Here is a 144179-nt window from a genome sequence, read left to right on the forward strand (position 1 = left end):
CCATTGCGATCAGACAAGAACAAGAAATAAAAGGTATCCAGCCCTAACCGGTTTGGCTTGGTGGATAGCGTGTTAGCCTGTGGACTGAAAGGTCCCAGGTTTGATTCTGGCCAAGGGCATGTACCTTGGTTGCAGGCACATCCTCAATAGGAGGTGTGCAAAAGGCAGCTGATTGATGTTTCTCTCTCATTGATGTTTCTAACTCTCTATCCCTCTCTCTTCCTCTCTGTAAAAAATAAATAAAATATATACATTTTTTTTAAAAAAGGATCTGAACAAATCTTAAAAAAATCTAGGATTAAAAAAAATGGTTTTCAAATTAGAAAAGAGAAGTAAAACTGTCCTTATTCACAGATGACATGATACTGTACATAGAAAACCCTAAAGATTCCATCAAAAAATTATTAGACTTAATAAATTAATTCAGCAATATAGCAGTATACAAAATTCATGCCAAGAAATCTATGGCATTTCTATACACCAATAACCATTTACCATCTCACCAAAAAAATTGAGAAACTTAGGAATAAACTTGAATAAGGAGGTAAAAGACCTATATGCAGAAAACTACAGGACACTGAAAGAGGAGATACAGGAAGACATAAACAGATGGGAGAACTAACCGTGTTCATGAATTGGTAGAATCAACATCATCAAGATGTCCATACTACCTAAATCAATCTATAGATTCAATGCACTCCCCATTAAAATTCCAATGGCATATTTCACAGACCTAAAACAAACTTTCCAAAATTCATCTGGAATAAAAAAAGACCCCAAAAAACCACAGCAATCATGAGAAAGAAGAAAAAATAAGCGGTATCTCAATACCAGATATCAAGCTGTATTACAAAGCCACTGTAATGAACTTCTAGCAGCCTGGTACTGGCACAAGAACAGACATTTAGATCAATGGAATAGAATAGAGAACCCAAAACACTATGCTCAATTAAAATTCAACAAAGGAGGCATGAATATACAATGGAGTCAAGTCAGCCCCTTCAATAAATGGTGTTGGGAAAATTGGACAGATACATGCAAAAAAAATGAAACTAGACTACCAACTTACACCATACACAAAAATAAACTCAAAATGGATAAAGGACTTAAACATAAGACGGGAAACCATAAAAATACTAGAGGAATCTACAGGCAGCGAAATCGCAAACATATGCCGAAGAAATGTCTTCTCTGATAATGCTCCTAGGGCAATGGAAACTAAAGAGAAAATAAACAAATGGGACTACATCAAAATAAAAAGTTTTGCACAGCAAAGGAAACTATCAACAAAACAACAAGAAAGCCCACCGCATGGGAGAACATATTTGCCAATGTTATCACCGATAAGGGTTTAATCCCCAGCATTTACAGGGAACTCATACAACTTAAAAAAAGAAGATAAACAACCCAATCAAAAAATGGGCAATGGACCTAAATAGATACTTTTTGAAAGAAGAGAGAAGAAAGGCCAAAAGACATATGAAAACATGTTTAAAGTCACTAATTATCTGAAAGATGCAAATAAAAATGACAATGAAGTACCATCTCACACCTGTCAGAATGGCTATTATCAACAAATCAACAAATGACAAGTGCTGGCGAGGATGTGGAGTAAAAGGAACCCTCGTGCACTGCTGGTGGGAATGCAGTCCGGTGCAGCCACTGTGGAGAACAGAATGGAATTTCCTCAAAAAACTAAAAATGGAACTCCCATTTGACCCAGTGATCCCACTTCTAGGAATATATCTCTAGAAACTAGAAACACCAATTAGAAAGGATATATGCACCCCTATGTTCATAGCAGCACAATTCACCATTGCTAAGATTAGAAACAGCAGATGTGCCCATCAGTAGATGAGTGGATTAAAAAAACTGTGGTGCATTTTTTGACTGGATTGTTTATCTTCTTTTGTTAAATTGTATGAGTTCCCTATAAATGTTGGAGATTAAACTCTTATTGGTGATATCATTGGCAAATATGTTCTCCCATGCAGTAAACAATCCAATCAAAAAATGGGCAAAGGACCTAAATAGACACTTTTCAAAAGAGGACATACAGAAGGCCAAAAGACATATGAAAACATGCGCAAAGTCACTAATTATACAAGAGATGCAAATCAAAACAACAATGTGGTATCATCTCACACCTGTCAGAATGACTATCATCAACAAATCAACAAACGACAAGTGCTGGATAGGATGTGGAGAAAAAGGAACCCTTCTGCACTGCTAGTGGGAATGCAGATTGGTGCAGCCACTGTGGAGAACAGTATGGAGTTTCCTCAAAAATCTAAAAATGGAACTTCCATTTGACCCAGTGATCCCACTTCTAGGAATATATCCCATGAATCCAGAAACACCAATAAGAATGGTTATATGCACCCCTATGTTCATAGCAGCACAATTCACCATAGCTAAGATTTGGAAACAGCCTAAGTGCCCATCAGCAGATGAGTGGATTAAAAAACTGTGGTACATCTACACAATGGAATACTATGCTGCGGTAAAAAAAGAAGGAATTCTTGCCATTTGTAACAGCATGGATGGAACTGGAGAGCATTATGCTAAGTGAAATAAGCCAGTCAGAGAAAGATAAATACCACATGATCTCACTCATTTGTGGAATATAGATAACAACATAGACTGATGAAATGGGACAGACACAAAGACTGAGAAACAGCGATCAGGCTATCAATCCCCAGAAGGAAAGTAGGGGAGGGCGGGGGTAAGGGGAAGAGATCAACCGAAGGACTTGTATACATGTATATAAGCCAAACCAATGGACATGGACAACAGGGGGATGGGAGTATGAGTGTGTGTGTGTGTGGGGGGGGAGGTTGGGGGTTAATGGGGGGGGGATGAGGACACATTTGTAATACGTTAACAAATAATAATAAATAAATTAAAAAAATATATCACATGATCTCACTCATTTGTGGAATATTGAGAACAACATAGACTGATGAACAGGGACAGATCCACAGACGGAGAAACAGTGATCATACTGTCAATTCCCAGAGGGAAAGTAGGGGAGGATGGGGGTAAGGGGATGAGATCAACCAAAGGACTTGTATGCATACATATAAGCCAAACCAATGGACACAGACAACAGGGGGATGAGAGCATGAGGGGGGAGGGATGTTGGGGGTTAATGAGGGGATGAGGACACATTTGTAATATCTTAACCAATAGATAAATTTAAGATTAAAAAAAAAAACTGTGGTACATCTACACAATGGAATACTATGCTGTGGTAAAAGAGAAGGAGTTCTTACCATTTGCAACAGCATGGATAGAACTGGAGAGCATTATGCTAAGTGAAATAAGCCATTCAGAGAAAGATAAATATCACTTGATCTCACTCATTTATGGATTATAATGAACAACGTAAACTGATTAACAAAAACAGATCCAGAGACAGAGAAGCATTGATCCAACCATCAAACCTCAGAGGGAAGGTAGGGGAGGTTGGAGATAAGGGGGAGAAATCAACCAAACGACTTATATGCAAGCATATAGGCCTAACCAATGGACACAGACAACAGGGGTGTGAGGGCATGAGTGGGGAGGGATGGGAGGTAACTTGGGGATAAGGACACATACGTAATAACTTGATCAATAAAAAATGTTTAAAAGATAGAAAAACAATACTTATTACCATCTTCAATTCATCAAGCTTTGTATTTTGATCTAATTATTTGCTGAAACTTCTCCAATGAACCCCTACCTCCCACACAGTTACTATCACCACTGAGAGGCTGTCAAAATCAATGTTCCATGGAGAGAAAATGGTAAAATCACTTGGATCCCTACCAAAAATTCTAATTGTTATATAATATAAAGTCTACTATAGTTTACTGGAATGATTTTGTTAAACTTGATTTGTGAAAATGTTTTTCCATTTAAATATGCATTTCAGAAATATGACACTCTTATCCTTCATTTAAGAAACTAGAATTGGATTTGCAGCAATTGTCTTCTCCCTTCCAACCGCCCAAGCTGAGAGCTCTTCATAGAATATACAGCATAATGGACTTGATAAGAGTAGTGAGGCAGGAAATAAAAATCAAACTGAACCTAGTCAAATACCAGAAAGTGATAGAGAGGATGCCAAATCTTAGCCAGCTGAGAGAGAAATCAAGAGGAGAGCAGAGATTAGGCACCAAGTCATGAGGCAAAAAATACCAATTCAGAATAAGAATTTGTTGAAAACCAATACCAGATTCCAAAGGGAAAATTCTAGAATTCAACTGGCATGGATAAATTCATGGAAAAGCCCTGGAATTTTAAATTAAATCATTCTGTTGCAATAGGGATTCTTTAGAAGTCCAGGAGCTCCACTTACTTAAGGAACCTTCCACTAATTTTAAAGGCATGATACATTTAATCCAACACTTGATAGTCAACATTTTTCTCATTACATAAATATTTGTTGAGTACCTACTATGTGTATACATTAGAAACACAACAGTCAACAAGACATACTTGATCTTATTCCCAGTAGAAGATATAATCTGGCAAGAGAAAAAAAATACTAAACATGTAATTACAAGTGTAATTACTGTTAAGTGCAATGACATATAATCAAATAACTAAAGAGACTCACTTTGTCTTGGAGGATGGGTGGCAAGGAAGCCTTTCCAGAGGAAGTGTGTGTGTGTGTGTGTGTGTGTGTGTGTGTGTGTGTGTGCCAGTAAGTCAGAAAGATTTTTTTTCTGAAGGAATTGTTATTGACATTGTGAAACATTTTAATTGGGGTGAAGAGGACATTCTAGTAGAATGGATTGCCATAAGTAAAGCTTAGAGCAGCAATAAATTTAGAACATTTCAAGGATTATATAAATCCAGCTTTATTTTAGGGGAAAGTTACCTGCATAAGGCAGTGAAACCAAAAACATGGTATTAAGATCTCTACAACCTTGGACAAATTATGTAAGTCTGAAACTCATTTCTTTTATCTATAAAATGAGAGGCCCAGTGCACAAAATTTGTGCATGGATGCAGTCCCTGGGCCTGGCCAGCAATCGAAGCATGAACCTCTGGTGTGGAAGGGCATGTCCCAGCTGACCTCTGGCCCCAGGGCCCCTGTGTTCCCCCCTATGCCTGAGTCATCGGACCCCACTCACACCCTCCTTGACCTGGCACCATCTGCTCACCTGCTCCACCATCCCGCCAAGGTCCTGCTCTTGTTGGGGCCCATTGGGGCCAGCAGTGCCTCCACTCCCAAGACTGCATCGCCACCCCCTGGTGGTCAGTGCATGTCATAGCAAGTGATAAACTCCTGGTCAAGGGGACAATTTGCATATTAAGCTTTTATTATATAGTATGGGAATCATTTGTGCATTGTGAAGATTAAACTTAAGTTGAATAATTCATGAAAAGTAGCTAGTAAATTTATACACAGTAAATTATAATGATGTTAATGATGATAAAAAATGATGATGATGATTACTAACAAATAGTGAGAGATTATATTTGAGATTATAGGCTGGGCCTCTGAAAGCCAGATTGAGTTTAGAGCATTATCTTGTCATTACTGGGGAGCAACTAAGGAGTTTAAACAAATGCAATCTGATGAAAATTTCAAAACTGACAATGCAATTTTGAATAGGTTATAAATAAAGAGTTTTCAGACTGCCAACCTTGAGTACAAAATCATCACACAGACACACATACACCCACCCATATCAAAAAGACTGATCTTTAATTTTTGCCTAAAACCCTCCCTTTGGGTCAAAGTACCTGTAGTAAACCTTACAGGTTACCTTCCTATAATCTTTTTTTCTCCTTTCTACACGTCTGATTATCCTTAAGTATCCATCTCCCTCCCACCCCCCACCTCCCGCCCCTGCAAAGTACTCCTGTGGATCAGAAGAAGCCAACCCAACCTCAGTTCCCATGCCAACCTCAACTTTAGAACCAGGGTGGGATAAACTATTCTGCAGTTATTATTCCCCTTGACACAATAGTTGACTCAGAGCCCCAGTGCTATGCCAATAAACTCAGGCCATTCTCCTACCCATAGTGTTGGCTCAGGAATGAATATGTGACCAAATTCAAGCCAATATGATGAGAGGGGAGGTTTGCTGATGTTTAAGAAAGGAAAAAAAATCCACAATAATTGTACCCTCTCTTCTGGTCATCTCAGTGTGCACCTGGAAGTGCTACAATAATTTTGGTACCATGATAAAATTGATATTGAAAGCAGTGTCAACATACAGAGAAATTTATGGTGAAACAGAACCAGAAAATATTCCAAAAGGATGTAAAATATGTAGCTGAAATGACTGGGTCATTGATGATGCTATTGGCAAAAAGAGAATGGGATCAATTTTTATGAAAGATGATTAATAGGATTTGGGCTTTGTTAAATTTAAATAAATGATTATCAAAACTAATTTGTTTAAGAGCAGTACCTAAGACTGGATAAAGATAATCCTGAAGCCAACTCTAATACTTCTCTACTTAAAGTGATTAGAGGTCTCTAATTTAGCCTTCTTAAGTTTGATTTCTACTTCTTGCAGTCAAAACATTTTGACTGCTACATGGTCCAATAAGCCAATATCTTTATTTAGGTTATTACATGGTCTCCAGGCATCCAGGTGTCCATCAGCATGTTGTGCTGCTATTGCTGCCAATTTGCCACAAAGTTAATATGGCAAGGTGTTCTTTCTGTGTCCAAATCATAAGTCTCCATTTACACGTTAACAGCCCCAGTTAAAAATACCCTTTACTGAGAAGTTTTCAAAATGGAGGCTGAATAGGGGGATGTATTCTGTGCCTTCTCAAAGAAGATAGAATCAACAACTTAATCAAATAACATCCACCTGGAATTGGCAAATTAATCACAGCTAGTGAGACAATCTGTGGCTGGAGGGCAGAGGATGCCTGGAGAATGGTAGGATCAGGGATCTGGGCTGGAGAGAGACACACACAACCACTGGGATGAGAGGGTCAGAAGGAACCTGCACTACACCAAGTCCTCATTCCTTGGAGACACGCATAACACTTGACTATGGAAAGGAGGTTCATAGGGCTGCTGGAGGCCGGGGAATCTAGATCTAAGTCCATAGCCATGAAAGTCTGCACCCAGAAAGGCAACCTGAAGAACTGCCTAAGCCGTGGGGTACTGAGGGGAGAGAAACTCTTAGTGGCATGGTTGTTTTGCCTCTGTTTGTCCTTGCTTTTATTCACTAAACCCAGTTCATAGGACCTTTCAATTACACTCACCAAGGCTGCAGTGAAGGTGGAGGTGCAGTTTTGTGAAGGCTGGGAAGAGGCTATGGAGGGGATCAGGAGAGGTAGAGGTGACCAGGAATCCCGCACTGACACATTCCAGACCCTCCTAACCTAAGCAGCCATTTTTTCTCCTAAAGAACCAGCCCTCAGGTCAGCTAGTGTAGCCTCACCCAGCCTCAAGATTTGCAGAGGAAATAAAGACTCTAAATAACCCCAGGGATCTCTCAGGGATTGGGTTGAGGTGCCATTCAGTCCCAGAAACCAATACAGCAACACCTCCACCTAAAGCCTGTGTCAGAAATAGATGCTTGAGTAATTAATTAAGACTGACAGCAGGCAGATAAAGTGGGCAGTTTGGTCCCACCTGCTTGCAACCAAGGCTGTGGAGACAGACTCAGAAGAGTGGTGGATTGCTTGGAACTTCAACATGGTGCTGACTAGCTAACAGGAAACTGGGAAGTGACAGACAGAACAGGAGAGTGGGGTCTTACACCAGCACCCATGGGACATTAAAACTCGGCTGAAGTAAACCACACTTCACTTTTTAAATTTGTATCTTTTCTTTAAATTTTTATTTTATTTTATTTGCTTTTTATCTTTTATTTTTTGTATTATTTTTCTTCATTTTATTGTTATCATTATTTTATTTTATCTTATTTTTTTTATTTTTTTCACCCTTTTCTTCCTCACTTCTCCCTTTTTCATCCTGCATCTCATCTCCTGTGCCCACTTCAGTTTTTCTCCTTACTTTTTACCCCTTGTTAAAAATAGATCTTTATCTGCTTTGTTGACGTGTTATTTTTATTGTAGTCTCTGTTGGCTTACTCATATATCTAATTTCCTCTCCCCTGCTCCAAGTCGATAGCCAATTTTTTATGCTTTTGTTTTTTCTCTCCTCTCTTGCTCTCTTCTTCTCCTAATTGATTAATTAGTTTCCTTCACTAAACTCAAGCCTATTTTATCTCTCCTCTATTCTCCTTTTCCAAAAATAGATCAATAGGTAGATTATTTTTTTGTTTTAACTTATTTTTTTAATTTATTGATTATTTTTTATTTATTTTTCTTCTTATCCACTCATTCTCTTTTTACATCCTCCATACTGAACAGTGGTCCTTCCCCTATTTATTCAATACCTTAACTTTACTTTCTGTATATAAGCTATACCTCTATAGATTCTGTCCCCCCTGTTTTTCTGGGTGTTTCTTGTTTGCATTTTTTGGTTTATTTGTTGGTTTTGTGGTGTTTTCTCCCCCTACATATATTTTTTCTTTTCTTTTCTATCTTACCTTTTTCCTGTTCATAATATCATTCTTGCTGTCTTTTCTCTCTCCTAATTCATTTTCTCTGGTGGACACTTATTGGGGTTATCGGTGTCATGTGTACATTCTTCTTTTCTTCCCTTGGTGTCATGTCTTGTCCAGTTATATTTTGGGCTGTTCAGTCAATGTGATATAGAGCGAGCCACATAACCAGACACCCTGAGAGGAGACTCCATTCATGAACGGGGCAATAACACTCAAGATCCAAATACACCAAGATAATCCAAACAACCCAATTAGGGAGCATCATTAGAATACCCAGCTGAGAACACCTGAGAGATTACATCACTGGATCCCACAAAACATCTACTATCTATCTATATAAAAGCCCAGTGACCATTACGGTGGATTGACCAGATGACCAGCCAGTAGCTATGATGTGCACTCACCCAGACCTTGCTGCCAGCACCCTGACAACCCAGAATCCTGTTCACCTGTACCCTGGACCCTAACAGGATGGAGGAGGGAGCCTGATACCCGCACTCCAGACCCTGACATGAAGGAGGAAGCCCAATACTTGGACCCTGACAGGAGGGAGGAAGGAATGTGTCTAAAGACCAACTATTAACACAACATACCTCTGAAGGCGAAAGAAAGTGGCATCATCAACAGAGTATGTCTGAAGACCAACTATTGGCACAACATAACTCTGAAGCTGAAAGAAGCCGGCGTCTTTGACAGAATATGTCTGAAGAACAGTCATTGATAAGTACTACCAATACTGGTAGGAACTGCTTTCACAGCAAACATGGAGTAAATGAGGATGCAATCATTGAACATAGTTGTGATGGAATGATTGTTAGATGTCAATTTTGCCTATCACTAAATTTCTCCTATGAAAAACCATCTGATGGAAAATTTACTTGATGTTGTAGCAAAGGTAAAATTTGTACAAATGTATACATTTTCCAGAATACCTGGCATAGTTAAAAAATAATGATAAACAGATTCTGACAGTAAAAATTTCATGGAAAATATTCATTTGGTAAATAGTTCTTTTGCTTTTGCTTCAATGGTTGCAAGTATTGCATCACCATCACGATATGGGCCATACTGTTTTAGAATACATGGACAAGTTTATCACTGTATTGGAACTTTACATCCTTTGGATGGTGTTTCTCAGAAGTTTGCTCAACTCTATATTTTAGATACAGATGAAGTGACAAGTGAAAAATTAGCAATGCCAGAAAACCAGGGTTTCTCAGAAAGACTCATGATCAACATCAACAACCTCATGCATGAAATAAACAAATTAAAAAATCATACAAGGTGCTACATGAGGTAGAAAAGGAAGCCCAATCTGAAGCAGCAGTGAAAAGTATTGCTCCCAAGGAAGTAACAATGGTAGTTAAATATGATCATGATAGTGACCCAGGCAGATATAATTATCTCCTTGTAATTGAAGTTGACATCATATTCAGAAACAAAGATGGAGAACCTTCTTTTGAAAGGGACTTGCTCATTCATTGTAAACCAGATCCCAATAATGTGAATACCATTAAAATTAAACAAATCAGTATCTTGTTTCCTACATTAGATTCAGTGATGCATCCTATTCTTTTTCCACATGGTGAAAAAGGCTGGTGAATGGATATTGCACGAAAGCTCAGAGACGACAGTGTAATCGACAATAATATTAGACTAAATGTAAGGACATGAGTCACACAAACCCAGTATTATGGATTTCATCTCTCATCCAGGACATGTTTAATCCTATTTTAAATGCAGGAAAATTAACTCAACAGTATATTGTTAATTCATATTGAAAAATGAAAGCCAATTGGATAAATTTCATTAAAGCAAACCGATCTAAGTTGAGAGTTGAAAAATATAGTGGTTTGATGGATTATCTCACATTTATATCTGAAAATGACAATATGTCGATTGGTAAAATGATAATACTTCTGTCGTCTTTTGAGGGTAGTCCCAGGAATATGTAGCAGTGATATCAGGATGCTATGGCAATACTAACGAAGTATGGCAAGCCCAATTTATTCATAACCATGACATGCAACCCCAAAATGGCCAGATATTACAAACAATTTACAACGCTGGCAAAATGTTGAATACAGACTTGATTTGGTAGCCAGGGTCTTTAATATTAAGCTGAAGGTTGTTTTAAATGATATATGTACATTCTATTTATTTGGCAAAGTAACAACTAAAATTCATGTCATCGAGTAATAGAAACATGTACTGCCTCACGCTCACATATTATTGACATTAGATAGTGAATCGAAATTACGAATGGAAGATAACATTGACCATATACTTAAGGCAGAAATTCTGGATAAAGATCCGAGTCCTCGACTTTTTCAAATTGTAAAATATGGTAAATGGACCATGTGGAATACAAGATTTCCATGTATGGAAAATGGAAAATGTTCAAAGGGATATCTGAAAGAATTTCAAAATGAGACCACTGGAAATATTGATGGATATCCCAAATACAAACAAAGATCTGGTAGCACCATGTCTATTGGAAATAAAGTTGTTGATAGCACTTGGATTGTCCCTTCTAACCCATATTTATGCCTTAAATATAACTGTCATATAAACGTTGAAACCTGCACATCAATTAAAAGTGTCAAATGTTTATTTAAATACATCTATGAAGGGCATCATTGTGCAAATATTCAAATTTCTGAAAAAAAATATTTTCAATCATGACGAAGTACAGGATTTCATTGACTCCAGGTATGTGAGTGCTCCTGAGGCTTCTTGGAAACTTTTTGCAATGTGAATGCATGACCAATCTCATGCAATCACAAGCTTAGCTATTCATTTGCCAAATGATCAGAAGTTGTATTTTCATACTAATAATTTTGCTGAAGTTATAGATAGGATTAAAAGGCATGATTCGACTTTGATGGCTTGCTTTTTATTGACTAGAGAAGATTCCAAGGCACATAATTGTTACTATTGAGAGATTCCACAACACTATGTGTTTAATAATTCTTCATGGAGAAAACACCAAAAGGGCAGGAATAAAGCATTAGGTATACTGTTCACTGTGAGCTTTAGAGAACCAGAATGATATCACTTTAGATTTTTGCTTCTGCGTGTAAGAGGTGCGATAAATTTTGCTGATCTGCAAACTGTAAGAGGTGTAAGATATGATACATTTATTGAAGCTGCTAAACATCGAAGATTATTAATCAATGACACTTGCTCATTCATTGTAATATGAATTACACAATTGGAAATATACAATTGATGATTCAATCATCCTTAATATGCCCAAACAGCTACGGAAACTTTTTGCATATATATGCATGTTTGGATGTCCTTCCGATGCAGAAAAATTATGGAATGAGAATAAATTTCATTTTATTGAAGATTTTTTGTTGAAAATTGCACCAGAGAGAAGGTGCCTGTGTGAACTGTGAAATGCATGCCTTTAACAAAATTCAAGAAGTATTCACATTGCATGGAATGAAATCTTTACATTTCAAACTTCTGGACTATTTTTTATTTTTATTTTTTTTAATATATTTTATTGATTTTTTTTTTTTGGATGTACCATCATTTATTTTTATTTTTTTTAATTAAATCTTTATTGTTCAGATTATTACATTTGTTCCTCTTCCCCCCCCCCATAACTCCCCTCCTCTCAGTTCCCGCCCCACCCTCCGCCCTCACTCCCCACCCACTGTCCTCATCCATAGGTGCACCATTTTTGTCCAGTCTCTTCCCGCATCTCCCACACCCCTTTCCCCCCCAAGAATAGTCAGTCCATTCCCTTTCTATGTCCCTGATTCTATTATAATCAACAGTTCATTCTGTTCATCAGATTATTTATTCACTTGATTCTTAGATTCACTTGTTGATAGATGCATATTTGTTGTTCATAATTTGTATCTTTACCTTTTTCTTCCTCTTCCTCTTCTTAAAGGATACCTTTCAGCATTTCATATAATCCTGGTTTGGTGGTGATGAACTCCTTTAGCTTTTCCTTATCTGTGAAGCTCTTTATCTGACCTTCAATTCTGAATGATAGCTTTGCTGGATAAAGTAATCTTGGTTGTAGGTTCTTGGTATTCATCACTTTGAATATTTCTTGCCACTCCCTTCTGACCTGCAAAGTTTCTGTTGAGAAATCAGCTGACAGTCGTATGGGTATGCCCTTGTAGGTAACTGAGTTTCTTTCTCTTGCTGCTTTTAAGATTCTCTCTTTATCTTTTGCTCTTGGCATTTTAATTATGATGTGTCTTGGTGTGGTCCTCTTTGGATTCCTTTTGTTTGGGGTTCTCCGCGCTTCTTGGACCTGTAAGTCCATTTCTTTCGCCAGGTGAGGGAAGTTTTCTGTCATTATTTCTTCAAATAGGTTTTCAATATCTTGCTCTCTCTCATCTTCTGGCACCCCTATAATTCTGATGTTAGTACGCTTGAAGCTGTCCCAGAGGCTCCTTACACTATCCTCGCATTTTTGGATTCTTTTTTCATTTTGCTTTTCTGGTTGGGTGTGTTTTGCTTCCTCGCATTTCAAATCATTGACTTGATTCTTGCGCTCCTCTGGTCTGCTGTCGGGAGTCTGTATATTATCCTTTATTTCAGTCAGTGTATGCTTAATTTCTAGTTGGTTCCCCAATATAAGATCGAGGGTCTCATTAGTTTTCTTGTAGATCTCATTAAGTTTATCGGCGGCTTCTAAACAGTTCTTGAGAGACCTTAAAAGTGTGGTTCTGAACTCTATATCTTCCATTGACAATTTTGTCCTGTTTCTTTGTCTCCGCATTTTGTTATGCTTTCTTGGTGCACCCCCTAGTGGTCTTTGTTCGAAGTCTTATAGTTAAATCTTGATTGTTGTAGATAATTCCAGGGAGGGTTTGACCTCCAGGCCAAGTGGCTATGAGAATCAGCTGTGTCTGCAGTGAGAGAACTTCTGCCCTCTAGGGAGGTGCTAATCTAGCCTTTGCCTGAGGCTATCCGGCAAATGCCTCTGTGCAGGGCTTGGGCGGGGCGGGTTGCACAGGATCAACAGGGTGGGCTGGAGAGAGCAGTTATGGTGGCTCTCAGTCCTGTCCCCAGCGGCTCTGCCTCTCGGAGTCCCAGCAACGGCTGCAAACCTGGCTGCAAACCTCGGAGAGAAAGCTGCACTCGCTCTGACCGAAGCCAGACAGTCCCGCTTCTCCCGTTTGAGTCCGGGTACCTCGAGACTCTCCCGGATCTGGAGCTCAGAGTCTGCGACTCCCTCCCGATTGAAAACGCCAACCACGCCCTCCGCCGCCAGCCCGCTCCGCGCACTCCGCACCTCAGAATTTGACTTCAGCACTGCGCCTCCTCTGAGTGTCCATATGCGTTTCTCTTTCCTCCTAGTTGTAGGACTTCCACTCAGCCAGCGTTCCTGTGGTTCTGGGTGATGTCCCTTCCGTTTTTTGGTTTCACTTTTGAAGTAGTTGTTCAAAGCAGCAAACTCCGGCGTTAACCTATGCCGCCATCTTGGTTCCCTTTTTATTGATTTTTTTACAGAGAGGAAGGGAGAGAGATAGTCAGAAACATCGATGAGAGAGAAACATCGACCAGCCGCCTCCTGCACATCCCCAGGGGATGTGCCCGCAACCCAGGTACATGCACTTGACCGGAATCGAACCTGGGACCTTTCAGTCCGCAGGCTGACGCTTTATCCACTGAGCCAAACCAGTTTCGGCTGGACTATCCTTTATTAATGAATACAACTACATGTTATAAATCATACGAGCAACAACAGGCAAAGGTTTTGATAAATTCTCTGAATGATGAATAGTTGGAAGCCTTTCAGACTATAACTTCAGCCATCAAAGATCAAACTGTACACCCCAAATGCGTTATTTTGGATGGTCAGGCAGTACTGGAAAAACATATCTTTGTAAAGTTTTAATACATTATATTAGAGGTCCTGGTGGTACTGTTTTACCCACAGCAGCTACAGGAATTGCTGCAAATTTACTTCTCAGTAGAAGAACCTTTCATTCCTAATATAAATTACCAATTCCATTCAATGAAACTTCAATTTCTAGACTCGATATAAAGACTGAAGTCGCTAAAACCATTAAAAAGGCCCAACTTCTCATTATTGATGAATGTGCCATGACATCCAGTCATGCTATAAACACCATAGATAGATTACTAAAAGAAATTATGAATTTGAATGTTGCATTTGGTGGGAAAATTCTCCTTCTCAGAGGGGATTTTGACAATGTCTCAGTGTTGTGCTGCATGCTATGTGATCAGCCATAGTACAAATGAGTTTAAAGTACTGTCATGTTTGGGGCTGTTTCAGAAAGTTGTCTCTTAAAACAAATATAAGATCATAGGGTTCTGCTTACAGTGAATGGTTAGTAAAACTAGGAGATGGCAAACTTGATAGCAGTTATCGTTTAGGAATGGATATTATTGAAATCTCCCATGAAATGATTTGTAATAGATCTATTATTGAAGCTACCTTTGAAAATAGTATATCTATAGATAATATTAAAATATATCTAAATGTGTGATTCTTTGTCCTAAAAATGAGCATGTCGTAAATTAAATGAAGAAATTTTGGATATACTCGATGGATATTTTCACACCCACCTATTTGAGTGATGATTCCATCGATTCAACAGATGATGCCAAAAATGAATATTTTCCCATCAAATTTCTTAATAGTATTACTCTTTTGGGAATGCCAGATCATAAATTAAAATTGAAAGTGGCTGCAATCATCATGCTACTGAGAACTCTTAATAGTAAATGGGGTCTTTGTAATGGTACTAGATTTATTATCCAAAGATTGTGACCTAACATAATCAAGCTTAAGTATTAGCAGGATCTTTAGAAGGAGAGGTTGTTCTGATTCCAAGAATAGATTTGTCCCTGTCTGACACTGGCCTCCCATTTAATCCCAAGGAATCAGAAACACCAATCAGAAAGGATATATGCACCCCAATGTTCATAGCAGCACAATTTACAATAGCTAAGATTTGGAAACAAGCTAAGTGCCCATCAGCATATGAGTGGATTAAAAAACTGCAGTACATCTACACAATGGAATACTACACTGCTATAAAAAGGAGGAACGTTTACCATTTGCAACAGCATGGATGGAACTGGAGAGCATTATGCTAAACGAAATAAGCCAGTCAGAGAAAGATAAATATCACATGATTTCATTTATATGTGGGATATAATGATCAACATAATTTGATGAACAAGAATAGATCCAGAGACAAATGGCAGGATAGGGGGTGTTAGAGAGCAACCAAAGGACTTCTATGCATGCATATTAGCATAACCAATGGGCACAGAAACTGGGGTTGTGGGGGCTTGCCCAGGATGGGAATGGTGGGGGAGAGGTCAATTGGGGAAAAAGGAGACATATGTAAATCTTTAGACAATAAATATTTAAAAATAAATAAGTAAATTAATTTATTAATTCAAAGATAGTTTCCAGTGATGCCAGCATTTGGGATGACTACTAATAAATCACAAGTACAAACTCTAGACATAGTAGGAATATTCTTACCTGAACCTGTTTTAAGACATGGTCAGTTATATGTTGTTTTCTCTTGAGTTAGAAGAGCATGTGATATTAAAGTTAAAGTTGTAAATACTTTATCACAAGGGAAATTAGTCAAGCACTCTGAAACTGTTTTTTCTCTTAGTGTGGTATACAGGAAGATATTAGAATGCCTTAAATCAATTTATCAGTCATTGTTTACATAAATGTTGTTTTTATGTCATGTTTTTGTTGTTTTTATATCATGTTTTTGCTGTTATATCATATCTTTGTTGTTGTTATAGCATATTGTTATTGTTTATTGATTAATAAATATATATATTATTTTCATATACATTTTACTAATTTTCTTTCATCTCTGACACTTCTATTACAGAGAAAGGGCAAATAGCAATATTAAAATACTTCTCCTAATTAATTCCCTTTCAATGTGCACAAATTCATGCACCAGACCACTAGTATAAGACAAACTCAAAAAAATCTGGGTGACAGAAAAGTTTGATCTAATACATAGAAACAACCATACAGGAGCAGAAAAAATGGGGAGACAAAGAAACAACCCCCATATGAAAGAAAAGAAGGAATCACCAGAAAAAGGAAATAAATGAAATGGATGCAACCAATTTGTCAGTAACGAATTCAAAACAATGGCTTTAAGGATGCTTAAAAGGGTGGAAGATAAATTCAACAACATGTGTAAGAATCAAGAGAAAATGAAGAAGAATCAAGAGGAAATGAAGAATGACATAGCTACAATAATAATAATTTTAAAAAAATGAAAAATATCAAAAGTAGATTAGAAGAAGCTGAGAACCACATCAATGAGTTAGAAAACAAGGTATAAAATAACACCTAAGCAGAACAACAACAGAAAAATAAAAAGCTGAGGACAGTCTAAGGGAGCTTTGGGACAACATGAAATGAAACAGCATCTGCATAATAGGGGTGCCAGAAGGAGAGGAAGCAGAGCAAGGAATAGAAAACCTGATTGAAAAAATAATTACAGAAAACTTCCCTGATTTGGGGGAGAAAAAAAGCCACATAAGACCAAGAAGCACACAGAGTCCCAATCTAGATGAACACAAAAAGACTGATACCAAGAAACATAAAATTAAAGTGGCAAACATCAACAACAAAGTAAGAATCTTAAAGGCTTCCAGAGAGAGACATAAAGACACCTAAAAGGATTTCCCATTGGACTACCAACACATTTTACCTCAGAAACACACCAGGCCAAGAAGGGAATGGAATGAAATATACAAAGTGATGCAAAGCAAGAGAATGGCTCCAAGATTACTGTACACAGCAAGGCTATCATTAAAAATTGAAAAGGTGAAATCAGGAGCTTCACAGACAAAATAAGGCTAAGGGAGTTTATTACCACAAAGACAGCAATGCTAAAATGCTAAAGGGACTTCTGTATAAAGAAGAAATAGAAAGAGAAGAAGAAACACAGACATAAATAATAAAAATGGTGAAAAACAAGTACCTATCAATAATAATCTTAACATAAATAGATTAACTTTACCAATTAAAAGACATGGGGAAACTGAATGAATAAGAAAACATAACCCAAATATGTGTGTATACAAGAGAACAACCTCAGAAAAAGGGACTCACATAGACTGATAGAGATGTGATGGGGAAAAAATTTTTCAGGCAAATAGAATTGAGAAAAAAAGCTGGGGTAGCAATACTTATATCTGACAAAATAGACATCAAAGTGAAGGCCATAACAAGAGATAACAAGGGCCACTTCATAATACTAAAGGGAGCAATTAAACAAGAGGATATTACTCTGGTAAACATATATGCACCCAATACAGGAACACCTGAATACATTAAAAAAAAACAAAAACCTTTTGTATGATATCAAAGGAGAGATTGACAGCATTATGAACATAGAAGGAGACTTTAATACCCCATCAACACCACTGGATAAATCCTCTAAACAAACAAACAAAAAAAGAAACAGCAATCCTACATGACTCACTAGATGAGGCGGAATTAATTGACATCTTCAGAATATTTCACCCCAAACTTACAGAATATACTTTCTTCTCAAGTGCATATAGGACATTTTCAAAGATAGACCACATATTAGGACACAGGCAAACTCTCTTCAAATTGAAGAAGATTGAAATCATAGCAAGCATCTTCTCAGATCACAATTGCATCAAGCTAGAAATCAATTACAATAAAAAATCAAAAACTTGGAGGCTAAATAGAATACTATTAAACAATGATTGTGTTACCAAAGAGATCAAAGAAGAAATAATAAGCATCCTGGAAACAACTGACAATGAAAACACAACAATCCAAAATCTATAGGACACAGTGAAAGCAGTCTTGAGAGGGAAGTTCATAGTTCTACAGGCATAACTCAAAAAACAAGAAGAAATGGTAATAAATTATCTAACCCTGCAACTTAAATAATTAGAAAAAGAGCAACAAGAGAAGCCCAGAGTGAGAAGAAGGAAGGAAAAAAGTAAAGATCACAGTGGACATAAACAACATAGAGACAAAAAAAAAAAATACAACAGATCAATAAAACCAAGACTGCTTCTTTGAAAAGGTAAAGAAGATTGATGAACCACTAGCCAGGCTCACCAAGAAGCAAAGAGAGAGGACCCAAACAAACAAAATCAGAAATGAAAGAGGCAAAGTAACAACAGACCTCACAGACATACAAAGGATTGTAAAAAATATTAAGAACAACCCTACTCCAACAAACTGGAAAACCTAGAATAAATGGATATATTCTTAGGAAAATACAAGCTTCCAAAACTCAATCAGCATGAATGAAAAAACCTGAATGACCTGACAACTACCAATGAAACTGGGGAAAAAAATGCACTGGTCCAGACAGCTTCACAGGGGAGTGTTACCAAATATTCAAAGAGGAAATAAAACCTACCCTCCTTACACTATCCCAAAAAATTCAAGAGGAAGACACACTTCCAAGCTCTTTCTATGAAGCCAACAGTAACCTAATCCCAAAAGCAGATGAAGACACCTCAAAGGAAGAGAATTACAGGCCAATATTCCTGAGGAACATAGATGCTAAAATCCTCAACTAAATTCTAGCAAATCAGATCCAGCATTACATTAGAACTAGCATACACCATGACCAAGTGGGATTTATTCCAGGATACAAGGCTGCTAAAATACCTGGAAATCAAAAAGCATGATTCATCACATAAACAAATTGAGAGACAAAAATCACATAATGGTATCAATTGATGCAAAAAGGCATTTGACACCCTTTCCTGATAAAAACTCTCAGCAAAGTGGAAATAGAGAAATCATACCTCAACATAATAAAAGCCTTATATGATAAACCTACGGCCAGCATCATACTCATTGGGCAAAACCTAAAACCATTTTCTGGGAGATAGCCAAAAAGATGGCGAACGGCAGGAAGGCAGAGGGGGAGAGTGTGTGAGAGAGTGAGGGAGCTATAGAGGAGTGTGTGGACGTGTGTGGGTGTGTGTGGGAGTGAAATAGGGACAGTTAGATCCTGCAGGTCTTACAAGGGGCTGCCAATCCAGGCAGCCTTAGACAGCAAAACCCCGCTGCCACCTCAAACACCCCAGGGAGGACACCAGAGGCGCGGAGACCACGCCATCTTGAAGAACGGAACTGCTTGAGACTGGGATCCTAGCTTCGCCACTACCCAGTCTTGTCTTGGTAGCAAACCGGAACCCCACAGCCGCTCTGGTGGAAGACCTGCGACCACAGTTGCATACCCCGGTACACCAAGACTCCAGGCACCCTGGCCGCAGATTTTTGTGAGTCACAAAGCCAACCCCCCTCCCCAGCCGCCCCCAGGGCAGCTGCATAGGAACTGCCAGACCCCGGCTGCACAGTGGGGCTGTCTGCATATACTCAGCAGCAGCAGCAGCTCTGCCTGACTTTTAGCCTTGGTGTCAGACACGGGAAGTTTGTTTCCCAGGACCAGACTCCGCAGGCAGGCAGACTGCGCTGAATTTGAGCCTGGGTGCGCATCCTTGGTGAGACTGTTTCCTGGGACCAGATCCCGCGCCCACGCAGGGCAGGGAGACAGTGCTGAGTGTGAGTCTGGATGTGCGTGAACTTGGGGAATCTATTTCCCCCAACTAGGCTACGCAATCAGGAAGGGAGACTGCTGAGTTTGGGCCTGGGTGCGCATTGTTGGGGACACTGTTTTCTGCAACCAGGTCTTGTGCCCACGCGGGGAGACAGCCCTGAATTTGGGCTTGGGGGTGCAGACCCGGGGAGTTTGTTTCCCACAACCAGACCCTGCACCCTAGCAGAGAGGCTGCTCTGAATTTGAACCTGGACATGTGAACCCGGGGAATTTGTTGCCCTTGCCCAGGCTCTGCGCCCAGGCGGGGAGAGTGTGCTGTATTTGAGCCTAGGTGCAAAACCTTAGGGAGATTGTTTTCCAAGACCAGGTCCCGCGCCCACGCAGGGAGAAAGCGCTGAATTTGAGCCTGGGGCACGAACCCCGTGAGTTTGCTTCCCATGACCAGACCTGGCACCCAAACAGGGAGACTGCGCTGAATTTGAACCTGAATGTGCGAACTTGGGGAGTTTGTTCCCCAGGATCAGACCCCGTACCCACGCAGGGGGTCAGCACTGAATTTGAACCTGGGTACTTGGACACAGGGAGTCTGCTTCCTGCAGTGCACACCCACGTGACCAGACCCTACACCCACACTGAAAGGCAGTGCCACCTGACTTTGATTCAGGTTAAGCACACAGAGAAGGCTGTTTTCCACAGGGCAACAGTGGGCCTCCTGCCAACACAGTGCAACTGTACAACCTGATCTCCCAAGCAGATCGGAGACCCTGAATCTCCATGCAAGAGGGAGCAATGAGGACCAGGGACTAGACTCTGTTTCTTATTGCATGCACCTGGGATCCCTGAATCCCAGTACAATCACACTAAGAGCCAGATACTCTAATTCTTGGGGCATTGCCGGGGTCCAACCCCAGCAGGTCCAGGGGTTCCCAAAGGCGTAGACGGAGTCGGCAAAGAAGGAAGGACACGGAGACAGTGTTCAGTTGATCAGCAGCCTAGCCAGGATCTCCAGCCAGGATCTCCAGTGAAGTTCTGGTTAGGATCTCCAGCCAGGTTCTGTGTCCATGTTCTCTTGCTAGGTTCTCCAGGTTCTCCAGCCAGGTTCTGTAGCCATGTTCCCTCGCTAGGTTCTCCAGCCAGGTTCTGTCCAGGTTCTCCAGCCAGGTTCAGTCACCAGGTTCTAGTCAGGTTCTCTTGCCAATTTCTGTAGTCAGGTTCAGTCCAGGATCTTTTGCCATGTTCTCTCCAGCAAAGTTCTTCTGTCTCTAGGTTCTGTGTAGGTTCTGTCTTCTTGGTTCTGTCTTCTTAGTTCTGTGTCTCTTCTTCTAAGTTCTGTCTCTTGCTGTCTTGTTACATCTGTATTTATACCAGTTGATTCAATCCTATCAATCTCTATTACAAAGTTTAGGGCGTTTCTTATCTCCATTCCAGGGAGTAAAGATTATGTAGCTTAAGCATGATTGTTCGTAGTTAAAGTGATTAATTACCCGCCTGGCACTTAGTTGAGGGGTTTTATTCCCTCCCTAAATTCAGGGGAAAATCCCTACCTGGGGAAACAATCTTTCTCAGAGAGGAGACCTTGGTTAAAACACATAGTGCCAAGAAGGTGAGCAAACATTTTAAGAACAGTATGCCATATATGCCAGGTCCTTTGAAACAGAAAAGATGGACCGGCTCCCGGCAGGGCATGTGCACAGAGGAACCCTGATTCTTGGTGCAAGATAGCACCAAGCAACAGAGACTATGATACTCGATTCTTGGTGCAGACACAGGGAGCCTCTGACTCCTGACACGCACTAGGAGACTTTGATTTTTGGCACACCCGAGCAGGTTCTCTGTTTCAAAGTGGTGCAGGCAGGGTCCCTGATTCTAGGTGCGCACACGAGGCCACACTAAGCATCTGAGACTCTGACCCTGGGTGAGCGTGGCTCCCATCAACCCACAGCAGCTGCACATCTTGGTGTCAGAGCTCTTCAGTGACACTTGGGGGCAGCAAAACTCCCACTGCACATGGCCCAGACCACTGCAAATGGACATTTGAACATTCTGATGATAGTCAGAATGGAGAGACAACGAAACAATCCCCAGAAGAAAGAAAATGAGGGGTCGCCAAGAAAAGAAATTAGTGAAATTGAAGAATGCAACATGACAGAAAAAGAATTCAGAGTAATGGTCATACAGTTAATACACCGGATGGGCGAGAAAATAAACAACCTATGCAAAAATCAGGAAGAAATGAAAAATGATATAGCTACAATCAAAAACACCATGGAAGGCTTCAACAGTAGATTAGAAGAAGCAGAGGACCGAATTAGTGAGTTAGAAGATAAATAAAGAAACAAGTTCAATCTGAACAGCAACTAGAGAAAAAAATTAAAAAGCAGGAGGAGAGCCTAAGGGAGCTTTGGGACAATGCAAAATGAAATAACATATGTATAATAGGGCTGCCAGAAGGACAAGAAGAGAATCAAGGATTAGAAAATTTATTTGAAGAAATAATGACAGAAAACTTCCCTGATATGGGGAAGAAAAAGTTACACAAGTACAGAGAGTCCCAAGCAACGTGAATCCCAAAAGACCCAAGACATGCCATAATAACAATGGCAAATGTTAAAGACAAAGAGAGAATTGTAAAGGCTGCAAGAGAGAGACAGAGAGTTACCTACAATGGATCCCCCATCAGATTATCAAATGATTTCTCAACAGAAACACATCAAGCTAGAAGGAGATATACAAAGTGATGCAAAGCAAGGGACTGAATCCAAGAATGCTCTATCCAGCAAGACTATCAATCAAAATTGAAGGGGAAATCAGGAACTCTGTAGACAAAAAAAGGTTAAGGGAGTTTATCACCACCAAGCCAGCAATGCAAGAAATGCTAAAGGGACTCGTGTAAAAAGAAGAAATAAAAAGGTAAGAAGGAACACAGGTTCAAAAAAATAGAAATGGCTACAAACAAGTACCTTTCAATAATAACTTTAGGAGAAACTAAGATGGCGGCATAGATAAACACCGGGAAATTGTTGCCTCACACAACAATTGAAAAATAACGCAAAGGTCAGAGCAAACATCATCCAGAACAACCAGAAGGCTGGCTGAGTGAAATTTCTACAACTAGAAGAAAAGAAAAGCACGCTGAGAGCCGGAGGAGCTGCGGGGGTGAAGTGCAGAGGTACGGCGGGGGCTCGTGCGCGCGGAAAGGGGGTGGCACCTGAGGACGCGGCTGTCTTTTTGAATCACAAGCTCCCGACTGCTCTGAACTCTGGTTCCAGCAAGTCTCTGGGGACCCAGGACTCATACGGGGAGAAGCTGGTCTGTCAGGCGGCAGCGGGCGAACTTGAGGGCGGCTTTCCCTCAGAGGTGCTTGCAGCCGTTACTGGGACACTGAGACGCGTGACTCCGGGCACGGAGAATCACCATAACTGCTTTCTCCGCCCTTTGACTCCCTGAGACCCCGCCCCACCCAGGCTGCAGCAGAGGCTTTTGCATGTGAATGTACCTAACTACAGCCCAGCCAGGCAGACCCGGAGCTTCCAAGGGAAGGCCCAGGGCCCCGTAGCGGCTTGCATTGCTTCACAGCTGAGCCTCTTCGTGGCTCCGGCTGTGTGGCCTCAGGCAGGGGCTGAATTAGCACCTCCTTAGATCCAGGAGCCACTGTACCCAGTGGTCAGAGGGGGACCATTCTCCCACTCCAGACACAGCTGATTCCCACAGCCAATTGGCCTGGAGGTCAATTCCTCCCAGTGATCCTACAACAACCAAGGCACCAAGAGTGCACCAAGAGTGTCCACCCCAGGTAACTGGGGAGGCTGAGCCACTGGGCCCTACAGGATACCTGGCACGCAGGGCCACTCTATCAAAACAGGGAAGCAGCCAAAATGCGGAGACAAAGAAACAGGTCACAAATGGCAGAAACGGAGGAGGGCAGATGACTGGATATAGAGTTCAAGGCCACGTTTATAAGGTTTTTCAAGAATTTTATGGAAACCGCCGATAAATTTAATGAATCCCTCAAGGAGTATAGTGAGACCATGGAGGACATGAAAAAGGACCAACTAGAAATTAAGCATGCACTGACTGAAATAAAGAATAATTTACAGAGATCCAACAGCAGACAAGAGGATCCCAAGAAACAAGTCAAAGATTTGAAATACAAACAAACAAAAAATACCCAACCGAAAAAGAAAAAAGAAAAGAGATTCCAAAAATATGAAGATAGTGTAAGGAACCTCTGGGACAACTTCAAGCGTACCAACATCAGGATTATAGGGGTACCAGAAGGAGAGAGAGGGCAAGATATTGAAAACCTTTTTGAAGAAATAATGACAGAAAACTTCCCCCACCTGGTGAAAGAAATGGACTTACAAGTCCAGGAAGCGCAGAGAACCCCAAACAAAAGGAATCCAAAGAGGACCACACCAAGACACATCATCATTAAAATGCCAAGAGCAAAAGATAAAGAGAGAATCTTAAAAGCAGCAAGAGAAAGACAGTCAGTTACCTTCAAGGGAGTACCCATTCGACTGTCAGCTGATTTCTCAACAGAAACCATGCAGGCCAGAAGAGAGTGGCAAGAAATATTCAAAGAGATGAATAGCAAGAACCTGCAACCAAGATTACTTTATCCAGCAAAGCTATCATTCAGAATGGAAGGTCAGATAAAGAACTTCACGGATAAGAAAAAGCTAAAGGAGTTCATCATCACCAAACCAGCATTATATGAAATGCTGAAAGGTATTCTTTAAGAAGAGGAAGAAGAAAAAGGAACTCTTACCATTTGCCACAGCATGGATGGAACTGGAGAGCGGATAAATACCACAAGATCTCACTTATTTGTGGAATATAATGAACAACATAAACTGATGAACAAGGACTGATCCAGAGACGGAGAGGCATTGATTGGACTGTCGGGCCTTGGAGGGAAGGTAGGGGAGGGTGGGGGCAAGGGGGAAAGATCAACCAAAGGACTTATATGCAAGCATATAGGCCTAACCAATGGACATGGACAATGGGGGGGGGGTGAGGGGATGAGCGGGGGGGGGGGGGGTAGAGGGTACACATATGTAATATCTTAATCAATAAAAAATATAAAAAAATAATAATAACTTTAAATGTAAATGGACTAAATGCTCCAATCAAAAGACATCATGTGGCTGAATGGAAAAAAAAAAACATGACCCTTATATATGCTGTCTGTAAGAGACCCACCTCAGAACACGGGACTCACACAGATTGAAAGTGAAGGTATGGAAAAATATCTTTGAGGCAAATGGAAATGAAAAAAAAAGCTGGGGTAGCAATACTTAAATCAGACAAAATAGACATCAAAGTGAAGGCCATAACAAGAGATATGGAAGGCCACTTCATAATACTAAAGGGAACAATACAACAAGAGGATATAACTCTGATAAACAAATATGGACCCAATGCAGGAGCACCCATATACATAAAAAAAAAAAACTCCTGGGAGATATCAAGGGAGAGATCGACAAAAACTCAATCATAGCAGAGGACTTTAACACACAACTGACATCAATGGATAAATCCTATAGACAAAAAATCAGCAAAGAAACAGGAATCCTAAATGACTCACTAGATCAGATGGACTTAATTGACATCTTCAGAACATTTCACCCCAAAGCCAAGGAATATATGTTGTTCTCAAGTGCATATGGAACATTTTCAAAAATAGAACACATATTGGGTCACAAGCAAAGTATCCCCAAATTCAAGAAGATTGAAATCATACCAAACACCTTCTCAGACCACAATGGCATAATATTAGAAATAAACTACAATAAAAACAACCCAAAACGCTCAAACAATTGGAAGCTGAATAGCATTTTACTAAATACTGATTGGGTTACCAATGAGATCAAAGAAGAAATTAAAAACATCGTGGAAACTAGTGACAATTAAACACAACAATCCAAAACCTATGGGACACAATGAAAGCAGACCTAAGAGGGAAGTTTATAGCTCTACAGGCCTCCCTCAAAAAACATGAAAAAATCATCTAAATCTACATCTCAAAGAATTAGAAAGAGAGCAACAAGAAAAGCCCTGAGTGAGCAGAAGGAAGGAGATAATAAAGATTAGAGCAGAAATAAATGACACAGAGCCGAAAAGAACAATACATAAAATCAATGAAACCAAGAGCTGGTTCTTTGAAAGGACAAACAAGATTGATGAACCTCTGGCCAGGTTCACCAAGAAACAAAGAGAGAAAACCCAAATAAACAAAATCAGAAATGAAAGAGGCGAAATAACAACAGACCCCACAGAAATACAAACGATTGTTTAAAAATACTGTGAACAACTCTGTTGCAACAAAATGGAAAACCTGGAGAAAATGCACATACTCCTAGAAAAATAGAACATTCCAAAGCTCAACCAGGAAGAATCTAAAAATCTCAATAGGCCAATAACTATGGAAGAAATTGAGGCAGACATCACAAAGCTTCCAGCAAACAAAAGCCCAGGGCCAGACGGCTTCCCAGGGGAGTTTTACCAAACATTCAAGGAAGAACTAAAACCTATGATCCTCAGACAATTGCAAAAAATTCAAGAGGATGGAACACTTCCAAGTTCACTCTATGAAGCCAGCATCACCCTAATACCAAAACGAGATAAGACAACACAAAGAAAGAGAATTACAGGCCAAAATCCCTCATGAACATAGATGCCAAAATCCTCAACAAAATCCTAGGAAATCAGATCCAGCAGTATATCTGAAAGATCATACACCATGACCAAGTAGGATTTATCCCAGGGATGCAAGGATGGTACAATATCTGCAAATCAATAAACATGATATATCACATAAACAAATTGAGAGAGAAAAAAAAAACACATAGTCATATCAGTTGATGCAGAAGAAGCATTTGACAAAATCTAACACCCAATTTTTATAAAAACACTCAGCAAGGTGGTAATAGAAGGATCATACCTCAACATAATAAAAGCCATATATGACAAACCCACAGCCAACATCGTACTCAGTGGGCAAAACTAAAACTATTTCCCTTAAGAACAGGAACAAGACAGAAATGCCCACTCTCACAACTCCTGTTCCACATAGTACTGGAAGTATTAGCCATTGCGATTAGACAAGAAAAAGAAATAAAAGGCATCCAAATTGGAAAAGAAGAAGTAAAACTGTCCTTATTAGCAGATGACATGATATTGTACATAGAGAACCCTAAAACTCCATCAAAAAACTATTAGACTTAATAAACGAATTTGGCAATGTAGCAGGATACAAAATTAATGCCATGAAATCTATGGCATTTCTATACACCAATAGTGAACTAACAGAAACAGAGACTAAAAAAGCAATCCCATTTACCATCACACTAAAAAAATTAAGATACCTAGGAATAAACTTAAGTAAAGAGGTAAAAGACCTCTACTCAGAAAACTACAGAACATTGAAAAAAGAGATAGAGGAAGACATAAACAGATGGAAGAACATACCATGTTCATGGATTGGGAGAATCAACATCTTTAAAATGCCCATACTACCCAAAGCAATCTATAAATTCAACGAACTTCCCATTAAACTACCAAAGTCATATTTCACAGAACTAGAACGAACTCTCCAAAAATTCATCTGGAATAAAAAAAGGCCCCGAATACCTGCAGTGATCCTGAGAAAGAAGAACAAAGTAGGTGAGATCTGAATACCAGATATCAAGCTATATTACAAAGCCACTGTTCTCAAAACTGCCTGATACTGGCACAAGAACAGACATATAGATCAAGGGGATATAATAGAGAGCCCAGAAATTGACCCGACCCAATATGCTCACTTAATATTTGACAAAGGAGGCAAGAACAGACAATGGAGTCAAGACACTGTCTTCAATAAATGGTGTTGGGAAAATTCGACAGATTCATGCAAAAAAATGAAACTAGATCACCAACTTACACCATACACAAAAATAAACTCAAAATGGATAAAGGACTTAAATGTAAGACAGGAAACCATAAAAGTACTAGTGGAATCCAAAGGCAACAAAATCTCTGACATATGCCAAAGCAATTTCTTCACTGATACAGCTCCTAGGGCATTGGAAACTACAGAGAAAATAAACAAATGGGACTATATCAAAATAAAAAGCTTCTGCACAGCAAAAGAAACCATCAACAAGAAAGCCCACTGCATGGGAGAATATATTTGCCAATATTGTCACCAATAAGGGTTTAATCTCCAACATTTATAGGGAACTCTTACAACTTAACAAAAGAAGATAAACAATCTAATAAAAAAATGGGCAAAGGACCTAAATAGACACCTTTAAAAAGAGGACATTCAGAAAGCCAAGAGACATATGAAAACATACTCAAAGTCACTAATCATCAGAGAGATGCAAATAAAAACAACAATGAGGTATCATCTCACACCTGTGAGAATGGCTATCATCAACAAATCAACAAACGACAAGTGCTGGAGAGGATGCGGAGAAAAGGTTACACTCGTGCATTGCTGGTGGGAATGCAGACTGGTGCAGCCACTATGGAAGACAGTATGGAGTTTCCTCAAAAATTTAAAAATGGAACTCCCATTTGACCCAGTGATCCCACTTCTAGGAATATATCCCTAGAAATCAGAAACACCAATCAGAAAGGTTATATGCATCCCTATGTTCATAGCAGCACAATTCACCATAGCTACGTCTTGGAAACAGCCTAAGTGCCCATCAGCAGATGAATGGATTAGAAAACTGTGGTACATCTACACAATGGAATACTATGCTGCTGTAAAAAAGAAGGGATTCTTACCATTTGCAACAGCATGGATGGAACTGGAGAGCATTATGCTAAGTGAAATAAGCCAGTCAATGAAAGATAAATACCACATGATCTCACTCATTTATGTATAATAAAGAGCATTTTAAACTGATGAACAAAAATAGATACAGAGGCAGAGCAGCCTCAAACAGACTGTCAAACAGCAGGAAAGCTGGGGAGGGTTGTGGGGTGGGGGGTAAGAGATCAACCGAAGGACTTGTATGCATGCATATAAGAATAACCAATGGACACAAGACACTGGGGAGTAGGGGAAGCCAGGGGAATGTCGGGGGGGGGGGGGAGAAGGAGACATATGTAATACTCTTTATAATACTTTAAGCAATAAAAAAATTTAAAAAAAAATCAAAAAAATATTGAAGAGAAAAAAATAAAAATATAAAACCATATTCTGTAAGAACAGGAACAAAACAGGGATGCTTACTTACACCACTCTTGTTTGATATAGTACTGGAAGTGCTAGCCATAGCCATCAGGCAAGAAAAAGAAATAAAAGGATCCAAATTGGAAAAGGAGAACTAAAATTGTCATTATTTGCAGATAACATGATATTATACATAGAAAACCCTGAAGACTCCATCGAAAAACTCCTAGAATTAATAAATGAATTTGGCAATGTAGAAGGACACAAAATTAACACTCAGAAATCTATGACTTTTTTAAAATTTTATTTCATTCATTTTTTAAATTTTTTATTGTTTAAGTTATTACATATGTGTCCTTATCCCCAAATTACCCCCATCCCCCCACTCATGCCCTCACCCCCCTGTTGTCTGTGTCCATTGTTTGTTTATGTGATGTATCACATCTACTGATTTGAGGCTATTGTACCATTTTTGCATCCCTGGATTAAATCCCACTTCATCATGGTGTATGATCTTTCTAATGTAATGCTGAATTCGATTTGCTAGAATTTTATTGAGGATTTCAGCATCTATGTTCATCGAGGATATTGGCCTATAGTTCTCTTTTTTCTGTGGTGTCTTTATCTGGTTTTTGAATTAGGGTAATTCTGGCTTTGAAGAAAGAGCTTGGATGGGTGCCTTCTTCTTGAATTTTTTGAAATAGTCTGAGGAGGATAGCTTTTAGTTCTTTGAATGCTTGGTAGAACTCCCCTGTAAAGCCATCCAGACCAGGGCTTTTGTTTGCTGGAAGATTTTGGATCGCTGCTTCAATTTCTTAGGTAGTTATTGGACTATTCAGGTTTTATTATTCTTGATTGAGTTTCGGGAGCTTGCATTTTTCTAAGAATATGTCTATTTCATCTAGGTCAGCCGTGGGCAAACTACAGCCCGCGGGCCTGATCTGGCCCGTTCGGCTGTTCTATCTGGCCCGCAGAGCTGAAAGAGTGCTCTCCCCTCCGCTCCTTCACCAGCAGCAGTGTTAACATGTATTAGTTCACACAAACACTCCATCCATGCTTTTGTTCTGGCCCTCTGGTCCAGTTTAAGAACCCATTGTGGCCCTCGAGTCAAAAAGTTTGCCCACCCCTGATCTAGGTTGTCCATTTTGTTGGAATAGAGTTGTTCATAGTATTTTTTCGTAATTGTTTGTATTTCTGTGGGATCGGTTGTTACTTTGCCTCTTTTGTTTCTGATTTTGTTTATTTGGGTCCTCTCTCTTTGCTTCTTGGTGAGCCTGGCAAGAGGCTCATCAATCTTGTTCACGTTTCAAAGAACCGCTCTTGGTTTTGTTGATCTTTTGTATTGTTTCTTTGGTCTCTATGTCATTTATCTCTGCTCTGACCTTTATTATTTCCTTCCTTCTGCTGACGCTGGGCTTTCCTTGCTCTCTTTCTAACCCTGAGTTGTAGGGTTAGATAATTTATTACTATCTTTTCTTGTTTTTTGAGATAGGCCTGCAGAGCTATGAACTTCACTCTCAATACTGTTTTCACTTTCTCATAGATTTTGGATTGTTGTGTTTTCATTGTCATTTGTTGCCATGATGCTTTTTATTTCTTCTTTGGTCTCTTTGGTAACCCAGTCATTGTTTAAAAGTATGCTATTTAGACTCCAGGTGTTCGATTTTTTTATTGTTTTTATTGTAGTTGATTTCTAGTTTTATGCCATTGTGATCTGAGACAATGCTTGATAAGATTTCTATCTTCTTGAATTTGAAGACATTTTTCCTGTGACCCAATATGTGGTCTATCTTTGAAAATGACACATGTGCATTTGAGAAGAATGTATATTCTGTGGCTTTGGGTTGGATTGTTCAGATGATGTCAATTAATTTCATCTGACCTAGTGAGTCATTTGGGATTGATGTTTCTTTGCTGATTTTTTGTTTAGAGCAGGGGCCCTCAAACTTTTTAAACAGGGGGCAAGTTCACTGACCCTCAGACTGTTGGAGGGCCGGACTATAGTTAAAAAAAAAAACTATGAACAAATTCGTATGCACACTGCACATATCTTATTTTGAAGTAAACAAATAAAACAGGAACAAATACAATATTTGTATTTGCATGTGGCCTGTGGGCCATAGTTTGAGGACCCCTGGTTTAGAGTATTCATCCAGTGGTGTTAGCAGGATATTAAAGTCCCCTACTATGACTGTATTGTTGTCAGTCTCTCCCTTGATATCCTCCAGAAGTTTTTTTTTAATGTATTTGGGTGCTCTTGTTTTGGGTGCATATATGTTTACCAGAGTTATAGCTTCTTGTTGAATTGCTCCCTTTAGTATTATGAAGTGTCTTCCTTATCTGTTCTTATGGCCTTCACATTGAGGTCTAATTTGTCAGATATAAGTATTGCTACTTCAGCTTTTTTTTTCATTTCTATTCTCCTGAAAAATCTTTTTCCATCCCTTAACCAACAGTTTTTGTGAGTCTTTTGTTCTAAGACGATTCCCTGTAGACAGAAGACATACGGATCATGTTTTCTTATCCTCTCAGCTACCCTATTTGTTTTTATTGGGGCATTTAGTCCATTTACATTTAGCGTTATTATTGATAGGTACTTGTTTGTCGCCATTTTTATTCTTTATGCCTGTGTTCCTTCTTATCTTTTTATTTCTTCTTTTTATACGAGTCTCTTTAGCATTTCTTGCATTGCTAGCTTGGTGGTAATAAACTCCCTTAGTCTTTTTATCTATGACTTTTTTATAAACCAGTAATGAACTCACAGAAAGAGAAACAAACAAACAAAATAATCCCATTCACCATTGCAAAACAAAAATTAACATACCTAGGAATAAATTTAACCAAAGAGATAAAGGACCTGTATTCAGAAAAAAATACAGGATGCTGAAAAAGAGATAGAGGAATACATGAAGAAATGAAGAATATACCGTCTTCATGGATTGGTACAATTAATATCATTAAAATGTCCATACTACCCATCTACAGATTCAATGCAATCCCTATTAAAATACCAATTGCATATTTCACAGACTTAGAACAAACACTCCAAAAATTCATATGGAATGAAAAAAGCCCCTGAATAGCTGCAGAAATCCTGAAAAAGAAGAACAAAGTTGGAGGGATCACAGTACCAGATACAGAGGTCCTCGGGTCACGTCGGACTGGACGTATGTTGTTTCGTGGTTACCTCACCATCTCCAATATATATATATATATATATATATATATATATATATATATATATATATATATATGCTACAGGTGTAGAGACAGAGAAGCATCGATGAGATGCTCAAAACTCAGAGGGAAGGTAGGGGAGGGTGGGGGTGAGGGGGAGAGATCAACCAAAGGACTTGTATGCATGCATATAAGCATGAACGATGGATGTGGACAACAGGGGGTGAATGTGAGGGCAGGATTGGGGGATGAGAGTACATTGGGGGGATAAGGACACATTTGTAATATCTTAATCAATAAAGGGAAAATGTTTAAAAAGTTCCTTCATTTTGACATATATACATATGTGCTTTATGTTGTTTTATTATTGATTTACCACAAGTATAGGTTAGGAATTGTTATATTTCTTATAATTTTTTTACTGTTTCACTTCATTACCTCTGTGTATGTGTTCCATGTGAGTGATGTAGGTGCTTATGTAGGTGGGTTCCGACTTATGGTGAAAATCATGTTACATCGCACCATAAGACTGGTTCTCTGATGTAACCCAAGGACCTACTGTGTTAAGCTTATTACAAAGCCACTGTTTTTAAAACTTCCTGGTACTGGCACAAGAATACTCATATGGACGAATGGAACAAAACAGAGAACTCAAAAATCCACCCTAGCCATTATGCTCAATTAATATTTGACAAAGGAGGCAAGAGCATACCATGGAAAAAGATAGTCTCCTCAATAAATGGTGTTGGGAAAATTGCACAGATACATGCAAAAGCTAAAACTAGACCACCAACTTACACCATACACAAAAATAAACTCAAAATGGATAAAGGACTTAAGTGTAAGATGGGAAACCATAAAAATGTTAGAAGAATCCAGAACCAGCAAAATATCATACATATGTTATAGCAATATCTTTACTGATACAGCTCCTAGGGCAATGGAAACTAAGGAGAAAATAAACAAATGGGACTACATAAAAATAAAAAGTTCCAAACAGCAAAAGAAACCATCAACAAATTAACAATAGAGCCCACTGGATGAGGGAATATATTTGCCAATGTGACATCCAATAAATGTTTAATCTCCTAAAGTTATAGGTAACTCATACAACTTAACAAAGGGAATATAAACAATCCAATCAAAAAATGGGTAAAGGACCCACTTTTGATACTTTTTGAAATAGATAATAGATACTTTTGGAAAGAGGACATACAGAGACCAAGAACCCTATGAAAATATGCTCAAAGTCACTGATCGTCTGTGAGATGCAAATCAAAACAACAATGAGTTACCATCTAACACCTCTCAGAATGGCTATCATCAACAAATCACAAACAACAAGTGCTGGCAAAGATGTGGACGATAAGGAGACCTTGTGCACTGTTGGTGGGAATGCAGAGTGGTGTAGCTACAGTGGAAAATGGTATTGAGCTTCCTCAAAAAATTAAAAATGGAACTTACATTTGACCCAGTAATCCCACTTCCAGGAATATTTCCTAAGAAATTAGAAACACCTATCAGAAAGGATATATGTACATAGCAGCACAATTTACAATAGCTAAGATTTGGAAATAGCCTAAGTGCTCATCAACAGATGAGTGGATTAGAAAACTGTGGTACATCTATACAATGGAGTACTCTGCTGCTGTATAAAAGAAAGAACTCTTACCATTTGCAACAGCATGCATGGACCTGCAGAGCATTATGCTAAGCGAAAAAAGCCAGTTGGAGAAAAATAAATATCACATGATCTCACTCATTTTGGAATATAATGAACAACATAAACTGATTAACAAAAATAGAGCCAGAGTCATAGAAGCATCGAACAGACTATCCAACCTCTGAGGTAAGGTAGGGGGTGGTAAGAAATTAACCAAAGAACTTGTATGCATGCATATGAGCATAAACAATGGAAACAGACAGTAGGTGAATGAGGGCATGTGTTGGGGGGTGGGAGCCACTGGGGAGAGGTCAATGGGGACTTATATAATACTTTAAACAAAAAAAAAATTAAAAATAAATAAATAAAAGAATCACATGTATTCTATATCATAAATTTGGGATTTTTTTGTATCATTCAATAAATGCATTTCAATAGCATTGTTTTCCATTGCAATCCTCTATACTGTATTTTATACATTTAAAATGCTATTCTAAGAAGGGTCAATAAGGTGCTGAAAGTGTCCATTGCACAAAATAACTTAAGAACTTACCTACTAGTTTAATATCCCACCCATTATGAGAAGAGCAAAACTAATGCTTAAGGGGATGATAGAAGATAAAAAAGAATAATCCAATGTTCAAATTGTTTTTAGTTCATCCTTTAAATTTTATCCCTTCTCCACCATTATGCAATTGCCTTCATTATGCCCACAAACATGTTCACTCAGACAGTGTTGTACACAGTAGATGTCTATGGTAGAAAGGAGAAAAGAAAACACACACATTTATTTAGCATCTATTGTGTGACAAAAATTTCAAACATGTTAAGCCAATCAATCCTCAACTTCTGAGAGGAAGTGTGATTTTCTCCATTTTACTAGTACAGTTAAAGAAATTGAAGCTGTGCAGCGTTATGGATTCTACATTATACATAGAAGTTGATATCCCTCAAATTGAAACCTCTTTCCATGTGTTCAGGCTATACTGCATCCTTAAAAATATACTTTACCATTTCCAATTATCTTAGAATCCATTGAACATACCCAACCTCTCTAAAAGGCCAACATTGTTTCCATTTAACACATGCAGGAATTTGAAGATAACTTGTAACGTTCTTAGTACAACAAAGACTTGAAACATGATTTAAGGCAGCTTCTCCAGTTCCCACCATCACATATATGGTCTATCCAGCAGGAAAGAGCACCACCTAGAAGCTACTTATGTCATTTCTATTCACATTAATTTGCCACATATTAGTCACATCTCCACACCTACATCCAGAGGAGGCTGGAAAATTTAGAATTTAGCTTGAATTACTATGTACCCATTAAAATTTCTACTACTATCTAATTAGGGAAGATATTAGAGGACAATAGACAGTGTCTGGTATAGGTAGATAACAGTATGTTTTATACATGTGGAAATAAGCTCAGAGAAATGAAGCAACTTGTCCAAAATCTCTGAGTGGATACTAAGTGGCAAATGTAGAACTCCAACCCTGAATGGCCCTGAAGTTTCAGTCTTTCATCACTACTTATGTAAACTGAAGATGATGATTCAGAGGGAATGGCTGAACCACTAGGTAGTGGTTGTAGAAAAGACTTGGACTAATTAAGCTTAGGCCTAAATCTGGATGCAGGATATAGAAGTTCCCAGCCTTTGTTCAGGATATAACTGAAGCTTAGAGAAGATAAGACTAAAGTAGGATTGGGTCTGTGTCTTTGGACCTTGGAAAGGCTTTTATAAAGCAGAGCATCAAGAAAGTCCTCTGTGGCCCTGGTAAGTAGAGCTGATACCAGTGAGTATGGAAACCACAGGAAGACAAAATTCAGCCCAACACACACACACAAAAAGTTCTAAAGAATCAGTGCTACTGATATAATAGAAGTAACCTCAAAAAGAAGTGATAAGGGAACAAAAATCACCTTGAAATGTTACAGAGAAGGGATTTGAGCCTCATATGGAAGTAGGTCCCTTCCAGCCTTGAGACCTTGTGAAACAAAAGCACTCTATTTCTCTCTGCATGTGTATTATTTGGGACTTTCACTTCATTCCCTTGGCCCAATTATATTTAAACATCTATAGTCAAACTGAAACAGAATAAGGTTGGGGCTATGCCCATATTTTTTTTAAATTCTCACATGTTTTTATTGATTTTAGAGAGAGAGGAATGGAGAGGGAGAGAGAGAAAAACATTGATGTTAGAGTGAAACCTCAATCGGCTGCCTCCCACACATGCCCAGATGAGGGATTGAACCTGAAACCTGGGCATATGCCCCAACAGGGAATGGAACCTATGACCTTTCCATGTATGGGAGGATACTACAACCAATAGAGGCACATTTGCTAGGGCAGGGCTTGATTGGCCCAGATTGATAGCAGAGTGAAGTGGGTTTTGAGTGTAGAGTATCAATGTGTGCATTTAAATGTTCCATAGAAGGAAATTTTAAAATGTGTTTTTTGAACAATTGTTAAGATACAGCCTTGTGAATACCTTTTTATGGAATCTAAAATGATAATATCTTAAAATCAAAGCTTTCTAGAGAGAAATTCTATATATGAGACATCACTAAAACTGTGATAATAACAGTCAGCACCTAGCACCTGCAAAGTTATAAATGACAAATGAACATAGAACCAGAAAACCTGGCTTCCTAAACCATCTCAGACTCTTATTTGCTTTGAGAACATGATTTGAACCAGTTTTATCATTGGCAAAATGGGAACAAGAGCAGTGTTAATTTCACAAAGTTGCAATGTGGGTACAGAAATACCAACTGTAGTGTACTTGGCTCATGATAAGGCATGGTACAAATATCAATTTGTTATGTGGGAAAACTTATTAAAATGGTTCTTCACAACAGACTTTGTTGCAAAATATTCTGTTTTCTTCCTTGTCATCTTGCTATTTCAGTTTCTCTGTTTAGTGTCTTAATCTTTGGGTTTCTGGAGGGCAACTGTTGGTTCTTATTCATCTCTATTTTTATCTCTAAGAATGTTGAATAAATAACTGCATATGTAAATATAAGAATCAGATGCACTATACAACAGTTACTATATTTACTTTATGCAACAATTCGGTATGGGAATTTTAATTTCTGAAGTTCAGTTTACACAACTATGAAATAAGGACAGTAATCCCCAACTTTCATGGCTTCCATGACTTAATAGGTAAGATAAAAAACATAAAGGGGCTATTACAGTTATAGGTACAAAATAGCCACTTAGCCAGTTCTAGCTCTTGTCCTAGCTCTTGTTTTACCCATCCAGATTCACCTTCTCCTGTTCTCCATACTCTTCTGTGCCATGCGAATCTGACGCATATGGACTAGATCAGTGATGGCGAACCTTTTGAGCTTGGTGTGTCAGCATTTCGAAAAACCCCTAACTTAACTCTGGTGCAGTGTCACATATAGAATTTTTTTGATATTTGCAACCATAGTAAAACAAAGACTTATATTTTTGATATTTATCTTATATATTTAAATGACATTTAACAAAGAAAAATCAACCAAAAAAATGAGTTCGTGTGTCATAAGTTCACGATCACTAGACTAGATCAACTGAGATCCCTGGACTTTTGGCTTCCTTTATGGTTCATTAATGGGAATCAATAGTAGAAGGGTGGGAGGAGAGAAACAGCAATGTTTTTATTCCTTCAGCTCCCTCCCTACCAGGCTTCTGCATGTTGGCAGTGACTACATTCCTCTAAGAAGCCCACAGCTCCAGTGATATGGTCCCTTTCTATAATTTCTCTCCCTCTCTCTCTCTCTTTCCATCCTCCCATCCCTTCCTCCCTCCCTCATTCTATGATGAACAAAAGTAGTTGTATCTCTCTATTGACCCTCAATGAAAAGTCAAGGCTGCCTGCCTTATAGAAAAACATATTAAAGTTTGCTATAAAGCAGAGCTTTGTTCTTCAGTGCCAATTGTTAACAGTGATGTTATAATTATATTAACTTGTATTTACTAAGTTTTTACTAAGTGCCAGATAATGTTGCAAACAATTGGCTTACATAATATTATCAAATCCTCACAAAGACTTTTCAATGTAATCATCATGATCCTCACTAAAGAGAGAGGATGCTGGGTTTAAGAGACATTAAGTAACTTTCCTGAGATCATATCATTGGTAAGAGGAACCAGATTGAGACACAGTACTGTCTGACACCAAAACCCTTTCTCACAATCACTCCATTAGTGTCAAGAAACAGAAAGAATTGTGGTTGAGAAATTATTTAGCTGATTAGAGCACTGGTATCAATGAAACCACAGTGGTGAGCTTTCCCACTTAGCATGACATCTCACCTAGAAGCCCTTCAACACACATTCCATGACTGAAGATAAGTAGCCGTCAAACCAGTCTGGGGAGGTGTTAATCATAAAATGGTCTGAATAAAAGTGTGGGGAACATATGCTAAAATTCTCAATAATATATTAGCAAATGAAACCCAGCAATTGAAACACAAAAGTCACATGATCATATCAATTGATACAGAAAAAAACATTCAACAAACTCCAACAACCTTTTTTGATAAAAACACTCATCAAAGTGGTAATTGAGGTATCATGTCTCAACATAATAAAGGTCATATATGACAAACCTACAGACAACATAGTGTTCAATGGGCAAAAATTAAAACCATTTAACTAAGTACAGGAATAAAACTTGGATGTCTGCTTTCACCATGCTTATTCAACATGGTACTAGAAGTGATAGTCACAGCAATCAGACAAAACAAAAATAACTGTCATTATTCACAGATGACATAATATTGTACATTAGAAAACACTAAAACTACAACAAAATGCTACTAGAAAATCTAAAAAAAAATTCCATTTAACATTGCAACAAAAATTAAGATACTTAAGAATAAACTTAACCAAGGAAGTAAAAGACCTATACTTGAAAAACTATAGCACATTGAACAAAGAGATAAAGGAAGACATAAGTAGAAGAATATACCCTGTTCATGAGTTAGTAAAATCAATATCATTAAAGTGTCCATACTACTCTAAGCAATCTATAGATTCAATGTGATCCCTATTAAAATATCAACGACATATTTCACAGATCTGGAAAAATACTCCAAAAATTTATATGGAACCAAAAAAGACCACAAATAGCTGCAGCAATCTTGAGAAAGAAAAACAAAGTTTTAGGAATCACAATACCAGATATCAAGTTATACTACACAGCCACGATAATCAAAACAGCCTGGTACTGGCACAAGAATAGGCATATAGATCAATGGAACAGAGCAGAGACTATAGAAACCGACCCAAGCCATTAAACTCAATTAATATTTGACAAAGGAGGCAAGAGCATACAATGGAGTCAAGACAGTGTCTTCAATAAATGGTGTGAGGATAATTGGACAGATACATGCAAAAAAAAAATGTAACTAGACCACAAACTTACACCATACACAAAAATAAACTCAAAATGGATAAAGGACTTAAATGTAAGATGGGAAACCATAAAAATCTTAGAAGAAACCATGGGCAGCAAAAAAGAAGACATTTGCCATAGCAATATCTTTACCAATATAACTCCTAGGGCAATGGAAACAAAAGAGAAAATAAACAAATGGAACTACATCAAAATAAAAAGCTTCTGCACTGCAAAAGAAACCATCAACAAAACAACAAGAAAGCTCCTTGCATGGGAGAACATATTTACCAATGTTATCTCTGATAAGGGTTTAATCACTAACATTTACAGGGAACTCATACAACTTAACAAAAAAAGATAAACAATCTAAAAAAAAATGGGCAAAGGACCTAAATAGACACTTTTCAAAAGAGGACATTCAGAAAGCCAAGAGACATATGAAAATATGCTCAGTCACTAATCATCTGAGAGATGCAAATCAAAATGTCAATGAGGTACCATCTCATACCTGTCAGAATGGTTATCATCAACAAAGTAGCAAACGACAAGTGCTGGCGAGGATGCAGAGAAAAAGGAAACCTCCTGCACTGCTGGTGGGAATGCAGACTGGTGCAGCCACTGTGGAGAACAGTAAGGAGTTTCCTCAAAAAGTTAAAAATGGAAATCCCCTTTGACCCAGTAATCCCACTTCTAGGAATATATCCCAAGAAACCAGAAACAGCAATCAGAAAGGATATATGCACCCCTATGTTTATAGCAGCGCAATTTATCATAGCTAAGATTTAGAAACAGCCTAGATACCCATCAGCTGATGAATGGATTAAAAAACTGTGGTACATCTACACAATGGAATACTATGCTACTGTAAAAAAGAAGGAATTCTTACCATTTGCAATAGCATGGATGGAACTGCAGAGCATTATGCTAAGTGAAATAAGCTAGTCAATGAAAGAAAAATACCACATGATCTTACTCATTTATGGATAATAAAGAGCATTATAAACTGATGAGCAAAAATAGATACAGAGGCAGAGCAGCATCAAACAGACTTCATACTACAGAAGGAAGGCTGGGGATGGTGGAGCGGGGAGGTAAGAGGTCAGTTGAAGGACTTGTATGCATGCAATGGACGCAAGATACTGAGGGGAAGAAGAGGCCGAGGGAAGGTCAATAGGGAAAAAAGGGAGACATTTGCAATAGTCTTTGTAATATTTTAAGCAATAAAATAAAATTTCAAAAAATAGCAATGGAAATGTACTTATCAATAATCACTTTAAATGTAAATGAAATAGCCGAAACCGGTTTGGCTCAGTGGATAGAGCGTCGGCCTGCGGACTGAAAGGTCCCAGGTTCGATTCCGGTCAAGGGCATGTACCTGGGTTGCGGGCATATCCCCAGCGGGGGATGTGCAGGAGGCAGCTGATCGATGTTTCTCTCTCATCGATGTTTCTAACTCTCTATCTCTCTCCCTTCCTCTCTGTAAAAAATCAATAAAATATATTTTAAAAAAAATGTAAATGAAATAAATGCTCCCCCCAAAAAGCCATAGGGTAGAAATTCAAAGATTACTGCAGAGTAGGTGGAATCTACACCCAACTGCTCCTGACCCCCAAACCAGAATTACAGCTAAATTATAGAGAAATCAACCTGAATAACCAACTGAAGGCTAGCTGAACTAGAAGATAGTAACCAAGGGTCTACACTCAAGTGCAGCAGGGGCTTAGAAGCTTAAGGGACTTTGTGGCTGCAAAAATCCCTACCCCTAGAAGTGTGGGGTCTCATACCTAGGCAGTGATCCCAAATCCAGAGCAATAAAGATGGGAAGAGGGACCTATGTAGTAGTTGGTGGTGAAAATCAGGGGACTTCAGTCTGCCTGGAAAACCTGGACTGCAACATCCCAGGGATAAGCACTCTTATTTTTACAGGCCCAGTCTGTGGAGTGCACAGTCTGTACTACAACTGCTGGTGAAGCCACACAACTGTACATGGGTCCTGTGGAGAGGTCTGCATGCTACACCAAGCAGTGACTTATTAGAGACCTCTTTTTTTCTGGGGAGCGTTTTGGCAATGACCCAAACGGTGACTAAACTGTGAGGCCTGTGTAAAAGAGTTGGTCTCTCCAAGCTCCAGCACACAACTGGTGCCCTACCTAAACCTGTTGAATCATTTCTCCATCCCCATCCTGCGGAGTTCAGGAGTACAAGGGGACCAGAGAGCTGCTCAGAGCTGTAATATACAAACTGTGTCTCCTGGGTAAGCTTTTGTCTTTAAATCAGATGGACAAGTGCTGAGCCGTGTGGCTATATTAAGGAAAGGCAAATCCAATCTCTCCAGTGCATCCAGTCTGTACACCCTGGGAAGGGGAAGAAGTGACCACTTCCCTCCAACAGGCTTGTGGGCACCACCACTAATGGGTGACTGGATCAGCCCTGCACAAGTCCTGGATACACCATCCCCCTGCTGGGGTCAATTCTGCTGGGGGGGGGAGGGCAGAGAAAAAGAGTCTCAGAACTGGGACATCAATGTGTGAGACCCTCAGAGGTTATTGTCTAAGACTGAGACAAAGTACTTAGCCTACTCCTGTAAACTGGGCCAGCATTAATCTTTATGGGAGACTCTTTTGGTCTATCCACCTGAGCCCAAGGCAGCTGAACTTGATCCTGTATAGGAAGCTGTTTGCTGCCTATACTCCACCTAAGCCTGCAGCAGGAGCCTCTGTTGGGGACTAGAGTTGAAGACTCTGGCAGACACTGAGTGGTTTGGCTTTAAAGCAGGGGCCATATTCCTCTCATTGAATTCCTGACAGTGTGATCCCCAAGTAGAAGAGCCAATAACCCTGTCCTCCTGACCCAGGTATCCCTGCCTGACCAAGCTGAAAACCTGTGAAAGGAGATGCAGATCATGGCTAGCCTGGGCTCATCCTACAGCCTTTTTTCAGAAGGCTCTTAATGAAGACAAGGTAATCTCATTGGGAGGTGGAGTAACTTATAGTTGGAGGCAGAACTCAGGAAGCCTTGATGCTTTTAACGATCTGCCCCCAGCTCTAAGCTGGAGGATGCTGAGCCTTTTACATAGATTTGCCCCTTTCACACACCCAGGTTGAGTAGATGCAGACACAAATAGTAGACAGCATGGTAACTCCAGACAGGTAGCCCGAGGACCATTACATACAATGTCTGACAGCAACCTGTACCTGAACCCCACCCAAGTGGACACAGAACCAACACAATCAGAGGTAGGCTTCAGACCACAGCAGTTTGACACAACTAGTCACACAAGTGGCACACCCATAAAGGGATTCTAGTAGGGACCAGAGCAAGCTGGGAACAACTGCACCTTGGGGAACAGACATTGTACAGCAACTCATACATGGTGATCGAGATTTACATATAGAGGAACCAGTTTGAAGAGTTAACACCACCCATGAGAGGGCCAACAGCATTCAAAACTCAACTATAATAGGGAGTGCACATAACCCACAAGAAACATTCCTGGAGCAGTGAGCTCAGTTGATCTTGCCACTGAACCCAAGGAGACACCAGCATCCTAAAGCCACCATAACAAATTTGGAAGTAATAGAAGATCTACTTAACATAGAGACAAAGTGGGAAGACAAAGAAAAATGAACCAAACATAAGAATAAGAGAAACCCTCAGAAAAAGAATCAAATAGAGTGGATGAAATGGAAGCAAACAAAATACCAGATGCAGAGTTCAAAGCAATGGTCAGAAGGATGCTTAAGGACCTTAGAGGAAGAATGGATGATCTCAATCAGAACCTATACAAAGAAATTGTAGGCATTAAAAGAACATAGAACCCATAAAAAATAACCAGTCAAAAATGAAGAATACAATATCATAAATGAAGAATACATTAGAAGGAATCAACAGCAGGTTAGATAAAGCAGAGGATCAAATCAGCAAATTAGAGGACAAGGTAACACTAAGAACACAAGCAGAGCATCAAAAAGAAAAGAGAATTAAAAGAATTGAGTAAAGTCTAAGAAACCTCTGGGATAACAACAAGTGTAATTATATATGCATCATGGGGGTGCCAAAAGAAGAAGAGAGTAAGGAAGGAATAGAAAACCAGTTTGAAGAAGTAATGGCATTGACAACCAAAATGATATAGAGTATCTGAAAGGAGAAGAAAAAAGGACCCATATATCTGCTGTCTACAAGAGACTCACTACTGAACAAAATACTCACATAGGATAAAAGTAAATGGTTGAGGAAAAAATTCTATGCAAATGGCAAAGAAAAAAAAACTGGGGTATCAATACTTATATCTGAAAATAGACTTCAAAACAAAGGTCAGAACAAGAAACAAATAAGATCACTACATAATACTAACGGGATTGATCCAACAAGAGGATATAACACTTGTAAACATACATACATGCAATATAAGAGCACCTAAATATATATAGAAATTCTTAGTTGGCTTTAAGGGAAAGATAGACAACAGGACAATAATAGTTGGGAATTTTTACCAAATCACTGTCATTGATGGATAGCACTTCCAGCCCCCCCACCCCCCCCCCCCCGCCAAAAAAAAAAAAATCAACAATAAAAAAGTGATCTTAAATAACACACTAGATCTGATGGATTAACTTAATATTTACAGAAAATTTAATTCCAAAGCAGCAAAATATACATTCTTCTCATGTGCACATGGAACATTCTCAAAGACAGACCATATGTTAAGACACAAAATAAGTCTTCACAAATTCAAGAAGATTGAAATTTTATCAGGCATTTTTTTCAGATCACAATGGCATGAAACTAGAAATCAACTACAATAAAATAACTGAAAAACATTCGAACATATGAAGGATAAATAGCATGTTATTAAACAATGAATAGATTAATGTGATAAGGAAGAAATTAAAGTTAACATTAAAAATAATAAAAATGAACACACAACCACCCAAAATCTATGGAACAACAGTGAAAGCAATCCTCAGAGAAAAATTCATAATATTATAGGCCCAACTGAAGAAGCAAGAGAAATCTTTGTTTTTCTTTATTGATTAAGGTATTACAAATGTATCCTTATCCCCCTAGTATATCCCCATCCCCCCACTCATGCCCTCACACACCTGTTGTCTGTGTCCATTGGTTAGGCGTATATGCATGCATAAAAGACCTTTGGTTGATCTCTCCTTTACACCCATCATCCCCTACCTTCTCTCTGAGGTTTGATGGTCTGATCGATGGTTCTCTGTTTCTGGTTCTGTTTTTGTTCATCAGTTTATGTTGTTCATTATAATCCACAAATGAGTGAGATCATGTGATATTTATCTTTCTCTGACTGACTTATTTCACTTAGCATAATGTTCTCCAGTTCCACCCATGCTGTTGCAAAAGGTAGAAGTTCCTTCCTTTTTACAGCAACATAGTATTCCATTGTGCAGAAGTATCACAGTTTTTTAATCCACTCATCTGATGATGGGCACTTAGGCTGATTCCAAATCTTAGCTATTGTAAATTGTGCTGCTATGAACATAAGGGTGCATATAATCTTTCTGATTGGTGTTTCTGTTTTCTTGGGATATATTCCTAGAAGTGGGATCACTGGGTCGAATAGAAGTTCCATTATTAGTTTTATGAGTAAACTCCATAATGTTCTCCACAGTGGCTGCACGAGTCTGCAATCCCACCAGCAGTGCACAAGGGTTCCTTTATCTCTGAATACTCTCCAGCATTTGACATTTGTTGATTTGTTGATGATAGCCACTCTGACAGGTGTGAGAAGGTACCTCATTGACATTTTTGTTTGCATCTGTTGGATGATTAGTGACTTTGAGCATGTTTTCAGATGTCTCTTGGCCTTCTTTATGTCTTCTTTTAAAAACTATCTATTGAGGTCCTTTGTCGAATTTTTTATTAGGTTGTTTGTCTTCCTTTTGTTAAGTTGTATGAGTTCTCTGTAAATGTTGGAGATTAAAACCTTATTGGAGGTATCGTTGGCAAATATGTTCTCCCATGCAGTGGGTTTTCTTGTTGTTTTGTTGATGATTTCTTTTGCTTTGCCGAAGCTTTTTATTTTGATGTAGTCCCATTTGTTTATTTTCCCTTTAGTTTCCATTGCTCTAGGAATGATATTGGTGAAGAAATTGCTTTGGCATATGTCTGAGATTTTGCTACCTGTGGATTCCTCTAATATTGTTATGGTTTCCCATCTTATGTTTTAGCCCTTTATCCATTTTGAGTTTATTTTTGTGTATGGTGTAAGTTGGTGGTCTAGTTTCATTTTTTTGCATGTTCTGACCAAATTTCCAAAAACAATTTATTGAAGAGGCTGTCTTGACTCCATTGCATGTTCTTGACAACTGTGTCAAATATTAATTGAGCATAGAGGTTTGGGTCAATTTCTGGGTTCTCAATTCTATTCCATTAATCTATATATCTGTTCTTGTTCCAGTACCAGGCAGTTTTGAGAACAGTGACTTCGCAATATATCTTGATATCTGGTATTGAGATCCCTCCTACTTTGTTCTTCTTTTTTAGGATCACTGCAGCTATTCGGGATTTTTTTTTTTTTTATTCCCGATGAATTTTTGGAGAGTTCTTTCTAGATATGTGAAATATGCTGTAGGTATTTTAATGAGGAGTGCATTGAATATATTGCTTTTGTAGTATGGACATTTTAATGATGTTGATTCTACCAACTGTTCTTCCATCTGTTTATGTCTTCCTCTATCTCTTTTTTCAACGTCCTGTAGTTTTCTGCGTACAGGTCTTTTCCCTCCTTCGTTAAGTTTATTCCTTAATTTTTTTTGGTGTGATGGTAAATGGGATTGCTTTTTTAGTCTCTCTTTCTGTAAGTTCACCTTTGGTGTGTAGAAATGTCATAAATTTCTTGGTCTTAATTTTGTATCCTGCTACATTGCCAAATTCATTTATCAAGTCTAATAATTTTTTGATGGAACCTTATGGTTTTCTATGTACAGTGTCATGTCATCTGTGAATAAGGACATTCTTATTTCCTCTTTTCCAATTTGGATGCCTTTTATTTCTTCTTCTTGTCTGATCACAACGGCTAGTACATCCAGTACTATATCGAACAGGAATGGTGAGAGTGGGCATCCCTGTCTTGTTCCTGTTCTTAGGGGAAATAATTTTAGTTTTGCCCATTGAGTACAATGTTGGCTGTGGGTTTGTCATATATGGCTTTTATTATGTTGAGGTGTGATCCTTCTATTACCACCTTGTTGAGAGTTTTCTCAGGAAAGGTTGCTGGATTTTGTCAAATGCTTTTGCTGCATCAATTGATATGACTATGTGATTTTTATCTCTCAATTTGTTTATGTGATGTATCACGTTTATTGATTTGTGGATATTATACCATTCTTACATCCCTGGGATAAAACCTACTTGCTCATCTTGTATGATCTTTCTGATGTACTGCTATATCTGATTTGCTAGCATTTTGTTGAGGATTTTGGCATCTATGTTCATGAGGGATATTGTCTTGTAATTCTCTTTCACTGTGTTGTCTTTATCTGGTTTTGGTATTAGGATGGTGCTGGCTTCATAGAATGAGCTTGAAAGTGTTCCTTCTTCTTGAATTTTTTGGAATAATCTGAGGAGGATATGTTTTATTTCTTCCTTGAATGTTTGGTAAAACTCCCCTGTGAAGCCGTCTGGCCCCGGGCTTTGGTTTTCTGGAAGCTTTTTGATGACTGCTTCAATTTCTTCCATAGCTATCAGCTTATTCACGTTTTTAGAATCTTCCTGATTGAGTTTTGGAAAGTTATATTTTTCTAGGAATATGTCCATTTCCTCCAGGTTGTCTAGTTTGGTAGAATAGAGTTGTTCATAATATTTTTTAAACAATACTTTGTATTTCTGTGGGATCTGTTCTTATTTCGCCTCTTTCATTTCTGATTTTGATTATTTGGGTTCTCTCTCTTTTCTTCTTGGTGAGCCTGGCTAGAGGTTCATCAATCTTTTTTATCCTTTCAGAGAACCAGCTCTTGGTTTTAGTGATCTTTTGTATTGTCTTTTTGCTCTCTATGTCATTTATTTCTGCTCTGATCTTTATTATTTCCTTCCTTCTGGATACTCTGAGCTTTTCTTAATGCTCTCTAATTCTTTAAGTTGCAAGGTTAGATAATTTATTACCAGTTTTTCTTGTTTTTTGAGGTAGGCCTGTAGAACTATGACCTTCCCTCACAGGACTGCTTTCATTGTGTTCCATAGATTTTGGATTGTTCTGTTTTCATTGTCATTTGTTTCCAGGATAATTTTTATTTCTTCTTTGATGTCTTTGGTAACCAAATCATTGTTTAATAGCATGCTATTTAGCCTCCAAGTGTTTGATTTTTTCATTGCTTTTATTGTAGTGGATTTCTAGTTTTATACCATTGTGATCTGAGCAGATGCTTGTTATGATTTCTATACTCTTTAATTTGAAGAGACTTTGCCTGTGTCCTAATATGTGGTCTATCTTTGAAAGTGTCCCATGTGCAATGGAGAATAATGTAGATTATGCAGCTTTGGGCTGAAATATTCTGAAGATGTCAATTAAGTCCATCTGATATAGTGAGTCATTTAGGATTGCTGTTTCTTTGCTGATTTTTTTGTTTAGAGGATTTATCCAGTGGTGTCAGTGGAGTATTAAGGTCCCCTACTATGACTGTTTTGCTATTGATCTCTCCCTTGATATCTTCCAGAAGTTGTTTCATGTATTTGGGTGCTCCTGCATTGGGTGCATATATGTTTACCAAAGTTATATCTTCTTGTAGAATTGCTCCCTTTAGTATTATGTAGAGGCCTTCCTTATCTCTTGTTATGGTCTTTACTTTGAGGTCTATTTTGTCAGATATAAGTACTGCAACCCCAGATTTTTTCTCATTTTCATTTGCCTGAAAATTTTTTTTCCATCCCTTCACTCTCAGTCTGTGTGAATCCTTTATTTTGAGGTGGGTCTCTTGCAGACAGCAAATATAGTGTTCATGTTTTCCTATCCATTCAGCTAACCCATGTCTTTTGATTAAGGCATTTAATCCATTTATGTTTAATGTTATTATTAATAAGTACTTGTTTGTCATCATTTTTATTCTTTTTTATTTTCATTAAATAAATTTATTTGTTAAAATAATTTAACTCCAAATACAACTGTTGAATTTGCAGAGTTATAACTACAATTCATGTTTTAATTGAAATGTCAAGGTTTAACAACTGACATTGTTACAAAACAATAAACTGTTGTTAAATTTTTAAATGGTCAGTTGTATTAGAGCTCAACAATTAACTGTGAACTATATCTCTGGGAAACCTCAAATCAATAATGATAAGTCTGTTTCCAAAACCCACTACAGTCATTCTTGAAACCCTGATCAAGATTTAATAGATGCACAATGACATGTTAATTTAAAAAAGAAAAGACCCCCATAGTCTTTAAGATTTGATTAGCTAAGGAGACATTTAAAGCTTACCCAGTGCTAACACAGGACTACCGAGAAGAACAAAAAACTAAAAAACAAAACAAACAAAAACCAACAGCAACAAACAAAATAAGCACTTTCATATTCACACATAAAGAGACAACACTCCCACTGGACAACTCTTGAAAACAAATAGCAGACATCCTTAGGCAACATTTTTTTATATAGAAAAGCAAATATCAGTAGTTTTACCACAGAAAAGTGATGGCAACTGTAGTAATTAGAGTTACGCTCGGTCCTAATTCTACAAACCAAAAGGAGAAAATCATCAAAGTACCTTTCAATAGTTTAAGAAAGATTTTATGTAATACTTTTGATCAGATGCTGCCTTGTTTTGTGTAAGTTGAACAAAATGAAAAGCATCAGTTACCGTCACTATCACAGCTTAAAAGAACCCAAAAAAGCTGCAACATAAAACAACAACAAAAATTTAACAAATGCTGCCTTTATATAAAAGTAAAACAAGACAAAGCAAAACCAACAAAACATAAAATAGCTAAAAGAAAAAAGTGGGTCTTTGGATCAAACCATAATATTTTTTAAGGCATGTTAGAAAAACTTCCACTTATCTAGTTGCTAGTCTGATCAGGGCATAAAATAATAGTGATACAAGGTCACCAACTTTTCTCTGTAGCCACTATTATTTCATGTGACAACAAATTTAATCCTCCTGTTCTTAAGCTTTTTATTAAAAGCTCAACAAACACATTCATTCAAGCTGAGTTATATTCATACCAGATGAAATACCAACAGTAAGAGCACACGAGGGTTTCCACGTTTCTGGATATCGCCATTGACGTTTTGTCCCCAAGTACATAGGGAACACTGATCAGGCAGCCAAGTTAGTTATTAACATCTTTACAGTGAAAGCCCACCTTACTGTCTGAGACGAACACTTCTAACTAAAACCCCAATTTTTAAATAATCTTTTCACCTTACATTTTAGCATACCTTTCATATTATTATTTTTTATTCTTATTGCTTGTATTTCTTCTTGCGTTTCTGTTTCTTCTTTTTACAGCAGTCCTTTTAGCTTTTCTTGAATTACTGGCTTGGTGGTAATAAACTCCCTTAGCCCTTTTTTTTCTGTGAAGCTCCTGATTCTACCTTCAATTTTGAATGATAGCCTTGCTGAGTATAGAATTCTTGGATTCTGTCCCTTGCTTTGCATCACTTTGTATATCTCATTCCATTCCCTTCTGGCCTAGTGTGTTTCTGTTGAGAAATCAATTGCTATTCTAATAGGAGATCCCTTGTAGGTAACTTTCTGTCTCTCTCTGGCAGCATTTAAGATTCTTACTTTGTCGTTGGTGTTTGCCAATTTAATTATGATGTTTCTTGGTGTTGGTCTTTTGAGGTCCATCTTGTTTGGGACTTGATGTGCTTCTTGGACTTGCATAGTTTTTTTTTTCCTTGCCAATATAGGGGAAGTTTTTTGTAGTTATTTCTTCAAATAAGTTTTCTATTCCTTGCTTCTCTTCCTCTTCTTCTGGTATCCCTATTAAGCGAATGTTGTTTCATTTTGTTTCGTCCCAAAACTCCCTTAGGTTTTCCTCTTGCTTTTTAAATTTTCTTTCCTGTTGCTGTTGTGTTTGTGTTTTTTTCCTACCTTGTCTTCTAATTCGCTGATGCGGTCCTCAGCCTCCTCTAGTCTACTGTTTAAGCTTTCCATTGTGTTCTTTATTGCAATTATGTCGTTATTCATTTCCTCCTGGTTACTTTTCATGGTGGTGACATTCTCATTCAGCTCCTTATAATTCTCATTGAGTTGTGTGCATTTGCCATTGAGTTGTGTGTATTTGTCATCTAGTCATTTGAACATCTTTATAACCATTACTCTGAATTCTTTCTCTGATATGTTACTAGCCTCAATTTCATTTAACTCCCCTTCTGGTGATTTTTTTCTTTCCTTTGGGAATTGCTTTTTTGTCTTTGCATGCTTTGCTGTAATGTTTTAATTGTAGGTTCGTTTGCTTTGCTACCCAAGTTTTTTTGGAGATGGTGCTACTGGTGTGATCTCTCAAGTCTCCTGGGGTTGATAATCTAGCATAACTCCCTACTTGATCTATTTGTGTTCTCTTTATGTAGGCTTGTGAGCTAGAAAGGCACCACGGCAGTGTCTAGAAGTCAGCAGTTGTTGGGGGGGGGTGTCCCAATTTTTGCTGTCTTGCTTCCTTGGTTGAAATTGTGTGTGCCAGCAGGGATTCACAGTGGCACGCATGAACCATCTGTTCAGGTGGTGGGGCTCAGGAGGCCTGAGATCTGGAAAGTCATGACTGTGGTTTCCAGAGTTCTGTAGTTTTGGTGTGGGCAGACTCAGCTTTGGCTGTTGCCTCAGTGGTTGGATACATGCGCCTCCAGTGGGTACCCATAGTGCATTTGCCAGCAGGGTATACTGATTCACTCTGAAGGGCCCTGGTGCTGAAGCCACAGGATTGAGGTGTCTGTGGGCAGGTATCCCAGAAGAGCGAATTCAGCATTTCTACAGCCCAGCAGTGTGCTCCTGTTTGTATAAGTGTGTACCCAGCAGGGGCTTACAGCAACGCCCAAGGACTGCCTGTGGAGGGGTGGCCTTAGGAGGCCTGTGTGATGGAAAAGCGTGTGCCTGTAGTGTCCAGAGTTCTGCAGCTGTGTGGTGGAAAGACTCAGTTTTTGCTGCTGCACTTGTGGTGGATAGGTGCGTGCTCCCAGTGGCAGCTCACAGGGGCACCCTTGGTGCCTTTGCCAGCACGGCACACTGAAACACTCTGAAGCGCCCTGACACTGAAGCAGCATATTCGTGGCATCTGTGGGCAGGTGTCCAAGATGAGTGAATTCAGAATTTCTACTGCCAAGGAAATGAGTCCCTATTTGTCCAAGATCACACAGAGCTGGGGCTCATAGAAGCTACTCATATTGCCCTGTGGATCGATGGGCTCAGGATGCCTGCTCATTGGAAATTTGCGACTGTGGCAGTGCCTTTGCCAGTACAGAACTCTGACGCACTCTGAAGGGCCCTGGCTCTGAAGTTGCACAGCTAGGTTGTCTGTGGGCAGTTATTCAGGAAGAGGGAATTCAGAATTTCTACTACGGGGCAGCGCGCCCGTGTCTGTACAAAATCACACCCAGCGGTGGCTCACAGTAGCTCCCAAAAGCTGTCTATGGCAGTGATGGTGAACCTATGACACGCGTGTCAGAGGTGACACGCGAACTCATTTTTTGGTTGATTTTTCTTTGTTAAATGGCATTTAAATAAATAAGATAAATATCAAAAATATAAGTCTTTGTTTTACTATGGTTGCAAATATCAAAAAATTTCTAGATGTGACATGGCACCAGAGTTAAGTTAGGGTTTTTCAAAATGCTGACATGCCGAGCTCAAAAGGTTCGCCATCACTGGCCTATGGAGTGGTGTGCCCTGGAAGTCTGTGCACTGGAAACGTGCAAATGTTGGAAACGCGATTGTGGCGTGTGGAGGTCTGCTGCTAGGGAGGGGGGAAGTTGCACTTACTGCTGTGGGAGTGATGCACCTTTAGAGGTGGAGGTCCCAGGGACCACAGGTCTGCGGATGGGGCAGCAGGAGTGTTTGCTGGGTCGCCGGCAGTGTCCAAAGCCTGTCTTGTTGGTGGTACTGATGAGTTCCTAGAAGGCCACTCTCCCCTTCAAGATGGTGTGGGCTATGTGCCTGAGTCCCACAGTCTGAAGAGTGCAGCAGTGGTAGTCTCTCCCTGTCCAAGGGAGCCTGGTCTGCAAGCCCCTGCTGCTCCTGCTGGATTTAACAGTCCCCCACTCACTCACACACACACCACACACATCCACACACTCTCCTTTCATCCCTTCACTCACTCACATCTTCTCCCTCACCTAAAAGCTTAACCATGCACTTAAATGAACTAGAATAAGAAAAACAAACATATACCAGAGTAAGTAGAAGGAAGGAAATAATAAAGATCAGAGTGGAAATAAATGACAGAAATTAAAAATACAATAAAAAAGATCAATGGAACTAAGAGCTGTTTCTTTGAAAAACAAACAAGATTGACAAAACTTAACTAGACTCATCAAGAAAAAGAGAGAGGACATAAATAAATAGAGTAATAAATGAAGATCTAACAACTGGCATCACAGAAATACAAAGGATTGTAAGAAAATACTATGAACTACAAATTGGATAACCTGAACAAAATGGACAAATTCTTAGAACCATACAATCTTTGAAATCTGAATCAGAAAGAACTAGAAAACCTGAATAAACTGATCACAACTAATGAAATTGAAGGAGTAATAAAATAAATAAAAAATAAGAAGAAAACAAACAAAAACTCCCAGCAATAAAAAGTCCTGGAATGGATCGCTTCACAGGTAAATTTTACCAAACATTCAAAGAAGAACTACATTTATCTTTCTCAAACTATTCAAAAAAATTCAAGATGAGGAAGGACTTCCAAAATCTTTTTTATGATTCCAGAATTATCCTAATTCCAAAACCAGATAAAGATAGTTACAAAGAAAGAAAATTATGGACCAATATCCCTGATGAACATAGATGCTAATATCCTCAACAAATTATTAGAAAACCAGATCCAACAATTCAGTATAAAAAATAATATACCATGTTCAAGTGAGATTTATTTCTGGCATGTAAGATTGGTACAATATCTGCAAATCAATAAACATGATACACCACATAATGAAAATAAATTATAAAAACCACTGATCATAATAATAGATGCAGAAAAAAAGCATTTTATAAAATCCAACACTAATTTATGATAAAAACTCCCAGAAAAGTGGGAATAGAGGGAATGTGCCTCAAAGTTATAAAGGTCATATATGACAAACCTATGGCAATGTCATACTCAATGGAAAAATTAAAGCTTTTACCTTAAGATAAAAAACAAGACAAGGTTGTCCATGTTCACCACTCTTATTCAACATAATATTAGAAGTCCTCTCCACAGCAATCACAAAAGAAGGAGAAATAAAAGGTTTCCAAATTGGAAAGGAGTTAGTAAAACTTTCATTATTCACAGGTGGCATGAAATTGTATATAGAAAACACTAAAGAATCCCCAAAATGCTAGTATATCTAATAAATAAATCTGGGGAAGTAAAAGGATACAAATTTAATATTCAGAAATCAGTTGCATTTATTTACACTAATAATTAACTATCAGAAATAAACAATAAGGAAACAATCTTATTTACTATTGCAAGAAAAAAAAATTTAACCAAGGAGGTAAAAGACTTGTACTCATAAAACTATAGGACATTGAAAAAAGGAATTAAGGAAAATACTAGTACAAATAAGTGGAAGCATATACTTTGTTCATGGATAGGAATAATTAATATCATTAAAAGTCCATATTAACCATACTAAAGCAATGTATAGATTCAACACAATACCTTTAAAAATAACAATGACATATTTCACAGGTCTAGAACAAATGTTCCAAAAATTTATATGGAACCACAAAAGACTTTGACTAGCCTCAGCAATCCATAGCATAGAGAACAAAGTCATCAGTTTCACAATAATTGCTATCACACTATACTACAAGGACATTGCAATCAAAATCATGTAGTACTGGCATAAGAACAGGCATATAGATCAATGGAAGTAAACAGAGATCCCAGAAATTGTCCCATGTCTTCATGGTCAATTAATATTTGAAAGAGGAAAATACATATAATGGAATAAATACAGTCTGTTCAATAAATGGTGTTGGGAAAATTAGACAGGTATATGCAAAACAGTGAAACTAGAACACCAACTAACACCATACATAAGAATAAACTCAAAATGGATAAAAGACTTGAAAAAAGTCACAAAACTATAAAAATCCTAGAAAAAAAACACAAGCAGTAAAATCTCAGACATTTCTCATAGCAATATTTTTGCTGATGTATATACTAGGGCAGTGGTCGGCAAACTGCAGCTCGGCAAACAGCGGCTCTCGAGCCACATGTGGCTCTTTGGCCCCTTGAGTGTATCTCGTCCACAAACTACTGGCTTTTCCACAAAATACTGACTTTTAGACATGGGCCACGAACTTTCAGTCACACTGTATGTGCACGCCCGCACATGGTATTTTGTGGAAGAACCACACTCAAAGGGCCAAAGAGCCGCATGTGGCTCGCGAGCCACAGTTTGCTGACCATGGTACTAGGGGAAGGGAAACAATGGAAAATATAAACAAATGAGACTGGATCAAACTAATAAGCTTCTTCACAGCAAAGGAAAAAAAAATCAACAAAATGTAAAGGGCACCCACTCTATGGGAGAACATATTTTCCAATGATACATCTGATAAGGGGTTAATTTTCAAAATATATAAAGAGATTATATAAATCAACACAAGGAAGACATATCTGCCTATTAAAAAATGGGCAAAAGACCCTAGCCCATTTAGGTCAATGGATAGAGTGTTGGCCTGTGGATCAAAGGGTTTCAGGTTCAATTCCAGGCAAGGGCACATACCTCAGTTGCAGGCTCCTCCCCAGGCCCTGGACAGGGCATGTGCAGGAGGCACGTGTGTTTCTCTCACATCAATATTTCTTTCTGTCTTTTCCTCTCTCTTCCACTCTCTCTAAAAACAATGGAAAAATATCCTTGGGTGAGGATTAAATAAATAATAAAATTAAAAAATGGGAAAAGCAGTTAAATACTTCTCCAAAGAGGATATACAGATGGCCAATAAAAATATGAAAAAATGCTCAACATCACTAATCATCAGAGTGATGAAAATAAAAATACAATGAAATATCAACTCAAACCTGAAAGAAAGGCTACCGCTAATAAATCAGCAAACAACAAGTGGTAGCAAGGATGTGGAATACAAGAAACTTTCCTGTAGTATTGGTGAAAATTAATAATGCTTCAGCCACTGTTGAAAAAAGTATGGATTTTCCTCAAAAAAATAAAAATTGGAACTGCCACGGAATTCCTACAATGGCGGCCAGCAGGATGGCAGTGAGGGAGAGAGTGTGAGAGAATGAGAGAGCAAAAGGAAAGTGTGTGGACATGTGGTGTGTGTGTGTGTGTGTGTGTGTGTGTGTGTGTGTGTGTGTGTGTGACAGTTTGATCCTGCAGGTTTTTCAGGGGCTGGTGAAACAGGCTGTCTTAGATGGGGAGCCCCCGCTACAGTTGCATGTAAGGTTGGTACAATGTCTGAAACTCCTGGCCTGCCAGTGCTGGCATAGAAACCATGCAATCTTGAAGGTCAGAGCTGCTGTGACTAGGAGCACAGCCTCACCACCACACAGTCTGGACTCAGATGCAAACCAAGACACAACAGCCTCACTAGAAAAAGGCCTCCTATCTCAACTGAAGACTCACAGACACTGACTCCAGCCATCCTGGCCTCAGGCTCCTGTGAGTCCTGGAATGAGTTCCCCTCCCACCAACTTGCTTCAGTGGCACAGCTCCCAAGCATCCCGAGGTTGCCCTTGACTAATGGCTGTGGTGGCCTCACCACCTGGCTCTTTGAACCTGCCCTGGACAGTCAGCATAAACAGGGATCCTGCCAACCAGCAATAGCCATGCCATCTGACCCCCCAAGTCCGCATTTCAGTGTAAGCATGCACAGCGGCTGCAGCACCCGGTCCCTGAGCCTGAGACTGACTCTAGGCATCTGTGGAGCTCCCACCAACCCACAGCAGATGTACCACCCAGTCCCTGAGCTCGCCCATGACTCTTGGGGTGCCTGAGGCTCTCGGAAAGCCCACCACTGCAGATCAAGCCTTATGCAACTTGGCGCCTGGACCCTTCGGCAATAGCAAAAATGGGGAGACAATGAAGCAACCCCTAAAAGAAAGAAAAGGAGGACTCACCCCAAAGAAGGAACTAAATGAAAACGAGGTATGCAATAAATCAGAAAAAGAATTCAGAGTAATGGTCATACAGTTCATAGACTGGATGGACAAGAAAATCAAAAACCTATATAAGAATCTAGGGGGAATCAAAAGCGATATACCTAAAATAAAAACCATGATGGAAGGTTTCAATAGTAGACTAGGAGAAGCAGAGGACAGAATCAGTGAGTTAGAATATAGGGCAGAGAGAAGCCCAAGCTGAATAGCAATTGAAGAAAAAAATTAGAAAGCAGGAGGAAAACCTAAGGGGACTTGGGGCAACACGAAATGAAGTAACATACATATAGTAGGGGTGCCATAAGGACAAGAAGAGCAGCAAGGATTAGAGAACCTATTTGAAGAAATAATGCCAGAAAACTTCCCTGATTTGGGAGAGAAAAAAGTTACAAAAGCACAGAGAGTCCCAAACAAGATAAACACAAAAAGACCCACACTAAGACACAGCATAATTACAATGGCAAACGTTAACAACAAAGAGAGAATTTTAAAGGCAGAGAGCAAGAGAGAGAAACCAACAAAGGATCTCCCATTAGTTTACCAAATGATTTCTGAAGAGAAACAAACCAGAACAGAAGGGAATGGAATGAAGTATACAAAGTGATGCAAAGCAAGAGACTGAATCCAAGAATACTATATCCAGCAAGTCTATCATTCAAAATTGAAGGGGAAATCAGGAGTTTTGCAGACAAAAAAAAAGGTTAAGGGAGTTAGCACCACCAAGCCAGCAATGTAAGAAATGCTAAAGGGACTCATGTAAAAAGAAGAAATAAAAAGGTAATAAGGAACACAGGCTCAAAAAAATAAAAATGGCTACAAAAAAGTACTTATCAATAATAAACATAAACATAAATGGAATAAATGCTTCAATCAAAAGACAGAGAGTGGCTGAATGGATAAGATAACATAACCCATATAATACTGTCTAAAAGAGATCCACCTCTGAACAAGAGACTAACAGAAACTGAAAGTGAATGGGGTGAAAAAAAAATACAGCCAAATGGGAATGAAAAAGAAGCTAGGGTGGCAACACTTATATCTGAAAAAAAAAAAAATACCTCAAAGTGAATACCATAACAAGAGATAAGGAAGGCCACTTCATAATACTAAAAGGATCGATACAACAAGAGGATATAACTTTGGTGAACCTATATTCATCTAATACAGGAGCACCCAAATAATACAAAAACTTCTGGAAGATATCAAGGGAGAGATAAAAAAACAATACAATCATAGTAGGGGACATTAATACCCATAGACATCATTGGATAAATTATCTAGACAAAAAAATCAGCAAAGAAACAGCAATCCTAAATAACTCACTAGATCAGATGGACCTAATTGAAATCTTCAGAACATTTCACCCCAAAGCCATTGAATATATGTTCTTCTCAAGTGCACATGGGACATTTTAAAAGATAGACCACATATTGGGACACAAGCAAAGTCTCTCAAATTCAAGAAGATTGAAATCGTATCAAGCATCTTCTCAGAATACAATCGCATAATATTAGAAATGAACTACAAAAACAACAACAACAACCAAAAACATTCCAACACTTGGAAGCTGAATAGCATGCTACTAAACAATAATTGGGTTACAAAAGAGATCAAAGAGGAAATTGAAAACATCCTGGAAATGAATGACAATGAAGACACAATAACTCAAAATCTATGGTACACAGTGTAAACAGTCCTGAGAGGGAAGATTATAGCTCTACAGGCCTACCTCAAAGAGCAAGAAAAAATTTTAATAAATCATTTAATCCTATAACTTAAAGAATTACAAAGATAACAAAAACAAAAACCCAGAGTGAGCAGAAGGAAAGAGATCATAAAGATCAGAGCAGAAATAAATGACATAAAGAAAGAAACAAAAACAAAACAAAAAATACAAAAGATCAATGAAACCAAGAGCTGGTTCTTTGAAAGGATAAACAAGATTGATGAACCTCTAGCCAGGCTCACCAAGGAGCAGAGAGAGAGGATCCAAATAATCAAAATCAGAAATGAAACAAGTGACGTAACTACCGACCCCACAGAAATACAATGGATTGTTTAAATATACTATGAACAACTCTATTGCAACAAAGTAGACAACCTAGAAGAAATGGACATATTTCTAGAAAAATACAAGCTTCCAAAACCCAATCCGGATGAATCTAAAAATCTCAGTAGGCTGATGACTATGGAGGAAATTGAGGCAGTCATCAAAAAACTTCCAGCAAACAAAAGCCTGCAGCCAGACAGTTGCACAGGACTTTTACCAAACATTCAAAGAAGAACTAAATCTTATCCTTCTCAGACTATTCTAAAAACTTAAAGAGGAAGGAATACTTCCAAGCTCATTCTGTGAAACCAGAATTACCTAATAACAAAACCATCTAAAGATAACACAATGAAAGTGAATTACAGGCTAATACCCCTCATGAACATAGATGCCAAAATCTTAGCAAATCGGATCCAGCAGTACATCAGAAAGATCATACACCATGACCAAATAGGATTTATCCCAGGGATGCAAGGATGTTACATTTTCCACAAATCAATAAACATGACACATCACATAAACAACTTGAGAGATAAAAATCACATAGTCATCACAATTGAGGCAGAAAAAGCAATTGACAAAATGCAACACTCTTTCTTGATAAAAACCGTCAGTACACTGGGAATAGAGGGATCATATATCAACATAATAAAAGCCATATATCACAAACCTACAGCCAACATCATACTCAATGGGCAAAAGCTAAACCCATTTAACCTAAGAACAGGAATGAGACAGCAATGCCCACTTTCACCACTCATGTTCAACATTGTTCTGGAAGTGCTAGCCATAGCAATTGGACAAGAGGAAGAACTAACAGGTATCCAAATTGGAAAAGAAGACGTAAAACTACCATTTTTCGCAGATGAATGAGGGAGTAAAAGAGGAGTGTGTGGACGTGTGGTGTGTGTGTGTGTGTGTGTGTGTGTGTGTGTGTGTGTGTGTGTGATAGTTAGATCCCACAGGACTTTCGGGGGCAGGCTGACCAGGCTCGCCTAACCAGGCAGCCTCTGCTACCATTGCAAACAGTCCCGGAGAGGCTGGCTCTTCCACAGAGGCCACATCTCTTTGAAGGCGAGAGCTGCTGTGACTGGGAGCCCAGTGTCACCTACCCAGTGTGCCCTCAGACAACACCCAGGACTCTACAAACAACCCTGCCAGGTACCTGCTGCTTCAGCTGCAGTCCCACAGTAACCAAGACTCCAGTCATCTCAGGCACAGGCTCCTGTGAGTCCTGAAGCACACTCCCCTCTGCCGGGCCCAACACTTTAGCCCAGGGCACAATCCTCTTTTGCTCCCTCATTCACTTACACTCTCTCCCTAACTGCCACCTTCTTCCTGTCTCTGTAGTTGGGTCTGGAGTGTTAATGACCTGTTTGTAGATGGAGTCTCCTCTCTGGGTGTCTGGTTATGTGGCTTGCTCTCTACCTCATTGGCCAAATGGGATAAAATTCACCTCAACAAGACAAAGAAAACAAAACACAAATGTATTCATGACACCAATTTCCCCAATATAAGTGACCACCAGAGAAAAGAGAATTAGGGGAGAGAAAAGAGAGCACAAATCATATCCAAGAGATTAGAAAATGTTATAAGATTAAAGAAAAAGAAGAAAAAGGAAGAAAAAGAAAAAAAAAATATATATATATATATGTGGAGAAAACACCAGAGAGCAAACAGATAAACCATAATATACAAACACCAAATACCCAGTAATTAGTGTGGGGGCAGAATCTTATATTCAGAAAGTAAGGTTAAGGAATTGGATGCATATGGGGAGGACCTCAGTTCAGTATAGAGGAAGAAGAAAGAGGATGAGTGGATAAGAAGAAAGAGAAAGAGAATAATAATAATAATAATAATAAATAATAATAATAATAAATTGAAAACATTAATTAAAATATAAGATAAAATAAAAAATAGAATGATAAAAAATGTGAAAAAATAGAAAATAAAGAAACAAACAAAAAAGGTAAATAAAGAAAAAAGAAAAAAGAAAACAAAATAGTAATAAAATAAAATAAGGTAAAAATAAAAATGAAAAAGTGAAGTGTCTTTCCTTTGGCTGGTTTAAGATCCCACTCTTCTGTACTGTCTGCTGCTTCTCAGTTTACTGTTGCTGGGACTGAAGGCCTCTGTTTAGGTCAGTCCCTGTGAGCTCTCAGGGACTATTCAGATTTTGTTTTGTATCCTTTGTACCACTCAGAGTGTAGTTTGAGTGTAGCTGTATTGGTTGCCTGGAGACTGCATGGAGGGGCTACTTCTTCGGGAGAAAATGGCTTCCTAGGTCCTGCAAGGCAGGTATGACTCAGTGCCAGACTCATAGCCACCTCTCCACTCCCCAGTTTCCACAAGTCCACACCTCCACCTGCAACTCAACCGCAGGTGAGTGTCTGTATTTGAAAGGTCCTATGAACTAGGCTCAGCAAACAAAAGCAAATACAAAAAAGAGGGGAAAGAGTTGTACCACTGCGAGCCCCTCTCCCCCCTGCACGGCGTGACTTGGGCAGCCATCCAACTTGCCCTCTCTGGGCTCAGTCTTTCATGGCTGTAGACCCAGATCTAGAATCCCCTGCAGCCAGCAGTCCTGCAGACTTCTTTCCACAGTCAGACATTACACCTGTCCCAAGGGACGCGGACTCAGTACCGTGCAGTTTTCTTCTGACTCTCTGGGCTCGAAGGTCCCACAGTTCTCTCCAGCTTTTAACATTCTCCAGGTGTCCTCTGTCCTTCCCGGCTGTAGTTTGTCTCACCAGTTGTGTTTACTTCACCAATTTGGGGTGGATGTTATTCAATTTAGTTGCTCATTCTATTTGCTCTGGCACAAGGTTCTGGACACATCCATCTATTCCACCACCATTTTGTCATTCTCCATCTCTCTCGTGGCTTCTATTTCAACTGTGATGATGTGTCCATGGAGAGGATGGGCCACTTCTTCTGAGAGTTGGTTGAGAAGTGCAAGTGTTCTGAGTGTAGCTTAAAGTTGCAAAACAAGTTCAGTGGCTGCCTTCTCTCCAGGACCTGCTAACGCCACCCCAAGATGAGTGGGTAAAACTCAGGATGCCATGGAAGCTGCCCTGGCCTTGGAGAGGAACCTGAACAACCTAGAGCTGCAGGCACTGGTTCTACCCACAGACTCTTAGCTCTGTCAATCTATGTCTTTTTTATACACCAATAATGAACTCATAGAAAGATTTTTTAAAAATCTCATTTACCATTTCACCAAAAAATTAAAATACCTAGGAATAAACTTAATTAAAAGGATAAAATACTTGTACTCTGAAAAGTATAGGACATTGAAAAAAGAGATAGAGGAAGACATAAACAAATGGAAGAATATACCGTGTTTGTGGATTGGTAGAATCAACATCATTGAAATGTCCATACTACCCAAATCAATCTATATATTCAATGTAATCTCCATTAAGATACCAACAGCGTATTTCACAGACCTAGAAACAACTCTCCAAAAATTCATATGGAATAAAAAGAGACCCTGAATAGCTGTAGCAATCTTACCAAGGAAGAACAAAAGTTGGAAGGATCACAATACCAGATATCAAGCTATATTACAAAGCCACTGTTCTCAAAACTGCCTGGTACAGGCACTAGAATAGTCACATAGACCAATGGATCAGAACAGAGAACCCAGGAATCAACACAAGCCATTAAGCTTAATTAAAATTTGACAAAGGAGACAAGAGCACACAATAGAGTCAAGACAGTCTTTCCAATAAATGGTTTTGGGAAAATTGAACAGATACATGCAAAAAATGAAGCTAGACCACCAATTAACTCCATAGACAAAAATAAATTCAAAATGGATAAAGGACTTAAACATAAGATGGGAAACCATAAAAATCTTATAGGAATCATAGTCAGAAAATTAGCAGACATATGTTGTATCAATATCTTTACTGATACAGTTCTTAGGGGAATGGAAACTAAGGAGAAAATAAACAAATAAGACTACATCAAAATAAAAAGCTTTTTCTGAGCAACAAAAACCATTAACAAAACAATAAAAGCCACTGCATGGGTGAACATATTTGACAATGTTATATCCGATAAGGGCCTAATCTCCAAAATCTATAGGGAACTCATGCATCTTAACAGAAAGCAAATAAACAATTCAATCAAAATATGGGCAAATGACATAAATAGACACCTTGTGAAAGAGGACATACAGAAGGCCAAGAGACATATGAAAACATGCTCTAAGTGACTAATCACTTTAGAGATGCAAATCACAATGACAAATAGATAGGATCTGACACCAATCAGAATGGCTATCATCAACAAATCAACAAATGACAAGTGCTGGCTAGGATATGGAGAAAAAGAAACCCTCTTGCACTGCTGGTGGGAATGAAGGCTTGTGCAGCCACTGTGAATAATAGTATGGAGTTTCCTCAAAAAATTAAAAATGGAACTTCCATTTGACCCAGTAATCCCACTTCTAGAAATGTATCCCAAAGAACCAGAAACACCAATCAGAAAGGACATATGCATGCCTACGTTCATAGTTGCACAATTTACAATAGCTAAGATTTGAGCCGAAACCGGTCTGGCTCAGTGGATAGAGCGTCAGCCTGCGGACTGAGAGGTCCCGGGTTCGATTCCGGTCAAGGGCACGTACCTGGGTTGCAGGCACATTCCCGGTGGGGGATGTGCAAGAGGCAGCTGATCGATGTTTCTCTCTCATCGATGTTTCTAACTCTCTCTATCTCTCTCCCTTCCTCTCTGTGAAAAATCAATAAATTATATTAAAAAAAATAAGAAAAAAAAGATTTGAAAACAGCCCAAGTGACCATCAGCAGATGAGTGAATTAGAAAACTATGGTACAGCTGCACAATGGAATACTATGTTGCTTTAAAAAAGAAAGAATTCTTACCATTCGCAACAGTATGGATGGACCTGGAGAGCATTATGCTAAGCAAAGTAAGCCAATTAGTGACATAGAAATATTACATAATCTTACTCATTTGTGGAATATAATCCTATACAATAAATAGGTAATATGAAAATTAACGCTCACGCCCTCAGAAGATGGCTGCCTATGACCAGGCGGCAGGGGGGTGGTTAGTGAGAGACAACCAAATGACTGAACAAGCAGGCTGCGTGGGGTGACCAGGCCGGTGCGGGGGGGAAGTTGGGGGCAACCAGGACATCAGGGGGGGCAGTTGTGGACAACCAGGCTAGCAGAGGGGGCCAGTTATGGGAGATATCAGGACAGCAGGGGAGGGCAGTTGGGGGTAAGCAGGCAGGGGGAGCAGTAAGAGGCAACCAGGCCAGTGAGGGGGGGGCGGTTAGGGGCAACCAGGCTGGTGGGGGGGGGCAGTTGAGGATGATTAGGCTGGCAGGGGGGGCAGTGAGGGGTGACTAGGCTGTCGAGAAGGCAGTTAGGAGAGACCAGTCAGGAAACAATGGCAGTTGGGGGCGACCTGGCAGGGAGGCAGGTGATAGATTAGGAGCTAGTGGTCCAGGATTGTGAGAAGGATGTCCAACTGCCAGTTAAGGCCCGGTCCCGGGATCGGGCCTTAGCTGGCAGTCGGACATCCCCCAAGGGGTCCTGGATTGGAGAGGGTACAGGCTGGGCTGAGGGGACCCCCCCCCTGCATGAATTTTGTGCACCAGGCCTCTAGTCCTATATAATAACAGCCTAATATGCTAAGTTTCTGGTCGTCTGGTCAGCTGTTCAACCAATAAAAGCGTAATATGCTAATGATACGCTAAGGCTGCTCAACTGCTTGGTGTGACATGCATTGACCACCAGGGGGAAGATGCTCCAACCAGTAGGTTAACTTGCTTCCGGAGTCTGGCCTGATTGGTACTGTGCGAGATGGTCTGTACATACCCTGGAGCCCTCCATGGTCCCTCTCCCTCTGGCCAACCTCCCACATCCCTCGCCAGCCCTGATCATGCACCAGTGGGGTTCCTCAGCCTGGCCTGTTCCCTCTTGCAATCCGGGAACCCTCAGGGTATACCAGAGAGCCACTTTCGGCCCAATCCCACAGGCCAGGCTGAGGGACCCCACTGGTGCACAAATTCTTGCACTTGGCCTCTAGTGAAAAACACAAACTAATAAACAAAAATAGATACAGAGACAGAGAAACATTGAACAGACTGTCAAACTTCAGTGGGAAGGCAATAGGGGGTGGGGTGGGTAAGAGATCAACCAAGGGTTTTGAATGCATGCATATAAGCATTACCAATGGACACAGACACTAAGGTGGTGAGTGCATGGAGTGCATGTGCTGGGTGGTGGGGGTGGGGGGGTTGATGGGGATAAAAGGAGATATATGTAACACTATATGCAATACTTTAAACAATAAAAATAAATTTAAAAATAGAAGTGCCTTTTGACCCAGTGATCCCACTTCTGGAATTATATCCTAATAATTTTGAAACAATTCAAAAGAATATATACACCTTTATGTTCATAGCAGCAATATTTGTAATAACCAAGATCTGGAAACAGCATAAGCACCCATAAGTAAATAAGTGGTTAAAAAAACAGTGCTACATTCACACAATGCAATATTACTTGGCCACAAAAAAATAAAATATTACTTTTTGTGGTAGCATGGATGGAACCTGAGATTTTTTTGCTAGGTGAAATAAGCCATTCAGGGAAAGACAAATACCATATCATCTCACTTATATGTGAAATCTAATGAACAAAATAAACTAACAAACATAATAGATGCAGAGGGAATAGATTCATAGCTTTCAGAGGGGATATTTGTGTGTGTGTGGGGGGGGGGACTGGATAAAGAGGGTAAAGGGCTTAGCCAAAGAACATATATGTAAAATCATAGACACAGACAACAGTGTGGTTATGGTCAGAGGGAAAGTGGTCTTAAGGTTGGGTTGAGACTGGCAAATGAGGGAAAAATGGGAACATTTGTAATAGCATCAACAATAAAAATAAAGCTACAAAAAAAGGGCAGCTTTATATATAAGAAAACAAGACCCATATATATGCTGAAAGAGACCCTCTATAGATTCTAAGACACAAGCAGACAGAAATCAAAAGGCCTGAAAAAATGATATTTCAATGCTAAACAAAGCAAAAATAAAAAGTTGGAGCAGCAACACTTTTATCAGACAAATATTGTTGCATAGCCCATTGACACAGACAACAGTGTGCTGATGCCCAGATGCAGGGGGATAGGGGCTCGAAGGAGGTGGATAAAGGGGGGGGGGATCTGAGACATCTGTAATATTGTCAACAATAAATTTAAAGAAAGAACTACAATGGAGGATACATGGATATTCTCAAAAAATAAAAAAAAAGAAAGAAAGAAATACACTGAATAATTATAAAGAAAACAATCCAACCAAAGAATGTAACCCTTGTAAACATATATCCATTCCATATAGGAGGCATTAAATATGTAAAGAGCCCTAACTGGTTTGGCTCAGTGGATAGAGCGTCGGCCTGCGGACTCAAGGGTCCCAGGTTTGATTTCGGTCAAGGGCATGTACCGTGGTTGTAGGCACATCCCCAGTAGGGAGTGTGCACGAGGCAACTGATCAATGTTTCTCTCTCACTGATGTTTCTAACTCTCTATCCCTCTCCCTTCCTCTCTGTAAAAAATCAATAAAATATATAGGGAGAAAAAACCTGAAATTCTTTTTAAAAATATGTAAAGAAAATTTTGATGTATATAAAATCTAAAATCCACTGTAGCTCAATCATAATAGAGTAGTTTAACACCCCATTGTCATCAATGGATTGATCGTCCTATCAGAAAATTAAAAAGGAAGTAGCAGTCTTAAATTACATACTAGACCAGATAAATTTAATTTATATTTTTAGAGAATTTCATCCCATAACAGCAGAATATACATATTTTTCAAGTTCACTTGGAACATTTTCCAAGATAAAATGATAGGACACAGAAAAAGTTCCAATAAATTTAAGAAGATTGAAATCATTGTAAGAATCTTCTTCAAACACAATTGTATGAAACTAGGAGTTCATTACAAGAAAAAAGTTGGAAAAAATACAAACACATGGAGGCTAAATAACATGCTTCTGAATAATAAATATATAACAATAAGATCAAGGAAAAAAAATCAAAAGATACCTTAAGAGACATAAAAATAAAAACAGAAAATTTATGAGACACAATCAAAGCAGTCCTAAGAGTGATATTCACAGTATTAGAGGCTTACCTAAAAACTAAAATAAAATAAACAACCTAATGTTACACCTAAAGAAACTAGAAAAAGAACAAGAAACAATCACAAGGTGAGGAGAAAATAGGAAATAGTAAAAATCCGAACAGAAATAGAGTCTAAAAAATCAATACAAAACATCAATGAAACTAAGAGATGGTTCTTTGGAAAAATAAACAGAATTGATAAAATTTTATCCAGATGCATCAAAATAGACAGGACACAAATAGAATTGCAAATGAAAAAAGAAAGGTAAAAACTCACACCAAAGAAATACAAAGGATTATAAGAAAATACTATGGGAGGAGACAAAATGGTGGCTGAATAGGCAGACATGTCCTGAGCCTTATACTGGAGCAGATAGAAGGAGTATCTAAATCGAATAACATCCACCAGGGATTGGCGAAGTAGGCACAGCTAGTGAGAAAATTTGAAGCTGGGAAGGGCAGAGGATGCCTGGAGAATGGTAGGATCTGGGATCTGTGCTGGAGAGAGTTGGGAGACATCTGAATGGAGAGGGTCAGAAGGAACCTTCACTGTACCAAGTCCATGTCCTTTGCCGACAGGTGTAACATCAATTGTGGAAAGGAAGTGCACAGGGATGCTGGTGGCAGGTAATTCTAGAACTAAGTCCACAGCCGCAAGAGGCTAAGCCCAGAAGGGGTGGTCTGAAGACCTGCCCAAGCTGTGCAGTGCCAGGGGGAGAGAAACTCGCAGTGGCACTGTTGTTTCCCCTCTTTTTAGTCTTCGCTATTATTCATTAAACCCAGTTCATATGACCTTTCAAATACAAACACTAACCCGTGACTGAGGTGCAGGTAGAGGTGTGGACTTGTGGGGTCTGGAGAGAGGCTGTGGAGAAGAGGAGGTCGGGGAGAGGTGAATGAGAGCCCGTCACTGGGACATTCTTGAACATAAGCAGCCATTTTCTCCTGAAAAGCTAACTACTACCAGCAGTCTCCAGACAACAAATACAGCCACACCTAGACTACACCCTGAGTGATACAGAGGATAAAAAATCTGAATAGCCCCTAAGAGCCCTCAGGGACTTTGTTGAAGGGAGGCCTTTCAGTCAGGGGGTTGATACAGCAACCTCCCCAACCATATTCCCGTCAGAAACAGCCACTTGCGAGATTAAGATGATCCAGCATTACATTAGAAAATTATACACCACTACCAAGTGGGATTTATTCCAGGGAAGCAAGGCTGGTAACGTGTCTGCAAATCAATAAACATGATACATCACATAAACAAATTAAGAGACAAAAATCACAAATCATATTTATTGATGTAGAAAAGACATTTGACAAAATCCAACACCTTTTCCTGATAAAAACTCTCAACAAAGTGGGGATAGATTTATCAGACCTCAACATAATAAAATCCTTATATGACAAACCTACAGCCAACATCATACTAAATGGGCAAAAATTAAACCATTTCACCTAAGAAAAGGAACAACACAAGGATGACTACTTTCACCACTCCTGTTCAGTATAGTACTGCAAGTGCTAGCCATAGCGATCATACAAGAAGAAGTACAAGTCATCCAAATGGGAAAAGAAGAAGTAAAATTGTCATTATTTGCAGATGACAAGATATTGTATATAGAAAACCCTAAGACTGCATCAAAAAACTACTAGACTTAATAAATGAACTTGGTAATATAGCAGGATACAAAATCAACACCCAGAAATCTATGGCTTTTTTTTTATATGCCAATAATGAACTCACAGAAAGAGAAACTAAAAAAGCAATCCCATTTACCATTGCAACACAAAAATTAAGATACCAAGGAATAAACTTATCCAAGGAGGTAAAGGACTGGTACTCAGAAAATTACAAGATGCTGAGAAAAGAGGTAGAGTAATACATGATCAAATGGAAGAATATACCATGGTCATTAATTGATAGAATAAACATCATTAAAATGTTCATACTACCCAAAGCAATCTATAGATTCAAAGCAATCCCCATTAAAATACCAATGTAATATTTCAAAGGCCTAGAAGACACTTTCCAAAAATTCATCTGTAATAAGAAAAGACCACAGATAGCGACAGCAATATGGAGAAAAAAGGACAAAGTTGTAGGGATCACAATACTAGATATCAAGATATATTACAAAGCCACTGTTCTCAAAACTGCCTGGTACTCGCACAAGAACAGACATATAGACCAATAGAACAGAACAGAGAACCCAGAAATCAATCCAAGCCATTATGTTCTATTAATATTTGATAAAGGAGGCAAGAGTATACAATGGATTCAAGACAGTCTATTTATTAAATGGTGCTGGGAAAATTGGACAGATACATAAAATAAAATGAAACTAGACCGCCAACTTACACCATACACAAAAATAAACGCAAAAAGGATAAAGGACTTAAACTTATGATGGGAAACCATAAAAATCTTAGAAGAATCCATAGGCAGCAAAATATCAAACTTAAGTTGTTGCAATATCTTTACTCATACAGCTCCTAGGTCAATGATAACTAAGGAGAAAATAAAAAAAATGGGACTACATCAAAATAAAAAGCTTCTGCACAGCAAAAGAAACCATCAAGAAAGCCCACTGTATGGGAAAACATATTTGCCAATGTTATCTCTGATAAGGGTTTAATCTCCAACATTTACAGGGAACTCATAAAAGTTAACTAAAGGAAGATAAATATGTCAAAAACGGGCAAAGGGCATAAATAGACACTTTTAGAAAGAGGACATACTAAAGGCCAAGAGACATATGAAAACATGCTCAAAGTCACTAATCATCCAAGAGATGAAAATAAAAACATCAGTGAGGCAACATCTCACACCTCTCAGATGGCTATCAACAAATGAACAAACAATAAGTGCTGGTGAGGAAGTGTACAAACAGGAACCCCCTTGCACTGCTGGTGGGAATGCAGACTGATGCTGCCACTGTGGAAAACAGTATGCAGTTTCCTTAAAACATTAAAAATGAAACTTCCATTTGACACAGTAATCCCACTTCTAGGAATATATCCCAATAAAACAGAAACACCAATCATATAGAATATATGCACCCCTATGTTCATAGCAGCACAATTAGCAATAGCTAAGATTTGGAAATAGCCTAAGTGCCCATCAGCAGATGAATGGATTAGAAAACTGTGGTACATCTACTCAATAGAATACTAAGCTGCTGTAAAAAAAGAGGGAATTCTTACCATTTGCAACAGCATGGATGGCACTGGAGGGTATTATGCTAAGTGAAATAAGCAAGTCAGAGAAAGATAAATATTACATGATCTCACTCATTTGTGGAATATAATAAAGAACATAAACTGGTGCACAAAGACCACAAGGGGGTGCACCAAGAGTGTCTACCTCAGGTAATTGGGACACTTAGCACAGAAAGCCACTCTATCAACACAGCGAAGCATAAAAAATGCCAAGACAAAGAAACAGGACACAAATGACAGAAATGGAGGAAAGCAGACTGCTGGATATAGAATTCAAAACCACACTTTTGAGGTCTTTCAAGAGTCTTCTAGAGACTGCCGATAAACTTAATGAGATGTACAAGAAATCTAATGAGACCCTCGATGTTGTGATAAAGGACCAACTAGAAATTAAGCATACACTGACTGAAATAAAGAATATTATACAGACTCTCAACAGCAGACTAGAGGATCGCAAGATTCAAGTCAAAGATTTGAAATACGAAGAAGCAAAAAACACCCAACCAGAAAAGCAAAATGAAAAAAGAATCCAAAAATACGAAGATAGTGTAAGGAGTCTCTGGGACAGCTTCAAGCGTACTAACATCTGAATTGTAGGGGAGCCAGAAGATGAGAGAGAGCAAGATATTGAAAACCTATTTGAAGAAATAATGACAGAAAACTTCCCTTACCTGGTGAAAGAAATAGACTTACAAGTCCAGGAAGTGCAGAGACCCCTAAACAAAAGGAATCCAAAGAGGACCACACCAAGACACATCATAATTAAAATGCCAAGAGCAAAAGACAAAGAGAGAGTCTTAAAAGCAGCAAGAGAAAGAAACTCAGTTACTTACAAGGGAATACCCATACGACTGTCAGCTGATTTCTCAACAGAAACTTTGCAGGCCAGAAGGGAGTGGCAAGAAATATTCAAAATGATGAATACCAAGAACCTACAACCAAGATTACTTTATCCAGCAAAGCTATCATTCAGAATTGAAGGTCAGATAAAGAGCTTCACAGATAAGGAAAAGCTAAAGTAGTTCATCACCACCAAACCAGTATTATATGAAATGCTGAAAGGTATCCTTTAAGAAGAGGAAGAAGAAAAAAATGGTAAAGATACAAATTATGAACAACAAATACACATCTATCAACAAGTGAAGCCAAGAATCAAGTGAATAAATAATCTGATGAACAGAATGAATTGGTAATTATAATAGAATCAGGGACATAGAAAGGGAATGGACTGACTATTCTTGCGGGGGGAAAGGGTTGTGGGGGATGGAGGAAGAGACTGGACAAAAATCGTGCACCTATGGATGAGGACAGTGGGTGGGGAGTGAGGGAGGAGGGTGGGGTGGGAATTGGGAGGAGGGGAGTTATGGGGGGAAAAAAGAGGAACAAATGTAATAATCTGAACAATAAAGATTTAAATTGAAAAAAAAAATAAACTGATGAATAAAATAGACCCAGAGACATAGAAGCATTGAACAGACTATCCAACTTCTGAGGGAAGGCCAGGGGGTAAGAGATCAACCAAAGGACTTGTATGCAAGCATATGAGCATAACCAATGGACACAGACAATTGGGGAGTGAGGACATGTGCTAGGCGGTGGCAGGCTGCAGAGAGAGACCAGTGGGAGATAAAGGAGATTCCTGTAATACTTTAAATGATAAATCATTTAAATTAAAATTTTTATTTACCAGTAGTAAACTTACAGAAAGAGAGATAAAAAACAATCCCATTTACCGTTGTACCAAAGAAATAAGATATGTAGGAATAAACTTAACTAAGGAGGTAAAAGACCTGTACTCAGAAAACTACAGGACACTGAAAAAAGTGATAGAGAAAGACACAAAAAAATGGAAGAACATACTGTTTTCGTGGATTGGTAGAATTAACATCATTAAAATAGCCATACTACCTTAAGAAATCTATAGATTCAATGCACTCCTCATTAAAATAACAATGACAACAATATGGAGGGGGAAAAAGGAGACATATATACTACTATTTGTAATACTTTAAACAATTAAAAACATAATAAACAAAGAAATATAAAAAAAACAACATAAAATAAAATATCAATGGCATACTTCACAGACCTAGAAAGAGCTCTCCAAAAATTCATCTTGAATAAAAAAGGACCCCAAATAGCTACAGCAATTCAGAGAAAGCAGAACAAAGTAGGCGGGATCTCAGTACCAGGTATCAAGATGTACTACAAAGCCACTGTTGTCAAAACTGCCTAGTACTGACACAAGAACAGACATATAAACCAAGAAAATAGAATAGAGAACACAGAAATCTACACAAACCACTCTGCGCAATTAATATTTGACAAAGAAGGCAAGAGCATACAATGGCATCAAGACAGTCTTTTTAGTAAATGGTGTTGGGAAAATTGGACAGATACATGCAGAAAAAAAAAATGAAACTAGACCACCAAATTATACTATACACAAAAATAAACTCAAAATGGATAAAGGACTTAAACATTAGACAGGAAACCATAAAAATATTAGGGGAATCCAAAGGCAGCAAAATCTCAGACATATGCCTAAGCAATATCTTCACCTATACAGCTTCTAGGGCAATAGAAACTAAATAGAAAATAAACAACTGGGACTGCATCAAAATTAAAAGCTTCTGCACAGAAAAATAAACCATCAACAAAACAACAAGAAAGCCCACTGCATGGGAGAACATATTTACCAATGTTATCTCAGCAGCCACTCCAGCCAAAATCCTGCTGCCCACCCGCAGACTCGCAGACCCTGGGATCTCCACCTCCAAAGGAGCACCACGCCCGCAGAAGTCAGTGAAGCCACCCCCTCCCCAGCAGCAGACCTCAGACCATCGCATTCGTGAGTCTCCAGCCAGCAGGTCTCTGAGGCACACCACTCCACAAACTTCTCTTAGGAGTCACTGTGAGCTCCAGCTGAGTGTCATTTTGTACAGACACAGGCGCACTGCCCTCCAGTAGAATTTCTGAATTCCTTCTGCCTGAATAACTGTCCACACACACCCAGATGTGAAACTTAAGCTCCAGGGCCCTTCAGTTCCGGGGCCCCTCAAAGTGCATCAGAGCTCAGCTCCTGGCAAAGGCACTGCCAGAGTTGCTCACTCCCCCTGAGCCCATCTATCCACAGGGCACTTTGGGAAGCCACAGTGAGCCTCTGCTGGGTCCAATCTTGGACAAATAGGGATGCACTCCCCTGGGCAGCAGAAATTATGAATCCACCCATCCTGAATACCTGCCCAAAGATACTTTGATGAAGCGTGCCAGGACCCTTCAGAGTGCTTCAGTGCACCTGCTCCAGCAAACTCACTGTGGGTGTTCCTGTGTGCCACCACCGGGAACGCGCACCTATCCACCACAGGTGCATCAACAAAATCTGAGTTTCCCCACCCCACAGCGGCAGAACTCTGGACACCACAGTTGCATGCTTTTCCAGTGTGCAGGTCTCCCAAGACCACCACTCCACAAGTAGCCCTGGGGCCCTGCTGTGAGCCCCGCTGGGCACGCACTTAAACAAACAGGGGTGCACTGCTGGGCTGTAGAAATGCTGAATTCGCTCTTCTGGGATACCTGCCCCCAGACACTGCAATCCAGTGGGTTCAGTGCCAGGGCCCTTCAGAGTGTGTCAGTACACCCTACTGGCAAACACACCACAGGTGTCCCTGTGAACTGCTGCTGGGATTGTGTGTATCCAACCACAGAGGCAACAGCAAAAGCTGAGTCTGCCAACCCCACAACTACAGAACTCTGGACACCACAGTCACACCTTTCCAGAACGCAGGCCTCCTGAGTCCCACCACCCCAACAGACGGTTCCTGGGCACCATTGTGAGTCACCACTGGGCACGTGCGATTTCAACCAAGGACACAAGACAGCAAAAATTGAGACACCCCCTCCATGGCTGAGACTTCTAGACACTTCAGTTGCGCCTTTCAAGCTTGCAGGCCTACATCAAGAGAACCCAAATAGCTCAAGTAGGGAGCTGCACAAGACTACCAAGCCCAGGAGACCTGAAAGGTCACACCAGTAGCACAATATCCAAAAGAAACTGGGTAGTAAAGCAATCAGAACTACAATTAAAACGTTACAGCAAAACATGGGAAGACAAAAAAGCAATCCACAAAGGAAAGAAAAATAGGATGGCCAGAAAGGGAGTTAAATGAAATTGAGGCTACTAACTTATCAGAGAAAGAATTCACAGTAATGGTTATAAGGATGCTCAAACGGCTGGATGACAAGTACACACAACTCAATGAGAATTATAAGGAGCCGAATGAGAATGCCACCAACATGAAAAGGAACCAAAACGAAATGAAGAATGACATAACTGCAATAAAGAACACAATGGAAGGCTTAAACAGCAGACTAGAACAGGCTGAGGATCACATCAGCGAATTAGAAGACAAGGTAGAAAAAACAAACAAACACAGGAGCAACTGGAAAAAAAACACGTAAAAAGCAAGAGGAGAGCCTAAGGGAGCTTTGGAACAAAACAAAATGAAACAGCATTCACTTAATAGGAGTACCAGAAGGAGAGGAGGAGAAGCAAGGAATAGAAAACCTGTTTGAAGAAATAATGACAGAAAACTTCCCTGATACTGAGAAGAAAAAAACTACACAAGTCCAAGAAGCACATAGAGTGCCAAACAAGATGAACCCCAAAAGACCAACACCAAGACACATCATAATTAAATTGGCAAACACCAACGACAAAGTAAGAATCTTAAAGGATGCCAGAGAGACAGAGAGTTACCTACAAGGGATCTCCTATTAGAATATCAACTGACTTCTCAACAGAAACACACCAGGCAAGAAGGGAATAGAATGAAATATACAAAGAGATGCAAAGCAAGGGACTGAATCCAAGAATTCTATACCCAGCAAGGCTATCATTCAAAATTGAAGGTGAAATCAGGAGCTTCACAGACAAAAAAGGGCTATGAGAGTTTATTACAATGAAGCCAACAATGCAAGAAATGCTAAAGGGACTGCTGTAAAAAGAAGAAACAGAAAGACAAGAAGAAACTCAAACATTAAGAATAAAAATGACCACAAACAAGTACTTTTCAATAATAAAATTAAATGTAAATGGCTTAAATGCTCCAATCAAAAGACACAGGGTAGCTGAATGGATAAGAAAACATGACCCATATATTTTATGTCTGCAAAAGACCCACCTCAGAACAAAGGATTCACAAAGACTGAGAGTGAAGGGATGGAAAAAAATTTTTCAGGCAAATGGAAATGAGGAAAAAGCTGGGGTTGCGATACGTATATCTGACAAAATAGACCTCAAAGTAAAGGCCATAACATAATATTAAAGGGAGCAATTCAACAATAAGATATTACTCTGGTAAACATATATGCACCCAATACAGGAGCACCTAAATGTATAAAACAACTTCTGGAAGATATCAAAGGATAGATCGATAGCAATACATTCATAGTAGAGGACTTTAATACCCCACTGACACCACTGGATAAATCCTCTAAATAAAAAATCAGCAAAGAAACAGCAATCCTAAATGACTCACTAGATCAGATAGACTTAATTGACATCTTCAGAATATTTCACCCCAAAGCCACAGAATATACATTCTTCTCCAGTACACATGGGACATTTTCAAAGATAGACCATATATTAGGACACAGGCAAAGTGTCTTCAAATTCAAGAGAATAGAAATCATAACAAGCATCTTCTCATATCACAACGGTATAAAACTATAAATCAACTACAATAAAACATTGAAAAAATCAAACACTTGGAGGCTAAATAACATGCTATTATATACTGGGTTTCATGTTCCAGCATCAAGAAGGTTTCAGGAATCTGGAAAAGGCTCTGTGTAGATGACATAGAAATCCAGAGACTAATAAAGAGTCTGGAGATGAGATATAATTTTGAAAGGCACTGGGGGTCAGAGGAGTTTCAGCTAAAGGAACTAAAGACTCCCTCCTTGTCTATGACCCTTGCTTTTATTAACACAATTTGTCCTAAGGAAAGGTGGAGATAATACACATCAAAAGATAAGGTTTCAGAGGGTACAAAAGCATTGTCAGTTTGGGGAATAGCCAACAGCTGTTCAGGTGTTTGTCCAGTAGGAAGCAATAACATGTAGAGTAATATGCCCTTTAACTGTCTGGCAGCCACAGTCATTTCCTATTCAGGTTTGGGGAAATGCCTTTAGCCATTCCCAACAGGTGACTACATGTGTAACTCAACCCTGTTGAGTCCCCAAGTTTCATCAACATTTTGATGAAACTCTTAAAATTATGACATGTTGGAATTGGTCTATGGCACTATTAAACAATGACTGGGTTACAAGAAGGATCAAAGAAGAAATAAAAAGCAACCTGGAAATAAATGACAATTAAAACACAGCAATCCAAGGACTATGGGACACAATGAAAGCAGTCCTGAGAGGGAAGTTCATAGCTCTACAGGCCTACCTCAAAAAACAAGAAAAACTGGTAATAAATTATCTAACCCTACAACTCAAAGAGTTAGAAAGAGAGCAACATGAAAAGACCACAGTATCCAGAAGGAAGGAAATAATAAAGATCAGAGCAGAAATAAACGACATAGAAATAATAAAAAAAAAAACAATACAAAAAGTCAATGAAACCAAGAGATGGTTCTTTGAAAGGATTAACAAGATTGATGAACCTCTCACCAGGCTCACCAAGAAACAAAGAAAGAGGACTCAAATAAATAAAATCAGAAATGAAAGAGGCGAAGTAACAACTGACCCAACTGATACACAAAGGATTGTCAAAAAATTCTATGAACAACTCTACTCCAACAAACTAGAAAACCTCGACAAAATGGACACATTGCTAGAAAAATACAAGCTTCCAAAACTCAATCAGGCAGAATCAAAAAACCTGAATAGGCAAATAACTACCAGTGAAATTGAAACTGTAATCAAAAGCTTCCAGCAAACAAAAGCCCTGGACCAGATGGCTTTACAGGAAAGTTTCACCAAACATTCAAAGAAGAAATAAAGCCAATCATTCTCAGACTATTCTAAAAAATTCAAGAGGAAGGCATGCTTCCAAGCTCTTTCTATGAAGCCAGCAATACCCTAATCCCAAAACCAGATAAAGACACCACAAAGATAGAGATTTACAGGCCAATATCCCTGATGAACATAGATGATAAAATCCTCAACAAAATTCTAGCAAACTGGGTCCAGCATTATATTATAAAGATCATACACCATGATTAAGTGGGATTTATTCCAGGATTGCAAGGCTGGTACAATACCCGCAAATCAATAAACGTGATACATCACATAAACAAATTGAGATACAAAAATCACATAATCATATCGATTGATGCAGAAAAGGCATTTGACAAATTGCAACACCCTTTTCTGATAAAAACACGCAGCAAAGTGGGAATAGAGGGATCATACTTCAACATAATAAAAGCCTTATATGACAAACCTACAGCCAACATCATACTCATTTGGCAAAAAACTAAAACCATTTCCCTTAAGAACAGGAACAACACAGGGATGCCCACTTTCACCACTCCTGTTTGACATAGTACTGGAATTGCTAGCCAAAGCTATCAGAGAAGAAGAAGAAATAAAAGGCATCCAAATTGGAAAAGAAAAAGTAAAATTGTCATTATTCACAGATGACATGATACTGTACTTAGAAAACCCTAAAGACTTCATCAAAAAATTATTAGACCTAATAAATGAATTTGGCAATGTAGCGGGATACAAAATTAACGCCAAGAAATCAATGGCATTTTTTATACACTAATAGTGAACTTACAGAAAGAGAAATTAAAAAAACAATCCCATTTACCATTGCACCAAAAAAATTAAGATACCTAGGAATAAACTTAACTAAGGAGGTAAAAGACCTCTACCCAGAAAACTACAGGACATTAAAAAAGAGAATAAGACATAAACAGATGGAAGAACATACTGTGTTCATGGATTGGTAGAATCAACATCATCAAAATGTCCATACTAACGAAAGCAATCTATAGATTCAATATACTCCCCATTAAAATACCAACAGCATATTTCACAGATCTAGAAAGAACTCTCCAAAAATTAATCTGGAATAAAAAAACAAAACAAAACAAAAAAACCCTGAATAGCTGCTGCAATCCCGAGAAAGAAGATCAAAGTAGGAGGGATCTCAGTACCAGATATCAAGCTGTATTACAAAGTCACTGTTCTCAAAACTGCCTGGTACTGGGACAAGAACAGACATATAGACCAATGGAATAGAATAGAGAACCCAGAAATCAACCCAAACCACTATGCTCAATTAATATTTAACAAAGGAGGCAAGGACATACAATGGAGTCAAGGCAGTCTCTTCAAAAAATGATGCTGGGATATTTGGTCAGACACATGCAAAAAAATTAAACTAGACCACCAACTTACGCCATACACAAAATGAACTTAAAATGGATAAAGGACTTAAACATAAGACAGGAAACCATAAAAATATTAGAGGAATCCACAGATAGCAAAATCTCAGATATATGCCAAAGGAATTTCTTCACTGACACAGCTATGGGCAATGGAAACTAAAGGGAAAATAAATAAATGGGACTATATCAAAATAAAAAGCTTCTGCACAGCAAAAGAAACCATCAACAAAACAACAAGAAAGTCCACTGCATGGGAGAATATATTTGCCAATGTTATCTTCGATAAAGGTTTGATCTCCAGCATTTACAGGGAACTCATACAACTTAACAAAAGGAAGATAAACAACCCAATCAAAAAATGGGCAATAGACCTTAATAGACACTTTTTGAAAGAGGACATACACAAGTCTGAGAGACATATGAGAACATGATCAAAGTCACTAATCATCTGAGGGATTCAAATCAAAACGACAATGAGTTACCATCTCACACCTGTCAGAATGGCTATCATCAACAACTCTACATATGACAAATGCTGGCAAAGATGCAGAGAAAAAGGAACCCTCGTTCACTGCTGGTGGGAATGCAAACTGGTGCCGCCACTATGGAGAAGAGTATGGAGTTTCCTCAAAAAACTAAAAATGGAACTTCCATTTGACCCAGTGATCCCACATCTAGGAATATATCCGAAGAAACCAGAAACACCAATCAGAAAGGATATATGCATCCCTATGTTCATACCAGCACAATTTACAATAGCTACGATTTAGAATCAGCCTAAGTGTCCATCAGATGAATGGATTAAAAAACTTTGGCACATCTACACAATGCTTCTGAAAAAAAGGAGGAACTCCACCATTTGCAACAGCATGGATGGAGCTGGAGAGCATTATGCTAAGTGAAATAAGTCAGTCAGAGAAAGATAAATATCACATGCTCTCACTCATTTGTGGATTATAATGAACAACATAAACCGATGAACAAAAACAGATGTAGAGACAGGGAAGCTTCCATCAGATGCTCAAAACTCGGAAGGTAGGGAAGGGTGGGGGTGAGGGGGAGAGATTAACCAAAGGACTTGTATGCATACTTATAAGCATAAGTGATGGATGTGGACAACCGGCGATGAGGGTAAGGTCAGGATTGGGGGAATGAGAGGACATTGGGGGGATAAGGACACATTTGTAATATCTTAATCAATAAAGAAAAAATTTAAAAAATGTGGTATATCTACACAATGGAATACTATGCTGATGCAAAAAGGAAGGAATTCCTACCATTTGCAACAGCATGGATTGACCCAGAGAGAATTATGCTAAGTGAAATAAGTCAATCAGAGAAAGATAAATATTACATGATCTCACTCATTTTTGGAATATAATGAACTACATAAACCAATGAACAAAACCAGATCCAGGGACAGAGAAGCACTGATCAGACCATAAAACCTTAGAGGGATGGTAGGGGAGGGAGGGAATTAGGGGAGAGATCAACCAAAGGACTTGTATTCATGCATATAAGTATAACCAATGGACACAGACATCAGAGGGGTAAGGGCATGAGCAGGTGTGGGATGTAGGTAAAGGGGGTAATGACACATATGTAATACCTTAATCAATAAAGAAAATTAAAAAATAAATAAGAATTTAAATTATAAATAATTAAATACCTAAAATATATTATGAACAACTACATGACAACAAATTGGACAATCTGGGAGAAATGTATAAATTCTCAGAAAAAAATAAAATTTTCCAAGACTGAATCATCAAGAAACATAAAATCTGAACAGATTAATTACAATCAACAAAACTGAAGGTATAACTTTAAAAATCCCAACAAACAAAAGTTTTTTTTTTTAACAAATGGCTTCGCAGTTAAATTTAATGAAATATTAAAAGGATTAACAAGTATGCTTTTCAAACTATTACAAAAATTGTAAAGGGATGAAAAAGCTCAAACCAGGGATGAAAAAGCTCAAACCCATTTTATGAGGCCAGAATTATTCTAATTCCAAAATTAAATAAAGACACTAAAAAGAAATACTGTGTAGTCCAATATCCCTGATGAAGTTCAATGAAAAAATTCTCAATAGCCCTAACCGGTTTGGTTCAGTGGATAGAGCATTGGCCTGCGGACTGAAGGGTTGCAGGTTCGATTCAGGTCAAGGGCATGTACCTTGGTTGCAGGCACATCCCAAGTAGGGGGTGAGCAGGAGGCAGCTGATCGATGTTTCTAACTATCTCCCTTCCTCTCTGTAAAAAATCAATAAAATATATTTTAAAAATTCTCAATAAAGGTTAGCAAACTAATTTATGTGATACTTTAAAAATGTCATAAAACATGATGAAGTTGGAGTTATCCCTGAGTTTCAAATTTGATACAATATTGAAAATCAATGTGATACACCACATAACAATGAAAAGTTGAAATTATGTGATCATGTCAACAGATGCGGAAAAAGCATTTGACAAATCCAGCAACCACTTCTGATCAAAAATTTCTGCAAAGTGGGGATAAGAGGATCAATTTTTCACATAATAGAGGATGTATATTACAAACTCACAGTTAATATTAGACTCAATGGAAAAAAACTAAAAGCATTTCCCTTTAGATTAGTAATGAGACAGAGATGCTTACTTTCACCATTCTAATTCAACACAGTACTCAAATTCTTAGCCAATGAAATCAGATAAGAAGAAAAAATACAAGTTATCCAAATTGGAAATGAAGAGATAAAAGTGTCATTATTTGCAGATGTCATGTTACTGTATACAGAGAAACCTTAATATTCTACCAGAAACATCCCAGAACTGATAAATGAATTCAGTAAAGTATCAGGATATAAAATAAATATTCAGATATGCATTGCACTTGTAGTTTCAGAAAAGGAAACTAACCCCAATTACAATTGCATAAAAAATACTTAGAAATAAATTTAACCAAGGAGGTAAAATACTTGTACTCAGAAAATTATAAGACACTAAAAACAAAATAGAAAAATTTACACAAAAGGGAAGCATATATGGTATTCAAGGTTAGGAGAAATAAACAGATGCACAATTCACTGAAACAGAATAGAGAACCAAGAAATAAACCCAAGCCTATATGGTCTATGACAAAGTAAACAAGAATATGCAATGGGGTAAAGACAGTCTTTTCAATAAATGATCTAGGGAAAACTGGAAAGATACATGCAAAAATGAAACTATGACACTTTCTTACACCATATTAAAAAAAATCAAAATGAATTAAAGTTTTAACTGTAAGAGCTGATAACATAAAACTCATTGAATACATCATAGGCAGTAAAATCTCAGAAATTTCTCTTAGCTAATTATTTTCTGATATATCTTATTGGGCAATATAAACAAAACAAAATAAACAAATGAGACTACATCAAACAATTCTTTTTTTTCACAGCAAAAGAAACTATCAACAAAATGAAAAGACAACTGATCAGGAGTAGATATTTTTCCAATAATAATTTTGAATATATATATATATATATATATTAAAAGGGAAACATGCAAATTGACTGTACCTTCAGAACACTCACAAGCCATGTCCAACAGCCAATCAGAGCAACTATATGCAAATTAAAACAACCAAGATGGCGGCCATCAGCCACAGAGTTGGAGCAAGCAGGAGGCTTGGTTGCCCCAGTGATGGAGGAAGCCAAGCTTCCTGTCTGCCTGGCTGGCTGTGTGCTCTGCTCAAGGCAACAAAGTTTCAATTATAGAAGATAAATCCCAGATACCTACTTCCAGCCAGCCTCCACTGGGACCTTGGGTGGCTAGAGGCCATGGCCAGCTGGCAAACAGCCATCAGCCCCTCACCCAGGCTGGCCAGGCACCCCAGCAGGGACCCCCACCCTGAAGGGGGTGTGGCCAGTTTGAAAACAGCCCTCAGCCCCTCACCCAGGCTGGGCAAGCATCCCATCGGGACCTCCCACCCTGATCTGGGACACCCTTCAGGGCTAACCAGCTGGCCCCCACCCATGCACCAGGCCTCTATCCTGTTTTATAAAAGGGTAATATGCAAATTGACTCTAACAGCAGAACTACTGGGAATGACTGGTCACTATGACAAACACTGACCACCAGGGGGCAGATGCTCAATGCAGGAGCTGCCCCCTGGTGGTCAGTGAGCTCCCACAGGGGGAGCTCTGCTCAGCCACAAACCAGGCTGATGGCTGCCAGGACCGTGGTGGTGGCTGGAGCCTCTCACGCCTCCTCAGCAGCACTAAGGATGTCCAACTGCAGCTTAGGCCAGCCTCCCCACTGGCAAGTGGACATCCCCTGAGGGCTCTTAGGCTGCCAGAGGAATGTCTGACTGCAAGCTTAGGCCCAATCCCCCAGGGAGCGGGCCTATGCCAGCAGGTAGACATCCCTCGAGGGGTCCCAGACTGCAAGAGGGCACAGGCTGGGCTAAGGGACACCCCCAAGTGCACAAATTTTTGTGCACCAGGCCTCTAGTGTATATATATATATATCCAAAATATATAAAGACCTCATAATATTCAATTCCAAAATTAAAAAAAAATTAAAAAGTGGGAAAGGGGCCTGAATAAACAATTCTCCAAATAGAACCTACAGATGGCAAATTAACATATGAAAAGATGCTCAACATCACTAACCATCAGAGAAATGCAAATTAAAATCACAATATGATATCACCTCACATCTGACAATATAAATCAACAAACAAGATTTAGAGTGGATGTGGAGTCATTGGAACTCTTATGCACGCTTGCTGGAAATGGAGATTGGTGCAACCACTGTAGAAAACAGTATAGATGTTCCTCAATAAATGACAAATAAAATGTCCTTATAACCCAGCAATTTCATTTCTGGGAATATATCTGATGAAACCCAAATGTTAATTAAAAAATGTATATAGCTGCATATCCTTTAAAAATATTTATTGTTGAAAGCATTACATGTTACTTTTTTTCCTGTCGACCCCCTCTACCCCCTCTCGCCCCACACCCCAAGCCCTCACCACCCTACTGTCTGTATCCATGGGTCTTTGGTTGATTACCTCCCACCCACCCACCCTCCCCTGCCTTCACTCTTGAAATACCTTACTCTATTTCTGGATACACTCCATTCATCAGTTTATTTTGTTAATTAGGTTCCATATATGAATGAGACCATGCGATACTTGTCTTTCTCTGACTGGAATTTCACTTAGCCTGATACTCTCCACATCACTCCAGGCAGTCTCAAATGGTAAGAGATTCTTCTTTTTTTACTGCTGCATAGTATTCCATGGTATAAATGTACCACAGCTTTTTTATCCACTCATCTACTGATGGGCACTTGGGCTGTTTCCAGATTTTAGCTATTGTAAATTGTGCTGCTATGAACAGAAGGGTGCATACATTCTTTCTGATAGATGTTTATGGTTTCTTGGGATATATTCCGAATACTGGGATCACTACCTCAAGAGGCAGTTCTATATTTAATTCTTTGAAAAAAAGCCATACTATTTTTAGTACTGGCTTCACCAGTCTGCATTACCACCAACAGCATAGTAGGGTTCACTTTTCTCCACATCCTTGCCAGAACTTGTCATTCGTTGATTTGTTGATGGTAGCCATTCTGACAGGTATGAGGTGATACTTCATTGTCATTTTAATTTGCCTCTCTCTGATGATCAGTGACTTTAAGCATTTTTTCATTTGTCTCTTGGCCATCTGTATGTCCTCTTTGGATAAGTGTCTATTTAGGTCTTTTGCCCATTTTTTAAATTGGATTGTTTGTCTGCTTTTTGTTAATTTGTATGAGTCCCTTATATATTTTGGATATTAACCCATTATCAGATATATCATTGTCAAATATGTTCTCCCATGCAGTGGCTTTCTTGTTTTTTTTGTTGATGGTTTTTTTTATTGTTCAGAAGATTTTTATTTTAATGGAGTTGCATTTGTTTATTTTTTCCTTAGTTTCCTTTGCCCTAGGAGTTGTAAATGTAAACATATTGCTATAAGAGATGTCTGACATTTTGCTGCCTATGGTTTCTTCTTTACAGTTTCCCACTTACATTTAGGTCTTTTATCCATTTTGCATTTATTTTTGTGTATGGTGTAAGTTGGTGGTCTAGTTTCATTATTTTTGGGTATATCTGTCCAGTTATCTGACACCATTTATTAAAGAGACAGTCTTAACTCCATTGTATGCTATTGCTTCCTTTATCAAATATTAAGTTAGTATAAAGGCTTGGGTCAATTTCTGGGTTCTCTGTTATGTTCCATTGATCTATATGCCTGTTCTTATGTCAGTACCAGGCTGTTTTGATTATGGTGGCTTTGTAATATACTTGATATCTGGTATTGTGATTCCTAAAACTTTGTTCTTTCTCAAGATTGCTGCAGCTATTCGGGGTCTCTTTTGATTCCATATAAATTTTTGGAGTATTTATTCTAGATTAATGAAATATGTTGTTGATATTTTAATAGGGATTGCATTGGATCTGTTGATTGCTTTGGGTAATATGGAATTGTAATGATGTTGATTATACCAATCCATGAACAAGGAATAGTCTTCCACTTGTTTATATCTTCTATCTCTCTTTTCAATACCCTGTAGTTTTCTGAGTACAAGTCTTTTACCTCTTTGTTTAAGTTTATTCCTAAGTATCTTAATTTTTTGTTGCAATGGTATATGAGATTGTTTGTATAATTTCTCTTTCTGAGAATTAATTTTCCCATATAATAAAAGGATAATATGCAAATAGACTGAACAGAAGATCAACTGAACAACTGAACAACTGGTCTTTATGACGTGTGATGACCACCAGGGGTTGCACGTGGAACATGGCAGGCGTCAGCAGCAGGTGGCAGAGCACAGAACATGGCAGGCATCAGCTGTGGCGGGATGGTGGAGCAAATGAACAAGGGTGCCAGACCAAGGTGGGAAATGGGTCGCTGTCATGAGTGCGAGACTCTGGTGGTTACTGAAAATTTTTGTTCCTGCACACTGCAGTCCCGCCCAGTGCTTACACCTGCTGCTGACGCTGAAGCTGCTGCTCACATCCGATGGTGGCACCCAGAGCTGGTCCCAATCTCTTGGTGCCATCAGTGGGTGAAAGCGGCCGCTGCCAGTCCCAATCACCCCTGAGGGCTTCTCCACCTCTCACTGCTCCTGAGATTTGATCAGGGCAGAGGCCACCACTTGCATCTACTGCTGGTGCTGACCCCAATTTTTCTGCACTGTCAACAGGTATGAGTGGGGGCCAGTGCCTTCAGTACCTGGGAGCAGCAGCAGTGAGAGTGGGGCTGATGGCAGACAGGGGAACCAGAGGCCCTGGAAAGAGGGGCTGGGTGGAGGTGCAGATGATGGGCCGAGACCTGCCCCTGTGCCCACTGCAGCCTTGCAGCCCACAGTTCCTTTCAAGGTGCACGAATTCATGCACTGGGCCCCTACTTGTTGTATAAAAAAGCCATTAATTTTTGGGTGTTGATTTTGTATCCAGCCACATTGTCAAATTAATCTATTATATCCTGGAGATTTTTGGTGGAGTCTTTAGGGTTTTCTAGGTACAATATCATGTAATCTAAAAATAATGATCATTTTACTTCCTCCTTTCCAATTTGGATACCTATACCTGCATGTTCTTTACAGCATTATTTATAATACTTTAGGTATGCATGCAACTCAAGTGTTCATCAACAGACAAGATGATAAAAAGCAGTGGTATATTTATGCAAGGAAATATTATTACTCAGCCATAAAAAAGAATCAAATCTTACCATTCATGACAGCACTGATGGACCTAGTGTGTATTATACTGAGTGAAATAAATCAGTCAGAGAAAGACAAATGCCATATTATTTTACCTATATATGGAATCTTAAGAACAAAATAAATGAATAAACAAAATAGAAACAGGCTCATAGATATAGAAGACTAATGGTTCCCAGAAGAGGATGGGGGCTGGGTGAAAAAGATGAAGGGATTAAGAAGTAAAAATTGGTCTTTAAAATATAGTCATGGTGATGTAAAGTACAACATATGGAATACTGTCAGTATATTGTAATAATTATGTGTGGTACCCCAAGGGTACACTTTGTAAAGTATATGATTGTGTAACCACTGTGTTGTACAACTGAAACTAATAAAAAACAATATTGAATGCAAACTGTAATTGAAAAAGTTTATACTACCTAATTGAAGATACTGGAACACTTCCAAACTTGTTTTAGGAGACTAGCATTATCCTAATACTGAAACCAGACAAGGACACCACAAGATAAAAAAAAAAAGAAAGAAAGAAAAAAAAGTGCAGACCTATATTCCTGATAAACACAGATGTGAATTTTTCAAAAACAAAACAAAACAAAACAAAACAAAACAAAAAACTAACAAACTGAATTCAAGAACACATTAGGGAGACAAAATGGCAGCAGTATAGACAGACATGTCCTATGCCTTGTCCTGGAGCAGATAGGGTGAGCAGCTGAAAAGAGTAACATCCAGCCCGAATTGGCAGAGGAGATTCAGCTGGGAGACAGTTTGCAGCCAGGAAAGGCAGAGGACTCCCAGAGAAAGGCTCTGGGAAGGAGAATCTGCCAGCCCTCTGAGCCCTGAGGGTCAGAGGGAATCCATATGGCACGGGCTTGGGCCACGTCCCTTGGGACGGGTGCAGTGGAAAGAAGGTATTCAGTACTGATGGTCAGCAGGGGATTCTAGATCTGGGTCCACAATCAGGAAAGGCTGAGGAATGTCGTCATAAGAGAGCGCAGAGGCACAGCCTTTCCCCCCTCACAGGGGATTCTAGATCTGGGTTCACAGTCAGTAAAGGCTGAAGAGTGCCAGCAGGAGAGGAGTTCGCAGAGGTGCAGCTTCTCTGGCCTCTGTGGCTTGTGCCTTTCTTCATAGAGCCTAGTTCATAGGACCTTTCAGATACAGACACTTACCCGTGGCTGGAGCGTGGGAGAAGGTGCAGAATTGTGAAATATGGGGAGAGAGGGGGATCCAGGAGAAGTGGCAGCGAGTTTGATGCTGAGTCATGCCTGAGCCTGGGACCTGGGCAGCCATTTTGTCCTGAAGAGATAACCCCTGCCTCCAGTATCCAGGCAACTAATACAGCCTCACCCAGATTCCACCCTGAATGGTAAAAGAATAAAAAATAAAAACCTAAATAGTCCTTGAGAGCACAAAGGGGCTGGACTAAAGAGAGACTTTCAGTCCCAGCAATCGAAACCTGAGAAACACTACAGTACAAAAGACTGGGATCTTAAGCCAGCCAAAGGAACACTTCACTTTTGCATTTTTATTTTATTTTATTGTATTTTATTACTTTGTTACCTGTTTTTTTTCTTTTTTCTCTTTTTTCTTTGTTTTCCTGTTTTTGATTGTTGCTTTATTTTCTATTTCTTTTCACATTATTTTTCCATCACTCTATTTTATTTTTATTTGCTATTTTATACCATTTTTGAAATCAAATTTTTTGTAAATTTATTATTATTATTTTTTCTCATTCTCTTTCCTCTTATCCACCCATACCCTTTATATCTCCTCTATAATGAACTGAGATCCTCCCCATATTCATCTAACTCTTAACCTTATCTTCTATACATAATATCAGCATCTACAGATTCTGCCCCCACCCTCTTTGCTGGGGGTTTGGTGTTGGTATTTTTTATTATTATTATTATGTTTGTTTGTTTTTTTGTTGTTTGTTTGTTTATGTATTGGTTCTGTGGTGTTTTCATATATATATATATATATATATATATATATATATATATATAATCCCCTTTTCTTTCTTTCTTTTCTCCTCTTATCTTTTTCACTCTCTTCGATATCATTTATGCTCACTTTTCTCACCCCTAATTCTCTTTTCTCGGGTGGTCACTTATGGTGGGGTTATTATTGTAGTGAGTACATTCATGCTTTGGTCCCTTTGTGTTGTGTCTTGTCGAGATGAATTTTATCCTTCCTGGCCAGGTGCTAGAGAGTGAGCCTCATAAACAGACACCTGGAGAGGAAACTCCATTCACAAATGGGTAAATAAAACCCCAGACCCAACTATAGAGGCAGGAAGAAGGAGGCAGTGAGGGAGAGAGCGTGAGTCAGTGAGGGACCAAAAGAGAAGTGTGTGGTCATGTGGGATGTGTGTGTGTATGTGAGTGAGGCACAGATAGATCCTGCAGGACCTTTGGGGTCAAGCTAAACAGGCTCGCCTAACTAGGCAGCTTCTTTTACCATGTAAGCAGTTCCAGGAGGCAAGCTCATCCTCAGAAGACTAGTGTTTTTAAGGGGAGAGCTGCTATAACTGGGCGCCAGGCCTCACACCCACCCAGGTTGCCCCCAGATAACACCTGGGACTCTACAGACACCCTTGCCAGGGACCTGCTACCTCGGTTGTGGTCCCACGATCAATGAGTCTCTAGTCACACTGGGCAGAGGCTCCTGAGAGTTCTGAAGCATGCTCCCATCTGAGCAGCCCAATGCCTTATCCAAGGGCACTAAAACCATGCAAACAGCAGACATGTGAGCAGCCCACTCCTATCCAATGAGCAGCAGCCCCACAAGCAGCCTGCCCCAGGCCTAAGAGCAGAAGCCTCACGTGGCCTGCCACTGTCCAAGGAGCAGCAGCTGTCAGCTGTGTGAGCAGCCCACTCCCTCATCTGAGGAGCAGCAACCAGGTGAGCAGCCTGCCCTGTCTGAGGAGCAGCAGCTGCATGAGCATCCTGCCCACAATTGAGGAGCAGCAGCCCAACACAGTCCGCCCCCATTCGAGGAGCAGCAGCTATGCAGCCCACACCCTCTTCCTATGTGAGGAGCAGTAGGAGTGCGATAAAATGGCCCCCATCCAAGGAACAGCAGCTGCACGAATGCCCTGCCCCTATACGAGGAGCAGCAGTGGTATGAGCAGCCCAAACCCATACGAGGAACAGCATTGTCCTGAGCAGCCTGCTCCCATTCAAAGAGCAGTAGCTGCCTAAGCAGCCTCCCCCAGTCGAAGGAGTAGTAGCCACACAAGCAGACTACCCACATCTAAGGAGCGGCAGCCCTGTGCAGTCCACAATGGTCTGAGGAGCAGCAGACACATGCAGCCTATACCTGTCCGATGAGCAGCAGCTGGGTGAATGGTCTGCCCCCTTCTGAGGAGTAGCAGACACACATGCAGTTCACTCCCACCTGAAGAGAAGCAGTCATGCAAGCACCCCATCACCGTCCAAGGAGCAGTAGCCATGCGAGCAGACAGCCCCCGTACGAGGATCAGCAGCTGCACGTGCAGCTCACACTGGCCCAAGTAGCATCAGCCACCCCAGCAGTTCGCTCCTGTCCGAGGAGTAGCAGCCACACTAACAGACATTGACCACATCTGAGGAACGGCAGCCCTGCGCAGCCGACACTGGTCCAAGGAGCAGCAGCCACACTCAGTCTGCACCTGTCTGACAAGCAGCAGATGGGTGAGCATCCCACACCCATCTGAGGAGCCGCAGCCACACGTGCAGCTCACTCCTACCCAAGGAACAGTAGCCACACAAGCAGCCCATCCCCCATCTGAGGAGCAATAGCTTCGTGAGCAGCCTGCACCCGTAAAAGGAGCAGTAGCCCAGTAAGCAATCTGCCCGTGTCCAAAAAGCGGTGGCCTCACAAGCAGCCTGCCCCATCTCAGGAACACCAGCAGAGTGCAGCCATCCCCGATCCAAGGAGCAGCAGCTACATGAGCAATCCGCGCCAATCCGAGGAGCAGAAGCCAAGTGACTAGCTCACACCTGTCCAACAGCAGCCACACTCAGCCCACACTCACCTGAAGAGCAGTAGCCTTGTGATCAGCCTATCCCTGTCCAAGGAACAGCAGCTGTGCGAGCAGCCTCACCTACCAGCAAGAGGAGACAACCCTGCTGCAAACAGCACCAACCAGAGGAGCCACTGCCAACAAAGGAGCACCCACTACTGCAACCAATTGAGGAGCAACTGCAGCCTGAGGAACCACTGCCACTCAAGGAGCAGCACCTGCACAACTTGACATATAGATCAGTTGGTGAGGCCAAAAATGGGTAGACAAAGAAACCCCCAAAGGAAAGAAAAGGAGAAAGCGCCAGAAAAGTGGCTAAGTGAAACAGAGGCATGCAATATGCCAAAAAAAATGGAACAACAACAACAAAATCACAGACATTCCAGAAAACTGGGACCTTAAGCCAGCCAAAGGAATGACATTTAAATTTATCATTTTTTTATTATTATTACTTTGTTAGGTTGGTGGGGTTTTTTTGCTTTTTTTCTTTGTTCTTCTTTTTTTTGTTAGTTCTTTTATTTCCTACTTCTTTTCACATTATTTTTTCAACCACGTGAGCAGCAGACACGTGAGCAGCCTGCCTTGAGCCTAAGAGCAGCAGCCTCATGTAGCCTGCCCATGTCCAAGGAGCAGCAGCTGTATGAGCAGCCCACTTCTCCGTCCAAGGAGAAGCAACCACGTGAGCAGTCCGACCTGTCTGAGGAGCAGCAGCCACATGAGCAGTCTTCCTACATTGGAGGAGGAGCAGCACTGCACAGCCTTCCCCCATCCGAGGAGCAGCAGCTGCACACACCGTGCACTAGTCCGAGAAGCATCAGCTTCACAAGCATCTTGCCCTCATCCAAGCAGCAGCAGCTGCACGAGCAGCCTGCCGAAACTGAGGAGCAGCAGTACAGCGAGTTGCCCGCACCCATTCAAGAAGCAGCAGCAGCCAACCTGAGTCCAAAGAGCAGCAGCCACACAAGCAGACTGCCCACGTCCGAGGAGCAGCAGCCCTGCGCAGCACACACCGGTCCGAGGAGCAGAGCCACAACAGGCTGCAACTGTCCAAAGAACAGCAGCCAGGTGAGTGACATGTCCCTGTCCAAGGAGGAGCAGCCACACATGCAGCTCACTCTCCTCCAAAGAGCAGCAGCTTTGCAAGCAGCCCACCCCTGTCCAAGGAACAACAGACTTGCAATCAACCTGTCCAAGTCCCAGGAGCAGTAGACCCACAAGCAGCCTACCACATGAGAGGAACAAAAGCAGCGTGCAGCCATCCCTCATCCAAGGATCAGCAGAAAAAATTGGTAGTAAATCATCTAATTATACATCTCAAAGAACTAGAAAGAGAGAAACAAGAAAAGCCCGGAGTGAGCAGAAGGAAGGAGATTATAAAGATTAGAACAGAAATAAACTTCATAGAGTAAAAAAAAAATACATAAAATCAATGAAACCAAGAGCTGGTTCTTTGAAAGGATAAACAAGATTAAATAGACTCTAGCCAGTCTCGCCAAGAATCAACGAGAGAGAACTCAAATAAACAATATCAGAAATGAAAGACGCGAAATAACAACAGACCCCTCAGAAATTCAAAGAATTGTTAAAAAAATACTATGAAAAACTCTACTCTAACAAACTAGACAACCTGGAGGAAATGGACATATTCCTAAAAAAATACAATCGTCCAAAACTCAATCCAGAAGACTCTAAAAATCTCAATAGGACAATAACTATGGAAGAAATTGAAACAGTCATCAAAAAGCTTCGAGCAAACAAAAGCCCGGAGGCAAAAAAGTATCCACAAATCAATAAATGTGTTACATCACATAAACAAATTGAAAGAAAAAAAAACACATAGTCATATCAATTGATGCAGAAAAATATTTGACAAAATTCAACACCCATTTTTGATAAAAACTTTCAGCAAGGTGGGAATAGAAGTATCATAACTCAACATAATAAAAGCAGTATATGTCAAACACACAGCCTACATCATACTCAATGGACAAAAACTAAAACCATTTCCCCTAAGAACAGGAACAACACAGGGATGGCCACTCTCACCACTCCTGTTCGACATAGTAATGGAATATTAGCCATTGCAATAAGACAAGAAGAAGAAATAAAAGGCATACAAATTGGAAAAGAAGTAAAACTGTCCATATTTGCACAGGACATGATATTGTACATAAAAAAAACCCAAAAGACTCCATCAAAAAACTATTAGACTTAATAAATGAATTTGGAAATGTAGCAGTATACAAAATTAGTGCCGAGAAATCTATTACATTTCTATACACAAATAGTGAACTTACAGAAAGGGAGACTAAAAAAGCAATCCCATTAAGAATGACACCAAAATAATTAAGCTACTTAGGAATAAACTTAACTAAAGAGGTAAAAGACCTCAACTCAGAAAACTACAGGACATTGGAAAAAGAGATAGATGAAGACATAAACAGATGGAAGAACATACCATGTTCTTGGATTGGTAGAATCAACATCATCAAAACGTCCATACTACCAAAAGAAATCAATAAATTCCACGCACTTCCCATTAAAATACCAACAGCATCTTTCACAGACCTAGAAGGAACTCTCCAAAAATGCATCTGGAATAAAAAAAAGACCCCGAATAGCTGCAGCAATCCTGATAAAGAAGAACAAAGTAGGTGGCATCTCAATACCATATATCAAGCTGTATTACAAAGCCACTGTTCTCAAAACTGCTTGGTACTGGCACAAGAACAGACATATAGATCAATAGAATAGAATAGAGAGCCCAGAAATTGACCCAAACCAATATGCTCAATTAATATTTGACAAAGTAGGCAAGAACATACAATGGAGTCAAGAGGGTCTCTTCCATAAATGGTCTTGGGAGAATTGGACTGATACATGCAAAAAAAAATGACAATAGACCACCAACTTACATCATACAAAAAATAAACTCAAAATGGATAAAGAACAAGAATGTAAGATGGAAAACTACAAAAATACTAGAGGAATCTAAAGACAACAAACTCTCAGATATATGCTGAAGTAATATCTTCACCTATATAGAGCTCCTAGGGCATTGGAAACTAAAGAGAAAATAAACAAATGGGACTACATCAAAATAAAAACCTTCTGCACAGCAAAAGAAACCATCAACAAAACAACAAGAAAGCCCACTGCATGGGAGAACACATTTGCCAATGTTATCACCGATAAGGGTTTAATCTCCAAAATTTTTTGGGAACTCATACAATTTAACAGAAGGATGATAATGCAATCAAAAAATGGGCAAAGGACCTAAATAGACGCTTTTAAAAAGAGGACATTCAGAAAAGCAAGAGACATATGAAAACATGGTCAAAGTCAATAATCATTTGAGAAATGCAAGTCAAAACAACAATGAGGTACCATCTCAAACCTGTCAGAATGGCTATCATCAACAAATGACAAGTGCTGGAGGGGATGTGGAGAAAAAGGAACACTCGTGCACCATTGGTGGGATTTAAGACTAGTGCAGCCACTATGGAAGAGAGTATGGAGTTTCCTCAAAAAGCAAAAAATGGGACTCCCATTTGACCCCGTGATCCTACTTCTAGGAATATATGCCAAAAAAAACTGAAACACCAATCAGAAAGGATATATGCACCCCTATGTTCATAGCAGCACAATTTACCATAGCTAAGATCTGGAATCAGCCCAAGTGCCCATAAGCAGAAGAATGGATAAGAAAACAATGGTACATTTACATGATGGAATACTATGCTGCTGTAAAAAAGAAGGAATTCTTACCATCTGCAACAGCATGGATGGAACTGGAGAGCATTATGCTAAGTGAAATAAGCCAGTCAAAGGAAAAAAGAATACCACATGATGTCACAAACTTATGGATAATTAAGACCATTATAAACTGATGAGCAAAAATAGATACAGAGGCATAGCAACATTGATCAAACTGTCAAACTACAGTGGGAACGCCAGGGAGGGTTGGGGGGTGGGTTAGATATCAACCGAAGGACGTGTATGCATGCATATAAGCATAACCAAAGGACACAAGACACTGGGGGTTATAGGAGGCTAGGGGAAGGTCAAGCGTAGAAAAAAAAAAGGAGACATGTATAATACTCTTTGTAATACTTTGAGCAATAAAATAATTTTAAAAAAAGAAAAAAAAAAGCCCTGAGAGCCGAAGGAAGGAGATAATAAAGATTAGAGCAGAAATAAATGACATAGAGACCAAAAAAACAATACATAAAATCAATGAAACCAAGAGCTGGTTCTTTGAAAGGATAAACAAGGCTGATGAAACCCTAGCCAGGCTCAACAAGAAGCAAAGAGAGAGGGCCCAAATGAACAAAATCAGAAAGGATAAAGGCAAAATAACAACAGACCCCACAGAAATATAAATGATTGCTAAAAATTGCTATGAACAAAACTACTCCAACAAAATACATAACCTGGAGGGTATGGAAATATTCCTAGAAAAATACAACCCTCCAAAACTCAATCATGAAGAATCTAAAAATCTCAATTGGCCAATAACTATGGAAGAAATTGAGGCAATCATCAAAAAGCTTCCAGCAAACAAAAGCCCACGGCCAGACGGCTTCACAGGGGAGTTTTACCAAACATTCAAGGAAGAACTAAAACCTATTCTCCTCTGACGATTCCAAAACATTCAAGAGGAAGGAACACTTCCAAGCTCATTCTATGAAGCCAGCATCACCCTAATACCAAGACCAAGTAAAGACAACACAATGAAAGAGAATTACAGGCCAATATCCCTCATGAACATAGATGCCAAAATCCTCAACAAAACCTTAGCAAATCAGATCTAGCAGTATATCAGAAATATCATACACCATGACCAAGTAGAATTTATCCCAGGGATTCAAGGATGGTACAATATCCGCAAATCAATAAACGTGATACATCACATAAACAAATTGAAAGAAAAAAAACCACATAGTCATATCAATTGATGCAGAAAAAGCATTTGACGAAATCCAACATCCATTTTTGATAAAAACTCTCAGCAAGGTGGGAATAGAAGGATCATACCTCAACATAATAAAAGCCATATATGACAAACCCACAGCCAACATTATACTCAATGTGCAAAAACTAAACCCATTTCCCTGAAGAACAGGAACAAGATAGGGGTGTCCCCTCTCACCACTCCTGTTCAACATAGTACTGGAAGTATTAGCCATTGCAATTAGACAAGAAGAAGAAATAAAAGGCATACAAATTGGAAAAGAAGAAGCAAAACTCTCCTTATTCACAGATGACATGATATTTACATAAAAACCCTAAAGACCCCATCAAAAAACTATTAGACTTGATAATTGAATTAGGGAATGTAGCAGGATACAAAATTAACACCAAGAAATCTATGGCATTTCTATACAACAATAGTGAACTTACAGAAAGAGAGCCCAAAAAAAAAGAAAAAAAAAAACAATTCCATTTACCATTGCACCAAATAAATTAAGATACCTAGGAATAAACTTAACTAAACAGGTAAAAGACCTCTACTCAGAAAACTGCAGGACGTTGAAAAAATAGATAGAGGAAGACATGAACACATGGAAGAACATACCATGCTCATGGATTGGTGGAATCAACATCATTAAAATGTCCATACTACCCAAAGCAATCTGTAAATTCAATTCACTTTCCATTAACATACCAACTGCATATTTCACAGACCTAGAACGAACTCTCCCAAAATTCATTTGGAATAAAAAAGACCCCAAATACCTTCAGTGATCCTGAGAAAGAAGAACAAAGTAGATGGGATCTCAATAACTGATATCAAGCTGTATAAAAAGCCACTGTTCTCAAAACTGCCTGGTCCTGGCACATGAAAAGACATATAGATCAATGGAATAGAATAGAGAGCCCAAAAGTTGACCCGAACCAATATACTCAAGTAATATTTTACAAAGGAGGCAAGAACATACAATGGAGTCAAGACAGTCTCCTCAATAAATAGTCTTGTGAAAATTGGACAGATACATGCAAAAAAATGAAACTACACCACCGACTTACATCATACACAAAAATGAACTCAGAATGGATAAAGAAATTAAATGTAAGATGGGAAACCATAAAAATTCTAGAGAAAACAAAAAGAACTAAGTCGCAGACATATGCCGAAGCAATTTCTTCACCGATACAGCTCCTAGGGTATTGGAAACTAAAGAGAAAATAAACAAATGGGACTACATCAAAATAAAAAGCTTCTGCACAGCAAAAGAAACCATCAACAAAACAACAAGAAAGCCCACTACATGGGAGTACAAATTTGCCAATGTTATCACCGATAAGGGTTTAACCTCCAACATTTATAGGGAAGTCATACAATTTAACAAAAGGAAGATAAACAATCCAACAAAAAAATGGTCAAAGGACCTAAATAGACACTTTTCAAAAGAGGACATTCAGAAAGCCAAGAGACATGAATACATGCTCAAAATCACTAATCATCCGAGAGATGCATATCAAAATATCAATGAGGTATCATCTCACACCTGTCAGAAGGGCTATCATCAAAAAATCAACAAACGAGAAGTGCTGGAGAGGATTGAAGAAAAAGGATCACTCATGCACTGCTGGTACGAATGCAGACTGGTGCAGCCACTATGGGCGACAGTATGGAGTTTCCTCATTTGACCCAGTGATCTGCCTTCTAGATATATATCCCAAGAAACAAGAAACACCAATAAGGAAGTATATATGCATGCCTAAGTTCATAGCAGTACAATTTACCAAAGCTATGATTTGGAAAAAGCCTAAGTCCCCATCAGCAGATGAGTGGATTAGAAAATTGTGGTACATGTACACAATGGAATACTATGCTGCTTTGAAAAAGAAGAAATTCTTACCATTTGCAATAGCATGGCTGGAACTGGAGAGCATTATGATAAGTGAAATAAGCCAGTCAATGAAAGAAAAATACCACATGATCTCACTCATTTATGAATATTAAAGACCATTATAAATTGATGAACAAAAATAAATACAGAAGCAGAACAACATTGAAGAGACTGTCAAACTACAGCAGGAAGCCCGGGGAGGGCTTGGGGGGGGGGTGGTAAGAGATCAACCAAAGGACTTGTATGCATGCATATAAGCATAACTAATGGATATATGACACTGGGGGGTAGGGTAGTCTGGGGGAATGTCAAGGGGAAAAAAAGGAGACATATTAATATTCTTTGTAATACTTTAAGCAATTAAACAAAATTTTAAAAAATAAATGAACACATTACATAGGCAATACACTATGATCAAGTGGAATATATCTCTGGAATGCTAGGATGGTTCAATATACACAGATTAAAAAATGTTTTCACCATATTAACAAAATGAGAGATAAAAATCATATGATCATTTCAATAGATGCTGAGAGAGCATTTTACAAAATTCAACATCTTTTTATGATAAAACTCTCAACAAATTAGATATAGAAGAAATGACCTCAACATAATAAAGGCCATAAAAGACAATCCCATACCTAACACCATAATTTTATACATAAAAAAAACCATAAAGACTCTATCAGAAACTGTTAGAATTAATAGATACACCCAGTAAAATTGCAATTACAAAATCAACATCCAAAAAGTATTTGCATCTTTATGCACTAACAGTAAGCTATCTGAAAGAATTCAGAAAGCAATCCCATCTACAATATCACAAAAAAATTAAATATTTAGGAAAATATTTTAAGCAAGGAATCAAAAGTCCTATACACTGAAAACTGTAAGACATTTATAAAAGAAATTGAAGAAAACATAAATAAATGGAAATATATCCCATGATGTTTCAGTGGAATATTAATACTATTAACATGTCTATACTACTCAAAGTGATCTACAGATTCAATGCAATCCCTATCAAGATTCTAATGGCATTTTTCACAGCAATAGAAAATATTATCCTAAAATTTCCATGGGACCACACAAGATTCAGAATGTCCAATTTCATCTTATCTTATCTAATAATAGACAAACAAGGTAATTGACTGTACTTTCGCTACGCCTCCCTCCCATTGGCTAATCAGCGTAATATGCAAATTAACTGCCAACAAAGATGGCGGCTAATTTGCATACTGCAGGGAGAGTGGGACAGTGTGAGCCGCCAGCTCACCGCCATCCAGGGCAGGCTGGCCCCAGAAGCCCCAGAAGCTGCCTGATATGGTAGTAACTCCATCAGTAAGCACTCTGAAAGTCAGTGGCATAAATGCACTAATTAAAAGTCAGATTACGAGGGTGAATCAAAAACAAAACACACTTTAAATATAAAGACACATATAGATTAAAAGTAAATGAATTAAGCTGCAGCCTGTTTTGCTCAGTGGATAGAGCATTAGCCCGTGGACTGAAGGGTCCCAGTTTCGATTCCAGTCAAGAGCATGTACCTCAGTTGCTGGCTTGATCCCCAGTCCCTATCAAAGCATGTGCATGAGGCAACCAATCAATGTGTCTCTCCCTTTCCCTTCACTCTCTCTAAAATTCAATGGAAAAATATCCTTGGGTGAAGATTAAGAAAAACAAAGTAAATGGATTAAGTAACATTAAAGAGATTATAAGAAAAATATATTCCAAATTTTGTTAGTTGTATAATGGTTATGTTTAAATTATTAACACCTAAGAAATTGGGTGAAGGGTACATATAATATGCTGTAGTATTTTATAGTTTTTTTACATGTATGAGATTATTTCAAATGAAAATATTAAAAAATTAAAAATTAATAAAATATTAATTGAAATGTATCTGCATTACATGAAAAATCCCCTAATTGCTTTTAGCATAATTTATTAAATTGTGTTAAAATTTACAAGGGTTCAATTAAAAAATATCTTAATTCTAAATTATATAATAGAAAATATGTAATAGTGCAGTTATGAGCATTTACCTGAAAATAAAAATTTAAAGAAGTTAATTTAAAGAAGGGATTAGCCAAAGAAAATATATGCACAACCCATGGACACAGACAACAGGATGGTGATGGCCAGAGAGAAGTGGGGGGCAAGAGCTGGGTAGAGGGGCCAAAAGGGGGGATATAGGGACATCCTATATAATAATAATAAAAGGCTAATATGCACATTGACTGATCGGCAGAATGACCGGTTGCTATGATGCACACTGGCAACCAGGGGGCAGACGCTCAATGCAGGAGCTGCCCCCTGGTGGTCAGTGCACTTCCATATGGGGAGTGCCACTCAGCCAGAAGCTGGCACATGGCTGGCCAGCACAGTGGTGGTGGCAGGAGCCTCTCCCACCTCCAACTAACAGTTTAGACCTGATCCCTTGGGGGCCTAAGCCTTTAGTTGGACATCCCCCAAGGGCTCCCTGGCTGCCAGAAGGATGCCTGACTGCAAGCTTAGGCCTGATAACCCTGGGAGTCGACAGGTGGACATCCCCAAAGGGGTCCTGGACTGTGAATGGGCGCAGGCCAGGCTGAGGGACCCCCCCCCCCCGCGAGTGCACAAATTTTTGTGCACCGGGCCTCTAGTATAAGAATAAAGCTGGAGGTATCACATTTCTTGATTGCAAACTATAGTACAAAGCTATAATAATCCAAAGAGTATGGTACTGGCATATAGAATGGTAGGACACAGTAGAAAGCTCAGAAATAAACGTATGCATATATAGTTAACTAATCTTTGACAAGAACACCAAGAACAAACAGTGGCAGAAAGATAGTCTCTTCAACAAATGGTATTGGTAAAACTGGATATCCAGATGAAATGAATCTGGATCACTATTTTACATAACTCATAAAACTTAACCTAAAATGATTAAAAACTTAACTATAAAACCTGAAATCTTGAAACTCCTAAAAGAAAACATAGGAAAAGCTCCTTGCATTTTTTTTTTTTTGTATAAGACACAGGCAACAAATGCTAAGATAAACAAGTGGGATTATATCAAACTAAAAAGCTTCTACAAAGCAAAACAATAATCAATAAATTGAAGATGCAATCTACAGAATAGGAGAAAATATTTGCAAACCATATATCTGATAAGGGGTTAATATCTGAAATATATAAATAACTCATACAACTCAATATATTAAAACTAGTAATCCAAATAAAAAATGGACAGAGGACCTGAATAGACATTTTTTAAAGTATACAAACAAATGAACAATAGGTACATGAAAAGGTGTTCAACATCAACGTCACTAATAATCAGGGAAATGCAAATCATAACCACAATGACATATCACCTCACACCTGTTAAGATGGCTATTATAAAAAAGACAAAATAAAACAACTGTGCGGGAGGATGTGGAGAACAAGTAGCCCTTATACACTATTGATGGAAATGTTAATTGATACAGCCATTATGGAAAATAGTGCAGAGTTCCTCAAATAATTAAAAATAGAACAACCCTATGATACAGTAATCCCACTCATGCATTAAAAGGAAATGAAATCAGTATCCCAGAGATATCTGCACTCACATCTTAATTGCTGCATTATTCGCAATAGTGAAAATATGTAAATAACCTAAATGTCCATCAACAAATGAATAAAGAAAATAATATATATACATACGTATATATATATTAATAAATATATATATATATACAGTATATATATTGATATGCACAGTATTATAAACATACACACTCAATGGATTATTATTCAGCCAAATAAATGGAAATCTTACTATTTGGAACAATATGGATGAACCACAGGGCATTGTGCTATGTGAAATAAGCCAGACAAAGACAAATATTGCATGGTATTATATGTGGAATATTTTTTAAAAGATGATTGCATAGAAACAATATAGAGTGCTGGTTACCAAAGGTTGGGGAAAGGGGGAAATGAGAAGATGTATTTCAAGGGCACAAACTTATAAGTTCTAAGGATCTAATGTACAGTGTGGTGACTATGGTTAATAATATAGTAGTGTAAAAATATAATGTAGTATTGTATATTTATTGTACACATGAAAGTTACTGAGAGTTAAACATTCTCACCACCAATAAAAGAGTTAAATATGAAAAAAAAAATATGAGACTAGCAAAGAAACAGTAACATGTGACCAATACAAAGTGGGAAAATGAGGCAATACAAAATGACTTTAAGAAAGAACAGATGTAGATAAACATCAATCAGACCATCAAACCTCAGAGAGAAGGTAGGGGAGAGCAGGGGTAAGAGGAAGAGATCAACCAAAGGACTTGTATGCATGCATATAAACCTAACCAATGGACACAGACACCAGGGGGGTGAGGGCATGAGTGGGGAGAAGGCGGCACTGGGGAGATAAGGAAACATATGTAATAACTTAATCAATAAAGAAAAAAATTAAATTAAAAGAAGAAGGAACAGATGTGAGATTTAACAAAGACTTCAAAGTATCCATTTTCAGTATGTTTAATAAAACAAGGAAACCATACTTAAATAAATTGTCGATGTAAAATATGTCCAAACTTGTAGAAAATTCTCATAAGAGTTTATGTAAGCCAAACTGATGCCATATGCCAAGGAGAAAGATCTCAAATACTTTGCAGAATACAGTATCAGATTTGCAACACTTTTTGTGCATTTGAAATTAGGAGGGGAGGTAAGGAAGATTGGAGAAAGAAAGGTGGGGATTGAATAACAAGAGAATTAACAAGATTTTATGCTCTCTTGAGTATCAATACCCTCTTCCAGGGGTATTACTTCTGGTATTTAAAAGGTGTATTAACCTAGATATATAAGAACAATGGACATGGCTGGCTTAAAATTTTCACTAACAAAATTATGGGCCCTGGGCATGATTACCCATAATCACATGCCCAGTTAGAAATTTATGATCACATCATGCTGTGAGATTACTTTCTATAAACCCATTTTAAAATCAATAAACGTAAGATATAAAGACAATGTCTCATTAAATAGAGAATATAAGTAAAGAGCGAGAGAGATTATAAAAGAAGCAAATTGAAATTGTGAAATTCAAAATTACAATATCTGAAATTAAAGAGTTATTAGAGGTGAATGGCAGCAGTAGATTTTAACTGGCAGAAGAATGAGAGAATTTGAAAATTAATCAGTAGATACATAATCAAAAGAACAAAGAAGCCCTGGCTGATGTGGCTCAGTTGGTTGGAGCTTTGTCCCATATACCAAATGTTATGTGTCCGATCCCAGGGCAGGGCTCATACCAGAGGCAACTGATCCATGTTTCTCTTTCACATCGTTGTTCCTCTCTCTCTCTCTCTCTCTCTCTCTCTCTCTCTCTCTCTCTCTCTCTCTCCCTCTCTTTCTCTCTCTCTTTCTCTCTCTCTCTCTGTCTCCCTCTTCCTCTTTCAAAAAAAGAGGGGAGAATACATAATGAAAAAGAATAGAGCCTCAGGGATATGTAAGGGAAATACCAGAAGACGAAAAAAAAAAAAACAAGGAAGAAGCAGAAAAATATAATGGTTAAAATGTTCTCAAATTCACTGACACACATACTCTATTCATTCAAGAGCTCATTAAACTCCAATAATGATAAATACAAAGATATATACTCCTGGGCACATCATAGTAAAAATACTGAAAGTCACAGACAAAGAGAAAAATCTAAAAACAGCAATAGAAAAAATGACTTTTCACTTGTAAAGAAACCCAAATTAATAGAAAATCATTGACTTATTAGAAAAAACAGAAGCATGAATATACATAGATGACATTGAAAATGATGAAATAGGTGTATGAGCTAGGGACAGTTAAATTCTGCAGGTCCTCTAAGGGGCTGCTAAACAGGGAAGTCTTAGACAGTGGAACACTGCTCCCTGCGCGGACAATCCTGGGTGGCCAGCACGAGCACAGAGACCACGCCATCTTGAGAAACAGAGCTACTTGAGACTAGAGGCCTGGTCTCAGCACCACCTAGTCTGATCTCAGACGCAAACCAGGACCCTGCAGCCACTGGGGACAGAGACCTGCGACCACAGCTACAGACACACGGACACCAAGAGTCCAGAAATGAGTAAAAGAGCCCATCCCCTTCTCCGCAGGCTCATGGGCAGCGCCATAGTAACTGATAGACCCATCCCTTACCCAGGCCTCAGTGCTGCTACAAGAACGTTAGCCTGGAAGTTTTGGAACACCTGGAACTGGTCCTGAGCGGCGCCGGCTACAGGTTCCCTGGCCTGGGAGCTAACACCGGGAACTTGTCCTGTGTAGCACAGCCCCGGGACCCCGATTGGCTGGGCAGGAGGCAGCACCAAGCACCAGTGACTTGACTGTATTTCTTATCACCTGCGCCTGGGATCCCTGATGCCCTTTGCATTCATTCTAAGAGCCAGTGACTCCAATTCTTGGTGCATGGGCACACAGGGACCCTGATTCTCAATGCAAGGCCACGAAAAGACACAGAGACTATGATACTGGATTCTTAGGGAACTCTGACTCCTGGCACATGCTAGGGGGCTCTGATTTTCTACACACTCCACGGGGGTCTCTGTTTCAGCATGGTGCAGGCAGGGTCTCTGATTCTAAGGGCACACATGAGGCCACATTGAGTGCTGTTAAAACTGACTCTGAGTGAGCCCGGTTCCCAACAACACACCACAACCACACAACTTAGTGTCAGAGCTCTCCAGTAACACTAGGGTGGGGTGAGGCTTCCACTTCACAAGGCCCAGGCCCAAAAACTCGATGTTTGAACCATCTGGAGATAGTCAGAATGGGGAGACAAACAAACTCCCAGAGGAAAGAAAATGAGGAGTTGCCAAGAAAGGAAATTAATGAAATTGAAGCATGCAACATGACTGAAAAACAATTCAGGGTAATGGTTGTACAATTCATTCACCGGATGGATGAGAAAATCAACAACCCATCCAAGAATCAGGAAGAAATGAAAAGTGATATAGCTACAATCAAAAACACCATGGAAGGTTTCAACAATGGACTAGAAGAAGCAGAGGACCGAATTAGTGAGTTAGAAGATAAGGCAGAGAAACAAGCTCAATCTGAACAGAAACTGGAGAGAAAAATTGAAAAGCAGGAGGAGAGCCTAAGGGAGATTTGGGACAACATGAAACGAAGTAACATATGCATAATAGGGCTGCCAGAAGGACAAGAAGAGCAGCAAGGATTAGAAAATCTATTTGAAGAAATAATGACAGAAAACTTCCCAGATATGGGAAGAAAAAAGTTACAGAAGTACAGAGAGTCCCAAGCAAGATGAATCCCAAAAGACCCACACCAAGACACGTCATAATAACAATGGAAAATGTATGAGACATAGAGAGAATCTTAAAGGTTGCAAGAGATACAGAGAGTTACCTACAAAGGATCCCCCATCAGATTGTCAAATGATTTCTCAACAGAAACACATCAAGCTAGAAGGGAATGTAAGGAGGTATACAAAGTGTTGCAAAGCATAGGACTGAATCCAAGAATACTCTATCCAGCAAGACTATCAATCAAAATTTAAGGGGAAATCAGGAGCTTTGCAGACAAAAAAAGGCTAAGGGAGTTTATCACTACCAAGCCAGCAATGAAAGATATGCTAAAGGGAATGCTGTAAAAAGAAGAAATATAAAGGTAAGAAAGAACACAGGCACAAAAATAGAAATGACTACAAGCAAGTACCTTTCAATAATAAATGTAATCGTAAATGGACTAAATGCTCCAATCAAAAGACATCGAGTGGCTGAATGGATAAAAATCATGATCCATATATATTCTGTCTACAAGAGACCCACATGAAAATAAGGAACTCACACAGACTAAAAGTGAAGGGATGGAAAAATATCTTTCAGGCAAATGGAAATGAAAAAAAAAGCTGGGGTAGCAATACTTATATCTGACAAAATAGACCTCAAAGTGAAGGCCATAACAAGAGATATGGAAGGCCACTCCATAATACCAAAGGGATGAATACAACAAGAGGATATAACCCTGATAAACATATATGCACCCAGTGCAGGAGCATCCAAATACATAAAAAAAACTCCAGGAAAATAACAAGGGAGAGATCAACAAGAACACAATCATAGTAGGGGAATTAAACACACCAGTAAAATCACTGCATAAATCCTCTAAACAAAAAATCAGCATAGAAACAGCAATCCTAAATTACTCACTAGATCAGATGTACTTAATTGACATCTTCAGAACATTTCACCCCAAAGCCACGGAATATATGTTCTTCTCAAGTTCACATGGGACATTTTCAAAAAAAGACCACATATTGGGTCACAAGCAAAGTCTCCCCAAATTAAAGAAGATTGAAATCATACCAAACATCTCCTCAGACCACAATGGCATAATATTAGAAATAAACCACAATAAAAACAATCCAAAAAACTTACACACTTGGAAGTTGAATAGCATGTTACTAAATAATGATTGGGTTACCAGTGAGATCAAAGAAGAAATTAAAAACACCCTGGAAACTAATGACAATAACAGCACAACAATCCAAAATCTATGGGACACAATGAAAGCAGTCCTGAGAGGGAAGTTTATAGCACTATAAGCCTACCTCAAAAAACAAGAAAAAATGATAGCAAATCATCTAACTCTACAACTTGAAGAATTAGAAATAGAACAACAAGAAAAGCCCAGAGTGAGCAGAAGGAAGGAGATAATAAAGATCAGAGCAGAAATAAATGACATAGAGACCAAGAAACAATACAAAAGATCAATGAAACCAAGAGCTGGTTCTTTGAAAGGATAAACAAGATTAAATAGACTCTAGCCAGTCTCGCCAAGAATCAATGAGAGAGAACTCAAATAAACAATATCAGAAATGAAAGACGCGAAATAACAACAGACCCCTCAGAAATTCAAAGAATTGTTAAAAAAAAATACTATGAAAAACTCTACTCTAACAAACTAGACAACCTGGAGGAAATGGACATATTCCTAAAAAAATACAATCTTCCAAAACTCAATCCAGAAGACTCTAAAAATCTCAATAGGACAGTAACTATGGAAGAAATTGAAGCAGTCATTAAAAAGCTCACAGTAAACAAAAGCCTAGGGCCAGACGGCTTCACTGGGCAGTTTTACCAAATATTCAAGGAAGAACTAAAACATATCCTCCACAGACAATTCCAAAAATGTCAAGAGGAAGGAACACTTCCCAGCTCATTCTATGAAGCCAGCATCACCCTAATACCAAAACCACATAGAGACAACACAGTGAAAGAGAATTATAGGCCAATATCCCTCATGAACATAGATGCCAAAATAGTCAACAAAATCCTAGCAAATCGGATCCAGCAATGCATCAGAAAGATCATACACCATGACCTAGTAGGATTTATCCCAGGGATGGTACAATATCTGCAAATCAATAAACGTGATACAGCACATAAAAAAATTGAGAGATAAAAATCACATAGTCATATCAATTGATGCAGAAAAAGCATTTGACAAATTAAACACACTTTCTTGATAAAAACTCTCAGCAATGTAAGAATAGAAGGATCATACCTCAACACAATAAAAGCCATATATGACAAACCCACAGCCAACATCATAATCAATGGGCAAAAACTAAAACGATTTCTCCTAAGAACAGGAACAAGACAGGGATGCCCCCTCTCACCACTCTTGTTCAATATAGTACTGGAAGTACTAGCCATGGCGATCAGACGAGAAGAGGAAATAAAAGGCATCCAAATTGGAAAAGAAGAAGTAAAAGTGTCCTAATTTTCAGATGACATGATGCTGTACATAGAAAACCCTAAAGACTCCATCCAAAAATTAGTACTTAAAAAATGAATTAGGCAATGTAGCAGGATACAAAATTAATGCCAAGAAATCTAAGGCATTTCTATACACCAATAGTGACCTTACAGAAAGGGAGTCTAAAAAAGCAATCCCATTTACCATCGCACCAAAAAAATCAAGATACCTAAGGAATAAACTGAACTAAGGAGATAAAAGACTTATATGCTAAAAACTACAGGACACTGAAATAGAGATAGAGGAAGACATAAACAGATGGAAGAACAAACCATGTTCATGGATTGGTAGAATCAACATCATCAAAATGTCCATACTACCCAAAGCAATCTATAGATTCAATGTTATCCCCATTAAATTACCAACAGCATATTTCACAGAACTAGAAAGTACATTTCAAAAATTCATCTGGAATAAAAAAAAGACCTCGAATAGCTGCAGCAATCCTGAGAAAGAACAAAGTAGGTGGGATCTTAATACCAGATATCAAGCTATATTACAAAGCCTCTGTTCTTAAAACAGCTTGGTACTGGCACAAGAACAGACATATAGATCAATGGAATAGAATAGAGAACCCAAAAATCGACCCAAACCACTATGCTAAATTAATATTCGACAAAGGAGGGAAGAGTATACAATGGAGTCAAAACAGTCTCTTCAATAAATTGTGTGGGAAAATTGGACAGATACAAGCAAAAGGATGAAAGTAGACCACCAACTCACACCAGACACAAAAATAAACTCAAAATGGATAAAGGACTTAAACATGAGACGGAAAACCATAAAAAATACTACAGGAATCCACAGGCAGAAAAATCGCAAACATATGCCGAAGGAATTTCTTCTCTTCCAAAGGCAATGGAAACTAAAGAGAAAATAAACAAATGGGACTTCATCAAAATAAAAAGCTTTTGCACATCAAAGGAAACCATCAACAAAACAACAAGAAAGCCCACTGCATGGGAGAACATATTTGCCAATGATATCACCGATAAGGGTTTAATCTCCAACATTTACAGTGAACTCATGCAACTCAACAAAAGGAAGATAAACAATCCAATAAAAAAATGGGCAGTGGACCTAAATAAACACTTTTCAAAAGAGGACATACAGAAGGCCGAAAAACATATGAAAACATGCTCAAAGTCACTAATCATCTGAGAGATGCAAATCAAAACGACAATGAGGTACCATCTCACACCTGTCAGAAGGGCTATCATCAACAAATCAACAAACAACAAGTGTTGGAGTGGATGTGGAGAAAAAGGAACCCTTCTGCACTGCTGGTTGGAACGCAGACTGGTGGAGCCACTGTGGAGAACAGTATGGATTTTCATTAAAAATCCAAAAATGGAACTCCCATTTGACCCAGGGATCCCACTTCTAGGAATATATCCCAAGAAGCCAGAAACACTAATAAGAAAGGATATATGCACCCCTATGTTCATAGTAGCACAATTCACCATAGCTAAGATTTGGAAACAGTCTAAGTGCCCATCAGCAGAAGAGTGGATTAAAAACCTATGGTACATCTATACAATGGAATACTATGCTGTGGTAAAAAAAGAAGGAATTCTTACCATTTGCAACAGCATGGATGGAACCGGAAAGCATTATGATAAGTGAAATATATCAGTCAGAGAAAGATAAATTCCACATGATCTCACTCATTTGTGGAATATAGAGAACAACATAGACTGATGAACAGGGACAGACCCAAAGACAGAGAAACAGCAATCAGACTGTCAATCCCCAGAAGGAAAGTAGGGGAGGGTGGGGGTAAGGGGATGAGATCAACCAAAGTACTTGTATGCATGCATATAAGCCAAACCAATGGACACGGATAACAGGGGGATGAGAGTATGAGGGGGGCGCACGGAGGTTGGCGGTTAATGGGGGGATGAGGACACATTTGTAATACCTTTACCAATAAAGAAATTTTTTTAAAAAAGAAAATGATGAAATAAAAAGACTATCAATGAAGAATCTTATAACAAAAAAAAATCTGCAGCAATAGTTTTAATCATTTTGGCTTGTTTAATGTCATTTAATTATTACACTTAGATGTTGTAGAAGCTTAACTTTTATTTAGATAAATTAGCCTACAGTAAAATAAGTTTTGTTAAACATAATTTCACCACATTTCCATGAACCTATCAACAATTTAAGTGAAAACTTACTTTTTCAATAATGAAGGCAAAATAAAGGCCTAACCAGGTAATTAAAAACTGAATGCAGCCCAGCCAGTGTGGCTAGGTGGTTGAGTGTCGACCTATGAACGAAGAGGTCACTCTTCGATTCCAGCTCAGGGTACATGCCCAGGTTGCGGGCATGGTCACCAGTGGGGTGCATGTATGAGGCAGCCGATCAATGATTATCTCTCATCATTGATGTTTCTCTCTCCTCTCTCTCTGTCTCTTTCTTTCTCTTTCTCTCCCCCTTCCTCTCTGAAATCAATAAAAAATATATATTTTTTAAAAAAGAAAACTGAATGCATTTTGTTGTCATCATACCCATCTTATAAGAAATACAAACGGAATTTCTTCAGCCTGAAAGCAATTAAACTATAATAAAAAAAATTGAATCTACATTTAAAAAAGATAAGGATACATATGTAATACCTCAATCAATAAATAAAAAAGGAGTACCAGTAACAGTAATTATATATAATTATAAAACATAGTATATATGCACATTTTCATTCTTCTCATAATTTATTCCAGGAGCAATTATATAAAACAATATTTATGTAATTGTAATTTGGGGCTGATAGCATATAGAAATATAGAAGAGATCAACTAAAGGACTTGTATGCATGCGTATAAGCATAACCAATGGACATAAGACACTGGGGGATAGGGGAGGCCGGGGGACTGTCTAGGGCGGGGGGATAAAATGGACACATATGTAATACCCTTTGTAATACATTAAGCAATAAAAAAAAAAAAAGAAATATAGCATATTTGAAAACAGCATCACAATGTGGTGGGTGAGAGCATAGTTGTATTAGAGTAAGAAAATTATAGCAGATTGTAACTCAAACCTAGAAAAATAAAGAAAATCCAAAATGATAATAAAGATGATAAATATCTTTATGAATATAAATGCATATTTGTCTTCCTTTATTATTTTTTTAATAAACAAAGTTATATAAAGTAATAATTATATTACTTTAAATATAAATAAAGTAAATTTTCCAGTGTGAACCAAAAATTGGAGCTCTAATAGATATGACTGAAAGTAACCTTACAGGATCATATGATAATAAATTCCTAACTGAGAAGGTCATGGTGGGTAGTCATGCCCCAGATCTATAAAAATATTATTTTTTTTTACCAGAAGCAAACCCTGTCCATTGTTCTGTGCATCTCAATAAACACATCTTTGAAATGCCAGAGTAATCCTCAGAGGCTTAACCATTCTCATGGGAAGCACATCATCTTATTAACTATCCTGTAACTTACTTTCTGCCACCTTCATGTAATCTTCCGTACATTCCCTCTTTAATTCCAAATGTATAAAAGAAGCTGCAAAATTGTCGTTCTCAGGAGCATTTGAGCTTTTCCTTTCCAGCATATCAGCAGTTTGGCTTAAATACATTCATAAAGATTCTTCACAGTTTTGGTCATTTTTACATCAACGTTAGTCAAAAGACATAGAGTAGATTAATATATTTAAAAAATATTTGTCTATATGCTGCCTACAGGAAACTTACCTCAGATATAAGGACATACACAGACTGAAAGTTTAGGGATGCAAAAAAGAAGGGAAACCATAAGAAAGTTGCAATAGTTTTACATACTTATATCAAACAAAACATACATTAAAACAAGAACTGTAATAAAAGACAAAGTTGGGCATTACAAGGATATGTAGGATTTATAAGTATTTATGCACCCAACACAGAAGCACCTAAAAATCTAAAGCAAATAATTAACATACCTAAAGGAAGAAATTCTCAATAAGAGTAGGGGGTATTAATATTCCACTTACATCAATGGATGCATCATCCTGACAGAAAATCAACAAGGAAACATCTAATAAATGACACATTAGATGAGATGAGCATAATGGATATATACACATTATATTTAAAAGCAATAGAAAACACATTTTTCTCACAGGCATCTGGAACATTCTTCATGCTTGGACATAGCACAAACGTCAATAAATAAGATTGAAATCATATAAAACTCCTTTTCTACCCAGAACAGAATGAAACTATTAATTAATTACTGGAAGAAAGTTAAAAAAACACACAAATATGTGGAGATTAAAAACATATACTGAACAACAGATGGGCCAACAAAAAAATCAAAGGAAAAATTTAAAAATACATTGAGACAAATGAAAATGGAAATACAACATACAGAAATGTATGGGAAGCAGCAAAAGTAATTCTAAGAAAGATGTTTATAGCAAAACTAGCCTACCTCAAGACACAAAATAAAATGTCAAATAATCTAATTTTACACCTAAAGCCACTAGAAAAAGAAAAGGATGCCCAAAGTTAATAAAAGGAAGGAAATAATAAAGTCTGGAGCCGAAATAGATGAAATAGAGTCTAAAAAATCAATAGAAAATATCAATATAAATAAAAGGTGGTTGTTTGAAAAAATAAACAAAATAGACAAATCTTTAGGTAGACTCACTAGAAAAAATAAGGGGCTCAAGTAAACAAAAACAGATATGAAAAAGTAGAAATTATGACTGATATCAAATAAAAACAAAGGATTATAAAATATTATTATGAACAATTTTGGCAACATAGGAAAAATTTTCTAGAAACAGAAAATCTTACAATATCTAATTATGTTTGGTAGAATTCACCAGTACAATCATTCAGTTCTTGTCTTTCATATTTTGGTAGATGTTTGATTAATGATTCAATATCCTTACTGGTAATTGGTCTATTCGGATTTTTACTTTCTTCAAATTATGAAGAAATTAGCAGAATTACTCTAATAAAGCAAAGAAACCACAAGGAGAAAGAAAAACTGCAGGTCATCTATGATGAGCATAAATACAAATATTTTTAAAATATTAGCAAACTGAATTCAACAATGCATTTTAAAAAAATAACACACCATGATTAAGCAGGATTTATTCAAGGGATGCAAGGAAGTTTAACATCCACAGTCAATCACTATGGTACATCACATTAACAAAATAAAAATTATATAATCATCTCAATAGATGCAAAAAAAAACATTTCTCAAAATTCAACATCTATTAATAATAACAACTCTCAACAAAGTACACATCATAAAAGCCATATAAGACAAGCTCTTTGCAAACATCCCAGTCAATAGTGACAAATTAAACACTTTTCCTTTAAAATCATAAACAAGACAAAAATTTCCATTGTTGCCACCTTTATTCAACATAACATTGGAAATCATAGCCAGAAATCTTAGGCAGAAAAAATAAATATAATACATTAGATTGGAAAAGAAGACATAAAATTGTCATTATTCACATATTACTAGATTTGATACATAGACAACCCTAAAGACTCCAACAAAAATTGAAATAAACATTCAGTAAAGTTGCAGAATACAAAATCAATATATAAAAATATGCTGCATTTTTATACATTAAAAACAAACTATTGGAATTAGTAATTCAGAAAACCATCCCTATTGTAAATATATCAAAAAATAAAATACTTAAGAATAAATGTAACCAAAGAGGTGAAAAACCTGTACACTGAAATTTTAGAAGACACACATAAATTGGAAGATATTTCATGCTCATGAATTGGAAAAATTGGTATTGTAAAAATATCTATATTTCCCAAAGAAATCTACAGATTCAAAGCAATCCTTATCAGATGGCATTTTTTTACAGAAGTAAAACAAACAATCCAAAATTTTGTATGAAACCATAAGAAAATCCCTGAATACTGAAATCAAACTTGAGAAAGAAGAACAAAGGTGAAGGCATCATACTACCTAGTTTCCAGCTATATTCCAAAGGTATTATAATCAGAAGAGTATGGTATTTACATAAAAAAGACACATAAACCTGTGGAACATAATAGAGACCCCAGAAAAAAACTCACACATATATGGTCAATTAATTTATGACAAAAGAGGCAAGAGAATACAATGCGGAAATGATACTCTCTTCAATAAATGGCATTTGAAAAACTGGACAGCCACATGCAAAAGAATTAAATTAACTATATTGTACTATACACAAAAATTAACTGAAATGGACTGACACCCATTTAGGACCAGAAACCATAAAACTTGTAGAAGAAAACTTAGGTAGTATGCTTTTTGATACCAGTCTTAGCAATATATTTTTAGATCTAGCTCTAATGGTAATGGTAAAAAAGTAAATAAATAAAAGCAAAAATAAATAAATGAAACTATGTTTGCACAGTGAAAGGAATTCTGAAGAAAATAAAAAGGCAACCAACTAAATGGGGGAAAATAATTACAAATTATATATTTTTAATGAGTGAATATCTGAAATATATATAAAGAATTCATACATCTTAACAAGAAAACAAATCTAATTTAAAATTGGTCACATGAGAAATGCTCAACATCCCTAATCATCATAGAAATTGAAATAAAAAGATGTGATATCACTTCATACTTGTCAAAATAACTATCAACAAAAGGACAAGAAATAACAAGTATTGGTGAGACTATGGAGAAAAGAGAACCCTCATGTACTGTTGGTTGGAATGTAAATTGATACAATTCAATGGAAAACAGTATGGAGTTTCCTCAAAACTATAGCTATCAGATGATACAGCAATTCCACTTCTGGTATTTATCCAAAGAAAAGAAAAACAATAACTCAAAAAAATATATGGAAGTGGATGCTGCATGGACATGCTCCCAGGAACAAAATGGAACTACAACTAAAATACAGAAAAACTTCCTGAATAATCAATGGAAGACTCACAGGAGAGAACTCTGATACCTGAGGACCGAAAGCGCAGACCACATAGAGACTGGTAGGAAGGACGGAGGCACCAAAGGGCTTGTTGGGTGCCAATAGACAGCAGATGAAGTTTCAGATATATCTCAACTGCGGGGGGTTGCCACTGAGAACTCTAGGATCTAATACCCAAGCTTGGGCCTCCCAGCAGAGAGCACCAAAACTGAGAAGGGTACACACATAACATCTGGCTGGGAAAAGTAGCAGGGTTGCTGTCTGCCAGGAGATGACAGCTAAAAATTCAGGCACTCTCTTAAAGAGACAACAAACAAAATTCCCTGTGGAGCCACCCACCTTGTACTACTGCAGAGGGAGGGCAGAGTGGACTGGAGCTGTGTGAGCAGAAGCCAGGGTTGGGGACTCAGGGGTTAGAACTCAGAAGTCAGACACTCCCAGTTTCCTGTGCTGAGCTGTTCCCACACACTGCTGAGGTCATCTTTCTCATGCAGCCAATTGCCTGAGTGGGGAAGACAGCTGACCCACCCTATTGGAAAACACCTTGCCCTGAGAGGCCACTTAAGAGATGAAAATAGCAGTTAGCCTCCAGGAAGAAGCAACTGCCCCACCCTGTTGAAAAAAAATCTCTAGCCACAGCTAAAGACCATTGCCTGGGGGCAATTCAAAGAGGAATCCCATCAGTCTGTAGGCAGAGGCTGTCTCTGGAGGCTTTGTGTATTTGCCTGAACTAATTAGTCAGAAACAGCATTTGACACTGTCCTGCACTAGAGATTGAGAGGCATAGAGGATCAACCTAATACATCGTCACAAAACCAAAAAGACAGCCAACATGAGAAGACACAGAAACAACCTCCAAATGAAAGAACAAGAGAATTCTCCAGAAGAAATAAAGCAGAAATAAGAAATTTATCTGAAACAGAGTTCAGAGTAGTGATGGTGAAGATGCTCAACAGCATGAGAAAAGATATAGTAACTATGAAAAAAAGAACAGTCTGAGATAAAGAATGACATAACACAAATAAAGAGCACATTGTAAGGAATACATAGCAGATTAGGGGAAGCTGAGGATCAAATCAGTAAATTAGAAGACAGCGTTGAAAAAAATCACTCAATCAGAGAATTAAAAAGAGAAAAACAATTAAAAAGCGGAAGGACAGCTTAAGGGAGCTGTGGGACAATATGAAACATAACAATATTAGAATAGTAAGTGTGCCAGAAGAGCCAGAAAGGGAGAAAGGGATAGAGAACGTGTTTGAAGAAATAATGGCAGAAAACTTCCCTAACCTAGTAAAGAAAAAAGTCACACAAGTGCAGGAGGAACAGAGATCCCCAAGCAAGAAGAACCTAAACAGGCCAACACCCAGACACATCATAATTAAAATGCCAAAAATTAAAGACAAAGAGAGAATCTTAAAGGCAGCAAGAGATAAGAAAACTGTTCCCTACAAAGAAGCTCCCATAAGGCTGTCAGCTGATTTCTCATTAGAAACTCTACAGGCCAGAAGGAAATGGTCTGAAGTACTCAAGGTAATGGAAAGCAAGGATCAGAAACCAAGATTACCATATCCAGCAAGGCTATCATTCAAAATAGATGGTCATATAAAGAGAAGAAAGGAGAGGAAGAGAGAGATAGAAACATCAATGATGAGAAAGAATCATTGATCAGCTGCCTCTTGCATGCCCCACACTGGGGATTGAGCCTGCAAGTCAGGCATGTGTCCTACTGGGAATCAAACCATGATCTCCTGGTTCATAGATCGATGCTCAACCACTGAGCCATGCAAACTGGGCTATCATATTTATTTTTTATTAGTTGGAAGGTTGGAAGGAAGATAATTATTGTGTGCTCTTTGCTTTCTATTTTCTGTTCTGTACCAATGTATATATTACCTATTCTGATGATGATGTTGATGATGATGATGATAAAATCCAAGTCCATACACGCAAAAAAAGAATATATGTACTCCATGTTCATTGCGACATTATTTACAATAGCTAAGATATGGGAATAAACCTAAGTGTCCCTTGACAGATGAATGGATAAACAATATGTGAGATATATAGAGATGATAGATAAATAGCTAGATGGATAGCTGGATGATAGGTAGATATAGATATAGATATAGACCTAGACATAGATATAAATATAGATATAGATATAGATATATAGATGTATAAATATATGCTATAAATACTTACATTTATACAAGTACACACATATGTGTGTGTGTGTGTGTGTGTGTGTGTATTTACATACAAACAAATAAGAATGAAATCCTACCATGTGCAACAGCATGGATAGACCTAGAACATATTATGGAAAATAAAATGTCAAACATAAAAAGACAAATACTGCATGATTTCACTTATATATGTAATTTTAAAAAATCAAAACAAATAAACAAAACAAAAACAGACTCAAAACCAAGACAAACTGATGGTTGCCAGAGGGAAGGTGAGTGGAGGGATGGGTAAGAAAGGTGCAGGGAAATATTATAAATAATGGTGCCATAACTTTACATTGTGACAGATAGTTACTAAACTTTGTGAGGTGATCACAACATAAGATGCTTAAATATAAAATAACTATGTTGTACACCTGAAGCGAATATAATATTGTATCTCAACTATATTTTAATTTAAAAATTACTCAAGAAAAAAATATTATGTGGTATTGACATAAGGGTAGACTTGATTGATGGAATGGAACTGAAAGTCCAGAAATGAATCCTCATATTTACAATCAATTGATTCTCCACAGGGGTGTGAATACAATTAAAGGGGGGAAATAATCTTCTCAATAAATAGAGTTATGACAATTGGGTAACCACATGGAAAAAAATTAAGTTCAAACCTTACTTCATAACATCCTATATAATAAAAGGCTAATATTCAAATCAACCAAATGGTGGAATGACCAGTCGCTATTTCATGCACTGACCACCAGGGGGCAGATGCTCAATGCAGGAGCTGCCCCATGTGAGTGCGTTCCCACAGGGGGAGTGCTGCTCAGCCAGAAGCCAGGCTCACGGCTGCCAAATGCAGTGGCGGTGGCGGGACCCTCTCCCACTTCTGCAGGAGCACTTAGGATGTCTGACTGACAGACATCACCCGAGGGCTCCCAGAATGCAAGAGGGTGCAGGCTGGGCTGAGGGAATCCCCTGAATGCACAAATTTCATGCACCGGGCCTCTAGTATACACAATAAATGAAAATGCATATGCATCGAATACCTGCATCAGCATAAAAATACTTTTAGAAGGCAACATAAGTATAAATATGCGACCTATAATTAAGCAATGGTTTCTTAGATATGACACCAAAATTTCAAACAACTAAGGAAAAAAATGGTTAAACTAGAACCATCAAAATGTGAAAAAAGATACTGCTTCAAAAGACTGTATAAAAAATTAAAAGACATCTCACAAAAAGGGAGAAAATGTAACAAATAATAAATCTCATATGAGACAGGTAGAATATGCCTCATAATAAAATGATAAAAACCTAACTTTAAAAGGGGCAAAGCTAATTGTTCCACATCCTTAGGGTCTCCCTGCTTCTTCACTCACGCCAGTTTACACCCAGTGGATTAGTAATTTGTGTCGAGTCAAGATGCTGAGTGTGAATATGTATGGCTTTGGTGCACAGGTAAAACTGGGGCTGGAACTTTTTAATCATTTGAGGAATTGGAAGAATAGAGGCAGAAGCATGTTATAGTGTGCTTGCTACTCCAAGCTGAAAGAGCAATTCTTGCACAACATTTCAGACATTACCAGACTCTTCATTTTACATTCTTTTTCTCAGATGAGCCACCCCCTACACTTTAGAGTTGTTAGTTGGTTTGATTTTTAACCCTGTAGAGCAGATTAGACACTAGGGAATTATAAATGACCTTTTCCTAAAATTTATTTCCCTAGGTATTTTAAAATACAGTATCTGGTTATTATTGCAGAAGCTTTTGGTACTTTAATTCAAGACCATGATTTATGCTTACCCAATTATGTTCAATGAATGTTTCACAGATTTTTCAGTATTTTATTATGTGCCTATGTATTCATATAAACTTTTAAAAATGGCCAAAATTAAATATAAGGGTTAATGAGCCCAGAGACCTCTTGATTTGGTCCTACATAGAGTTAGTGAATTTGCTTACTTTCTCTTTGTAATTTTGTGTACTTTGGAGAAGTATTTTGAACACTAACCCTTAAATATTTAGTGTGGTGAGAGTAACAAAACTTTATATACAGGATTTAAATTTTTATCCTAGATAGGGGGAAGATCAATTCTTCTCCAGATATAATTCTGATTTTGTCACTAGTCTATCAAAATATGTTCTTAGTTTTAAGCTTTCATCTGGAAGTTTCACCAGTTCCACTGTGTACACCTGTCCCATTTGTGTTATGCTTCCAAACAGGCAAATTTCTTGTAAAGACTGCACGCAGACCTGCAGTTCTAGTTACTCTCAGTCATATTTGTAGTGAAACAGATTTTTTTTCTAAAATAGGTAGAAGGATGATTTCATCTAATGATAAGGCATTGATAATCTAGACTTAATTTTTACTAGCAGAAATAGAAAATGAGTGCTGTACTTTCAGAGGGCTGCTATTAAAAGAACTGATATTAGAGAAATACATTTTTGTCTTACCGAACCTATTATAAATTGTCTCACCATGTTGGTGAGTTATTAATGATTTGTTTGTAAGCTCAAGGACGGTTTCAGAAAAGTCACACCCTACTTAACTGTTCTTAAAAATTATCAATGATTTAGTTTTTATGAGCCACAAGTTAAAATGATTATTTTAAAGTAAACTTTACAATGAGCATGTATGCATAGCTAAGCATTGTTGTTTAATTGTGTGTGTTGTTAAATCATTTTATTTCTTCTCAGTGTTCTGTTACTTGAGAGATGTTTTGATTCTCTCTTCTAGTGTTTTTAGAGTAATCTTTGAGAATGGTGGTTACAAAGTATTTTCATTAGTCTCAACAGAACTTTTAAAATTTTTTCTAAGTGGTTTTTCATTATTGGTCTTTCCTCAGCCACTCTGAGAAGGACTACTGGTTTCCATTTTTGTGTGTGTTTTGAGAGCTAGGATTATAACCTATAACTTCTACTCTATTGATTTTCTTTGCTTAAACTTTTTAAATTGTTTTCTTGCTTAAAGTATTAAAAGAGAATTACATATGTCACCGCTTTTTGCAGCTCTTGACAATCCCTTGGCCTCCCCTACCCCTCAGTGTCTTATGTCCATTAGTTATGCTTATATGCATGCATACAAGTCCTTCAGTTGATCTCTTACTCTCGCCTCCTGCCCACCAAATCTCCCCGACTTCCCGCTGTAGTTTGACAGTCTGTTTGAGGCAGCTCTGCCTCTGTATCTATTTTTGTCCATAAGTTTATAATGGTCTTTATTATCCATGAATGAGTGAGATCATGTGGTATTTTTCCTTCATTGACTGGCTGATTTCACTTAGCGGAATGCTCTCCAGTTCCATCCATGCTGTTGCAAATGGCAAGAATTCCTTCTTTTTTACAGCAGCATAGTATTCCATCATGTAGATGTACAACAGTTTTCTAATCCACTCATTTACTGATGGGCACTTAGGCTGTTTCCAGATCTTAGTTATGGTGAATTGTGCTGCTATGAACATAGGGGTGCACATATCCGTTCTGATTGGTGTTTCTTGTTTCTTGGGATATAACCCTAGAAGTGGGATCACAGGGTCAAATGGGAGTTCCATTTGTAGTTTTTTGAGGAAACTCCATACTGTCTTCCATAGTGGCTGCACCAGTCTGAATTCCCACCAGCAGTGCATGAGTGTTCCCTTTTCTCCACATCCTCTCCAGCACTTGTCGTTTGTTGATTTGTTGATGATAGCCATTCTGACAGGAGTGAGATGGTAACTCATTGTTGTTTTAATTTGCATTTCTCAGATGATTAGTGACTTTGAGCATGTTGTCATGTCTCTTGGCTTTCTGAATGTCCTCTTTTGAAAAGTGTCTATTTAGGTCCTTTGCCCATTTTTTTATTGGATTGTTTATTTTCCTTTTGTTAAGTTGTATGAGTTCCCTATAAATTTTGGAGGTTAAACCCTTATCGGTGATAACATTGGCAAATATGTTCTCTCATGCAGTGGGCTTTCTTGTTGCTTTGTTGATGGTTTCTTTTGCTGTGCAGAAGCTTTTTATTTTGATTTAGTCCCATTTGTTCATTTTCTCTTTAGTTTCCAATGCCCTAGGAGATGTATCAGTATAGAAATTGCTTTGGGAAATGTCTGAGATTTTGTTGCCTTTGTATTCTTCTAGTATTCTTATGGTTTCCCATCTTACATTTACGTCCTTTATCCATTTTGAGTTTATTTTTGTGTATGGTGTAAGTTGGTGGTCTAGTTTCATTTTCTTGCATGTATCTGTCCAATTCTCCCAAGACCATTTATTGAAGAGACTATCTTTTTTTTAATATTTTTTTATTGCTTAAAGTATTACAAAAGGTATTACATATGTCTCCATTTTATCCCCCCGCCCTAGACAGTCCCCCAGCCTCCCCTATCCCCCAGTGTCTTATGTCCATTGGTTATGCTTATATGCATGCATACAAGTCCTTTAGTTGATCTCTTACCCCCCTATCTACTGCCCCCCAAACTCCCCGGCCTTCCCGCTGCATTTTGACAATCTGTTTGAGGCAGCTCTGTCTCTGTATCTATTATTGTTCAAAAGTTTATAATGGTCTCTATTATCCATGAATGAGTGAGATCATGTGGTATGTTTCCTTCATTGACTGGCTTATTTCACTTAGCATAATGCTCTCCAGTTCCATCCATGACGTTGCAAATGGTAAGAGTTCCTTCCTTTTTAGAGCAGCATAGTATTCCATCGTGTAGATGTACCACAGTTTTCTAATCCATTCATCTACTGATGGGCACTTAGGCTGTTTCCAGATCTTAGCTATGGTGAATTGTGCTGCTATGAACATAGGGGTGCATATATCTTTTCTGATTGGTGTTTCTGGTTTCTTGGGATATATTCCTAGAAGTGGGATCACTGGGTCAAATGGCAGTTCCATTTTTAGTTTTTTGAGGAAACTCCATACTGTCTTCCATAGTGGCTGCACCAGTCTGCATTCCCACCAGCAGTGCACAAGTGTTCCTTTTTCTCCACATCCTCTCCAGCACTTGTCGTTTGTTGATTTGTTGATGATAGCCAGTCTGACAGGTGTGAGATGGTACCTCATTGTTGTTTTGATTTGCATCTCTCGGATGATTAGTGACTTTGAGCATGTTTTCATATGTCTCTTGGCTTTCTGAATGTCCTCTTTTGAAAAGTGTCTATTTAGGTCCTTTGCCCATTTTTTTATTGGATTGTTTATCTTCCTTTTGTTAAGTTGTATGAGTTCCTATAAATTTTGGAGGTAAAACTCTTATTGGTGATAACATTGGCAAATATGTTCTCTCATGCACTGGGGTTTCTTGTTGCTTTGTTGATGGTTTCTTTTGCTGTGCAGAAGCTTTTTATTTTGATTTAGTCCCATTTGTTCATTTTCTCTTTAGTTTCCAATGCCCTAGGAGATGTATCAGTATAGAAATTGCTTTGGCATATGTCTGAGATTTTGTTGCCTTTGGATTCTTCTAGTATTCTTATGGTTTCCCATCTTACATTTACGTCCTTTATCCATTTTGAGTTTATTTTTGTGTATGGTGTAAGTTGGTGGTCTAGTTTCATTTTCTTGCATGTATCTGTCCAGTTCTCCCAAGACCATTTATTGAAGAGACTATCTTGACTCCATAGCATGTTCTTGTCTCCTTTGTCAAATATTAATTGAGCATATTGGTTCGGGCCGATTTCTACGCTCTCTATTCTATTCCATTGATCTATATGCCTATTCTTGTGCCAGTACCAGGCAGTTTTGAGAACAGTGGCTTTGTAATACAGTTTTATACCTGGTATTGAGATCCCACCTACTTTGTTCTTTCTCGGGATAGCTGCAGCTATTTGGGTCTTTTTTATTCCAGATAAATTTTTGGAGAGTTCGTTCTAGGTCTGTGAAATATGCCATTGGTATTTTAATGGGAAGTGATTTGAATTGATAGGTTGCTTTGGGGAGTATGGACATTTTAATGATGTTGATTCTACCAATCCATGAACACGGTATATTCTTCCATCCGTTTATGTCTACCTCTATCTCTTTTTTCAATGTCCTGTAGTTTTCTGAGTAGAGGTCTTTTACCTGTTTAGTTAAGTTTATTCCTAGTTAGCTTAATTTTTTTGTTGCAATGGTAAATGGGATTGTTTTTTTTAGTCTCTCTTTCTGTAAGTTCACTATTGGTGTGTAGAAATGCCATAGATTTCTTGGCGTTAATTCTGTGTCCTGCTACATTGCTGAATTCATTTATTCTGTCTAATAGTTTTTTGAAGGAGTTTTTAGGGTTTTTATGTATAATATCATATCATTTGCAAGTAAGGACAATTTTACTTCTTCTTTTCCAGTTTGGATGCCTTTTATTTCTTCTTCTTGTCTAATTGCTATGGCTAATACTTCCAGTACTATGTCGAACAGGAGTGGTGAGAGTGGGCATGCCTGTCTTGTTCCGGTTCTTACGGGAAATGGTGTTAGTTTTTGTCCATTTTGTATGAGGTTGACTGTGTGTTTGTCATATATGGCTTTCATTATGTTGAAGTATGATCCTTCTATTCCCACCTTGCTGAGAGTTTTTATAAAAAATGGGTGTTGGATTTTGTCAAATGCTTTCTCTGCATCAATTGATATGACTATGTGTTTTTTTTCTTTCAATTTGTTTATGTGATGTATCACGTTTAATGATTTGCGGATATTGTACCATCCTTGCATCCCTGGGATAAATCCTACTTGGTCATGATGTATGATCTTTCTGATGTACTGCTGGATCCGATTTGCTAAGATTTTGTTGAGGATTTTGGCATCTATGTTCATTATTCTTCCTGATTGAGTTTTGGAATGTTCTATTTTTCTAGGAATATGTCCATTTCCTCCAGGTTGTCTAGTTTGTTGGCGTAGAGTTTTCCATCGTATTTTTTAACAATTATTTGTATTTCTGTGGAGTCTGTTGTTATTTCACCTCTATCATTTCTGATTTTGTTTATGTGGGTCCTCTCTCTTTGCTTCTTGGTGAGACTGGCTAGAGGTTCATCAATCTTGTTTATCCTTTCAAAGAAACAGCTCTTGGGTTTATTGATATTATGTATTGTTTTTTTGGTCTCTATGTCCATTATTTCTGCTCTCATCTTTATTATATCGTTTCTTCTGTTCACTCTGGGCTTTTCTTGTTGCACTCTCTCTAGTTCTTTGAGATGTAGGGTTAGATGATTTACTACCAATTTTTTCTTGTTTTATGAGATAGGCCTGTAGAGCTATAAACTTCCCTCTCAAGACTGCCTTCAATGTGTCCCATATGTTTTTGGATTGTTGTGTTTTCAGTGTCTTTATTTTCCAGGATGTTTTTAATTTCTTTTTTTTATCTCATTGGTGACCCAATCAATATTTAATAACATCCTATTCAGCTTCCAGATTTTTGAGTATTTTGATTTGTTTTTATTGTAGTTTTTTTTCTAAAATTATGCCTTTGTGGTCTGAGAAGATGCTTGGTATGATTTCAAACTTCTTCAATTTGCGGAGACTTTGTTTGTGACCCAATATGTGGTCTATTTTTGAAAATGTTCCATGAGCACGTGAGAAGAATGTTTATTCCGTGGCTTAGGGGTGAAATGTTCTGAAGATGTCAATTAAGCCCATCTGTTCTAGTGAGTCATTTAGGATTGCTGTTTCTTTGCTGATTTTTTTGTCTATAGGATTTATCCAGTGATGTCAGTGGTGTATTAAAGTCCCCTACTATGATTGTATTGTTGTTGATATAACCCTTGATCGACGGGAGTTTTTTTATGTATTTGGGTGTTCCTGCATTGGGTGCATATATGTTTATCAGGGTTATATCCTTTTGTTGTAATGATCCCTTTAGTATTATGAAGTGGCCTTCCTTATCTCTTGTTATGGCCTTCACTTTGAGATCTATTTTGTCTGATATAAGTATTGCTACCCCAGCTTATTTTTCATTTCCGTTTGCCTGAAAGATATTTTTCCATCCCGTCACTTTCAGTCTGTGTGAGTCCCTTATTTTGAGGTGTGTCTCTTGTAGACAGCAAATATATGGGTCATGGTTTTTTATCCATTCAGCCACTCAATGTCTTTTGATTAGAGGATTTAGTCCATTTACGTTTAAATTATTATTGAAAGGTACTTGTTCGTAGCCATTTCTATTTTTTGTTCATGTTTTCTTTCTTAGCTTTTTATTTCTTCTTTTTACACCAGTCCCTTTAGCATTTCTTGCATTGCTGGCTTGGTGGTGATAAAATCCCTTAGTCTTTTTTTTTTTTTTTCTGTGAAGCCTCTTATTTAACCTTCAATTTTGAATGATAGCCTTGCTGGATAGAGTATTCTTGGATTCAGTCCTTTGCTTTGCATCACTTTGTAAATTTCTATCCATTTTTTTCTAGACTGATGTGTTTCTGTTGAGAAATCATTTGATAATCTAATGGGAGATCCCTTGTATGTAATTTTCCATCTCTCTCTTGCAGCCTGTAAGATTCTCTCTTTGTCCTGAACATTTGCCATGGTAATTATGATGCGTCTTGGTGTGGGTCTTTTTGGGTTCACCTTGTTTGGGACTCTCTGTGCTTGTGTGACTATTTTCTTCCCCACCTCAGGGAAGTTTTCTGATATTATTTCTTACAATTGGCTTTCTAACCCTTGTTCCTCTCTGTTGTTCTGGCACCTCTTTTATTCATATGTTGTTTCGTTTCATGTTGTCCTATAGCTCCCTTAGGCTATCCTGTCTTATAATTTTTTTTTTTCCAATTGCATTTCAGTTTGGGTGTGTTTTGCTTCCCTTTCTTCTAATTCGCTAATTCAGTCCCCTGCTTCTCCTAGTCTACTGTTGAAACTTTCAATGGTGTTTTTTATTGCAGCTATATCACTCTTCATTTCTTTTTGGTTCTTACATATTATTGATTTTTTCATCCTTTTCTTTTTGAATCTTACATAAGTTGTTGATTTTTTCATCAGTGTCTTGCTTCTTGCATAAGTTGTTGATTTTTTCCTCCATCAGGTTTATGCATTCTAGGACCCTTAATCTGAATTCTTTCTCTGTCATGGTGTATGCCTCTGTATCACTTAGCTGCTTTTCTGACAAGTCCTCCTTTTCTTTCATTTGGGGGTTTCTTTGTCCACCCATGTTTGATATCACCGACATATAGATTTTGAGTCGTTCAGTGGCTGCTCCTTGGGTGGCAGTGGCTCCTCGGGCTGTGGTTGCTCCTCTGGTGTTTGTGGTAGCAGCTGTTCCTCAGTTAGCAGCAGCTCCTCTGGTGGATGCTGTTCACAGCTGTGGTGGTTCCTCTGGCTCGTGAGGGGAGGTTTCACACACAGCTGCTGTTCCTCAGACAGAGGGTGTGCTGATCAAGAGGCTGCTGTTCCTTGGATGAGGTCGGGCTACACACACACCTACTACTCCTTGAACTGGGGCGGACTGCTCATGTGGCTGCTTATCCTTGAACTGGGTGGACTGCTCACGTGGCTGCTGATCCTTGGATGGGGGCTGGCTGCACACTGCTGTTGTTCCTCTCATGTGGTGGGCTCCTTGTGGGGCTACTGCTCCTAGGACCGACTGCTGTTTATTTCTAATATTATGCCATTGTGGTCTGAGAAGATGCTTGGTATTATTTAAATCTTCTTGAATTTGGGGAGTTTGTTTGTGACCCAATATGTGCTCTATTTTTGAAAATATCCATGAGCACTTGAGAGAAACGTATATTCCGTGGCTTTGGGGTGAAATGATCTGAAGATGTCAATTAAGTCCATCTGACCTAGTGAGTCATTTAGGATTGCTGTTTCTTTGCCAATTTTTTGTTTAGACGATTTATGCCATGATGTCAGTGATGTGTTTAAGTCCCTTATTATGATTGTGTTGTTGTCGATCTCTCCCTTGATATCTTCCAGGATTTTTTTTTTATGTATTTGGGTGCTCCTGCATTGGGTGCATATATGTTTATCAGGGTTATATCCTCTTGTTGTATTGATCCCTTTAGTATTATGAAGTGGCCTTCCTTATCTCTTGTTATGGCATTCTTTTCTGGCCTGATATATTTCTTGATTTTTTCATCCGTTTCCTCTTACTTCTTTCAAAAGTTGTTGATTTTTTCCTCCATCTGGTTTATGCATTCTAGGACCCTTAATCTGAATTCTTTTTCTGTCATGTTGCATGCCTCGGTTTCACTTAGCTGCTTTTCTGGCGAGTCTTTCTTTTCTTTCCTTTTGAGGTTTCTTTGTCTACCCATGTTTGATCTCACCGACATATCTAGATGTTGAGTCATTCAGGGGCTGCTCCTTGGGTGACAATCGCTTCTCAGGCTGTGGTTGCTCCTCAGGCAGTTGTGGTAGCAGCTGCTCCTTAGTTGGCAGCAGCTTCTCTGGTGGGTGCTGTTCACAGCTGTGGTGGCTCCTCTGGCTGGTGGGGAGAGGCTTCACACACAGCTGCTGTTCCTCAGACAGAGGGTGTGATGATCATGAGGTTGCTGTTCCTTGGATGGGGGCAGGCTACACACGCAGCTGCTACTCCTTGAACTGGGGTGGCCTGCTCATGTGGCTGCTGATCCTTGGATGGGGGCCCGCTGCATGCTGCTTTTGTTCCTCTCATGTGGTGGGCTGCTTGTGGGGCTGCTGCTCCTAGGACTTGGACAGGTTGATTGCAAGTCTGTTGCTCCTCGGAAGGGGGTGGGCTGCTTGCGAGGCTGCTGCTCTTTGGATGGGAGTGAGCTGCACACGTGGTTGCTCCTCCTCAGATGGGGACATGCCACTCACCTGGCTGCTGCTCTTCAGACAGGTGCAGGCTGTTGTGGCTCTTCTACTCGGACCAGTGCGTGCTGCGCAGGGCTGCTGCTCCTCTGACATGGGCGGTCTGCTTGTATGCCTGCTGCTTCTTGGACTGGGGTGGGCTGTTGCTGCTCCTCGAATGGGGCCAGGCTGCTCACAGAACTGCTGTTCCTCGGATGGGGGCGAGCTGCTCACACAGCTGCTGTTCCTCGGATTGGGCGGGCTGCTCGTGTGGCTGCTGCTGCTTGGACAACGGCAAGATACTTGTGCAGCTGCTGCTCCTTGGACTAATGCAGGGCATGTGCAGCTGCTGCTCCTCAGATGGGGGCGGGTTGCGCAGGGTTGCCGCTCCTCAGACCTAGGAAGACTGCTCATGCAGCTGCTGCTCCTTGGACAGGTCGGACTTCTTGTGTGGTTGCTGCTCCTTGGACAGGGAAGTGGGCTGTTCACACAGCTGCTGCTCCTTGGACAGGGGTAGGCCACATGAGGCTGCTGCTCTTAGCCTCAAGGCAGGCTGCTCATGAGGCTGATGCTCCCTGGACAAGAGCACGCCGCTCACGTGTCTGCTGCTCATGTGGTTGAAAAATAATGTGAAAAGAAGTAGGGAATAAAGGAACAAAAAAAAGGAGAACAAAGAAAAAAAAACCTAACAAAATAATAAAAAAATAAAAATGAAAAACTGAAATGTCATTCCTTTGGCTAGTTTAAGATCCCAGTTTTCTGGAATGTCTGTGCTTTTTCTTTTGTTTTTTTTTTTTGTTGTTGTTGTTGCTGCTGCTTCTGGGACTCCTTTGCCTAAAATTTATCTAATTTTTCATAATATAATCTTTAATGATTAGTGGGATTTATTTACCAAAATTCACAAGGACTATGTTCTGGCCTTCTTATTTATATCCTCATGATTTGGAAGTGATAGATTTTGTTAACTTTTTTTTTCTTATTGCTATTTTGTTAGTAGATCTATTCTGAAGTCTGACTTTTATGGATTTTTTTTTTTTTGTATGTAGTGATTTTGTGTGGGCTTAAACATTTCCATGCAGAGCTTTCTATATTTTTCAAAAAATTACTTCCTTATCTGGGTTCCCAGTGCCATTCAGATTTACTGTTATATCTATTAGATCTATGTATTTCCATATCTATCTGTCTGTCTTTCCCTCTTGCCTGGTCTCAAGCTTCATTTTTGTATTTACCCCAGAGTGTGTACAGTGCCAGGGTATAATAAGTGTTGAAATTTTGTTGAATGACTGAATCAGTAAACGAATAATTAAATGGATGAGTGGAATACACACAAACAGATACTCCTCAGACCTTTATGGGAAGCCATTATGCAAGCAGAGGGTCCTTCCTCCCTTCTTAAAGTCATTGCCTTTCCATTGTTATATATTACGTTTGAGTAGGATAACAATATAATTGCCAAACTGGGTCACTTTTGAGACATTAAGGGAGTGCTGTAAATAATTATTCCAGGGCACTGGTGGCTATGAACTGAGACATGTGGCCACTCTACTTTTGAAGGACATTCTTCTTTATTTACCTCTAATGATATCTATCATCTTGCCTGAGAAATTTGACACACTTGCTAGTTGATGTTTGAAAACTTTTCTATTCGTAGAAGCCTCATTTCCAGTCAAACACTTGGTGCCTTTTGCTTAGACACTCATGATTTCGCTACCCAGAGGCCTGTGGACAACTCTTGAGCATGCTTAATTTTCCTTATTTTCATTGTTTATATTTTAATGTCACAGAGCTTTCTATTTGTTTCAGCTGCTTACAGATAAAAGCATTATATAGTCTTTGTTGTGTTTATTTGAATTTGTTTTTCTATGCAGCATTTAATTCATCTTGTAAGAATTTCACATGAAATATTTTCCTTCTTGTTGATTGTTTTTGAGAGGAGATTTGTTGATATCTTGCCAAGTATTCATGTTAAAAACATTGGCTAGGATCAATTGCAAGTGTTAGAGATTTTTAAAGTTTTCTGAAAATGTTATTTCAAAAGTATTTTGGGTAACTTTAATATTACAGTGTTTTGTTTCTAATGGTAGATGGGTTACTATAATGTTTTACTGGATTCCTTTATGGGCAATCTCCTAAAGAAGGAATATTCTTTTATTAGGTTCTGGCCTTGCTTTTTTAATTTTTTAATTTTTTTTCTCTTTTTCTCCATTTTCGTCATTTTCTTCTTAGCACCTGTGCATGGTTAGCAATCCATTAACAGACAAAACAATAAGCAGAGTCAGAAATGAATAAAATATGAGAAATGGAATGGAGCTCCTGCACATCTTGGTTTTGTCCTCTGTGGCTCTCTTGGACTCCGTGTTTGCATTCTATTTTTGGCTTAGCACCAGTATTATAGGGGTAATCAGTTACTATACTTCGTTTACTATGGAATTGTCAATCATTTCCTAAACTTCCATATCAACTCCAGTGCAATAATTAGATAATTACTTGAAGGATTCTCTGCTTTCAAATCTGCATTGAAGTTTCATATCTAAAGCAATGTCAGTGGTCTTTGGAGTCAGACGGTTTGGGGTTCAGATTCCTGCTCTGACCCTCAGATAGTATTACTTCAAATACTTAACTGTGGGGATAATGTTTTCCTTATGGAGCATTTGTTAACATTAAATTGAGTATAGTATCTGACATAGAAGGTGCTCAAATATTAGTGTCTTTTTATTTCCCGTCCCCGATAAAATTCTATTTACTTAAATAAGAAATCAACTTTGACTTTATAACATTAGTATTGGGAAAATTCTTTTGAGGGTGGTTATTTTAAATAAAATGTTTTATTGTTAGATAACCATTGTTGTTACATTACAGTTGACTTTATGTTAAAATCAGAGGCTTCAGCGGTGGAGTAGAATCAAGTTGTAATTATTTAGGTTTCTTGATTACCCAATTTGAAGATAATTTGTGGCAAAAGAAATGAAAGGGAGTGTGTTACCTAAGTCTAAAGTTCCAAACGTTGAAACTTGTTAATTTCTTGGAATGACAGCTCTTGGTGCATTAACTTCTTACAGTTTCTCAATCTGTAGAAACAAATACCTTTAATTCAGAGATTGTGCATTTCCTTTGAATAAAACTCTTTTGGGCTGGTAAGGAAAGTAATAACGTGACAAATTCTCCCTTTCCCTTGCTGTTTGTATTCTGTTGGACTGTTGACACTTCAGGCTCTGTGCACCTATGTAGGTAAAATGTGTCCACTGGGCTCATTTGGGGACCCCCTTTGCCATGACCCCAAGGTTAAACACAACAACAGAAAACCCAACAACCAAAGAAACCTTTACAAGTGGATAGGACTTAAGGAAGTTTTCTCTTACACCTTTACCTCCCCAGGTAAGAAGGGAAGGCACAGAGGAGATGCTAGACACCTTAAACATTGTTATAACTGTAAAGGAGTGTTTTTTCAAGTTGTTGTCTGTGGAGTTTTTTTGTTTGTTTGTTTTTAATGTTTTCCAAGAGCCTTCCAATCATTTGTATCAGAGCAGCCTTATGAAGGATTTTATTGTTGCTATTTTATGGCTAAAATGAGTAGACACCAAAAATTAATTGCATAATAACATCACACATCATAAAAGGCTTTGCAGTATACAGAGTACATTCACTCACCTAACTCATCTCATTTGCTCTACATTACTACTGTATGAGGGAGAGAGGATGTTATTGTCCTCAATTTAAACATTATTGTTTAAGCAAGGTCAAGAGGAAGAGTTCTTAGCTAGGCTAGGACTAGGATCTGTTCTTTTGGCCCCAGCTTCGGGGTTACTTTTGTCACAGGCTACTGTGATTCTGTTGAACCTGTGATAAATAGGACTTGGGTTGTGGAACCAACAGTTAAATCCCTAAGTTTAGCCCAGGTAGCTACTTGTGGTCTCCAGGTAGAGTTTAAGCAACAGAAAACATAGGAACAAACTTGATAAAATGTTTTAGGTTTAATTTAGCTTAGCAAATTCAAAATTGCTTTAAATAAATTAATTGCTATTGTGTCCTATATAACCTGTACCTGGTATTAGTACCTCCCACTAATTTCATCCTGTTTTGCTGTTAGAATTGGTATAATTGCTTTATAAGTTTTGTTACTTGTTAAATTAAAAGCTTATTTTTGTATCTCATGTTTAGTATCTAGAATAGATCAGAAAAATTATGCCTGTGTTACCTTGAGACTCATTAAAATTTTACAGTGAAAAAAAAAAGGCAAAGCTGGTCAATGGGGAAGAACAACAACAAAGGGGACATCTCTAATACTCTCAACAATAAAGATAAATTTTAAAAAAGAGAAAGAAAAAATATTTTACAAAATAAAACAAAGGGGCGGAGCTGTAAAAAAGGATCTCTTACCTTGAGACAACAGAGGGACCTGGAGACTATTATGGTAAGCGAAATAAGCCAGTCACAGAAAGACAAGTATCACATGATCTCACTTATAAGTGGAATCTAATGAACAAAATAAACCAATGAACAAAATAGGAGGGAGAAGAAAATGGCGGAGGTTTAGACAGAAGTGTCAGTGCCTTGTCCCGGAGCAGATAAGGGCGGGCAGCTGAAACGGGTAGCATACAGCCCGAATAAGCAGAGGAGATTCAGCTGAGACAGTCTGCAGCCAGGAAAGACAGAGAAATCCTAGATAAAGGGAACGGTTAGAGGCTGAGGCTGAAACCTCTCCAGGTGCGCCGGCACAGCCGCGGAGACCAAGCCATCTTGGGTGACTGTCACCGGCATCCAGAGATCAGCTACTAACCCGGCAACAACGGCTCTCAAGCAGCGCGACTACGTGAACTCAGAGGAACTCTGCTTCTCCCCACAGAAAGGTTAGACTTTCCCCAAAGGTGCGGTTTGCAGTTTAGGTTGGAGAGTGGAACGCGCGCAGGGGGGTGGGGGCTCTGCGCCCCATAAAGACCACGGCCGTTGGAGCCAGCGTGACCCACGAGTGTGGAAGGGCACCCCCAGGGCTGCTGGCAGAATGGAACGCTATAAATAAGCCCACAGTTGGATGGGACACAAACGGGCAGTCTCAGATTATGCCAGTTTGCCGGCTACTTGGTGCCAGGAGCCAGAGCGCGCACAGAGACTTCGCGCAGATTTGGAAGGTGAAGCATTGCGAGTTCGCACAACTTCCCAGGCTCTTAAATCTGTGCGGTTGATTGTTGAACCCAGTGCAAGGGACTACCCAGTTGGGGTCAGTCACAGAGCTTGTAAGGGAAGGCTGTTTTGGGGGAGCCTAGGAAACAGAGCTGGGAGTGACTACTGGAAAACCAGCTCTGGGCAGAGGACATTCCAAACCAGCTTCCGATACAATAGAGAACACCTGGTCAGAGAGGTCCTATACCCTCAGAGGTCAATCCCGATGCACTGCCACCCAGAGGCAGAGCCACGAACTGACTCTTCTGTAAATACAGATAAGGGCTGTCTGGGAAACCAATGTAGCCTGCATTAAAATCAGGACTGTGGCTTACAACACGGAGGAACAGTGTATCAGAGGGAAATTCAACATTCTTCTGAATACCTGGTGTGCCAAAAAGAGGAGCAGAAGATCTGAAGCACCTTCATTACAGCCCATTTTTTTAATTATTTTTTTTAATTATTGTTTCACCTTTTAACTAAGAAACCATTTATTTTCTTTTTTCATCACCTGATTTTACCCTTTTAATTACTACATTTTTATTTTTAACCAGTATTATTACTGCTGCCATTTTTCCATTTTTTTTTAAAGTTTCATTTTATTTTCTCTTTATTTTATTTTGGGACTAATGTTCTCCATTCTATTTTCATCGTTCCTTTAGCATCATTTTCCTCTACCTCAATTGTGCTACCGTGCTAAAACTCTCTTCCCCACTTTTCCCCTTTTGCTGTCCTGTTTCTCTTACCCTATTCCTGCTTTAGATTTTCCCTATTCTTCGTACGCCCTGTCTAAATTTCACCCTACTTATATATCCCTTTTCCAATCACCTGCTCTAAATCCTTATCCACCTCTCCCTTATCTTTCTTCACTATCCAAATTTTTTATTCTCTCCTTTTCTCTATTGTTCTGTTGTTGCTTGCTCGATTGTTGAGTATATTGGGTTTTTTTTTTCTTTTCTTTTCTTTAAGGATTGTATGTGAGGTTGTTCTGCTTTTTCTTTTTCTTTTTCTGTCTCCCATTCCGCCCCCCCGGCCCCCCAGCCAGTTATTTTTGTGCTTCTGTTTTCCCTTGCCTCACTTGATATTATTGGCTGTTTATAGTTTGTATTCACTCCAGGGATCCATTGCTGGAATTTGTTGGGATTAGTGGCGGTTCTATCGGAGTTTTCTCCTCATATGAATAGTCTCCTCCCCTATTCTACTTCATTCTATTTTTCTTTTTTTTTCTTTTTCTTCTTCTTTTTTTTTCTCTTTTTTCTGTTTTTCTCTCTATCTTGTTCTCTTCTTTCTTCCTTACCCCCCAACTCTCTTAGCTCGGGTGGCCATCTTTATTTGGGGTTATTAATACCGTAATTCATTTGTGTTCAGTGCCTGGTACGTTGTGCCTTGTTGTGTTGTATTTTGTGCCTTTAAATCAACGCAGCAGATCCAAGCAACAGCGGGCTCCTGAGCTCCACACGCTCTGTCTGAGGAACAGCTGCTGTGGGTGAAGCCTCCCTCCACCAGCCAGAAGAGCCACAACAGCTATGAACAGCACCCATCAGAAGACCCGCTAACAACAGAGGAGCAGCTGCTACCACAACTGCCCAAGGAGCAACCAGAGCCCGAGGAGCCACTGCCACCTAGGGAGCAGCCACTGAACGACTCAATATCTATATACGTCAGTGAGATCAAACATGGGTAGACAAAGAAATCCCCAAAGGAAAGAAAAGGAGGACTCACCAGAAAAGCAGCTAAGTGATACAGAGGCATACAACATGACAGAAAAAGAATTCAGAATAAGGGTCCTAGAGTGCATACACCGGATGGAGGAAAAAATCGACAACTTATCCAAGAAGCAAGAAGAAACAGATGAAAAAATCGACAAGTTAAGTAAGACCCAAGAAGAAATGAAGTGCAATATAGCTGCAATAAAGAACACCATTGAAAGTATCAATAGTAGACTAGGAGAAGCAGAAGACCGAATTAGTGAATTAGAAGACAGGGAAGCAAAACAACCCAAACTGTACTTCAGTTGGAGAAAAAAATTAAAAGACAGGAGGAGAGCCTAAGGGAGCTTTGGGACAACATGAAACGAAACAACATACGAATAATAGGGGTGCCAGAACAACAGAAAGATGAACAAGGATTAGAAAACCTATTGGAAGAAATAATATCAGAAAAGTTCCCTGAGGTGGGGAAGAAAAAAGTCACACAAGCCCAGAGAGTCCCAAGCAAGGTGAACCCGAAAAGACCCACACCAAGACACATCATAATTACCATGGCAAATATTCAGGACAAAGAGAGAATCTTACAGGCTGCAAGAGAGAGACGGAAAGTTACATACAAGGGATCTCCCATTAGATTATCAAATGATTTCTCACCAGAAACACATCAGGCCAGAAAAGAATGGACAGAAATTTACAAAGTGATGCAAAGCAAAGGACTGAATCCAAGAATACTCTATCCAGCAAGGCTATCATTCAAAATTGAAGGGGAAATAAGAAGCTTCACAGACAAAAAAAGGCTAAGGGAGTTTATCACCACCAAGCCAGCAATGCAAGAAATGCTAAAGGGACTGGTGTAAAAAGAAGACATAAAAATCCCAGAAAGAAAACAGCCACACACAAAAAAAAGAAATGGCTATAAACAAGTACCTTTCAATAATAACTTTAAATGTAAACGGGCTAAATGCTCCAAACAAAAGATATCGAGTGGCTGAATGGATAAAAAATCATGACCCATACATTTGCTGTCTACAAGAGACACACCTCATTAGAAAGGACTCACACAGACTGAAAGTGAAGGGATGGAAAAATATCTTTCAGGCTAATGGAAAAGAAAAGAAAGCTGGGGTAGCAATACTTATATCGGACAAAATAGACCTCAAAGTGAAGGCCATAATAAGAGATACGGAAGGCCACTTCATAATACTAAAAGGATCAATACAACAAGAAGATATAACCCTGATAAACATATATGCACCCAATGCAGGAGCACCCAAATACATAAAAAATCTTCTGGAAGATATCAAAGGAGAGATCGACAACAATACAATCATAGCAGGGGACTTTAATACACCACTGTCATCACTGGATAAGCCCTCTAGACAAACAATCAGCAAAGATACAGCAATACTAAATGACTCACTAGATCAGATGGACTTAATAGAGATCTTCAGAACACTTCACCCCAGTGCCACGGAATATACATTCTACTCAAGTGCTCATGACACATATTCAAAAATAGACCATATATTGGGTCACAAGCAAAGTATCCCCAAATTCAAGAAGATTGAAATCATAAAAAGCGTCTTCGCAGACCACGATGGCATAATATTAGAAATAAACTACAATAAAAACAACCCAAAATACTCAAACACCTGGAAGCTGAATAGCATGCTATTAAATATTGATTGGGTTACCAATGAAAACAAAGAAGAAATTCAAAACATCCTGGAAACTAATGACAATGAAAACACAACAATCCAAAACGTATGGGACACAATGAAAGCAGTCCTGAGAGGGAAGTTTATAGCTCTACAGGCCTATCTCAAAAAACAAGAAAAAATGGTAGTAAATCAGCTAACTCTACAACTCAAAGAATTAGAAAGAGAGCAACAAGAAAACCCCAGAGTGAGCAGAAGGAAGGAGATAATAATGATTAGAGCAGAAATAAATGACATAGAGACCAAAAAAATAATACAGAAAATCAATGAAACCAAGAGCTGGTTCTTCGAAAGGATAAACAAGATTGACAAACCTCTAGCCAGACTCACCAAGAAGCAAAGAGAGAGGACCCAAATATACAAAATCAGAAACGATAGAGGCGAAATAACAACAGACCCCACAGAAATACAAATGATTGTTAAAAAATACTATGGACAGCTCTACACCAGCAAACTAGACAACCTGGAGGAAATGGACAAATTCCTAGAAAAATACAACATTCCAAAACTCAATCAGGAAGAATCTAAAAATCTCAACAGGCCAATAACTATGGAAGAAATTGGAGTAGTCATCAAAAAGCTTCCAGCAAACAAAAGCCCAGGACCAGACGGCTTCACAGGGGAGTTTTACCAAACATTCAAGGAAGAATTAAAACCTATCCTCCTCAGACTAATACAAAAAATTCAAGAGTAAGGAACACTTCCAAGCTCATTCTATGAAGCCAGCATCACCCTAATACCAAAACCAGGTAAAGACAACACAATGAAAGAGAATTACAGGCCAATATCCCTCATGAACATAGATGCCAAAATCCTCAACAAAATCTTAGCAAATCGGATCCAGCAGTACATCAGAAAGATCATACACCATGACCAAGTAGGATTTATCCCAGGGATGCAAGGATGGTACAATATCCGCAAATCAATAAACATGATACATCATATAAACAAATTGAAAGAAAAAAACCACATGGTCATATCAATTGATGCAGAAAAAGCATTTGACAAAATTCAACACCCATTTTTGATAAAAACTCTCAGCAAGGTGGGAGTAGAAGGATCATACCTCAACATAATAAAAGCCATATATGACAGGCCCACAGCCCACATCATACTCAATGGACAAAAACTTACACCATTTCCCCTAAGAACAGGAACAAGACAGGGATGCCCCCTCTCACCACTCCTGTTCAACATAGTACTGGAAGTGTTAGCCATTGCAATTCGGCAAGAAGAAGAAATAAAAGGCATCCAAATTGGAAAAGAGGAAGTAAAACTGTCCTTATTTGCAGACGACATGATATTATACATACAAAACCCTAGAGACTCCATCAAAAAGCTACTAGACTTTATACATGAATTTGGCAATGTAGCAGGATACAAAATTAACCCGAAAAATCTGAGGCATTTCTCTACACCAATAGTGAACTTTCAGAAAGAGAGATTATAAAAACAATCCCGTTTACCATCGCACCAAAAAAACTAAGCTACCTAGGAATAATCTTAACTAAAGAGGTAAAAGACCTCTACTCAGAAAACTACAGGACGTTGAAAAAAGATATAGAGGAAGACATAAACAGATGGAAGAACATACCGTGTTCATGGATTGGTAGAGTCAACATCATTAAAATGTCCATACTACCCAAAGCAATCTATAAATTCAACGCACTTCCCATTAAAATACCAACGGCATACTTCCGAGATCTAGAACGAACTCTCCAAAAATTCATCTGGAATAAAAAAAGACCCCGAATAGCTGCAGCAATCCTGAAAAAGAACAAAGTAGGTGGGATCTCAATACCAGATATCAAGTTGTATTACAAAGCCACTGTTCTCAAAACTGCCTGGTACTGGCACAAGAATAGGCATATAGATCAATGGAATAGAATAGAGAGCCCAGAAATCAGCCCGAACCAATATGCTCAATTAATATTTGACAAAGGAGGCAAGAACATACAATGGAGCCAAGATAGTCTCTTCAATAAATGGTGTTGGGAAAATTGGACAGATATATGCAAGAAAATGAAACTAGACCACCAACTTACACCATACACAAAAATAAACTCAAGATGGATAAAGGACTTAAATGTACGACAGGAAACCATAAAAATTCTAGAAGAATCCAAAGGCAACAAAAGCTCAGACATATGCCGAAGCAATTTCTTCACTGATACAGCTCCTAGGGCACTTGAAACTAAAGAGAAAATGAACAAATGGGACTAAATCAAAATAAAAAGCTTCTGCACAGCAAAAGAAACCATCAACAAAACAATGAGAAAACCCACTGTGTGGGAAAACATATTTGCCAATGTCATATCTGATAAGGGCCTAATCTCCAAAATCTATAGGGAACTCATACAACTTAAAAATAGGAAGATAAACAATCCAATCAAAAAATGGGCAAAGGACCTAAATAGACACCTTTCAAAAGAGGACATTCAGAAAGCCAAGAGACATATGAAAACATGCTCAAAGTCACTAATCATCCGAGAGATGCAAATCAAAACAACAATGAGGTACCATCTCACGCCTTTCAGACTGGCTATCATCAACAAATCAACAAACGACAAGTGCTGGAGAGGATGTGGAGAAAAAGGAACACTTGTGCACTGCTGGTGGGAATGCAGACTGGTGCAGCCACTATGGAAGACAGTATGGACTTTCCTTAAAAAACTGAAAATGGAACTCCCATTTGACCCTGTGATCCCACTTCTAGGAATATATCCCAAGAAACCAGAAACACCAATCAGAAAAGATATATGCACCCCTATGTTCATAGCAGCACAATTCACCATAGCTAAGATCTGGAAACAGCCTAAGTGCCCATCAGTAGATGAATGGATTAGAAAACTGTGGTACATCTACACGATGGAATACTATGCTGCTCTGAAAAGGAAGGAACTCTTACCATTTGCAACGTCATGGATGGAACTGGAGAGCATTATGCTAAGTGAAATAAGCCAGTCAATGAAGGAAACATACCACATGATCTCACTCATTCATGGATAATAGAGACCATTATAAACTTTTGAACAATAATAGATACAGAGGCAGAGCTGCCTCAAACAGATTGTCAAACTGCAGCGGGAAGGCCGGGGAGGGTTGGGGGGCAGGAGGTAGGGGGGGTAAGAGATCAACTAAAGGACTTGTATGCATGCATATAAGCATAACCAGTGGACATAAGACATTGGGGGATAGGGGAGGCTAGGGGACTGTCTAGGGCGGGGGGGATAAAATGCACACATATGTAATACCCTTTGTAATACTTTAAGCAATAAAAAAAAAAAAGAAAAAAAAATAGGTCCAGAGACATGAAAGCATGGCACAGGCTGACTGATCTCAGAGGTAAGGATGGAGGAGGGGTGGCCAGAGATTAACCAAAATCCATTAACACAGACAATAAGGCTGTGAAGGCCTGGGGTGGTGTAGGAACCAGGTGAAGGAGGTAATGGGGAGAAAATGGAGGACATCCTTAAATACTCTCAACAATAAAGATTTAAAAAGGACAAAGCATCTTAAAAGACATTACTCTCAAGTAGACTTATAAATAGCCAATAAACACACAAAAAATATCTAAAATCATTATCCATCAGGAAAATGGACATTAAACCCACAGTGAGATACCACTTTAGATTCATTAGGATGGCTATATTAAAAAAGAGAGATAATAACAAGTGTTGGTAAGGTTGTGGAGAAACTAAAAACTTCATATACTTGTGATAAAAATGTACAGTGTTGCAGCCACTTTGGAAAAATGCTTGCTTGGCAGTTCCCAAATGGTTAAACATAGACTTATCGTATGACCCAGCAATTCCACTCCTAGTATATGCTCAAGATAATAAAAAACATATATTCCCACAAAATACTTGGATGCAAATGTTCATAGAATAGTTATTTATAGTAGAAAGTAGAAACAACTCAAATATCCTTTAATTGTTAAAGGATAAAAATAAATAATCGAATATTATTTAGCCATAAAAAGAAAGAAGGTACCAATACATAATATAACCTGGATGTATCTTAGAAATATTAAGGCAAGTGAAAGAAGCTAGTTACAAAATACCAAATATTTATGATTCCATTTATATAAATTGTCCTGAATGGGATAATGTATAGACACAGAAAATAGCTTAGTGGTTGCCTAGCATAGGGTGTGGTTGTTTGGAAATGGAAAGTGATTGCTAATGAGTATGTGGGTCTCTTTTGGGAGTGAAGAAGATATTTTGCAGCTGATTTTGGCTATGGGTGCATAATGCTGTAAATATAATCAAAACCACAAGATTGTACATTTAAAAGACTACGATTTTGGACTATATTTCAATAAAGCTATTATTAAAATGTGGGGAAAGGGACATATCCATTCAATGAAATATGGCATATCCATTCAATGGGATATTATGGGGACATTAAAATAATAACATGGCTGTTTGCACATTGACATGGAAAATGTTAATATGCAGGTAAATGATAAAAATCAAGTTAATTTTAAATGCATGGTATAAGCTTGCATAAGTGTATGTACATTTAAACATTCTATAGAAGGATATATATAACATTTTGAGTGATTATGCATTTGTGGACAATTACTTGTAATTCTTGTTCTTATTTTTAAATATATTCTATGATTTTTAATAATAAATTTATACATTTTTTAATTTTTGAAGTTTTAAAATTTTTAGAAGAAAACTTAGGGTAAAATCTTCATGACATTGGATTTGGCAAAGATTTCTTAGATTTAACACAAAAAATGCATGCAAAAAGAAGAAAATAATAAATTGGATTTTGTCAAATTTAAAAACTTCTGTTAATTAAAGGTCACTATAGAGAGAGTGAAAAATTACCTATAGAATGGAAGAAGATATTTGCAAGTCATATATTTGATAAAGGATTATTATCTAGAATATATAAGGAACTCTGCAATTCTATAACAAATAACCCAATTTATAAATGGGAAAGGTGTTTTGAGTAGACATTTATGCAAAAAAGGTATACAAATGGCCAAAAAAATACTGGAAAAGATGCTCAATATTACTAATCAAATGTAGAAAAACTCGACCCCTGATGCATTTCTGGTTTGAATATGAAAAGGTACAACCACTTGGAAAGCGGTATGACAGTTTCTTGAAAAGGTAAAAATAGAACTACTGTATAAACCAGTGATGGCGAATCTATGACATGCATGTCAGAGGTGACACGCGAACTCATTTTTTTGGTTGATTTTTCTTTGTTAAATGGCATTTAAATACATAAAATAAATATCAAAAATATAAGTTTTTGTTTTACTATGGTTGCAAATATCAAAAAATTTCTATATGTGACATGGCACCAGAGTTAAGTTAGGGTTTTTCAAAATGCTGACACACCGAGCTCAAAAGGTTCACCATCACTGGTATAAACCAATATTTCTATTACAATTTATACATACAAAAGTATTGAATGTAAGGACTGACATACATTCCTGCAGAATGCTCATAGTAGTATTATTCTGATCCATTTTGAGTTAATTTTTATATGGACACACAATTGCACCATAAACCCCACCCACAACACAGTGTTTTACAATTGGGAAGGAAACTCCAACTCTGTTTCTCCCTGAAAAGTGAAGGGATCAGATCCCACATTAAACACCCCAACTGTTTTATTTTTTATTTTGATTATTATGATGATGAAAAACATATACTGGTAACATACAATTTTCCATCTTTTTTTCATTATAGTTCACATTCAATATTATTCTGTATTAGTTTCAAGTGCACAACATAGTGGTTAGACAATCATATACTTTACAGAGTGGTCCCCCTAATATTTCAAGTACCCCCCCTGGCCTATACATAGCTATTACAATATTACTTTTTCCTCCATTGACCTCTCTGGCCACTCCCACCCCGCAGCACATGCCCTCACCCCCTAGTGACTGTGTCCAATGGTAATGCTTATATGCATGCATACAAGTCCTTTGGTTGGTCTCTTTCTCCCCCTCCCCTTCCTTTCCTCTAAGGTTTGACAGTCAATTCAGTGGTTCTCTGTCTTTGGATCTATTTTTGTTGTTCACTATATTCCACAAATGAGTGAGATCATGTAAACACACCAAATTTTACAGCTCCAATCCAAGGGACTGGGTCCCAAATCACCCAGCTCTGAAAATCAACAGGTTTCAACATTCATGGGTACCCTAGGACCACAGAAAACAAAGTAGTGGTTTTAAACAGATGCAAGAATACAAGCTATAATCGTCCCACCCCTCCACCCCAGACTCAACACAGAAGGAGAAAATAAAACCGCTTAGCTCCCAGATTCTTTCTGGAAGGAGTTTTACTACTTACTTCCCTACCTGCTACCTGCATGTCAGGCTTCTAATCAGCCTACATCTGGAAGCTGATAGTGCTTCTCTGGGAGCCTGAAAGGGCTTTTGGGAATATTCCATGACTCTTCATCTGCTTCATTCCAGTGATAAACCCAACTTTCTATCTTCTCTATGGAATAAAATGTCTACAGATATAGTGCCCCAACTTTCATGGCTGGCACCTAGGTACTGACTCTCAAATCATCTAGCTATGACAGCCAATGGGGCTATGAGTACCAATGGGATATGAGTCTTCTGTGACCACTGAAAACAAAGATATAGATTTAAACTGATGCATGAACATTTTCTATGGCTATCCCATTAAGCTCAGCACACAGAAATCAGGCAAAAATGTGCAGCTCTCAGTTTATCCCTGGAAGGAATTTGAATTCCTACTTTCTCAACTGCTGCCTAAAAGTGAGGTTTCTAATCAGTCTAGATACTGACAGAGAAGGAAATTAATAGTCCTCTGAGAGCATGAGTGGGCATGGGGCAATTCTTGCACCTTCTCCACTTGGGCTCACCCTGGAAATAATACCAAGTCTCCAATTTATCCCTGAAAGGAGTTTTTCACATATTATGCACCCCATGTTTTAAGGAACTGCCTCCTAAATCAACTAGCTTTGGGAACTTATAAGGGTCAGCGTTCATGAGTTCTCTGGGTCTGCAGAGAACAAAGAGACTGTTTTAAATGGATGCACAATAACTCACAGTGGCTATTCCCTCTAGGTCACCCCCCAGTTTCTAGTTCCTCCCTAAAAAGGCTAGACTACGTATCCAATGCCATGGTTATTCCATGTGTTACTCAAGGGTCAGATTTTCAATTAGCCTTCATTGAGGAGTTGATGGAGAGGCAATAAGTAGTCCTACAGGGGCCTGAACAGGAATGTGGGCATTTCATCCACTTTCGGAGCACTGAGGAAACTGGACATATACGAATCCCATGAAGACTGCTAAAAACAAAATAGCATCTTAGAAAAGCACAAAGGTTTGAGACACTGAGAATCTCTTATGAAGCTGGTTAGGGAGGTTCATATCTTATTTTTTATGATACCAAAAATTGAAGCAACAAAAGCAAAAACAAAAATAGTGGAACTGCATCAAATTAAAAAGATTCTGCAAAGTAAACAATCACAAAATAAGATTACCTATGGGTTGAGAGAAAACATTTGCAAACCACACCATACAATATACATACACTGAGTGGCCAGATTATTGTGACCACCTAATGTTTGTAGGCAAATTAGATATAATTTCGCACTGAAGTTGCTAGAGGGTCAGACCATTATAAATAAGGAAGCAGGTTGTTTATCATGACAGTAGAAGTCATTTTTTTCTGAAGATATGGGTAAACAACACGATTTCACAGCCTTTGAACATGGGATTTATATACACTGAGTAGCCAGATTATTAAGCCCATACCATCAGTACTTCGTTGGGCCACCTTTTGCCTTCAACACTGCGGCTATTCTTGGCATTGACTCCATGAGATGTTGAAAGGTGATGCGAGAATCTGACACCATGCCTGATGAATAGCACTGTCCAGTTCTGTGAGATTTGATAGTTGTGGAACCAGCTGCTTGATGGCTCTTTTAACTTCGTCCCACAAATGCTCAATTGGACTGAGATCTGGTGATTGTGGGGGCCACTTAAGCAAGGTAAAGTCTCCCTCATGTTCTTGAAACCACTCCTTCACATTATGAGCACCATGGCATGGTGCATTGTCTTGTTGGAAGAAGCCATCTCCATTGGGACATGCCATCAACATGATAGGATGAACTTGATCAGCAATGATACCTAGGTATGTTGTGCTATTCAGACATTGTTCCACACGAATTAAAGGGCACAAATCATGCCAGGAAAACATGCCCCAAACCATAACACTGCCCCCACCAACTTGAAGTGTTGTATTCATGCATGTGGGGTGCATGCTTCCATGCTGTTTCCACCAAATTCTCACTCTGCCATCTGTATGAAGCAACTGGAAACGTGATTCATTGGACCACATGACTTTTTTCCAATGATCGACTGTCCAATCCTTGTGTTCCTGTGTGAATTGGAGATGTTTTATCTTGGTAACTGCAGATAGCAAAGGTGTTCAAACAGGCCTTTGGCTGTTTTGCTGATACTCTCTCCATGGCTCCAAGTGCCAACAATCGTCCCACGTTCAAAGGCTGTTAAATCGCGTTGTTTACCCATATCTTCAGAAAAAAATCACTTCTACTGTCGTGGGAAACAACCTGCTTCCCTATATATAATGATCTGGCCCTCTAGCAACTTCAGCGTGAAATTATAGCTAATTTGCCTACAAACTTCAGTTGGTCATAATAATCTGGCCACTCAGTGTGTGTGTGTGT

The sequence above is a fragment of the Myotis nattereri genome (genome assembly GCF_964212035.1).
Source record: "Myotis nattereri genome assembly, chromosome: X".
In the NCBI taxonomy this organism is placed as follows: Eukaryota; Metazoa; Chordata; class Mammalia; order Chiroptera; family Vespertilionidae; genus Myotis; species Myotis nattereri.